Consider the following 144,179-nt stretch of genomic DNA (forward strand, 5'->3'; position numbering starts at 1 on the left):
TTTGTGACTTTTCCGTAAATTCTGTCCCATCTGTCGTGTTTTCCGTTTCCGTTTCCATGCTTTCCGTCGTGTTCTGGTATATCCATGTATCCGTATTTGTCTCTGTGTTCGTGTCCTTTGTCGAGTCCCCGGTCTCTGTCTCCTCGTCTTCATTATCCCCTCCGCTATCGCTCTCCTCCTCATTTCCTCGTTCCATCTGGTCCCTCTTTTTTTTCACTGTTTTTTCTGATTTATGTGTCTATAAATGTTCCCTCTTCTTGTGAGGGCGGTGTGGGCGTCCTTGCCTTCCTTTTGTGAATTCTTTTGTGTGTCAGTGATGTCGAGCAATCCAAGGGGGTCATTCCGGAGATATTTGTATCTTCTTCCTCCCCACTTGTTATTTCTTCTTCTCCCTCTTCTATTCCTTGTAGAGCACCATATTTATTGCTCAGAGTTATCCCCTCCTTAGTTGGTATTATGGCTGGTCCAGTTTTATAGGGGCTTAAAAATTTGTCCCACTGGCGGTTTGTCTCTTCTATTCAGAGGCGTAGCTATGATATTTTGCGCCCGGGACGAACTATAAAATTGGCGCTCCAGCCCCCTCCCCGTTTAATCACATTTTTGAATATTACCCTTGTTTACTTATTATAATGTAACGTTGTAAGCCTCATTTTGGCGCCCCTGTACCTTGGCGCCCGGGGACATATGTACCCCCCTGCCCACCCCCCTAGCTACGCCTCTGCTTCTATTTGCGCTGTTTCCGGTTTCTGGATATTTTCTTTTTCTGTTTGTAGTCCCTCCGTATTGTCTCTTGCCTTTTCTATCATTTGTTCTATTTCTGTCGGTAATGGTGTTATTATTTTATTTGTGGCCACTTTGCTTGCATATGTGCCAGTGTTGTCCGGTCTTATGTTTCCATTTATGCAGTTTTTGGGTGCATGTCCCACTTGCTTGCACATGGGGCATACCCTGTCCATCTCACTCCCTCTATACCACGTTTTGATCCTGAAACCCATGACGTAGAAAAATGGTGGTATCTTCTTTGCCTCTTCTCTTTCCATCACTGGTGGCGCTCACCAGATAATATGTACTTTTGAGAGAGTGACGTATGTAAGGTGAAGTAGTTCGCATTTAAAACATGCACAGTGGAGAGAATGTTTGCATACCTCTATGCTACATTAATGTAATGTGGATGATATTTCTTTTGGATATTGTACTTTTGGAAATTTTACATGATTTAAGCACACTGCTAACTAAAATGACTGCTGCCTTGTGTTAAAAAATCAGTCTGAATTAGTCTAAAGTACACTATACATAGCAGCTATTAAAATAGGGAAAATGAATTTTGCCAGACTAGACAATACCAGCTTCTGAAAGTGCAATGAATGAATTACCAAATATATAAAATGTAAAAAAAGTTATCGGCTCTTTTTTATACAAATGACCTCTGAAGTTCAGGAAGTGAAAATGACCAAGTAGAGCTAGCACTTTTTTGAAAGGTGCACATTTGAAGTAAGGCCAAGCTGTATACTCTATAACCCATAGTACACCCATCAATCATACACCAAAATAAAGGGAATTAAAGGTTCTTTGCATTATACCTAAGATATACAAGGTCTTTTTTAAATAGCCAGTATAACCAGTGAGGAAAGCCGGGGACATTCTTTTTCTTTAAATTCCTAACCCTATGCAAAATGCGAAACTGTATAGCGCCACCACTAGGATTCTAGTGCCCGATTTTATGGGTCCAAATCCCCAGATAGTAGCCATCTTGTGTGCTTTAACATTTGCCTTGAATTTTCTGGCGATTTTGTTAGTTATCTCCTTCGTTTCTATTTCCATGGGGAGTCCCACTGCGTGTACTTCTACTGCACGTTGTTCTATTTGTCTTGTGAAGGGGGGGGGGGGGGCATCTTCTATCGTTGCCACTATCCCCTTTACTTCTAGGGTGCCAGCTTCTATTAATTTCTTTCCACTTTCTTTCGGATATAGGCAAAATCTATTGAAGCCCGCATTCTGCAGCGCATCTATTTTCCCAATATCAATTATGTTGTTTAGAGCTGCAAGTATCTCCCCTTGTCTTGGGATTTCCTTTGCCATTCCAAAGTCTATTATTTCACATCGAGCGTATAATTGTTCTTCTTCTATATATGTGTTGAAATATACACTCAGTTTGGTGCCTTGGGGCTCACCAACAATTTTGTCACCAATTCTGGCCATTCTAATTCTAATCCTATGTTTTGAATTGTGTTCACTTTGCAGGTCTCACACCACTAATTATCCAGTGCACATGAGATGTATGATCTAACTATACCGGTCAAGATATTGCATATGCAGTCACAAACAATAACAGCAGTCATTAACCTCACACATTTAGGTACTCACAGTATATATGTATTGCGTCACAATAGAAAATCAAATGTTAATGTATCAAGCTAATTATTATGTAGTGTTGTTACTAATTGTTCTCCCCTATGAAACGAGGAGAATACAAAAAGATACAAGGAAAAAAATTGATAGAAACGTAGATAGAAGAGAGAAGAAACAAAAAATAAAGAGACAGAAAATGTGAAATAGAATAAAGGTGAGTAAAATGATATGGAGAATAAATGAAATATGAAAAATGTAGCTTACGATACAATGACCTATGAAATTCCCAAGCAGTCGACTCAGTAACGATCTAACGGCATTAATATTAGGCTAGTTTAGTGGATAAAGTGCCAAAACTATATCCAAGTTTGCTTTAGAGCGCACAAAAAGTACGTCTGCTCTCCACGACGAGTCGAGTTCTTTTTTTTTTTTTTGGAGGGTTCTCTCTCCTTTTGATCTTCACAGACCATTTAGGGAGGCCCTCCTGTCCTACATGTTATGATTGGTATTCTGTATGCTTAGCTATCGTGTTATTGCTTTTTGAAGTGTACTTTTTTTTAAATATATATTCCATATTTTCTTTCAATATATTCATCGTAGCTGAACATAGGTTTTTCTTCTGTCCTTTTTTCCTCTTGTTGTCTTTTTCTCCTTTCTTGTCTTTTCGCTTTTGTCTTTTCTCTAAGTGCTTTCCTTATATCTAGGCTTGTTTCCATTGTTTGTAGCAATTCTGGATCTTCATTTGAATTTTGCTTGTTTATTTGGAGTGTTTCTAATAATCTAGGTGCTTGTGTTTTCTGAATCTGTTGTAATTTGAAAGCTGTAACTTCTGAGTCATTTTCTTGTAGTGGTGGCTGCATTGGTATCACTTCTTTTTCTTGTAGACTTCGTTTTGTTTGTTTTTGGTGTAGTTTGCTTTCTAGTTGTTGCCCAGGTTCAATATCTTGTTGGATTAGCTTGTTATTTTCTTGTTGACTTTCTTGTATTTGCATTTGTATTTGATGTTGTTGTTGTTTACATCCCTGTGATTCGTTTTCTGGAGGCTGATCTCGAGTCTGTTGGTGTTGTTGTTGTTGTTGTTGACTTTTATTCCCTTGCTGTTCTATGTTTTCTGGATGCTGTTGTGGTTTTATTTTCTTTTGTTGTTCTTCTTGTCTATTTTCCATCACCTGTTGTTGCTGCCCTGTTGGTATCTTTGTTTGTTGTTGTTGTTGTTGTTGTTGTTGCCCTTGTTGTTCATTTCCTCGTGTCTGTTTGGGTTGCTGCAGTTGAACTTTTTGCCCTTGTTTTTTGTTTTTCAATTTCTTTCTGTAGTGTAGTTTCTCTCTCTTGTTGTTGTTGTTGTATTTGTTCTATCCTTTGCTTTTTTCCTGCTTGTTTCGGTATTTCCTGTTCTTGTATTTGTTTTTGTTGTCCCTGTTCTTGTAACTGCTGTTGTTGTTGTTGCTGCTGCTGCTCATCTCTTTGTTGTTGTATTTGCTCTATCTTTGTTGCTGCTTGTTTCGGTATTTCCTGTTCTTGTATTTGTTGTCCCTGTTCTTGTAACTGCTGCTGTTGTTGTTGCTGCTAGTAGTTAAGTGGGATACTATAGGGACAATGGGACTTAGCATTAAAAAGACCCCTGGGACACTTTAGGGACAATGGAAATTTAACATGGAGAAAAATCGTGGGTCACTTTAGGGACAATGGGAATTTAACATAGAGTTTGGGTCTGTCTAGGGACAAGGGAAATTAACATGGGAATAGAGTTTGGGTTTGTCTAGGGACAAGGGGAATTGAATATGGGATTTTTTTTTATTTTTTTATTTTTTTTTTTAAAGTTTTTTTTAAAATTTAAATTTAAATTTAAATTTAGAAAAGGGGTAAGCAATGGAAAGGCTATCTTTTTTCGAGAAATATGGCTGGCCCTGAAAAGGGCCTTTGGGTTTATGTTAATATTAATATTAACATAGATGGCATCTGTCACATCTTCTTCTTCTTCTTAAACTCCTTCTAACTACCGGTCCATACACAAGTACCCTCTTGAGACATCCTTGTCTTTCTATGTAAACTCTCCTCATCCATTGACTAGTATCTGTCCTATCAACAACAGTCCACTTGGACCTGACATACATGAGCATGTCCGTCCTAAACATCATGGAAGACACAAGGGTGGATGACTCAATGAGCGGGTACAAACACAAACACAAATACACAAACACATACGCTAAGAAACAATAAACAAATCCATAATCTACTATCCACACAATCGTACGTGAGCGGGTACAAACACAAACACACAAACACAAACACACAAACACAAACACACAAACACAAATACACAAACACATACGCTAAGAAACAATAAACAAATCCATAATCTACTATCCACACAATCGTACGTGAGCGGGTACAAACACAAACACACAAACACATACGCTAAGAAACAATAAACAAATCCATAATCTACTATCCACACAATCGTACGTGAGCGGGTACAAACACAAACACACAAACACATACGCTAAGAAACAATAAACAAATCCATAATCTACTATCCACACAATTGTACGTGAGCGGGTACAAACACAAACACACAAACACAAACACACAAACACAAATACACAAACACATACGCTAAGAAACAATAAACAAATCCATAATCTACTATCCACACAATCTTACGTGAGCGGTTACAAACACAAACACACAAACACAAACACATACGCTAAGAAACGATAAACAAATCCATAATCTACTATCCACACAATCTTACGTGAGCGGGTACAAACACAAACACACAAACACAAACACACAAACACATACGCTAAGAAACGATAAACAAATCCATAATCTACTATCCACACAATCGTACGTGAGCGGGTACAAACACAAACACACAAACACAAACACACAAACACATACCCTCACACTATCTTAAAAAAGAGTTAGTGTTTATATTCACACTACTCTACCTACACATTGGCAAATTGATGGTTATTTCTTTTCTAGAGTATTGGGTAGCCCTGAAAAGGGCTGTTGTTTTTGGAACTTCATGGACACCTGGTTAATGGTGGCACCTTCCAGGCCTGGCGCCACATACACATCTTATCGCCCAGTTACTTTTTACTTTTTTGGGAGAGAGAGCAGAGGCAGGATATGTCGCTTCAGAATCCCAATTTTCGCTCTCTGGGATTCTGAAATGTATTCTTCTTCTCTTCTTTTCCTTCTCCTCCTCCTCTTCTTTGTTTCTTCTCTCCTCCTCTTTGTATCTTCTTTCCTCTTCTTCTTCTTTATATCTTCTCTCCTCCTCTTCTTTTTTTCTTCTTTCCTCCTCCTCTCTTATCCTTCCCTCCTCCACAATGGCTTCCGCGGCCAGTTCATTCAACAGGCGCCTGGCATATTCCAGATGCACATGAAGTTCCAACAGTTTAGACAGTCTCGTGTTCATTTTTGGTGTTGATCAATCAACAAGGGTAGCTAGACTGCCCAGCGAGTTTCAATTTATAGTGAAAGCGCGGACGTGAAGGAAAACATCCCCCTAAAAAAACATAAAATTGATGTTACCTACATCATGACCAAAAACAACAACGCGCGGACCTAAAAGAAACACTCTCACTTTTTTATGCTACCCATCACTATTTTAAAATTTTTTATAAATCACTTCAATAGACTATCCACATACGCAAAGCAATCCAATCTAACTCCAAATATACACCTCAAACACCAAAAAAACATGATTTTAATCTACTATTCATACCAACTTACTTAAGCACTTACTAACACACAAACACATACCCTCACATTTTTTAAAAAAGAGTTAGTGTTTATTTTCACACTACTCTACCTACACACACAGGCAAATCGATCGTTATTTCTTTTCTAAAGTATTGGGGTAGCCCTGAAAAGGGCTGTTTTTTTTTTGTTTGCTATGGCATTCTTTTTTTAGTTTCTAAGAATGCGATGTCCTCTGAGGATAGACTTTCTGGCGATAGGTCTGCTTCTTCGGAAAGAAAAGAAGAACTCTTTGGTGTCGATACGGCAATCGACAAAGCCTCTGTCAGGTTCAGGTTGCTGCTGCTGCTGCTGTTGTTGCTGCTGTTGCTGCTGTCTCTGAAGTCTGTACTTCTCTGTCCATTCTTCTTTTTCCCTGTTCATTTCTTCTCTGAAGAGCTCTTCTATCAGGTCTTCAGTGATTTTTAACATTCTCACATTCTCTATTTCTTCTGGCTTCGGTATCAGACTGTGTCCGACCCTATGCAAATTCACGTAGGCTTCGTTGAGCTTAGCTAGTTTGGAGCACATCTTCTTAGGAGGATGAGTCGACAATGGATGGTTAGACTGGAAACAACCCGGTTCTTAAAGTCAAAGCGCGGACGTGAAGGAAAACATCCCCCACACGGTTTTTGAGTCGCAACGTTTAGTGAGTGTCATGAGAGGGATAGTAAGAAATGAAAGAGCATCAATCCAACATTCTTATAGCTAAACAAAAGACAAAGGCATTTTTTTCAAAACACAACATTTTTTATTAAAAAATCACTTAACACTAAACAACAACTCTAACATTTTTTAACAACAATGCAACACTAAAAGTTTCTCCACTAGGTAAAGAGGGATAACAGTCTTCCATGGTTTCTAGTAATCTAGGATGACTTCTCTCAAACTGTTGATTTCTATGGTATTATCGAATTCTGCATACAGGATGACGTTCACCGTTTCATCAGGGTCTCGGTCTTTAAACTGAATTTCCACACGAATCTGGCCGGATTTTATAGGGTGGAAATGTCCCTCGTCGCTGCCTTGGTCCGGAGTGAAATCGAAAGCCCACAAAGCGTAGCCTCCTGCATAATCCTCGTACGTAATACCGTGACTGGTATTGGTTCCTAACTGTCCGGTGGCTTCGTACAGGGACAAGTACGATCTCAAGTAATTCTTCTTGGTAAAGTCAGGTTCGAAAGGTCGGGTACACAAGGTCTTGCCATCGCGACTGACTTCGATTTTGGACACGCCAAAGTGTTGAAAGTAGAAAGGATTTTTTTCGGCAGCTCCGTTGAAGGCTGTATTCTCGACGATACCAACGATCAAACGTTTGGGTAACTGTCCTTGGAACAGATGATCTTCGATCATGGATCGCTGTCCCTTGGGAATGGTGAAGGTTTTCACTTCCACGCGTCGTATGGGATACTTGGCGGTCGTTCTGCTCAACGTCTGACTGATGTCGTTTCCCACTTTAGGTAACACTTCCACACGGCGTACGTAGAGTCTGGCTTCTAGGATTTTGGTTTTGTAACCGTCACTATCAGCCATCAAATGGAAAGCGGCACTGCTACGATTCAGTCTCAGACGGACATCCACCCCGTTCAGCAAATACTTTTCTTGCAACCACATGTCCAAATGCAAACGATCCATCAGTTCTAAACTTGTGTCGGCTCCCGTGATTCTCTTTCTTCGTTCTACAAATCCATCATTGTTGTCTTTCTTTTCATCAGTTTCCAATATTTCAAACTTGGTAGGTTCGTCAGCTTCCCATACCACACAGGCATTGAGATGAGTGTTCTTGGCATCTATTCCGTACGTCAAGAGATTTTCCAGGTAGGCACGATAAGGGTAAGTATCCATGCTGCTACTGACCAGTTTGTTATTCAAGTACAAGTCCACTCCACTGAACAAGGAATGCATGAAATTGTTGACGGGAGCTACTGCTTCATCGTCTATAGCACCTCCAGTCTTATCTAGAATTTTGACTTTCAGGTACAAGTAACTGCTATTCAGATCGATGTAATCTTCGGGCTGTCCTTTGATTTCAAACTCGATGGGAGCGGAATCGGTCAGTGAGGAGACGGGGTGAAATTCCACCCACTGGGATTCTTGCATCGTCATCATCGTGGGGGGCATGGCAAACAGATCCAGTTCCGTCTTGGAACAAGCGCAAGATTCTCGGTGCATCATTTTTTTTTTGGTCTCTTTTCTCAATAATCGAAAACGTCTAAGTCTCGAACGGTTCTTCTTTTCTTGGCCTTTCTCGCTTGAAGTCTGGTGAAAGGGTGTTTTCTTTGTCGTCTCTTTCTGCCTTGTCCTTGCTGAATGCCTGACTCGGTAGCGTGCAGGGCATTTATAGGTGTTTCTCGTTGGCCTAAAATGTCTTTGCCCGTTTGCAGCAAGACATTTTTGCCTGCCCTCATGAAGGCTTCTTTAGGGTTTTGTTTGTCGATGATGACATTTTGGAGAAATTCTTTGCCTTGCGTCAGTGCCGCATCTTTCAAGGCGTACAATCCGCGTGTCACCATCGGTTTCAACACCGGGGCCATCGAACGAAAGGCCGATTTTAACATATCTCCTAAACCGTGTCCTCGCTGTCGAGCAACCCCTCGGTACACTGGATACATGACTTACGAATCGTGAGAAAACCGTTTTCGAAAATGGAGTTTCACCGTGACTTTTCCTTTGGTGAATGGAATATTTTGTCCCAAATCTCCTTTTATAGTAATGTTGACCGTGTCCAAATACGACTTACTGACAGGCAAATAGTGAGGATGTACAAATTCGCGGTGGACGTGGTAAGTGTTTCCACCTTCCTCGTCAGTGTTCGTGGCAGAATCCACTTTGAAAGGAATGACACGCAGTAACGGTACGGAGGTGTGTCCCACCACGTTATACTCCACCACATCGGAGTACACAAACATCAAATTCAGTCCTTGGTTCAGTTCTACCGGGGCACGAAATAACTTGCTAAAAGACTCGTTGTCGTAAACGATGGGTAATTCGTTTTTCTTGATCATGGTCTTTCTCATGTCCATGTCTCCGCCCAACATGTCAAACAATTCAGGACAAAATAAAATGGACATGATTTTACTCCGTTCAAATTTCATCAAGAAGCGACGAGCTGTTTTGTGGTACTCCATGGTGACACTTTTGTTGACATGCTCCAAAGCTTTCAGAAACACGACATTAAACCTGGAGGTTATGGTGCTGACCAAACGTTGACCACTAAAATAATAGCCTGGGGGAATGAACAAGTGATAGGTGGTGTACTTTTGATTTTGTGTACGGGTTTTCTTGTCATATTTGACATTGCTATCCATCCACTGTTGCATTTGCTCGTCATGAACTTCCACATCAAAAAAATTTTGATTGGGAAGGACATTGAGGACTTGGGTCGGGTGAATCATTTCTACTAAAGCCACTTCCCAATGGGCTTCGTGATCTAACTGGATGGCTTGAGGTAATTTGGCCGTGTAACAGCACAACGTGTTGTTGGGAAACACCTCCATGGAACTGTCACTGGGTAAGGTTAAGTAAAATTGGTTTTGGTGACTCATAATTCCAGAGTTCTGTGGCTGTCCGAGGGGTTACTGGACGTCAGAGGCGTGTCTCCTTCTAAAATGGGGTTCTGGTTGTGATTGAAGTGGTGACTGGCACTGGCACTGGACACAAGGTTCCCGGGGTTCCCGTTCGAGGTGAATTTCAGGGAGGGATTAGGAAGCAGGTAACCAATGCAACTGCTCAATAAAATGGTCCACAATTGTTTGTCTCCTTGTTGCAAACTCAAATTGGCGATGGCTGCCCCGATGACACAATACACCACGAAGATTTGGCAGAAAAAGACGATTTGCGTTTTAGGCACACGTTCTCCACACCACACCCACAAGGGTTGTTTTTGTAAATCTTGCACAGAAGAACTAGGTGAAGGAGGAGTGGTCGACGTAGCTGCGTCTGCTGTGTGAAAGGGCATGATGGTCACTTCTTTTTATAGTCGATGACTTGCGAAGCGTCGATCCAAGAATCGAAACTGGGGGGATATCCTTTCCAACGTACTTTGACTTCTTTGACACGTCGTTTGCCCACTTTACGGGTTCTGCGTTCGAGAATGCTTTCGATGTCGTACACGTCGTCTTCTTTTTTGGTGACACGTTGTAACTCGGGCAAATAAAACGTTCCTTTGAGCACTTCTCCGTTCATGTCTTCCAATTTATAGACGACAGGATGACGGCCATGCACTCGTCCAGTGACGCGAAACAATTCGGTCGTCCAGTTAGGTAAGTAACCTTTGTCGAAAGTGCGTTTGGTTTTGCCAATGCGCACCCAATCTCCTACGGCCAACATTCCACTTTTCTCGGGGACAGCCCTCGTCGGGGACGTACCAAACAGTCGCTCAAACACCAACACTTCGTTCTCGGGAGTCACGTCTTGCGGGGCACATCCGATGCTTCGATGGTAAGATTGGTTGTACGCTTGCACCAGGTGCGGTAAGATGTCGATGTACTTCAGAGTGTGGTGATGCGTAAAATATTTCCACATGCGTTCTTTCAAAATGCGTTGAAAACGTTCCACGATGCTGGCTTTGGTTTCGGGATTCTCGGTGGTAAAAAAATGAATGTCACGTTTCTTTAATTCTTTTTGGAAAGCTTGGTTCAGAAATTCGGTGCCTTTGTCCGTTTGCCATCGAAGAGGGTGACGACCGCTTTGTTTCAACACCCGTTGCAGGGCTCGCACTAACTCGCTGCTCGATTTGGAAGTCAAGGGTACGACCCAGGCAAATTTGGAAAAGACGTCGATGACACAAAACAAATATTTGTAGCCACGATTGTAGCTGACCAAATGAGAGACATCGGCTAAATCGGCTTGCCATTGATGATCGATGCCTTCCAGTCGGGTGCGACTTCTGGCAAACTTGCGTCGAATGGGTTTGTGTAAAGTGTAGGTAGCTTGTTCTTGTAACCATCGTTGCACTTGAGGTAAACGGAGACTTTTCAGTCGCGTTTTGGCAGCACGATACAATTTTTGAACTCCTGCGTAACCTGCAGGATGCGAGGGATCGTAGTAAATGCTGGCTAAGACTTTTTCCATTTTTTGTGTTGGTTGGTGTGTTAATAAGACACCCACTCTTGGAGGATGCTACTCTTTTTCTCTTGGGGTATTTTCTTGGATTGCAATGCTTTGCGTGTGCGGCCAGCAATAGGTGTCGAAGAGGAGAAGGATGTCTGAGCGGGGGATGTCGGTTCTTGTTTCACTTCTGTCTTCACTTCTGTCTTCACTTTCTTTTTCTCTTGTGATGAAGAAGGGGTGGCCATCATCTTTTTAATCCATCCAATTCTGGAGGTAGGTGGTGTTGTTAACTTGCGTACTTTTTCTGGTGGAGTTTGAAACCCTTCCTCTTCTTCTCCTTTTTCTGTCTTGGTCACGGGTACTGGTGGTACTGGTACTGGTACTGGTACTGGTGATGGTGCTGGACTTTTCATCAAGGTCTTAAAATCTTTCAGAGTGGGTAGAGCTGTTTCGTCTAAAGCTTTCTGGTGAAAGAGTTGCAGTCGTTGCAAGAGTTGACCGTACTTTTGCGATTTTTCTGTTTCGGACAAATCTTGGCGATCCATTAAGGACTGCAGTTCGTGTTGTAACTGGGACATCTCGCTCAAATGGGGATTGGGAGGTAAATGCGGGGTGTGTTGTTCTTGCCACCGATGGTATTCCATCCATCGTTTGTAAGGCACTAAAGCTAGTTTTCGTCCTTCCATGGGGTTGTCAGGGGTCGATTCTGAGATCTTGGAACTTCCGAGGCCTTTTTATCTTGCTCCCACCAGTCCTCCCAACATGGTTCCCAAGACTCCTTTCAGTATGGGGCCTAACAAGAGAGGTAAAATACCTCCACGTTGCACTAACATCTTCTTTTTTTGACGAATGGGAATTTTCTTTTGAACCATTTGGCGAAGAACGTGACGATGTTTGCCTAAGCATTGTTTCTGGTGTTTGGACAAAGGGATCGTGCCTTTCAAAACGTTCAAACAACATTCGCACACGGTATCGATGACCTCTTTGGAGGCTGTTTGAATGAGTTTTTTTCGTAGGGGTGGAGAAGCTTTGGACAGGACAGATAACATGTCCCCATGTTTGGCTAAACGTGGTGGCAGTCCTTTCCTTTTCTTTCCTTGGGGTTTTCTGGAGGGTGACATCTTTGAGTCTTCAGGAGCACCGAAAAAACACTGATACCCGACTTGGTCACAGGCCTTTTTTATACTGGAACGCGTCGCCACTGATTGTCTTTACGTCGTATCAGTTTGAGGACAGGCATGACACGTCGTGCAGGGGTACGTAACGGACTAAATCGAGCCAGTTCTTGCTTGGACAAATCCAGTAAACTTTGTAACATGCCCGATCTTTCTTGAACTTTGATTTTGGGAGAAGGTACTTTGTGAGCAGCAGCCACTGTCACTAAATTGGAAGGTCCTGCCACTGGGGAAGTTCTTTTGGGGGTCATCAACGGAGAAGTTCTTGGTGTGATCAACGTCTCCAAGTACTCTTCAGTTCTGGGTGTCATTAATGGAGAAGTGGACAAACGTGAAGCTGCCGGAGACGCAGTCACCGCCGTGGCAGGTCGTGGTTTGCGAGTGTAAGGTTGCGTCCTGGCCGAAGTGCCTCCCTTGCGACTAGTTTTCTGTGGACTTTTCTTTTTCTGGGGGCTTCTTTTCTTTTTCCGGGGTGGTGGTGGTGTCTGGTCAGAGGAGGGTCCTGCCACTGGAGAAGTTCTCCTTGGGGACCTGGTCTTTTTCTTCTTGGGGCTTCGTTGGACTTTTGTCTTGGGGATAACTTTGGGGGCATTAGGATCCCATCTTAAGAGTGAGCGAATGATGACCCCTCCTAGAGTACCGCTCCCTCCAGGTTTCAAAATGATTTGTATTTTGGTTTGAGTGTCGATGCGGGGATCGGCCAGTTGGACCAAAGCGACTTTGTTTCGATCGAAAAAGCGTTTGGTTTGATGAGGAATCTGAATGATTCCTTGGAGTAATTGACGTGCCGTCACCGTGAACCATCGTAAGACTTCTTTGAGACTAGCTTCTAAGACACGAGCTCGTGTTTGTGGATCTTTTTCTCGACTGATGCCATACAAGGCACGAATCAATTTGACGGGAAGATGCGACTGAAGGGACGTCATGTTCGCACTGAGAGTGAGACAGACGAAAAAGGGTCTGAGGTTTTTATAGATTTTTTTATGGGGAGTGAAATGAAGTCGAGGACGGAGACGTGTACAGGACAGGCCCTCCGTCTTGGCACCAGTGGTGAAACAAGTGGGTACGAAATCGCAAATCCTCGGGAGTCGTAGGTTTCAAATCGACGAGTAAATAGGCGTGTGGCGTTTGAGTGGCATCGTCGTACGCCTGAGCCAGCCAAGGCGTTCCTAACTGTTTGGCTAAGACTTGCACTTGCGATTTATCTCGAGGGCTTTTAAACAAGACCACGTAATGCGCATTGAGACTGATGGTGCGATGGGCTTTACTTTGTTGAAACAAATTTTGGGTGATGTAAACGACACTGGCATTACGGTGATGCCCTTTGCGCGTGAACCACAGTTTAATTTCTTCTTCGTCTTCTCCTAACATGTCGTCGAAAATGACCAAATGGGTTAGACGGGAGTCAGAGACGATGCCGTCGTCTTCTTTAGGAATGCCTTCCACAAACACGATGGAATCGCCTTGACTTTCTCGCAAGAGGCTGTACGCCGATTGCCACTCTTTGTAACACCACACGATTCGTTGAGGGGGTCGATCGATCAAATGATGTTTATGTTCGATCAAACGTTTGACGAATTCGGTTTTGCCTGAACCGCTAGGTCCAGCAATGAGCATGTTAAAGGGATGGCGAAGATACAAAGCCTCCCAACTGGCACGATCTAAGTGTTCGTCGATGACTTTGACAGTAGAGGAAGAGGGAGCAGAGACAGCAGAGGTAGCCATGGTGTGAGAAATGTCACTTGTGACACGAAAAACAAACAAGACAAGAGTTTATATACTTTTTCAGAACACGTTTATTGAATGTTTCAAACATGAATACGAAAGACAAAAATGCATAAAAGCCAAAGGCTTAAGTACAAGAATAAAAGGCACATGATAACCATGAACGTGGAATAAACACAAGTGTCTGTACAACATGTTTTGGGTAAAGTTCTAACCAGTTCTATAGTAGGGGTAAGGTCACACAAGTGTCCTCCCGAAAGGGTCTTTCAGGCCTGTCCACGACAGTCCTGTCCTGGGTGACGGGTTCTTCTGGCACCGTCACTAACACAGGTTGAAAAGTAACTTTTTTCCTTGAATAACTCTCGTGCATACTGGGCCACCTCTTGTGTCCAAGCCTCAAAACCCTGGTCTCGGTGATGTCCAACATTTGACTCCTAACCAATCTGGTTTCTTCTTCGTCAACGACATGGTAAGTTACTTCAATGAACAATGAACTATCGATCTTGCCTAGGGTTCCTTTTCATATACAGACCAATACCAACGTGACCGTACGGTAAGGTGAAGTGATTGGGAAGTCGCACTCGCTTCTGGTATACAATTTGATAGACCTTTTCCAACGGTCGACTGACGATGTGGTGAGTGGGTAAACGTACAATCTTGTTCGGTTGATAGGTGGTCACTTTAAAGTTTCCATCCTCTCCCGATTGCAAGGCTTCTTTCAATACCCCAAAGTTGACCACTCGACTGGTACGATGATTCAGAGTCAGTCCTTTCACTTTGCACGTCGTGTGCACTTCTCCTTGTTTGTCCCGGTATTCGTAGCCGTAATTTTTGGGACCACCACTGACGAAACTTAGAATCTTGTCGTCGGGATGCTCGTCTGTCCAGGCTCCTAAACGGTCTCCTTCGATGTCAGGGTGCTGTTGAATCGGGTGATGGATGTAAATGCAACTGTCCGTGTCAAAGTACAGGACGCGTTCTTCTAACAGTTCTAAAGCTTCGTACAATTTTAAGCGAGCATGAGCTGTCACGTAAGCCGCAATGATGACGTTTCCAAAAGGGTCGTCTTGTACAAAGTCCAGATCTTCTTCGTAATTGACCAAGATCAAATCCTCTCGAACGACGTCCACGTGTTTCATGTATTTGGTTTTGTCGTGAATCATCTGGAAGTAGCGGGAAGGTTCTGTCAAATATTCCGTCTTGGGTAAACACGGTCGTTGTGCCATTTTACCCCACAAGCAATTTAACATCACTTTGGCAAACGATCGCCTACCTTCGTTTTTTTCGATGTGGTCTAAGGAGATGCCTTCTTGTGCGTAGTATTTCTCTTTGAATTGTATTTGGTCTTCGGGAGTGTGACACCAGGAAGGATAGCCGCTGGCTTCTTGTTTCAGTTTCAAAAAGGCATCCACGTAGTCAGCGAAAATGCCTTTCTGAGTAGGGTCACCCTTGTGGTACTGTTGTGTCTTGGGAAAGTGGCAAATTTCGTACACTTCTAACAGTTGGTATCCCATGTCCAGAGCTTTGAACAATTCCACGCTGACCCAGGTTCCCGTCAAGGCACGTTCTTCCTGGCTGTGATGGCAAGGTTGGTCCTGGTTGCACGTTTCGGCACAAGTACGGCACAAGGGAAACATCAGTTTGCCTTGACAATGGTGAGGTAAGACGGGATGGTATAGGTTCGTGGGAGGCAAAACTTTACACTTGATCAAGCCTTCGTATTGTCGAATGTTTTTCAGGTCGATGTGTTCCGTGAACAATTGCGGGTGCCCTACAGGAAAGCGACAATATTTGCACACGTAGGGATACAGCGAACACACGTCCAAGTATTTGATTTCTTCTCCTTTCTCTTCGTCGGCTTGGTACAGCAAACAGGTGGCATTGGTCCTTCCTCCGTACAAACCATCCCTAGGGTTCAGCGGGTCCATGAACTGGTAACTTTCCACGAGGCGTTTAAACTCGGGATCGGTTTTCAAACGGTGATCGTACTCGTGTTCCCACATTTCCACCACTTGGTATCCTTGCTGTTCTAACTTTAGGCGTCGCTGACAAGTGTCCTGGTACAAGTCTTCCATGGTTCGTTGCAAAAACTGATTTTTAGTGCCACGGTCAGGGTAACAGACGGGACATCCGTGAAATAAGCAACCGTTAAACTCGTACACGATCTTGGGGTTTTCTAAGTCCCAGCCATCTACCGAATACGTTCCGATGGTCTTTTCGCCTCCTCCGTTGCGGGCATGCTGAACCCATTTGTCTTCCTTGTCGCACAAGTAATGTAACCAACGTAGGGCTTTGACCGAGTATTGACGCTTGACATAGTGGGTCGTTTGAGGACTGATGACAGCCACGGTGTTTTCAGGCATGAATCGTTGGCGGTACACTAAGGAACACGCTTTGGCAATGGTGCAAGCTTCTTTCAAAGGATCGACCCCTCCGTGTTCCATGAACAGTTCTCGAAATTTTCCACAGCAACGCCGTAAAATGTCCACGTCGGAACGACAATACTTTAACATTTCTTCCTGAAAGTCGAAAGGGTCCGAGGTGTGAGCTTGGTACCAAGCGTAGAAAGCTTCTCGTTGTTCGGTACGCATGTTGTCGGGGTCGTAATAGTGAGCCTCAGGCAAATGGGGTAGAACAGCATGTTGATTGGCTTCCGTATTGAAAAAGTGTGGAAAGTACCCTTTAGCCATTTCTGTCATTCCAAACGTTTTAGGCATTCGGCTCAAAGGCATGGCCAAGTAACTCATCGAATCTTTAAACTGTACTTGTCCCACTTGCATGAAAATGATTTTGGCTCCGTTCAAAATCACTTTAGGACGTTCGGTGCCATGTTCCGTATAGTACCTCAAAAGAAACTGTCCATCGTATCCGGAGAAATTGTGAGCCATCACCGTGGCATGACGATGACAATCTCCGTAACGTTCGATGTCCTCTTGGCTCCACGTCTTGTCGATGGGGTCTAAGACCCATTGGGCAAAATCGGCTAACGTGTTTGGTCCCCGAAAGATTTTTCACGCCCTCCAGGAATCTTGTTGCAGTGAGGGCAATGACTGAAGATAGGTTCTTAAATGCACTTCTCGCACGCTCGATGAGCCACGCAGAAATTAGGGATGTGAATGCCAGTCTCTTGCATGCATTCGAAATCGAAAAAGATGAAATTGCCTTTCTTCTTGTGACCGTCCTCTTTCTCTGGTGGGGGTTGGTATTTTTGCACGTAGCATTCGTGTTCCAAGTCCACGATGTGGTGACAAATGTGACATTTTTTCTTTCCTCGACATACGTGTGCCTTGGCATTGTTGGTAAGTATGCCTTGTGCACAGGTAGGGCACAATCTCAAGAGTTGACAAGCACATTTCTGCTGTGAACCTTGCGTCTTCAGATGTTGCTGGTAACAGGCAGGGCTGACAAACGTACGCAGACAAGTTGAACAAGGCACTGGTTCTTCGCTCAGACAGGGTGGAGAGGCCAAACATCCTGGGCATTTCAATCCACAATGCTTGTGTTGCTCTCGATTGTTATAACCATAATCACATTTCTCACAATAATAACCGTATCCCAGGAATCCAGTGATACTGGTAATGGTATCGAAATGGTCATCGTGATGATAGACATGAATGTATTTTCCGTCCTTAAAGTCTTGGCCTCGAAACAACACAGACCCGCGCATTTCTTGAGGGTGCACTTTCAAGGTGTAGCGTGGAGCTAGGGCATCTTGCAATTTTTGCATCTCAGGAATGCCACAGGGTGTGTCTTTGGACAGGCCAGCTTGTTGCAACAGGAGTTCTGCTTCGTTTCGTTGTTTGGTTCGGTTCGATTTTCGAATGTTCTCCCATGTTCTTTTCCATTCTACCGTGTCGTTCTTGTTGGCATAGGTTCGTCCCACCACGATGGCACGGGCTAAGCACATCTGGTCTTGAGGGTTGTTAATTCGGACAAGACTACGCTTAATGTTGCGAAGGTCGTTCACTAATAACATCTTTTTGCGTCCTGTCCCTTGAGGAAGAGAGACGTGAGCCATTTTCAGTGTGGCTTTACCATCGGTGATGTCAAACTGGTCATTAGATTGTTGTACGTGTTGAATCTTGTCCATGACTTTGGAAGGGGTTAGTTCTGCAGGTCTGCTAAACTCGATCCAAACAGGGGATTTCAAACCGTCGTGATCTATGGATAGTGTCAAGCGATCGTCTTCTTTGGGTTGACATTGTCGCTTGAGTGAGGTGAGCAAAGAATCCCACATCTCGGTGATAAACCCTTCTGCTTTCTCCAAGGGTACGTCAGCCTTGAAATCTTTAAACTTCACCGTGTAGGTGTAAGCCGTGGTTCTAAATTTTCTAGAGGAGCGCTTTTCCGTCTCTCGAATGGAATAGTACTTTTCAGGGTTGACTAAGGGTGGTGAACTTGGTTTAGAGGGTTCGGATTCTGGTTCACTCATGTCCTCTTCAAAATCACTGGCATGAATTTGTGCCAAGATTTCAGCCCTGGTACGAGGCGATAGATCACGTTTCTGCCTCTTACTTTCTTCTTCTTCTTTCTTCTCGAATGAATGGGATCGTTTCATCTTGAGTGCAAAACATCAAATGACTCAAGTTTAAACACCACAGACTAATTTATAGTCTTGGCAAACCAGCGTATATAAAAAGGGTGTGTGTCTTGTCCTTTCACTATTCATTTCACTCTCAAGCTGAGCACAACGATGGAAGAGACTACCCAGATGGAACGTTTCGTCAGAGCTTTGCGAGGGGTCATTAGAAAATTCTCTTCAGACCAGCCGACGGACTACTCTCCTTCCTTTCGAGATAAAAGTCAAGATACTTGCTATATCTGTCAGAAGAAAGGGCATTGGTCTTCAGAGTGTCCAGACCGTCAAAAAAGAACAAAAACAGGGACTAAAAGAGACAAAAGTCAAGATACCTGTTATTATTGTAAAGAAAAAGGACATTGGTCTCCAGATTGCCCAAAAAAGAAACAAGAGGAGTCAGAAGAAAAGAAGGATTCTTCAAAAGAAGAGAGGGATTCTTCGGAAGAAGAGAGGGATTCTTCAGAGGAAGAAAGAAGACAATTCTATTTTAAAGAAGCAAAGAAACAGGAGAAGAAAAGAAGAAGGGAAGAAAATGAGGTAAAAACGGTGAAGAAATTCAAAAAACAGAGAGACTAAACAAGGAGAAAGAAGAAGTCAATGAACTTTTAATTAAAGTGTTCTGTGGTGAATTGTGAATTGGATTGTAAAAAAATGGATAAAAGAATACATGAATGATATAAGGTAAGTGTCTTTGAGTTTTGATTTTAAAATAAGAAGCTACACTCACGCACTCATACACAGACACGTACTATAAGGGTAAAATGGGTGGGGCTTATTTTTGAGTTATTGGCAAATTGAAATTGTATTTCTTTTCGAGAAATGTGGGTTGCCCTGAAAAGGGCCTTTTTATTTTGGTGTAGGAGTGAGTTTAACCAATCAACTTTAACTGCCTTAAGCCTTTGCCACGGCCAAGGCCTACTTCTGATGATTGGGTTGAAATCACTAAGGGTGGTACGACAGGCTTAGTCACAGGGTTGGCGTGTTTAGCTCGGGAAGGTCGTATTCTCTTCGGTCGTGATAAAGAAGTCTGATACATTTGTTTCAGACTTCTTAACTCCGCTAAAATGTCCAACAGTACCGTAGCCGTTTGATTTTCACCCTCTTCTTTCTTTGCTGCTACTTCTTCTTGCTGTTGTTGCTGTTGTTTTTTTTTCTTACCTCTTCTTGTTGCTGTTGCTGTTGCTGTAGGAGAAAAGCTTGTTCCGCTTCCTTTTGTCGTTGCATAAATTTCTCCAATTCTTCTTTCTGTCTCTGTCTAAAATTCTCCACTTGCGGTAATGAAGAAGGTAACGAAGGTTCTGGAACAAATTCTTGCGAGGTAAGAAAATCCACAAAATCCCAGTGTACCTCTTCTGAAAGTAAGTCCGGGTTCCCTTGGGCAGTCTCCCCTGCTGGTGCACCCCAATGGATCGTTTTCTGAGTTTCCGTCATGTTGAATCACTGTCGCATAGATTGACTGCACACAAGCGCTAACGAATCTATATAGACCACGTGACGTCACAGACTGCTCTCTTCGGATTGGATGCGAGCTGACTGAATTTTGTAACGCGTGTTCGGATTGGTGAATGAATTCAATCCGTTTCAATCCTTCCTGTACCTATAAATAAGCACAGTTCACTGCATTGATTCACCTATTCTCGTCGCTTCAAGATGTGGACCACAGTTGAGTCATCCACCCTTGTGTCTTCCATGATGTTTAGGACGGACATGCTCATGTATGTCAGGTCCAAGTGGACTGTTATTGATAGGACAGATACTAGTCAATGGATGAGGAGAGTTTACATAGAAAGACAAGGATGTCTCAAGAGGGTACTTGTGTATGGACCGGTAGTTAGAAGGAGTTTAAGAAGAAGAAGAAGAAGAAGATGTGACAGATGCCATCTATGTTAATATTAATATTAACATAAACCCAAAGGCCCTTTTCAGGGCCAGCCATATTTCTCGAAAAGAGATAGCCTTTCCATTGCTTACCCCTTTTCTAAATTTAAATTTAAATTTAAATTTAAAAAAAACTTTTAAAAAAAAAAAAAAAAAAAAAAAATCCCATATTCAATTCCCCTTGTCCCTAGACAAACCCAAACTCTATTCCCATGTTAATTTCCCTTGTCCCTAGACAGACCCAAACTCTATGTTAAATTCCCATTGTCCCTAAAGTGACCCACGATTTTTCTCCATGTTAAATTTCCATTGTCCCTAAAGTGTCCCAGGGGTCTTTTTAATGCTAAGTCCCATTGTCCCTATAGTATCCCACTTAACTACTGCTGCTGCTCATCTTGTGTTCTTTGTTGTTGTTGTTGTTGTGGCTGCATATTTCCTGTTTGTCTGCTGCTTGTTTTTGTAGATGTCATTGTTGGTGCTATATTTTCCGAGTTCTGGCGACATCTGAATGGTGTGTGACCTGTATTCCCACATCTATTGCATGTTCTGTCAAAAATGCATCCTTTGTACCACGTCTTTGCTAAGAATCCGAATATGTAAAAGGCTGTCTTTACTTTCTTCATGTTACTGCTTTCTATTTCTAATATCCGTATTCCGTCTAAAATTGATGTTGTTTCTATTGTTCTATTCCTTGCTGAGATAACCGGGATATTGAATTTTTCCTCAAAGCGCTTAACTATTTCTTCTATTGGAATTTCCAGCGGGATGTCTGTAACATGTAATTCTCCTGTTCGTTTTTTTATCTCCCTTAGGAATGGTTCTGGTTCCTTTATTGTCACTCTTTCTTTCCCAATACGTATTTCCCCATATGGTAAGATTGGTTTCTTCCCTTTTGGTCTTATTATGTAGCCTTTGTATCCATTAGGGTTTATGGAGTATACTCTATCCATACATTCTGGGTGGGCTATTTTCATGGCTATCATTACTGTGGTTAGACAAGGTATGTTTTCCCTTTGTATGTGCCTCATGTCTATTTCTTGTGTTCCTTCCCTGTATTTACATTGTAGATAGCTTTTGTCATGCATCACTACTCTTTCCAGCTTGAAGAATTTCTCCAGGTAATTGACTTCTTTTCTAGTCGCCATATTGCCTCGTGTTGCACGTATTCTGTTTTCGATGTCTCGTTTTTCCATGTTGATTTCCATTTGTTGATTATTTTCTGTTTGATTAGTTATTTTGTGTAATTTTATTCTTCTTACTCTTTTTGAGCTTCGGAGTTGAGTTCTGGCTTTCACGTGTTGATATATACGTGTCTGTCTTGATACTATTTGCCCTTAGAACGTACTAAGGGTTTTCCTGCCAGTTCACGAGTGGCTTACAATCACTAATTCGTTCCCAGCCCAAATGACTGTTAAATTCTGGTTCGAATTGATGGCCCCACCCTTCCTCAGTTCCGATTGGATATCAGTTCTACCCCAGTCGGTCCATTTTTTAACAACGAACCTCAGGCCATCTGTCAAAGCGGGGAGATTTACAACAGCACCTAGGGTTCTTTGTTCTAAAACAAAGCTTCCAACGTCTACATATGAGTTTTGACACCCAACGAAGCGGGGCTCTTGTACAAACACGTATCGCTATGGTAGCCGCAGGGTCTACATATACCCATGGCTGCTAACCCATTCCTTTGTTCCTGACTTACGTAATCGCGGGCAGGCAAACGTGACAGTCACGGAGTGGTTGTTCGTGTTGACTTTTAGAAATCACATTTTCATATGCATTTAGAATGGAAATGTAAGATATTTGTGTACACTTTACGAATATCCTTTATTAAAACTGCATATGAGGATGCATGCTGGAGAAAAACCATTCAAATGTGAAGTATGTGATAAAATGTTTGTTCAGCGTGGATATCTTAAGGTGCACATGAGCACACATACCGGAGAAAACCCTTTTAAGTGTGAAGTATGTGATAAAATGTTCACTTGCAGTAATAGACGAAAGACACACATGATGATACATACCGGAGATAAACCATTCAAGTGTGAAGTATGTGATAAAATGTTTATTCAGAGTGGATATCTGAAGGTACACATGAGGACACACACCGGAGAAAAACCTTTCAAGTGTGAAGTATGTGAAAAAATGTTCACTTGCAGTAATGGACGAAAGACACACATGATGATACATACTGGAGAGAAACCATTCAAGTGTGAAGTATGTGATAAACTGTTCATTCAGAGTGGATATCTGAAGGCGCACATGAGGACACATACTGGAGAAAAACCATTCAAATGTGAAGTATGTTTTAAAATGTTCAGTCTTAGGGAACATCAAAAATCGCATATGAAGATTCATACTGGAGAAAAACCATTTGAGTGTGAAGTATGTAATGAAAGGTTTACTCGGAAGGGAACACTAAAAGTGCATATGAGATTACATTTTGGAGAAAAACCATTTACGTGTGAAGTGTGTGATAAAATGTTTACTTGTAATAAGAGTCGAAAGAACCACATGAAGATTCATACTGGAGATAAACCATTCACGTGTGGAACATGTAATAAAATGTTTAGTCAAAGTAAATATTTGAAGGTGCACATGAGGACACATACTGGAGAAAAACCATTCAAATGTGAAGTATGTGATAAAATGTTTAGTCGGAGTGATTGTATGAAGGTACACATGAGGGTTCATACTGGAGAAAATCCATTTAAATGTGTAGTATGTGATAAAATGTTTAGTGTACATGGAAATTTAAAGAACCACATGAGGATTCATTCTGGAGAAAAACCATTCAAGTGTGAAGTATGTGATAAAATGTTTAATCGGAGTGACTGTATGAAGGTGCACATGAGGATTCATAGTGGAGTAACCCCATTTAAATGTGAAATATGTGATAAAATGTTTAGTGTACATGGAAATCTAAAGAACCACATGAGGATTCATTCTGGAGAAAAACCATTCAAGTGTGAAGTGTGTAATAGAGTGTTTAGTCAGAGTAAATCTCTGAAGATGCACATGAGGATACATACTGGAGAAAAACCATTTAAGTCTGAAGCATGTAATAAAATGCTTAGTGACAGTGGAACTCTGGGAATTCAGAATGGACTATTTCAGTAATGAGTTTCATTTTTAAGCTCTTTGTTACACATACCTTAATTCGGGTGCACAGAAACACTGAAATGCCGGAACGCAATAAAAACACTGAAACGTATATACCATAGTGTATATTGGTTGTGTATGTTTAATTCATATGTGAAATTTGATATTAGTTATATAATAAATGAATGTATACTTTTTTTTGCAAGTGATGCAACATCAAATTAAAAAAGAGCTGGAAACTGCGCATTTTGCCGACAGTTTGGAAAGTACAAGAATTTAATATTAACAGCATGTATTGCAATTTATACACAAGATTAATGTTTCAGCTATTAAATATAAACACATAATAATATTGATTTATTAAGCTGATTACTATATTGTGGTTATTAATAATTACATTTTCTTTTTATCTTAAGTTTGGGATGTGTGAGATTTGCACAAATCAGCAGGTGAGACAGCTATATAGTTTAAGTGTAACTATCATGAATTATGTGCGATAATGGTCTAAATGCAAAGAAACATGCGAGAATGGCATGACAAATTATTTCCGTCTTTCGTTTACCATTTATAAAACCTATTCTGCTATTGGAAGCAGAGTATGGGACACTCGATAGTGGCATAAATGGGTTTATTACACAAAGACAATTTTTGGAACATATTTCAAAATGCTTTTGTCTCATATAACACACAAATGTTTAAAAGCTATTATACAAATAAGGCAAGTCTGCCCACTTGGAGAGTACAGCAATATAATAAAGCAACAACTGGAATAAACACATTCCAAGTTATATCAGTTAAACAGATAAGAATTTGGCCTCAGCATACAACCTCATGAACAAAACATGAGGACAATTTTCGTTTAAATAAAATACATCTTCTGTCAAAGGCTATTAATTATGTGTCTAATAACTTAAGCTTCTTTGGACCAAGAGTGGAGAGAAGCTCAATCGCTTTCATGTAATTTTCTTACAGAAGTTCAGTTGCGCCAAACATTAATGTAACAGTTGTCAATACAATATAAAATTACAGCAAACTGAAATAACTACATGGCCCTATATGTAGTATTAAATCAAATTGTTTGAACTTTGCATCACACGTACAGTTCCATAATTGGACTTGTCTTTAAGCATGAATTTAAGATTTATATGTGATTGTTTTCTTTTCTTGAATGTCCAATATAATTGCCTGTTCTTATGAGACTTTCTGAATGCCACATATTTAATCATGAGTTGTAACACTGTGTTTAAACAGTCTTTTCTATCCAGCTTGCGTCTTCTGGACCAGTGGTGTCAGTAATTGGAACTTGCTGAACTGATCATTCAGGTGAATTATATACTTATGCCACCTAATTGCTTCCTCGTCATGTATATAAGGTTAACGTGCAAATAATAATGTAGAAATATTAACAAAATTAATCATGTCTATTTTTCTGCTGTTTTCATAAACCCCTAAAGAGCAAGTGTATATTTCCTTTTTTTTTTTTAAAGCAATCTGCAAAAAGTTATTGATATATAGCGATTAGGAAGAACAAAAATGTTTTGACAAACAAAGAGCTTGGACAATTAGGAATAAATTTGATAAAGTGATGTACTTGCCATTGGTTGAGATGAAAAGTAAAATGCACATTAGCATGGTTACAATTATGTATTTCCTTCAATATTAGTATGGAACAGCCGATGATAGAAATATATGTATACATTATATATACAAATACATGTATTTATCAATTGGTGATATCACTGTAACATATATATATATATATATATACAAACAATCACGAATATTATTCTCACCTGACAACGGAGGAACAGGCCTTGGCTGATTATATCTATTATGGATAGGGCTTGTGTAACGTGTTCCTTATTCCTGCTGCGTGTAATGGACAAGCTGATGCTGATGTACTTTTGAACAGCACCTTTGGGTTGGCTTTCATACTGAACATCAACCTGGGTAAAAAAAATATTATATAGCTTACCAAGCATATATAGTTCAAAAATATGTATGTATAGAAATATTATGAGACAGTTTCTTATATCTCTATGTCAAACCAAATTTCTAAAATATATACAAACAATAATAATAATAATAATAATAATAACAACAACAATGATGGTGACGATGGTATTAATTTAAATTGTATTACCTAGTATCCCATTCACTGAACTAAGTACAAATATGCCAGTTTCCAAAATGGTTTAATATATATAGCATGCTGTTTAGTATCCTTGTGTATCATTACTCATTCCTTTCTATGGAGAATGGTCTGATGGAGTTTGCTTAATGCTGGATGGATGAAAGTATAATGCATTTTATTGTATGCGTTCCTTCCCATTGACAGTGGCCTGGTGGAGTGCATTTAATGTTAGACGAAAGTCCTCTATCAGGGTACTACAATCAGTTCCCCACTTGTCTGAAAATATTAAACATAAGATTTAATAAGAATTGGGCATCAGTTACAATAAGTATTACAGGGCTTGTTATAGCTATTATTCATTTGATTACTGCTGGCCTCTGTACAGTGATTACTGACGATTAATCCAGGTCTAGTTACAATATTATTGATATGATCATTCAAGGCCATGTCACAGTGGTTGCTGACTTGGTTACCTCAGGACTTGTTACAGTGATTACCGAATATCCCCAGTCTTGCCATATTGAATACTGACTTGATTACTACATATCATTTTATAGTCATTTCTGACTTGATTACTCTGAGTATCATAATAGTGAATGAAAGTTGTAAATTATTCTTGTTAACTTACAGGAGCTGTTGTTGCTCCAGAGATTTTTGTGGGTACATTAAGACACGGGTGTGGAACCCATCTTCTGCTGGTATAGACATCGATCCATAACCCGTACAATGCACACTTTAACATTCTATGCAAAGACCTCCTGCCTTGATGTAAACATAGCGAAAGCAAGAATAATATGGATAGGTAGCATGACAAACAGCAACAGCCGTTTGTGTATAGAGTATAATTTCCGCTGGATAGATGATAGTTTCACGATGTTAGGCATTACCTTCCCTAAATATTAAGTCTCATAATAAATGTTAATTATGATAGTAGATCAAATAATATAAAAAAAACCACTACAAACTCAGTGGCAGAAGAGAGTTATTATCCCATTTGGAAAAATTATTGTTATGAAATTTCTTGCTTTATCCAAATTAAATTATATATTATTAAGTTTATCGAATCTTCCAGAATGGTTCATTAAGAAATTAAATAGTTTAATCTACAATTAATCGTGGAAAGGATCATTTGACAAGAAAGAAAAGTAATAAATAACAGTTATGAAGAAGGGGATCTTGCAATGATTGATTTACATAATTTCATTTGTTCTCTCAAAATTACAGACCAGACTTGTGTAGAAAAAGAATTGTAAGGAAGGCCGTGAGATGGCTCCCCGACACATGACTAACGATGTAAGGATAATAAAGAAATGAGTGGCAATACAACAGTAACTTCAGCGATTGCTACAGCTGCCATCAGTATTCAATACACTACTACAATTCAACTGTTGCCATAATGTCTTTAGGTCGTTTTCATTCTCTTCAACTGTGTTACAAAAGTAGTTAGATTTGTCTAAAATTCAGCCACACTTGATTTCTAACTTAAAAATGTGTCTTTAAAGAGCAGCACAATTCCTATTATATGTTCACTGCAAGCCAAATACAATGATAGGCCTATACATTTTGTTTCCAAACTTAAATAATATAACAAGATTCAATGTTTTAATCATTGCTCCGAAATTTCTGCTGTGGTTAGGAAATATAGAACATTCATATTAATGGTCATAAATACAATTTATACTAGATGTACTTTGATTAAAGCAACAAGTAGGTCTCCAGTTTTTTTCTTCTTCTGACAGTAGAGACCAACGTTGTCGGGCCGTATTCCATACTGACGTTCTACGCTGTTTTAACCTCCCCATCAGTTCTGACTGTCGGATGATCGGCAGCAAGTAATAAATTTACTTTGAATGACATGGTATGCGGATGGTAACTAAAATCCATATTCTTTTGACTCATGGTATTACATCCTTCAGAGCACTCAGTTTTTATTAAACAAGATGGCCGCTATCGCTTAACCGGCTTGAAGCAGCTGTTCCGTTTTTTTAGTGCCGTTTTCATGATATTGGTGCTTGTTGCCTGTTTTCATCTTCGTTATTGTGTTCATTATGTATTGGCTGTTTCATTCGTATGTGTTTCTTCGTCTCCTTGTTTTGGAAACGAGAATAATTGGACTTTTTCTCAGCTGTCTTGCTCCACTGTTTTTGAACAAACCGCCATCACGTGATACTCGCCAGTCAACCCGTTTATGCTACGATGGCTCTTCATTAATTGCTTTCAATGATCACTCCTTGGATCTCCACACTACATTGTGCTCTAGACTAAACGAACTGGGACTACATTCATCATTACCTAAATGTAAATAGAAGCGAAAAAAGAAACGTTGTTTCAAAGCTGGCCGGCGTAGAACAGGAAGAAGAATCCCAGTTATCTCCCTTATTTCAACACAACCATTCAAAAAAAAAATAAAAATAAACAAAAATAAAAAAATAAACAAAAATCAAAATAAATTTCGTTAATTTAGATAACCTAATTAAAATCCCTATTAATTCGTCAACCTTTGTGTCAACTATCCAAGAAATACCTTTGCGCATTGCATTATTTAATGCCCAGTCAGTAGGACCACCGGAAAAGCGCACAGAAATAGTTAATTTTATCAACGACCAGAATGTTGACGTATGTTCTTGACAGAAACATGGCTAAAAACATCAGGCGATGAGCCCGAGTGTGCTCCATCAAGTCGTTCCACCGTAATTCTCGCGGAGGTGGAATTGCTGTCATCACAAAGAACTCCATGATAAAACGTCTTAACTACACCACAACATTCAGCTTCGACCACACATCGTTTGAACTAGTCCAAACCACACTCACAATGGAGCAAAGATTAGTCCATTTTTTCTGCCTATACCGCCCTCCTCCTAGTAGAAAAAACAAGCTGGCTGACTCTCTCTTTTTTGGAGCAGTTTCCCAATCTCCTGGACTATGGAAATTCGATAGGTGGCAACCTGATTATTCTTGGAGATTTCAGCTTTCACTTTGACTGTCCCGAAACTCAAATACATAAAAACTCATAGATTCCATTAATGTTTTCACCTCAAACAGTCAGTTAACCAACCCACCCATAAACATGGTCACATTTTAGACTGGATTCTTCATAGACCTGATGATAATATTCTACGGTCCTCCCTGGTATCCCATGACCTAGCATCATATGACCTCTGCATTATATGCCATCTTGACGTATCAGTCCCTAACCCTCCACCTTTATCTGCTACTTAGAGAAACCTCCGTATGATAAATATAACCAAACTAATGCACGACATCCAAGCTAACCTAACAACATGTTTACCTCCTACTGCAGAACAACTCGATAACTGTCTGCGTTCATTACTTGACAAACATGCCCCAGCTGCCAAGTGCAGAGTATCAATTCAAAAGTGTTCTCCATGGTATAGCAGTGTTAGGGACTAGCTTCGCACTGCTAAAAGAGACCGCCGTAAAGCTGAGAGGCTTTGGCTTTCCACCAGACTCACTATTCATAAGCAAATCTATGAAGTCGCTAAGAAGAATGTCACAAATATAGTCCATGCAGCGAAATCAGCCCACTACACTACTAAGATCATGGAAAGTTCCAGCTGCAAAGAGCTCTTCGAGATTACTAACAAGCTAATGTCAAGGAACAAATCAACACCACTTCCAACTACCTTCTCTCCAGTCGACCTTCCGGACATGTTTGCAAATTTCTTCCGTGACAAAGTACAGACCATTAGAGATAAGCTTGACACCACAGTTTCAATTGACTCGTCGTCACCATACAGTTGGGATACAGAATTTGAGCGGCAACCATTAGCAGCATTTGAGCCTGTCTCTATGGATTTCGTACGTACAATCCTGATGAAGAGTGTACCAAAGTCATGTGAACTTGATCCAATTCCAACATCACTGCTGCTTGAGTACTTAGATCCAGTATTGCCTTCACTAACTTATGTTATTAATACCTCTCTCTCATCCGTGGAATTCCCATCATTTTTCAAAACTGCCATTGTAAAGCCTCTGCTGAAGAAACCAACCCTAGACCATAACGATTTAAAGAACTACCGCCCGGTTTCTAATCTCCCATTCATATAAAAAATCTTAGAAAAGGTTGTTCTATCCCAGCTTGTATCTCATCTAAATTCAAACAGTCTTTTTAGCAATGTACAATCTGCATATCGCCCTTGCCACAGTACTGAAAAATTACTCTTCTAAAAGTAGTTAATGACATTCTCTCTGCTTTGGATAGCGGAAAGATTACAGTCCTCACCCTCCTTGATTTGTTTGCAGCATTTGACACAATAGACCATGATATATTACTTCACCGTCTCCAGCATGTATTTGGCATTCATGATACAGCCTTACTGTGGTTCAAGTCCTACTTGGTCAACAGGACACAAATTGTATCTGCAAATGGAATACACTCCAGCCCAGTTGATCTATGGTGTTCCACAGGGGTCTGTTCTTGGACCTGTTCTCAGGACACAAATTGTATCTGCAAATGGAATACACTCCAGCCCAGTTGATCTATGGTGTTCCACAGGGGTCTGTTCTTGGACCTGTTCTCTTCATTCTGTACACTCAGTCGCTCTCAAGTGTCATAGATCATCATCCAGTGTCTCGCCAATTGTACGCTGATGACACCCAAATATACAAATCTAGCCACCCAACTGAAGTTGATGCTACCATCCAAGGTGTAGAGAGGTGCATTTCTGATGTGAAATCATAGATGACATGTAACAAGCTGCAAATGAATGATGATAAAGCTGAGGCCATTCTGATCACAACACAAAGATTTTCTCATTCACATCCTTTACCTCAAACAATAAATATCAGCAACGCCAACATTAAATTCACATATCTTGAGCTGAGACGCATCAGCTCAGTTCGCAAATATCTTTCAGTTGATGCCACTAAAACACTCGTGTGTTCATTAGTACTTTCAAGACTGGACTATTGTAACTCAATTCTGTCTGGTTCATCTCAATACCTACTCCAGAAACTTCAAAAAGTTCAAAACACAGCTGCTCGGATCATACTTAGAGTACCACGATCAGAGCACACCTCCCCGCTGCTCTGTACCCTAAACTGGCTATCCATTCGATCCAGAATCAAACACAAAATTTGTTCTCTGTGCTACGTTTCAATGTCGGACTCTAGTCCAACATACCTACCCGATCTCACCCATGTGTATACACCAGCAAGATACTTACGCTTCTCTTCTGATAATCGTATACTCATTATTCCCACTATGAAAACAAAGTCATATGGACAGCGTTCTTTTGCATACCAGAGCCCAGCAATGTGGAATCAATTGCCCACTGAACTTAGATACAAAGACACAGTGATCACATTCAAGAGGGCTCTCAAAACTCACTTATTTGGACTGCAAGAACAAACTTAAAGACCTAATAATCTTTCCTACCTGAAATATTCTCAGCATGTTTTTTTTTTTTAATGTTTTTTTTTTTTTAATTTCATGGTGTTTGTTTTTATAATAATATTATTATATGTTTTTTATCTTAAAGGTGTTGTCTAATGTTGTAAAGCGCTTAGAGCTTCTAAAGATTAGGCGCTATACAAAGTCCTCATTATTATTATTATTATTATTAATCCCTGTCAGAACAAAACGCCTATGTATTCATGGATCAAGCGTGACGTAGAACACTCTTACATACAACATCCGGGTTATCGCGTAGGCGAAGTCTTTCCTTTCAACGCACAGCACCCAGTATACATTGCAAAAGTTACAGGCTGTGCAAGTTTACACGCTATGCCAGTTTATACGCTGTGTCAGTTTAATTTTCAAGCATCAGTACCAATATTTATAATTCATGTAAATGGTGTATAATTATTTGGATCAATTTGATAATTCAGCAACAAGTCGGTATATGTTAAATTAGACCTAATAAACTGCGATGACTGTCCTCACAAGTTTACAGCTGCTGTTTGGGAAAACGATCCACATAAATGGCCACCACTCCAGTACGGTGATCTGCATTCCTATCTAATCGACTCTCCATGTAAATATCTTTATGTTGTATGAGAGAAAAAAAACTTTGTATAGCGAAGTAATGTTTTAACATTAAATTTGTATTAAACTTTAAAGCATAAGGATATAGGATATTTTCACACATTACTTCTATTTTTCGATAGCAAACAACATACTATTATACATTTTTGTCACAAAGAATATAGCAAAAGATGGACCCAAGCATGCAGAACCAATGGCAAGCACACCTGGCCATGTGCTTTTGCAAAATACAGAAAGAATGAAGACATCTAAGGCATCTGAAGTATTTTCTATTGAATCAGGAAGGTAAAAATTACAAATTGCTTGCAGATTTTTTTTTTTTTTTGGGGGGGGGAGTCATACAATTATCATTTTAATGAAAACAATGATGTAACAAATGCAATGCTGACAAAGGACATTATTATAACTGTGCCAGCAGGTTGAGTTTCCAATTAATACTTTTCTTAGTTTGAGTTAGAGAAAAAAATCACCTTGAATTTCGCTTTCGCAGAAGTGGGGTTGGGTACTTCAACCGTGCCACCTGATGCATGGAAAAAATGCATCATTTGAACTGTCATTGTTTTGGTTAGGCAAATAAGTTCCATTATACTGTGCTGGCTAACCCAATAATCACAGCTTCCCGCCCCCGAGCCCACTCAATACGTAGTGAACCAGTGATTGTGTATTGAAATTATGTCTACATATCTCATATGCTTTCTTTATGCAGTTTCCCATTTATAGCTATGTCCCACATGCAGTTCTTGCTAACACCCTCTTCTTAATCTATACAATAAGTTCATGACGAATGCACATAGGAGATATTTCTTTTAAACACAAAATACTGATATAACAGAGTCGAAGTTTGTTTGGGATACAACTGACATTTGATTAGAACTTTCTTCATTACGACTGATGATAGAACTTGTTTGGATTTTAATTCACAATACCGTAAGTTCTGTTTAAATTTTCATTTTGAATTCTTGGGAATTAATTTATTTGTTGATTTTTTACAAAACTTCTTGGTTTTCACTCTTTACTGTCATAAAACTTTTGGAATTGGAAATCTGTTTCTGTTTTGATGATTGCTCTTCATGCACTTCTAACTTTATTTTATCATCTTCTTTTCAAGGTTGCCAAACAAAAGGAAAAATTGGCTTTATTACAATGGCCTCAACACATCATGAACTAGTTTTGGTTTTCGTTCAAGACTGCTAGCAGCTATGAACAATTTCTGATGAGTTTTCAGTCCTTGTATTTGAAACAGATATATGTAAACGTTTCCTATCTGTATGTTGTTTTATGAAACCAAAATTACAGTGCATAATCTTTATCTTCTGATATATATATATATATATATATATATATATATATATATATATATATATATATATATATATATATATATATACATCAACAAATACAAATTGTCTAGGTATGTAGTCTATTAAAAGTAAATTATTTGAAATGTCAGAGTAATGTGGAATATTAAAGGAACGTTAGTAGTGTAGTGGGGCGATATGGGGACTATGGGAATTAGCATTAAAACACACCTTGGGCCTGTATAGGGACTATGTAAAATTAACATGGAGAAAAATCGTGGGCCTGTATAGGGACAATGGGAATTAACATGGGAATAAATTTTGGGCCTGTATAGGGACAAGGGAAATTAACATGGAGAAAAATCGTGAGCCTGTATAGGAACAAGGGGAAATTAACATGGGAATAAATCGGGGGTCTGTATAGGGACAAGAGGAAATTAACAAGGGAAATGGAATAGGGTCGGGACCCTATTTTAATATGGTCCCGACCTGATGGGTCTATGGAAATGGAACAGGGGAGAAGGATATAACACACACACGCACACACACACACACACACACACACATAAAATAAAAAATAGGATAGGCAATTGAAAGTCTGTCTTGTTTCGAGAGATTGGAGTGGCCCTGAAAAGGGCCTTTGGTTTTCTTCTTCTAATTTCTTCTATTTCTCCACCAGCTTCTTATTTTCTGTCCTACACTTTTTCTCTTCTTTTCTTTCTTTTCTTCCTTCTTTTTTCTTCTTCTTTCTTCTTCTCCTCCTCTTCTTTCTTCCTCTTCTCATTTTCTTCTTCTTTTTCAATTTTTTCGTTCCATTCTCTCATCCTTATCCTTTCCTCTTCATCCTCCTTCTCCTCCTTTATTTCTTTTAACAGATCACTAATGATGTCCTTTAGTTTTCGTAAGTTGTTAATCTCCATCTTCACTCGATGGGGACTATAAGAATAGTGATCCTCGTTTAGGTTAACCAACATTTGCTCCATCATACCCATATTGTCCAGGACGTCTTGCAATTTTTTCATTTTATCAAGGTGGTTCGAAGCCATCTTCTTTTTTATTCTTTGCAGAATGGTGTGAATGACGAACGTTGTGGGTTCTTATACGAAAAGCGCGGACGTGAAGGAAAACATCCCCCAAGACACAAAATTTATATTACCTAGATCATGACCAAACAACGCGAGGACGTGAAGGAAAACATCCCCTACTCTTCTCATTTCATATTATCTACTATCCACATACGTGAACCAGCAATAAACAAACCCAAATCTACTATTCACACATGCAAAGCATTAAAATGAAATCCATAATCTACTATCCACACAAACGTACGTTAGCACTTACAAAACCCCATAATCTACCATTCACACAAACCTACTTGATCACTTACAAACACTAATACATACACTCGCACTAGGAAAAAAGAGTCAGTGTTTATAGTCACACTACTCTACATACACACATTGGCAAATATATTACTAATTCTTTTCTAAAGGTTTGGGTAGCCCTGAAAAGGACTGTTTGTTTTTTAAACTCCAGGGCACCTGGTTAATGATGGCACCTTCCGGGGTCTGGCACCACAGATACAACGTCTACTCCAATCATTGGTCCAATTCACTTGAGTCGTTGGAAGAGCAGACGGGGGTTGAGTGGCTTCACTATCCCACTCCTCCGTTTGCGGAATAGTGAACACTTCTTGTTCCCTCTGTCTTCTTTGTCTTCTATTCCACACTCGAGGATGAACAACTGGTCTCCTTACCTCCTGTGGGTCCTGAACTGGTTCTTGTTGTTCACGTTGTGACTGTGGTTCAGCTACAGGCTGGGGAGATGTCCTTGCCTCAGGTGTCACCTTGCACACAGGGTTCATCATAGGGTGACACCTGATCTCTCTCTTTCTTTCCTCTTCTTCTTTCATTTTTCTCTCTTCCTCCTCCTGTTCTATCCTGGCTTCTTCCACAAGGGCCTCCGCAACCAGCTCGTTCAGGAGGCATCTGGCATACTCCAGATGCATCTGAAGTTCCATGAATTTAGTCAGTCTGCTGCTCATTCTACTCATTTTCTAGTGTTGATCAATCAACAAGGGTAGCTAGACTGCCGAGTGATTTTCAATTTATAGTGAAAGCTCGGACGTGATGGAAAACATCCCCTAAGACAAAATTTATATTACCTAGATCATGACCAAAAACGCGCGGACCTAAAAGAAACACTCATTCACTTTTTTATACTACCCATTACTAATTTAAAAATTTTCATTAATCACTTCAATGTACTATTCACATACGCAAAACAATCAAATCAAACCCCAAATCTACTCTCCAAGCACGTCAAACAGCAAAAAGAAAAAAACATGATCATTATCTACTATCCACACAAACACATACACTCACACTACAAAAGAGTAAGTGTTTATATTCACACTACTCTACATATACACATTGGCAAATCGATTGTTATTTCTTTTCTAGAGATTTGGGGTAGCCCTGAAAAGGGCTGTTTTTTGTGTGCGAAGTTGAAGCTAGGGCGATCTTTTAGTTTCTAAGAATGCGACGTCCTCTGGCGATAGACTTTCTGACGATAGGTCTGCTTCTTCGCAAAGAGAAGAAGAACTCTTTGGTGTCGATACGACAGTCGACAAAGCCTCTGTCAGGTTCAGGTTTCTGTTGCTGCTGTTGTTGTTGCTGTTGCTGCTCTCTCTGCTGTTTCTGAAGTCTGTACTTCTCTGTCCATTCTTCTTTCTCCCTGTTCACTTCTTCTCTGAAGAGCTCTTCTATCAGGTCTTCAGTGACTTTTAACATTCTCACATTCTCTGTCTCTTCAGGCTTCGGTATCAGACTGTGTCTGACCCTATGCAAATTCACGTAGGCTTCGTTTAGCTTAGCTAGTTTGGAGCACATCTTCTTAGGAGGATGAGTCGACAATGGATGGTTAGACTGGAAACTGCCCCGGTTTTTAAAGTCAAAGCGCGGACGTGAAGGAAAACATCCCCATACGGTTTTCGAGTAGGACCGTTCAATGAGTGTCATGAGAGGGATAGTAAGAAGTCAAAGAGCATGAATCAAAATTCCTATAGCCAAACAAACCACAAAGGCATTTTTTCTTCAAAAAACAACATTTTTTATTTAAAATCACTTAACACTAACAAACAACTCTAACATTTTTAACAATAATCAAACAATATAACATCAAAAATTTTTTCAAATACCAAATATTTTTTTCAATTAACACATTATTTTGGACAGGACTGACGACGTTGTGAATGAAATTGTGATTTCCACTGTTGGAAGTCATTAGGCCATTGATGGACACTACGTTTCCTAGCTTAAGACAAAAGACCAGTATAATGGTCACAAAACCATCGATCTACTTGCACATCGTTTCTTGAAGAAGAACGAGGATCAAACTGAGTCACTAAGTGTTCTAAGGAATAGCCCCGACTGCGATGATGCAGAAAATACACACAATATTGTCCACACACCAAGGAATCTGTGCCTTGTAATTTCACATTATTGAATCGGGTGGTCTGAGCATTTCTTCTCATAAAGTTAATGATATCGTCTTCCAAAGGAGGCAATCCGTAGGAATCGAAATATTCCACACATCCTTCTTGAGGAAAGTAGACGGCTACCCAGTGGGTTCATGGGAGAGGACTGTCGTCCGTGTTGATCACATAAGCTTGATGGTCTTGAGGTTTGCGATGAGGGAGTTCATCTTTAGCACAGACGACAGGATTCCAAGAAGCCGTGTACGAACTGTGGTTCAAAAGATAATAAAGTTCCCAAGTATCCATTTATTTGTGTGTTTTTTTTTCTTCACAGGTAATAATAAGTGATCAATTCGATCCTGACTTTTTGCTTGAAAATGTCTGACAAGTAAAAGGCGTTTAGCTTCGTCTCCCCACTCTGACTGAGGACAGCCTCGATACGATGAAACTCTTGAGTGGTTAATAGTGGGCAAGAATGTTCACGCAAGTGTTTATACCACTGATGCAACACGACTTCGTCCGAGATGAGACTCCAAGCTTCGTGCAGATACTCGTCCAATTTTTCTTCTTGACTCAGCATCAGGCATTTATCGTGTTGAATTTGACTGGGATGATCGTTTTGACATCCATAGCAATCAATTTTGATCAATTCCGTCATTTTTTCGACCAAGTGTTTGGCAAAACAGGAGACTAAATGGGCTTCTTGTTCTGGCCATCTCGACTTCATCATGATAACTTCTTCTTCTTCCACAGTCTCCTCACATTTCATGTCCAAAGTTTCTCCACTAGGTAAAGAGGGATAACAGTCTTCCATGGTTTCTAATAATCCAGAATGACGTCTCTCAAACTGTTGATTTCTATGGTATTGTCAAATTCGGCATACAGAATGACGTTCACCGTTTCATCAGGGACTCGGTTTGCAAACTGAATTTCCACACGCATCTGGCCGGATTTTATAGGGTGGAAATGTCTTTCGTCGCTGCCTTGGTCTGGAGTGAAATCGAAAGCCCACAAAGCATAGCCTCCTGCGTAATCTTCGTACGTAATGCCGTGACTGGTGTTAGTTCCTAACTGTCCGGTGGCTTCGTACAGAGACAAGTACGACCTCAAGTAAATGTTGTAATTGTACAAGTCCGTGGGAGGCAAAACTTTACACTTGATCAGACCTTCGTATTGTCGAATGTTTTTCAGGTCGATGTGTTCCGTCAACAATTGTGGGTGCCCTGCAGGAAAGCGACAATATTTGCACACGTAGGGATACAGCGAACACACGTCCAAGTATTTCATTTCTTCTCCTTTCTCTTCGTCGGCTTGGTACAGCAAACAGGTGGCATTGATCCTTCCTCCGTACAAACTATCCCTCGGGTTCAGCGGGTCCATGAACTGGTAACTTTCCACGAGACGTTTAAACTCGGGATCGGTTTTCAAACGGTGATCGTACTCGTGTTCCCACAGTTCCACCACTTGGTATCCTTCCTGTTCTAACTTTAGACGCCGCTGACAAGTGTCCTGGTACAAGTCTTCCATGGTTCGTTGTAAAAACTGATTTTTAGTGCCGCGGTCAGGGTAACAGACGGGGCATCCGTGAAATAAGCAACCGTTAAACTCGTACACGATCTTGGGGTTTTCTAAGTCCCAGCCATCGACCGAATGCGTTAAAATGGTCTTTTCGCCCCCTCCGTTGCGGGCATGCTGAATCCATTTGTCTTCCTTGCCGCACAAGTAATGTAACCACCGTAGGGCTTTGACCGAGTATTGAAGTTTGACATAGTTGGTCGTCTGAGGACTGATGACAGCCACGGTGTTTTCAGGCATGAATCGTTGCCGGTACACTAAGGAACACGCTTTGGCAATGGTGCAAGCTTCTTTCAAAGGATCGACCCCTCCGTGTTCCATGAACAGTTCTCGAAATTTTCCACAGCAACACCGTAAAATGTCCACGTCGGAACGACAATACTTTAGCATTTCTTCCTGAAAGTCGAAAGGGTCTGAGGCGTGAGCCTGGTACCAAGCGTAGAAAGCTTCTCGTTTTTCGGTACGCATGTTGTCGGGGTCGTAGTCTTTAGCGTCAGTCAAATGGGGTAGAACGACATGTTGATTGGCTTCCGTATTGAAAAAGTGTGGAAAGTACCCTTTAGCCATTTCTGTCATTCCAAACGTTCTAGGCATTCGACTCAAAGGCATGGCCAAGTAACTCATCGAATCTTTAAACTGTACTTGTCCCACTTGCATGAAAATGATTTTGGCTCCGTTCAAAGTAACTTTAGGACGTTCGGTTCCATGTTCTGTATAGTATCTGAGAAGAAACTGTCCATCGTATCCAGAGAAATTGTGAGCCATCACCGTGGTATGACGATGACAATCTCCGTAACGTTCGATGTCCTCTTGGCTCCACGTCTTGTCGATGGGGTCTAAGACCCATCGAGCGAAATCGGCTAGCGTGTTCGGTCCTCGAAAGATTTTTTCACGCCCTCCAGGAGTCTTACTGCACTGAGGGCAATAACTGAAAATAGGTTCTTGAATGCACTTCTCGCACGCTCGATCAGCCACGCAGAAATTAGGAATGTGAATGCCTGTCTCTTGCATGCATTCGAAATCGAAAAAGATGAAATTGCCTTTTTTATTCTTGTGACCGTCCTCTTTCTCTGGTTGGGGTTGGTATTTTTGCACGTAGCATTGGTGTTCCAAGTCCACGATGTGATGACAAATGTGACATTTTTTTCTTTCCTCGACATACGTGTGCCTTGGCATTATTGGTAAGTATGCCTTGTCCACACGTAGGGCACAATCTCTGCAGGTGACAAGCACATTTCTTCTGTGAACCTTGCGTCTTCAAATGTTGTTGGTAACAGGTAGGGCTGACAAACGTGCGCAGACAAGTTGAACAATGCACTGGTTCTTGTCCTTCACTCAGACAGGGTGGAGAGGCCAAACATCCTGAGCATTTCGATCCAAAATGCTTGTGTTGCTCTCGATTGTTATAGCTATAGTCACGTTTCTCACAGTAATAACTGTATCCCAGGAATGCAGTGATACTGGTAATGGTATCGAAATGGTCATCATGATGATAAAGGTGAATGTATTTTCCACCCTTAAAGTCTTTCCCTCGAAACAACAGAGGCCCGCGCACTTCTTGAGGGTGCACTTTCAAGGTGTAGCGTGGAGCTAGGATATCTTGCAAGTTTTGCAGCTCAGGAATGCCGCAGGGTGTATCTGTGGACAGACCAGCTTGTTTCAACAGGAGTTCTGCTTCGTTTTGTTGTTTGGCTCGGGCCGATTTTCGAATGTTCTCCCAGTCTCTTTTCCATTCTGCCGTGTCGTTCTTGTTGGCATAGGTTCGTCCCACCACGATAGCCCTGGCTAAACACATCTGGTCTTGAGAGTTGTGAATTTGGACGAGGCTACGCCTAATGCTGCGAAGGTCGTTCACCAAGAACACCTTATTGCGTTGTCCGGTCCCTTGAGGAGGTGAAACGTGTGGCTTTTCCATCGGTGATGTCAATCTGGTCATTGGATTGTTGTACGTGTTGAATCTTGTCCATGACTTTGGAAGCAGTCAATTCTGCAGGGGTGCTAAACTCGATCCAAACAGGGGATTTCAAACCGTCGTGTTGTATGGAAAGTCTCAAGCGATCGTCTTCTTTGGGTTGACATTGTCGCTTGAGTGTGGTAAGCAAAGAATCCCACACCCCGGTGATGAACCCTTCTGCTTTCTCTAAGGGTACGTCAGCCTTGAAATCTTTAAACTTCACCGTGTATTTGTAAGCCGTGGTTCTAAATTTTCTACAGGAGCGCTTTTCCGTCTCTCGAATGGAATAGTATTTTTCAGGGTTAACTAAGGGTGGTGAACTTTGTTTAGAGGGTTTGGATTCTGGTTCACTCATGTCCTCTTCAAAATCACTGGCATGAATTTGTGCCAAGACTTCAGCCCTGGTACGAGGCGATAGATCACGTTTCTGCCTCTTACTTTCTTCTTCTTTCTTCTCATATGAATTGGCTCGTTTCATCTTGAAAGCAAAAAGTCAAATGACTAAAGTTTAAACACCATAGGTTACTTTATAGTCATGGCAGACCAGCGTATATAAAGGGCATGTGTCTTGTCCTTTCACTATTCATTTCACTCTCTAACCGAGCACAACGATGGAAGAGACTACCCAAATCGAACGTTTCATCAAAGCTTTGCGATGGGTCATTAGAAAATTTTCTTCAGACCAGCCTTCGGACTACTCTTCTTCTTTTCGAGGTAAAAGTGAAGATACTTGCTATATCTGTCAAAAGAAAGGGCATTGGTGTTCAGAGTGTCCAGACCGTCAAAAAGAAGAAAAGGGGTTAGAAAAGACAAAAGTCAAGATACCTGTCATCATTGTCAAGAAAAAGGACACTGGTCTCCAGATTGCCCAAAAAAGAAACAAGAGGAGTCAGAAGAAGAGAGGGATTCTTCAGAGAAAGAAGAAGAAGAGGAAGAAGAGGCGGAAAAAAGCAGACAGGTAAAAAAAAGAAACAGGAAAAGAAAATAAGGGAAGAAAGTGAGGAGGAAGAAGAGGAAAAGACTGTGACTGTGAAGAAATTTAAAAAACAGAGAGAGAGTAAATAATGAGACAGAAGAAGTTTATGAACTTTTTAAAGTGATTTGTTGTGAATTGTGAATTGTATTGTAAATATTAATAAAAGAATAAATTAATTATAAAAGGGAAGTGTCTTTGGGTTTTTGATTTTAAAATAAGAACCTACACTCATGCACTCATACACAGACACGTACTATAGGGGTAAAATGGGTTTTTTTTGAGTTATTGGCAATTGAAAGTCTATCTCTTTTCGAGAGACGTGGTTGGCCCTGAAAAGGGCCTTTTTTGGTGTAGGGGTGAGTTTAAGCAATCAGCTTTAACTGCCTTAAGCCTTTGCCACGGCCAAGGCCTACTTCTGATGATGATGATGATTTGGTTGAAATCACTAAAGGTGGTACGGTAGGCTTAGTCACAGGGCTGGAGTGTTTAGCTCGGGAAGGTCGTATTCTCTTCGGTCGTGATAAAGAAGTCTGATACATTTGTTTCAGACTTCTTAACTCCGCTAAAATGTCTAACAGTACCGTGACCGTTTGATTTTCACACCCTTGTTTCTTTGCTACTGCTACTTCTTCTTGTTCTTTTTTTTCTTACCTCTTTTTCTTGCTGTTGTTGCTGTGGAAGAAAAGCTTGTTCCGCTTCCTTTTGCTGTTGTATAAATTTCTCCAATTCTTCTTTTTGTTTCTGTCTAAAATTCTCCACGTGCGGTAATGAAGGAGAAGGTGGCGAAAGTTCCGGAACAAATTCTTGTGAGGTAAGAAAATCCACATAATCCCAATTTACCTCTTCTGAAAGTAAGTCCGGGTTCCCTTGGGTGGTCTCCACTGCTGGTGCACCCCAATTGATCGTTTTCTGAGTTTCCGTCAGGTTGAATAACTGTTGCATGAATTGACTGCGCACAGGCGCTAGCGAATCTATATAGACCACGTGACGTCACAGACTGCTCTCTTCCGGTTGGATGCGGGCTGACTGAATTTTGTAACGCGTGTTTGGATTGGTCAATGAACTCAATCCTTTTCAATCCTTCCTCTACCTATAAATAAGCGCAGTTCACTGCATTGATTCACCTGTTCTCGGTGCCTCAACATGTGGACCGACGTTGAATCTTCCACCCTTGTATCTTCGATGATGTTCAGGACGGACATACCGATGTATGTCCGATCCAAGTGGACAGTTGTCCACAGGACAGACACCAGTCTGTGGATGCGTAGAATCTATGTAGAACGTCAAGGATGTCTCAAAAGAGTCCTGATTTACGGTCCTACAGTGAGACGCAGCCTAAGCACAAGAAGAAGACCAATGCGGTTCCCTTTATGTTAATGGTAACATTAACATAACCCCAATCTCTCGAAAAGAGATAGACTTTCAATTGCCTATCCTATTTTTTATTTTGTGTGTGTGTGTGTGTGTGTGTGTGTGTGTGTTATATCCTTCTCCCCTGTTCCATTTCTATAGACCCATCAGGTCGGGACCTTATTAAAATAGGGTCCCGACCCTATTCCATTTCCCTTGTTAATTTACCCTTGTCCCTATACAGACCCCCGATTTATTCCCATGTTAATTTCCCCTTGTCCCTATACAGGCTCAGGATTTTTCTCCATGTTAATTTTACATAGTCCCTATACAGGCCCAAGGGGTGTTTTAATGCTAATTCCCATAGTCCCCCTATCGCCCCACCTCACTACTAACGTTGATCCAAGCAAGACTGCAATCCTGCTACATGAACTATCAGCCAAATATACAGCGTAGCTTTCCCTTGATGATACAAATCAATTTGTCTTATCAATATTGGGTCACCATGACAAAAGCGACCGGTTTTAGGTGCTATACGTATTGATTATGGCATTCTTTCAGAGTATCTGGAGGAGTCACCAATACACATGAGTGGATCCTCTCACATGTCCAAGGCATTAATAAACACCTACATGAACCTTTGTTGGAGAATGAAGAGCGGACAGAACTTAGCTTGATTGCAAGAAATAGCGAAAGTGCTGAAAACCTTGGCACAGGTGCTCCTAAACCACAGGTTCCTAAACAGAGTGGAATATTACTTAAATTTCAGGCATGCCATTTCAGGATTACAACAAGTGCATGGTATTTAAAAGAAAAATGTGAAGACTACTTTAAATGTTTTCATTCTCAACTTAAGAATAAATTAGTGTATATATTTACCATCTGAAGATCTGAATAAGCTAGCATTTATAAGATGTGTGCACATGATACATGTACAGTGACTCTCCTCCTCAAGTCTTTGGTAATTTCATGTATAATACATGCACATCAGGTATAAAAAAAATTCCATGACAGTCTATCAATAAACACTTCAGTAAAGATTTTATGTATGCAAAATTTGCCATCAGTAATGATTATTTAATAATTATATTAATCTGTTAGCACATGTTACAAGGTACATATTTTTGATAATTGCAGAAGCACTGCTGAGCTTGAAGTTTTTCAACAGCACATCCAGGTGTACTGTGCCAAGAGATTTTCATATACCCCTCCCGTGTATCGGGTTAGGGATGAGTTATCTGCTTTGGATCACAATATCCACAGTGGCAGAGGTATACTGAGAAACAAAGAACGGGAGTGTAAGTTTGTTTAGAAATAATTGCAAGTGCAAGTTACATATTCATAGGTAGCCGCTACGCATATCCTGTATAATAAAAAGAGGTTTTCTGTAATGTAGCCCACATACCTGCTACGTCATTCATACCTTTTGTGATATATATTTTGTACACTAAACAAAATGTAAGCTTTGGCAATAACAGGCTCAAGGAATACATAAAAGTTATTGAAAGAATTAAAGAAATTTCAAAATTCCCATTGAATGAAGTTAAAGTTTTATTACAGAAATAATTTTGCAGTGATCACCAGTTCCAAGGTGGAAAAATTGAATGCCAAGCAGACTGAGCAATTAAAAAAAAATCCCAAAAATGTTAGATCCGATATGACAAAAAAAAAACAACAACTGTTTCTTGCAAGTCTTCGTGTCAGTCTAAATTCTGGACAAATAAAACATTTTTAGGATTATTAAGTCCTTATATTTATCATGATAGTATATATACAGTATTATCTTAACATACTTTGGGGCTTTAGAAATACACATTAAGGCATACATTATATTTAAAACAAAATAATAAAAGTGTAGTATTTATTTTACATGACTTAAATGGATATATTAATTTTGTACAGTCTATTTTTGTTAAAAACTGCACTCTAGTCACGTGTAATTGCTGAACTCCAAAGTAAGATTGAATAGACTTTTTGTTACCATTTTGTGTTTTTCTTAAAGTAAAAATAATATATTTATTACTTAAATTGGAAAAATAGCAAGACGTTCTTAACATTATTGAATATTTGTATGCCACTAGCGTAGATCACTTCTACCGATATGTGAAATGATTTTAGCTAATTTACCTTTAGGCTCTGAATCAAAGGAATTTATATATTTGAACTGCATCTCTCAAGCCAATATATATATATATATATATATATATATATATATATATATATATATATATATATATATATATATATATATATATATATATATATATAATTTATTAATAAATAGAGATAAACAGTTTTAGTTATATTTGTATTATGTATAATGCACACTAATTAGAGGTATAGAAAATAAATATATAGAACAGATATAAAAAAAAGAGAAAAGAGAAGAAAAAACACAAAAAACAACAATTAATTAATAAAATAAAACAAAATTATAAAGATAAATATATAGAATATATATATACTAATATAATCTTTACAACTGTTAAAGAAGTTATCAGAACTCAATTTATATAATAAAAAATATGGTGTGCATAACGCTTACTATCAAGTATTTTATAAATAATTAATCATATTATATCGAAAATTTATTTACAAATTCATTATTCACTTTTAAAGAATTAGTAAACTTATTTTTATGTTATTAGATTATACTTTTACCAATTAAGATTTTCTGCAAAGTAAAATAATATGAAATATTTAAATTTCACTTAGAAACAACATATTTAATGACGTAAGCAATAATATTGAATTCGGTTTGAATTCAGTCTGATAAAGCATTAAAGCGAAACCGGTCACACTTTCTACGTGTTGGTGTTGTTTATTTTATAATATATATATATATATATATATATATATATATATATATATATATATATATATATATATATATATATATATATATATATATATATATATTAGGACATACAGTTTTAGTACAAGTATCAAGATTGAAATTTTCTCTAAATTGTATTAAGAGTAAGTTTTGATTAAATTATATTGAAAGTAATTTTCTATTAAAATATATTGAAATTGAATCTATTTATTTCGGTATTATGATTGTGTACTATTTAACAATGATTGTGCCCTTATGATCAAGTACGAACCGTCTTATACATACATTGCCCTGTATCTCAAGTCAGAAAAAAAGTACATTCACTAGGTTACATAAATAGATGAAGTAGACAGATTCCAAAGATTCTTCTAGAGGGCAAATGCGCTGATCTTGCAGAAGTACCTAAGTAATAATGTACATAGACCTAGACAATAATCTGTAAGAGACTACGAAGCCTCACTTTGAGATTCTGGCCAACGCAAAGAGCTAGGCGCGCGCCATATTTGGCTTTGTCTTAAGAAACCGGTATATAAAGCCCCAGCCACGGGCTGACACCAGTTTTGCTGGCCAGAAGCTCAAACAGACTTTTGTCTTTACAGATAAGATTATGATCTATGTACAATTTTTCATAGTATAAGACTTTTAGTGTTATAAGAATTTTTAGTGTTAAGATGTTAACCTAACATCAGTATGTTTAAACATTAGATTATTTTAATATTTCTTTGTTATTCTTTAATATTATGCATTGGAAAGTTTAACTGTGTGAAGAACTCATATTTGCTTATAATTATATTATTGATTATAGTAAAAGCAACGTTCGCTACCAACTTCATACTCAGTAATAGTAAATTTAGAAATAAAATACTCTTTAAATAACAGAGTTTAATATGTTGACATTTTAGAATAAATTCAGTAAAATATATTTCAATTACGATATTGGTCTGAAATATTGAATTCTAGAATTCTTTTGCTATCGTGAATTTATTCGATATTTAATTATCTGTATTACATTCTAAACGGCAGATATTATACAATGTATAATGTTGGTAAGTGAAAGAAGATCGTACTTTTATATTTATTTCTTATATCCGCAAATTGAGCTTGTTGTAGTTTGATATTGAAATGTAAGTTTATATGTTGAGTATTTCAATAAAGTTTTGCTGGCCAGAAACTCAAACAGACTTTTGTCTTTACAGCTCGACCCCGAGTACTCTCGCATGCCAAGATTCCCCAACATGTAGCTGTATTTACAACAACATCAAGTGACACTTCTTTCAAGATGACTGAACTTCGTCTCTCTCTCTCTCTCTCTCTCTCTCTCCGTTGGGTTTTGGAACCAGCTTGACTTAGAGTTTACGAAAAGAATCCATCTCATAAAAGTCTACGGATAAATCTCATTCCTACGGATAAATTCTTTTCCGACAAATACAACTCTTTCTTCATAATATATATATATATATATATATATATATATATATATATATATATATATATATATATATATATATATATATATATATATAATGAGGACTTTGTATAGCGCCTAATCTTTATAAGCTCTAAGTGCTTTACAACATTAGAAAACACATATAAGATAAAAATCATATAATTATATGATTACAAAAACAAACACCATGAAACTAGAAAACATTAAAAAAAACATGCTGAGAATATTTAACGTAGGAAACATTAGTAGGTCTTTCAGTTTGTTCTTGCAGTCGAATCAAGTGAGTTTTGAGAGCACTCTTGAATGTGATCACTGTGTCTTTGTGTCTAAGTTCAGTGGGCAATTCATTCCACATTGCTGGTCCCTGGTATGCAAAAGAGCGCTGTCCATATGACTTTGTTTTCATAGGGGGAATAATGAGTGTACGATTGTCAGAAGAGGAGCGTAAGTATATTGCTGGTGTGTACACATGGGTGAGGTCGGATAGGTATGTTGGACTAGAGTCCGACAGTGAAACGTAGCACAGAGAACAAATTTTGTGTTTGATTCTGGATCGAATGGATAGCCAGTGTAGGGTACAGAGCAGCAGGGAGGTGTGCTCTGATCGTGGAACTCTAAGTATGATCCGAGCAGCTGTGTTTTGAACTTTTGGAAGTTTCTGGAGCAGATATTGAGATGAACCAGACAGAACTGAGTTACAATAGTCCAGTCTTGAAAGGGCTAATGTACACACAAGTATTTTAGTGGCATGAACTGAAAGATATTTGCGAACTGAGCTGATGCGTCTCAGCTCAAGATATGCAGCCTTGCATATGTTCATGATATGTTGGTGCAATGTGACAGTACTGTCCAGAGTAATACCTAGGTTTCATACTGATTGTGTGAATTTAATGTTGGTGTTGCTGATATTAATTGTTTGAGGTAAAGAATGTGAATGAGAAAGTCTTTCTGTTGTGATCAGAATGGCCTCAGTTTTATCATCATTCATATATATATATATATATATATATATATATATATATATATATATATATATATATATATATATATATATATATACTGCGTGGGTTCGAGTCCAAGGCTCGGCTAACGTGGGTATGTGGGAATGCCTGCCAGTAGCTTCTCGTGGGTCGGTGGTTCTTCCCTGGGTTTTCCAGGGTTCTTCCTCCACCAGTTATACTGGCCGCCATGTATAGCCTATCTTGTGCTGAAAAATGGTGTTAAACCCTAGAACAACAACAACAATATATATATATATATATATATATATATATATATATATATATATATATATATATATACTGCGTGGGTTCGAGTCCAAGGCTCGGCTAACGTGGGTATGTGGGAATGCCTGCCAGTAGCTTCTCGTGGGTCGGTGGTTCTTCCCTGGGTTTTCCAGGGTTCTTCCTCCACCAGTTATACTGGCCGCCATGTATAGCCTATCTTGTGCTGAAAAATGGTGTTAAACCCTAGAACAACAACAACAATATATATATATATAGGGTTTGGAAGAAGAAATAGAGTTGGTATTTCTAATGCACTGGATTGCTATTGAGTATTCCGGAGCAAAGTTCCAGAGTACTGGTAACATTTTTGAATAATTCCTTATTTGGTTTTGGAATTTTATAAAGTTTGGTAGACATGGATTTATTGTTAAAATATAATTTTTCTTCTGATATCTCAGTTGATGGCGGGACCCTAAGTACCCCTCCCCTTTGCATTGAGCAGGCCTATATATAATTCTGAAGTATAAAAATGAGTGAGTAGGCAGGACTCAATATATATATATATATATATATATATATATATATATATATATATATATATATATATAACTGGTCTATTTGCAATAAAGATATTCAGTTCATTAAATCTTAAGTGTTTTCTTACTTTTGTTGTATATTCGTATATATATATATATATATATATATATATATATATATATATATATATATATATACTCTTTAAAGTTTGAGCTCTTGTGTACTTTTAGTTATTTATCTAGACCCCCTATGTTTCATTCTTGGATCCGCCCCTGTATCACGGAACTGAAAGGCTTTGCATTACTAGCACATCTATTGGTTAAAAACATCCCCCACCCCGATGTTAATCGAACATGTTCTAGAGTCTGAATAGATGTAAATGACGAACCTGATTTGGTGTAAGTGTTGCTGGGATAGGGTCGGCATGATCCGTCATTGGTCTATTCTCACCTACAAAATGTTTACTGCAGACATATGTCCATCTTGTGATTTTGTCAGTAGTAAAAGTTCACCTTCTACAAGCACGCACATAACACCTATTATCCGTTTTGGAAATGGGATCCAAAATATACACGTCATATATAAACGATCTGAATAGCTACTATCGCTATTACAAAGTCCAAAGCAACAATGTCTTGAAGCACCGCGATTTTTTCGCTTTTCAGGGATAGATGCAATCTTTTCATTGTGTTCGGCTATTTATATCGTAGTTCAAAAGCCGGTTTATTTGTCCTACCTTCTGCAGATGAGTCTGCAAGCTATAAATATTTTTAGCAATTAACAGTGTCGGTCGATCTCTTGTTGTAACTAAAATTGCGCATGCTCAGTTTTTAAGAAGCAGTTTTGACGTCACTGTTCTGTGCGATCCGTTTCAAGACATTTTATTGTCCAATAATATACCTCGACATATCACTAAGACAAAACGAGCATGTGCTATATCTTACATTGTGGGACTACAGATTACCCAAGAGTGAAACAATATATAATCATACGCGTTCGGATTGCGCCGAATTGGAGTGGTCAAGCTAAAAGTACACAAAAACATGGTACCTCGTGAGAAACCATTTCAACGTGAAGTATGTGGGGATACAGTTAGGCCTAGTTTGTAGTGGAAATCGGAATAAGCAGATGATGGAACATAGTGGAGAAAAAATATTAAGGAGTAAAGTATGTAATAAAATGTTTAGTCAAGGTGGAAATCTTCCGAAGATGCATACTGGAGAAAAACCATTTCAGTGTGTCGTATGTAATAGAATGTTTAGTCGGGGTGCAAATATGCTGATACACATGAGGTCACATACAGGAGAACAACCATTTAAATGTAGAGTATGTAATAAAAGTTTTAATGACCGTGGAACTTTGAAAAGGCATACGACTATACATACTGGAGAAAACCCATTTAAATGTGAAGTATGTAATAAAAGGTTCTGTTTTCGTGGAAATTTGAAAACCCACACGAGGATACACACTGGAGAAAAACCATTTACATGTGAAGCATGTAATAAAAAGTTCAGTGACCGTGGAAATTTGAAAAGACACACAAGGATACACACTGGAGAAAAACCATATAAATGTGAAATATGTAAGGAAAGGTTTAGCGAGAGTGGAAGTTTGAATAAGCACATGAAGATGCATACTGGAGAAAAACCATTTAAGTGTGAAGTATGTAATAGAATGTTTAGTAAGGATGACAATCGTGTGAGACACATGAGGACACATACTGGAGAAAAACCATTTAAATGTGAAGTATGTAATAAAAGTTTCAGGTTTAGTGGAAACTTGAAAACCCACACGAGGATACACACTGGAGAAAAACCATTTAAATGTAGAATATGTAATAAAAGTTTTAGTGACCATGGAATTTTAAAAAAGCACACGACTATACATACTGGAGAAAAACCATTTAAATGTGGAGTATGTAATAAAAGGTTCAGTTTCCGTGGAAATTTGAAACGCCACATGAGGATACACACTGGAGAGAAACCATTTAAATGTGGAGTATGTAATAAAAGGTTCAGTGTTTCTGGAAATTTGAAAACCCACACAAGGATACACACTGGAGAAAAACCATTTACGTGTGAAGTATGTAATAAAAAGTTCAGTGACCGTGGATATTTAGAAAGACACACAAGGATACACACTGGAGAAAAACCATATAAATGTGAAATATGTAAGAAAAGGTTTAGCGAGAGCGGAGGTTTGAAAAAGCACATGAAGATGCATACTGGAGAAAAACCATTTAAGTGTTAAGTATGTAATAGAATGTTTAGTAAGGATGACAATCGTGTGAGACACGAGGACACATACAGGAGAAGAACCATTTAAATGTGGAGTATGCAATACAAGTTTTACTGACTGTAGACATTTCAGAAGGCACACGAATATTCATACATGGAGAAAAAACATTTAAACTTTGAACTGGCACACACATATACACACTATAGACAAACCATTTAAATGTGAAGTATGATATACAAATTTAATTACCTCAGAAATCTGAAGAAGCACCTGTGTATACATACAGGAAAAAAACCACATTTAAGTGTTAAGTATGCAATACAAATATTAAGTACAAGGGAGATCTGTAGAAGTAAATGCATATACATATTGGAGAAGAACCATTTAAGTGTTGAGTATGTAACAAATATTAATTACAAGGGAGATCTGAAGAAGCACATGCGCACACATACTGGTGAAAAACCAATTAAATGTGAAGAATGTAATAAAATATTCAATGACAGTAGACATGAGGATAAATACTGGAGAAAAACCATTTAAATGTGAAGTGTGCAGTGAAATATTTAGTAATTGTGGAAGACTGAAGAGACACGAGAGGGTACAGCTAAGTTGACTGAATAACTATCTCAATCAAATACTGTTTAGCATATTTTTTATGACAAAGTTGTTTCTGTTTCCACATCCTATGAGTCTTAATGACATAAATATAGGCATTTATTTTCTTTTCAATTAAAAAAGACCATAAAGTTAACCCTAAGACAATTTTAAGGTATGGGCAAGAGAGCCAGAACTATATCACCACCTTAAGGACTCCTTTTCTGTGCATTTTTGTCATATATTAACTTCATTTATGATTGAGCAGAGTTAAGATTAGTTCTTACTACTTCACAAGCTGTGAGAAAGCTTGCCAGTAGCTTATAGTGGGTCAGTGGTTCTTCCAGGGGGTTTTCTGGGTTCTTCCTCCACCAGTTATACTGGCCACTATGTATAGCCTATCTTGTGCTGAAAAGTGACATTAAACCCCACAACAACAACAACAACAACAACTTCACAAGCCTTTGAGAACTTGAATCAGAAACATAGTCAAGAAGAATCATCTTTAAATCTTCATTTGAAAGATGTTTATTATTTAAAAACATCAATGCCCCACAGACAGTTAATAACATCAATGCCCCACAGACATTTAATAACATCAGTGCCCCACATACATTTAATAACATCAATGCCCCACATTCAGTATGCCTAAAAACCAGTTTAAAAGGACTCGAAGCCCAAGGACTCTTCAGCTGATTCCGTAACAGCAAACAGTGACAAATGATCACCTTCATCCCAGTCCTTTCCTGTATCAAAACAATAAGACTGTATCATATTCTTCAAATGGTTCATCAAATGCAGGAATAGGTTTCAGTTAGGCTTTCCTACCATTTGATAAGTGTAACAAAATCAACAGCCTTTAGAAACATTACAGTTTCACTAATAGTACTCTGAAACAGGAGTTCTGTTTATCTTGCTCCTGTTTGACAATGAGAGTTTGTCCTGTGGCACTCTGATTAGAACAGAAATAATGAGTAGTAAAAAAGAGGATCATTGTGATCAATACCTGTTGATTGATCAATAATACCACTAGCAAAGGTGGCCTTATCTTAAAGACTGACCAATAAATGTCAGCCAAAGGAATAATTTCCTGCTCAGTGTCATTTTCTGGTACTTTTTCTGCCATCACGCTGGAAATTGCTCAAGAATGATACAAATCAGGCATGTTAATCTCAACAGGATCAATGTTTTGTTTGGAAAAAGGTTTGTCATTACTAATGAATTAGCCATGACCTTATCTCCAGCTAATTTATTGCCTAGTAATAAATGAATGCTTTCTACTGGCAAAGAATCGCTCCTCCAACAGTCCTAGGTCCGAGAACTTAGTCTAATGCCAAATTGACACAGTGGAGAGGAACATTAAAAGTTGCACTATACTTCCAGAATCAAAACACTTTCACTAGAAGAAGACATCTTCGATATAGGCATGTGTGTGTGTGTGAGATTTGGGTTTCTGACATAGCTTTAACAATGTTTCAGTCATATCACTATGATGTCTGCAGTGTGACAGCTTATAGTGATGTCTAGCACTTGGGCATCATGCCACAGACATGTAGCATAATGCCCCATCCAGTCATATTATCCTGACACCAGGCCAACCAGTCATAACACAAACTCTTAATGCTGAGCACCCAGCAAAGCAACTGCTAGTACCATTTTTATTTATCTTTGGTATGACTCGACAGGGCTTCAAACCAGCGACCTCCTGCATGCGAGGCTGACTCTCTAACCACTAGGTCACTGGAGCTGTTCACTCATACAAAGGCAAATTTCCTGATAACAAAAGTTTCTGAGAACTTCTGTGTCCCTTGATACGTTAATTTGCATACACTTGGTACAATAACCAATAACTTAAATAAGTGATATAGAACCTTCTGAAATGATTAGTAATTAAGTATCAAAAATAGAGTCAGTCTTGTGTTTGCATGACTAAACAAATGTATTGATTTCAGAATAAGACCTTTAACTTGACCTCTTCGAAATAAGAGCATTTGATATAGCTGTTTTGATTATGTTGCTTATTTTTCAACCAGTGTCTATCAGAAATGATGTTTCTTCTGAGTCAAGGAGTGATCATCAGCCTTACAACCAGTATCTTCCAAAGTTCATGCCTTTTGTTAATTGTGATTGGTCTTGACATAACTGTGGAAGCGTCTCTTTAGCTGTTCAGTTAATATGAGCTACCTGAGGTTATCATACTCTTATTCAACCATTTCCGCTGAGCACCAGATATCAAATACCGGTAGTTGCTTGCTTTTTGTGGTTTGTTTTGTCTGCCTGCCGCATTTTACATTTGTTCACATTCTACAATTTATTAAGCTTTATTGATATACCTCAGCTATCAACTAATAACGCCTCAAGATATACTCATTAACAACATCATAATAAGAACTTTCTTGTACTGTCAGTTTTGCCAATAAGTTCACTTTGTGCTAGTAAAACCCTCTGCTATCTTGGCAATTTCAAGATTTTGTATACTGTAGATCGACTTTCAGTCTAATACTAAACACACTTTCAGATATGGAATGTGTTAACCTAAATGGGGTTGGGTGCAGTATTATTGAGTATGTGGATTTGAGTATGCTAGATGGAGTGGTTTGCACATTCGTTAATATTTAGACAGATATATTCAGTTCATACAATTTAACATTTATAGAATATTATGGTCAGCAATGGGATATTTCCCATTTGTGTTTTGAAACATTATGCTTCAGACATGATCACTTATGTGTCTGCCACCATGTTTAATGGTGGATGTCTCATCATGATCTAATGTCACACCAATTTCTTTCATGGAATGTTTTGGTACTAAATATTTTTGTGTTTAAATTAGCTTATCTCTACCATAAGTTTGTTTTTACATTATGTGTGTTCAGGAAAAATTTTAAGTAATTTCAGTAATTTAAATTTCTTTGAAGCAATACATGCACATATAGAAGGTCACATTTACCTTTTTATTCATTTATTGTATATTATGAGGAAGCTGGTAATATATTCCAATCTTTAATTGATGATAGCAATTTATTTTGATAAGTTAACCACCAGACGTTGTGTAATGTATAGGTTTCTTATCATCATCGTTTGTTATTATATATTGTTCATTTCCAAGTTTAAATGGAAACGTCTTGTCATTAGCAATATTAGAACATAACAGTGTTTATATTTTGTTGTCATGTAGTTGGTTAATAAAGCTTATTTAGTTTCATCTTAGTACGTTTTCATCTAATTGTTGTAATTCTTTGCCACTGACCAATGTAATCGTTACTTGTTATAAATGAATAGAAAAATTTGGAATGTATTTATTTGCTATGATGAACAGATTTTAGAGGGAAAAAAAATATTTGTATAATATAATAATTGAGAAATTTTATAGTTTAAAAATAACCATGATAAAATGTATGAGTATATAACCAGCATGATATAATTGTGTAGTAGATTTCTGGCAATATTCTCCCCATAATCTATATTCTGATCTTTTGTTTAATCACCTTTCACAAAACAAAAATAACAAATATTTGTGCCTAGGATAAGACATTTTTAATGAAATATTTCGTTTTGCATTTTGTCTCTTATAACAGACCTATATATTTGCTGTTTGAATTTATTTTACATTTGTTTGTGACTTTGTCAGAATATCTTACTATACAATATAATATATACCTTTTTGTGGACTGGCACAATGAAAACGAAACCAATAAACAATCACAAAGAAATAAGGTTGTTAGCTCAATCTACATCAAAGAAACAAATATCAGAAGAATTAGGAAAACAATAATGTCAAAAAGTTTTGTCAAACCTGCATCAAAACCTATTAGAAAATTAGGAAAACTACAACACGAGATAGGTGGAAAAAAAACAATGTCAGTTAATTTTTAAAAAAAGAATAAGAAAAATAAGGGCAAATAACTGCACCATTAATTCTATTCCAAATGGATTATGATGGATTGAGAAGAATGATGCCAAAGAAAGACAAAAGTAAAGCTACTCCAAATGGAATATGCTGGATTGCAAGAAATAATACCAAATAAAGATCAAAGCAAAGCTATTCCAAATGAATTTTTGTGATGGATTGCGAGAAATATTGCCAAGAAAAGTGAAAGTAAATCTACTACAATTGAATTAGGGTGGATTGTGAGAAATATTACAAAGAAAAAGGGGATACCTATACCAAATTGATTATGATTTTTTTGTTCTTGTTGTAGGGTTTAACGCCATTTTTCAGCACATGATAGGCTATACATGGCGGCCAGTATTAATGGTGGAGGAAGAACCCGGGAAAACCCCGGAGAGAACCACCGACCCACGAGAAGCTACTGGCAAGCTTTCTCACATACCCACATTGGCTGAATCCGAGACTCGAACCCATGCAGACAGAGGTGAGATGGCTCTGATCCTTAATGGACAGCGCTTTAGACCACTCGGCCACTCGGGGCCCCAATTGATTATGAAATGTAACAAATAAGAAAAGACAAAAGTAAAGATATTCCAAATGGATGATGGTGGATTGCGAGAAATAATGCCAAGAAAACATGATTGTAAAGCAGTGAGTAAATATGCACATCATTTCGTGGGACTAGCACTATGTCGATGTGACACGATTTACAAACAAGTTCTGACATGTCAGTAGTCTACAACAGAGCCAACATGGTGTTACATCTTTTATTAAATGGTCAGTTTGATTTGTTGCTTTGTATATAGTGTATCATCAGAAAAAGTTATCTCTTAATGACTCACTGTACTAATGATATAGAAATAGTTGTTGATGAAATATAGTATATATCAGTTTCGGTGGCCAGGACTGACTGATAATGAAAGTTAGATTTTAATATTAAAAAAAATAATCTTTCGAGATTTTATCCTAGTTGTAACTGGAAAAATAGAGACATTGTTTTATTAATGGAATTTCAGTTTAACAGATTTCAGTTTGAAACACTCATTACTGAAATGAACACCTGAGTCTTTGGTGTGGTATTGAAAGCATACATTTCAAACACACATAGTTCTAGAAAATACAGCAGCTCATATGGTTTTCTCCATACAGAAACTGTCATCTAGTATGGTTTTCTCCATACAGAAACTGTCATCTAGTATGGTTTTCTCCATAGAGAAACTGTCATCTAGTATGGTTTTCTCCATACAGAAACTGTCATCTAGTATGCATATATCTTGATAAGTATAGGTTTAATCATGAGGACTGAACAATTTAAAGTTATTGAAGTTTTAGTAGCATGATCTTTGCAAAGGTTTACAATAGGAATGAATTAGTACATTGAGTCTTTATGGTTATCACATGAATGATAGAGGCATTCTACATGTTGGTTTCAACTTGGAATAACACAACAATTCGAAATCGCAAGCTGTTGCAATCTTTGTCTATAAATTGTTATTATTCTTAATGTACTTTTAGCATACTGGTGTGTATACCTATATTTTTTGTTATTCCTGGTACATGATTTTATATAATTCTTATAATTCTTATTCATGACTGTATTGTGTACAGAATATCTTTATTTCATTCTGGCCTATGTGGCTTGAGTATAGTACTTCTTATGATCTATAAATAGATGGTTATATATGTGTTAGCAATTAGTAATAATAGTCTTAAAAATAAGACTATACATAGCGTCTGTGGCGTGGTTTCTTTGTGACTGGCGGAATATCGATGTTTCGAGAATCATTCTTCGGCTTCCCATTGGTTGTGCTAGGTTACGTGAATGTGCTTACTTCACATAAAATCAATAGTATATGCTGTCACGTGGGGTATGTTGCGAAGTACAGTCGCAATATAGGGTGTATATAAGGAGAAAGTTATGCAATCAGATTCATTCCGATTTTTTTGAGTCATTCATACTTATTGTGTTCCTGATATAAGTATCCATACATGTTTTATCTTGTACATACATATTTTTTTAGAGGAAAACCATTTGTTTTGACTCTTCATAGAAATGGAAGGTGCTCCTTTTTAAAGACTCTAATATTCTACTGGAACTGTTACAAATTATTCCATGGAATTCTGGACAGCGCCATCTTGACAACGTATCAGTTCTTGGAGGACCAGTTCATTTCTGGTACTGAAATTTGTTAAGACAGCTATCAACCGCTGCAAGCAGCTCTGAATAAACACGAACTCGTCAATGTCATCTTATCGAAATCAAATAATGACTTAGATGAATTGTACATTTAAATGTTTATATTACCTCTTGCCAGTTGCTTATTTCACTTAGTTTATATTTCCAACTCCTTAAATATGCTAGCCGATAAGAATAGCCTTAGCAAACGCGGGGCCCGATTTGAGTCATTTAGGCGTGGCCTCCCTGGATTTAGTCTTGGGCCCCATGTGAATACGACATCTGCAAATAAACATTTAAACAAGTTTTATATGATATTGAACTTAAATTTTTTTCCATCGCTTTAAAATTACTTTCTGTCGATATACTTTTAAACATTAATAACACGTGGGGTCCCTGTAAGCGCAGGGCCCAAATAGTCCAAATTGGTTTAATCGGCCTAAGGCCGGCCCTGCTTGCCGGTATGTGAAAGGCAGCGCCTTCAATGTTCACGGAGTTACTGTGCTGTGTTTGTAGTGCTCTACTTTCTTCATTTACACCATCTTTCGTTTTTGAAACATATCTCTGTATTATATTTATTTAATCAAAATTAATGAAAATTAATTAATTAATGAGTTCGAAAACTAAAACAAGCAACTTATAAATTTGCAAAGGAGATTGTTATTAGTCGCAAAATATTAAGAACTGCATTTTGTAGCGAACACACTGGACAGGGCTGTACAGAGTTCATTCATTCCATCAATACATCGTTGCTTATAGTCAATCTTAACTGCGTTGGAATTGCAAGTATGTGTATTTGTATGTGATGTACATTAAATATGTGTAGAATTAACGCTGTACTTTTAGTGATTCAAGTGTTGCCGAGAATTCAGTGGTGTAAATGGAGCAATAGTCAGGTAATTTGGATCCCGTTTGTATATTGAATTCAGTGATGACTATTGCTGCTGCTGTTCTTGTTGGGTTGTTTGTTTTTGATCCATCGGTATATATTTTAACATAGTACGGGTATTTTTGGTTGATTTCGTTTACCAGTACAGGTTTTAGTAAGTTTTCTTGTCCTTCTTTATTGCCTAATTTGGTAGCTTCAGTGTTACTCCTTGGTGGTTTTTGTAACCATGGTGATTTGTTCTGGTCTGTATTGTTTGTTACCTTTTTTTTAAGTAGAGGTATCTTTTCTCTTAGTTCAAGGATTACTTTTGCCACTTGGTGTGTTGGGTATGATTTTCGGTTTGAAGACAAATTTACACTTATTTATAGCTATTTTGTTGGGATGGTTGTCTGGGTGGGTATCTAATCGAATGGAGTATCGGAGGAGCAGTTATTGCCTACGTAATGTTAAAGGTAGTTCTCCTGTTAGTGTTTGTAGTTCTTCTAATGATGCTGAGGGGAGTGTTCCTGTCCATAATAGTAAGGCTTTTCTCTGGATAGTGTCAAGTTTTTGTAGTACAGGTTGCTTAGCCGAGTTATATGCTTGGCAACCGCAATCCAGTTTTGATCTAATTAGGGTTTTATATATCGTGAGGAGGGTTTCCTGCTTGGGTCCCCAGTCAGTCCCTGTGATGTTCCTGAGTAAATTGAGATCTTTGTCACAATTCTGGGTGAGTTGTTCAATGTGCTGTTTCCATGTGAGGTGGTTGTCAAAGAACATTCCTAGGAATTTTATCTTCCCTGATTACACATTTATACGTTGCATTTTTTGAAGCATTGGTTTACCAGAGTGAATGAATGAATGAATGAATGAATGAAATGAATGAATGAAATGAAATGAATGAATGAAATGAAAACAGATACAAATAGGAGAATTATGAAATAAATGAATTTACAAATGAATGAAAGAGGATAAATAAATAACCATTACAGGACTGCAAGAATACAATACCAAATAGAAACCTTTCTCATCTTATTCATCAAATGACCATTACAAGTGAGCCAGAATACATGATAAAATAGAAACCTTGATCCCCTATTAATCATTAAATAACCATTACACCGTGTAAGAATACAAGATTCAAAAGAAACCCTATTACTAATATTCATAAAATGACCATTACGAGAGTGGCCAATAGAAATCGCTTCATTTCAAGCAATCAAATCAGGCAGTTATCAAGTTGTTCTGCAGTAGGAGGTAAGCAAGTTGTTAGTTTAGCTTGGGTGTCGTGCATTAGTTTGGTTATATTTCTCATACGGAGATTTCTCTTAGAAGCAGATAAAGGTGGAGGGATAGGGACTGATACGTAAAGATGGCATATAATGGAGAGGTTATCTGATGCAAGGTCATGGGATAACAGGGAGGAACGAAAAATGTTATCATCAGGTCTATGAAGGATCCAGTTTAAAATGTGACCATGTTTATGGGTGGGTTGGTTAACTGATTGTTTGAGGTTGAAAACATTAATGGAATCTAAGAGTTTTGATGCATTTGGGTTTCCGGGACAGAGTGCGTGTCTATTCTTCGCGGACATTGATATGTAAAAATACAACATTATCAAAATTATTACTTGTACAATTCTGATGTGAGATAATAAAATAGCTATCTTTTTAAGATAGTTCATTAACTCCAAACTTATTTATAATAATTAACTTGAGTATTGATATGTGTAATCTCGGTGATGACACATTTATTATGCTATAAACAGGAATCAGGCAATTAGCTGACCCGGTAAAGCGCTCGCTTAGCATGTTGGGATGCATGCCATGCATGTTCTCTTTTAAGTCTTCTGTTACAAGCTCGCAATTTATATTTTGTGTTAATACTTTTACACATCGAATGTTTTCCAATACTGTCTATAAAAGAAAGATTTACAAATATATGTTACTATCAAATCTGGACTACAAGAAAGAGAGATCGGTGATCAAATTTGTCGAATATTTTTTCTTTTTTGTTTGTTGTTTTATCTTTATTTCGCATTCGAATTCAAATATCCAGTACCTATTCCAGTATTCTCTCTGAGACTTCTCCTCTCTCTCTCTCTCTCTCTCTCTCTCTCTCTCGTATGAGGATGAGAGCGCCTTCTTTTGTGGAAGTAGGTAAGTAGTTTTGAAGATTATGGTGAACAGCTTATTTCGTTTATACGGATACCATTGTTGTCTTGGTGATGACACATTTTGTTTGTATTAATCCGTTGCGGAATTAGCTCACATGGTAGAGCGCTCGCTTAGCATGCGAGAGGTACCGGGATCGATACCCGGATTCTCCACATTTTTAAAAAATATTTTCTAAACTTTCTATTTTTAAACCTGGAACTGTTGCTTCGCCGATATTTTTCGAAGATTATAGTGAACATCTTGTTGCGTTTCATGGATACCGTTGCTGTCTTGGTGATGACGCATGGAGCTTGTTGAAAAGAGTTGGGGGTTAGCTCAAATGGTAGAGAGCTCGCTTAGCATGCGAGAGGTACCGGGAACAGTGATCGGATTCTCCAGGCAAGTATTATTGATCTTTTTGTGAAACCTTTCTTTAACTGTCATCTGTTGTATCACTGATATTGTTCGGGGGCTGGGTTGCCATCACTGCCTGAAACTAAAATTCCATGTTGTTCCAAGGGGAAAAAATGTACATTTATTTATATTACTGTGCTATATGCACTAGTACATAGATCCCTATCTCTCTCTCTCTCTCTCTCTCTCTCTCTCTCTCTCTCTCTCTCGTGTGTGTGTGTGTGTGTGTGTGCGATTGTGACTGAGCGCATTCGTTTGTGGCAGTGGGTACGTAGCTTTGGGAATTACATTGAACATCTTGCTTAGTTTACACGGATACCGTTGCTGTCTTGGTAAATGACATATGAAATTTGGTAAGATGAGAGGGGAATAAGCTCACATGGTAGAGCGCTCGCTTAGCATGCGAGAGTTACCGGGATCGATACCAGGATTCTCCAAGCACGTTTCCATTGTTATTTTTTAAATTTTCACTAACTTGAATCTGTTCTATCATTTGTAGTTTTCGGGTTTTGGTTGGCATTACCACCTTATACGAAAATAACTGTTCCAAGGGAAAAATGTACAATTATTTATATTACTTTGATGTGTGCACTAGTACATACAAATCTCTCTCTCTCTCTCTCTCTCTCTCTCTCTCTCTCTCTCTCTCTCGTTTGTGTGTGAGTGAGAGCATGTTCTTTTGTGGCAGTGGATACGTAGCTTTGGGGATTACAGCGAACAGCTTGCTTAGTTTTCACGGATACCGATGCTGTCTTCGAGATGAAACATACAATTTGCAGGTTGATGATGTTACAAGGGAAGAAATAATGCAGATACAGAGTGACGAAGATGAAAAATAAGCTGTGAATGCAATATATGATAGTGGGGGTGGGGTGGGGGGAGAGGGGAATAAAATGAAAGAAGCAGAGTTGATATGATCAGTGAAGAAATATAATCTGACCAAGACATAATCCATAATCATACTGGTAGCGATGGATCGGTGACATATTCAGGTGATGAAAGGATGGTGGTTGAAGACGTTGTTGAGAGGTCAAACGATGCTAAGAGATGTAAAGAAAACGGTACTAACATAGACAATTTCAAAGTAATACAGAGGAGGAGGAGAAGGATTAATTCAGTACCTAACCTGAAAATGAATAGTATGCGACGAAAAACTATTGAGAAATGATAAAAGATTCTTCTATATTTAATGCTTTGAATAGACTCATCACTATCATGGCGTTAAATATTGTATCTCTAAACGTAAATGGCTTGCATGATTTGAAAAAAACTAAAGTCTGTTTTAGAAATATTTAAAGAGAAAAGAGGCCATATTTTATTATTGCAAGAAACCTTTGGGATGATCAGTTTGCTGAAAGTATTAAAGAAAATGAGATTTGAAATGGTGACATATTTTACAGTAAAAAAAAAAATTCCCAAGTATACTATACAAGAAGAAATAAGGAAAGATTACAAGATTAATTTAGATTGCAAACTAAATTTAAATCATTTTAAGAAGTTATCAATAAAGAATCATATAACATTACCAAATATGAAGAACTCAAACATATGTTAAGTAACTGTGAAACTGAAAAATAAATAAATAAATAAATAAGACATAAATACTTTAATGACAAACTAATAAATAAATAACAAAACTAAAAGAAAAAGAAATAAACGCTCGTACATGTCTAAACCAGAACCAACATATATTACCTCATTCACGAAATTTAACTAGGATAGGAGAAAAAAACACCCATTCAAACAAAATGGCCAAAACCCTAACACTAAACAGGACCCATAATGACCTCCGATGAAGCAACGAAATAACTACGCCAAAGAATCAACCCACAGCATATAATGGGAGCATGGACATCAGCCCAGCCACCACCACTAGCAACTTTGTCAGAACATTACATTTTACAGTCAGAAGGCCACCCACCCCCAACAGACGAACTCACCCAAGCTAGCTGCATTTGAACCCGCAAGTAGTACTCCAATCTCAACTCCTCCCTTTATCTCACCCTTCATTTTTCCCAAATTATACCCGGGTACAGGATCAGAAAATATTGACCTAAACGACACACTCCAGATTCTAATTAATGACTCAGCATGGACAGAAATAAGACAAGTCAAACCCTCGATAGACCAAATCAACCAAAAACTTTGATTAACACCCACCGGAAAACCACGAATCACAATCAAAATTACCAAAACAAACCTGGGTACGGAATTGATAACCCCACCCCAAACTACAAAATCCAAAACCCAGAAACCAAGGAAAATCATACAGCAATAGAATCAATCTCTAAATCAGCAACTGCGCAATTTGACACAACTTTCAAAGATAAAAAAGTAATGAAAACATTCATTGCATCCAAACTCCAGGGCCGTTAGAAGACACCAAAACTTTAGGACAGGAACAGCAAGGGGAAATAGCAGAATTCTTAGATTGTTTAGATAGTCAATTCTGGAACAAAAACCACAAGTGAATAAGCAAACATACTTAGGTAAAGAGAAGCTGCCCATGAATGAACTAAACAAAGAGACACTATCCACAAGAAACCAACTAACATTGTCCAATCATGAACAAAATCAAACCACAAACAACACTAACGAAAAGGAATTAAACATTCAAAACCAAAATAAGAAGCCACAAAAACCAAACCAGAAATTACCAAACCAATTACCAAACCACCAAACAGATAAACAAGGGACAAAGTCAAACACCAAACCAGACCCAAAACCTACCCCAGAAACAGAGCAAAACCCAAGACACCGTTAAAAATATTTCACCCCATCAATCTCACAATCTTTATCTCTAACAAAAATAAATGGGCAGTACAAGAGGAGCGAAATTAAATGCGCTAACTGTACAGGACCTCACTACCCTAAATCATATGAATGCCCCCCTCCCCCACTGCCTGTGAATTTGCTATAGTACAACATATGGATTCGAACCACACATCATATAAAGAAGCAAGACTAAATATCATTCAAAATACGAAAACCCCAACCCCAAAAAAGTACATATTCAGAACTGAACATTACCACCAATCAAACAAAATAGACCCCCCCCCCCAACAAAAAAACCCACCAAAACACCACTAGCCGAAATGAGAATAAAAAACCCAGGAAAACTAACACAAGCAGAACAGCACTCCCCAAACTAACCCCTCACCACAATAACTTCTAGTAGGCATTATGATAATAATCAGGCACCCATATATTAAACAAACCAATTAAAAATATCCACTAGCACACCAGAAGAATGGAATAAGCAAGTCACCAAATCAAATAGGTACTCTACAAATGTTGTCCTCCGGTTCATTAGTGAATTTGCTAATAGCATTGTACACAACACAAAGAATGATCATGTCCCAATCGACATGACTAATCAAGTACTAACCAAATTATTAAACAAATTCTTTCCCAATCAAAACTCGAGATCATAGTAAACCATACCAAAATCATAACAATAGTAAATATCAATAATCAATATGTATCACACTCAACGTAAATGCTTCGTACTGTGGCAGTGGAACTGCCGCGGGATCATTAAGAATATCTCCGAGCTAATCCAAAGAATAAACTCCGACAAACCTAAACCTGGCTTTACCTGCTTACAACATTTAATTCCAGGATTCTCGCCTGTATAAACTAAAAATAGAACAAACGATAAATTAAAAGGCGGGCTAGCAATTTATGTTACTGACTCACTTCCAAACACCCCCAGAAGTTGCCCCAGATCATACCCAAGACGCATCTGAACAAATAGAAATTCAAACCATCATGATTAACGCTGACCAGCATACTCTAAAACTGCTAAACGTATATATGACCAGGGGGAGATAATACAACAACAATCAATCACTATACGAAATTGACCACTGACAAAGAAGAAGATCTTATCATATGCGGAGATTTTCACGCCCATTACGTAATATGGGGAGGAATGACACAAAATCTAATTGGAAAACTACTTGAAAATGGAAAACCGAATCCAATCTATTTATCCTTAACAATGGAGGAGGAACAAGATTAGACCCCATCAACGGTCAGATATCGACCTCACCATAATCACTCCTAAATTGGCCCATATATCAGGCTGGGAAGTTGATCAAAACAGCACCTTTTAAAGCGATCACTTCCCTATCCTACTCAACCTCAATATAATAACAGATACACACCCAACTAACAACATACCAAGGTGGAGGTGTGACAAAGCCGATTGGGATAAATTTAAAACTGCCCTCTCTACAATAACTTTAGCAGATCTTTATAATGATAACATCGATCAATACGATCTAACTGTAATGAAGGTTCTAACTGAGGCAGCTAAAATAAGTATACCCAGAACAGGAGGACAACAACTTAAACCACCATCCCATGGTGGAACGAAGAATGTAAAGTAGCTCAAAAAACTTTTTAAAAGGCCCTTAATCGATTTAAACACACACCAATGACTTTAGGATTTACGAAAAAAGGGAAAAAGAAATGAAAACAATAATCCAAAATGCTAAAGAAAAATTCTGGCAAGCCTTCTTTTCTAACATAAACTTCAAAACTAACGCAAAACAGGTATGGGACAAGATAAAAATAATAAAGGGGAAAAGCCAGCAATGGACTGGAAATTTAACCAACAAAGAAAAGGCAAACTGCTTGGCATCACACTTTGCAAGCATGAGCAGCAACTCCAACCATACCCAAAAATCCATTGAGCACCGCCAAAATGTAGAACGAAAGTATCCAAACCTCTTCTCCGACCTAGGATCCAAACAATCTAAATTAAACGAGGACTTCACAATAGCAGAATGGATAACTGCACTTGCTAAGAAAAATTCAACTTCACCCGGGAAAGACCAATCTGGCTATGAAATATACAAACACAACCCAGTAAAACATAGCCGAAATCATACTAGATCCACTTAATAAATGGCTGGCGGAAGGGCCAACTACCCAAAAGCTGAAAAAAACATATCGTCATTCCAATACCCAAACCTCGCAAAACCCGAACTGACATCAATGCGTATAGACCCAAATCTCTAACTGATAACATATGCTAAATAATGGAAACAATGATTAATGACAGACTAAAATACCATCTAGAAAGCAACAACTACATTGCACAAACACAAAACGGATTTCGCAACAAAAGATCACCCTGGACCAATTGTTCAGACTCGAAGCAATCATCAAGCTCGGATTTAATGCAAAATGCAAATGCAATAGACAGCTAATTGCAGTATTTCTTGATCTAGAAACTTAATCTATACGAAATAACTGGCCCCATACATAACTGGATATTAGACTTCCTAAAAGATCGGAAGATACTGACAAAAGTAAGGGATCAATATTCAGATATATATAAGCTAGGAAACGGTACACCACAAGGTAGCGTGCTTAGCCCCACTTTATGCAACATATGGTAAACGACCTTGACACTATAATTAACCAAAAATAAGGTAGATCTATCCCAGCGTGCTGACTATGGTGGGACTTGGAAAGCAGGCAATCGAATCAGCAAGACAGTCTTGGGGCAAATACAAGATAGTCTTAACCAAATAGGTCCGTGGGCAGATAAATAGGGTTTCAAAATGTCCAACACTAGAACAGAAGCCATTATGCTCTCGCCACACAGTAGAAATACTATAGATTACCCTAAACTGCACATACAAAGAAGAACTTTTTTGTGTGGTCAAAATAGCCAGATTCCTAGGAATGTTTCTTGACAAAAACCTAACACCTAACACCAAGATAAGATCTAAAACAAAAACTAGAATATATAAGGTTGTCTAAAAACCCAAACCATCAGGCCCCGCTGCAAAAAGCGGCAAAGTGTATCAAGATAGGAAATTGTACTAAAACCCCAAAATTAATACCTATAAGATGTTCCTAATCCCAACGACCATCATGCCCGGCTGCACAATGCGGCAACCAAAATACCCAGCGAAATTAGTTAGGACCCTAAGCTTTTTAAGCCTAGCAAAGTTTAAATAACATACACAAAAGGGTGAACCCAAACCAAGAACCACCCCACCCAAAACAGACTCAATAGATACAGCTTAAATAACTCTATAGACTATCACTATGCTGACACTGGTGCGGTACTATCTTTAAAAAAGAAACTGCACAGAATACATCTCCACAAATCCGTCAAAACGTTAATTCATTAACATTTTGGCAAGGATGTCAAAAAACGTATACCATGCATAAAGCAAGGTACCTTCCTATTGAGCAGGCTGTACCTGACCGAACCTTCCTCCTCGCCATTGCCGGACATAAAATTCATAAACGTACATAGCACATATTAAATACATGAATAGAGAGGCACTTTTTCTTCAATTCATGAACAATTAATTAACCCTCCACATGGGAATAAAAACCTAAGGCTCCCGATGTGACGTCACAGGGGCGACCAATCGCTACTGGCGTCACATACTGCTTGGTTGACACCTAGTGCAACTGATGCAGACTGAATTGCTACCTTTAACTCGATGGTGTGATGGGTCTATCCTCACTCGGGTATAGCCTTATATTCAGGTCTCTAGGGTCTATGAAGCCCGTCATATTGACCCAACACCTGAAGGCTCAATTAAATAGTGCCTTTTATGCACAGTAATACCAGGGGGATAAGACTCTAATTCCTTCTTTCGGGATCAATTAAATAGACCGCTTATGAACAGTAGCCAGATGTACTTGCAAATAAGGGCGAAAACGTCTATAATTTAATTGATGATGACGATGACGATAGAAATACTAAATACTTTCTAAATCTTGAAAACTATCGACACAAGAAAAATGTAATCAAAGAATTGACTGATGATGACGATGTAATTATTTCAAATACAACTGAAAAAAATGGTACAAATAGCTGCATCGCTTGTCACTCAGCATTAAGAGGTTAGTGTTAGGACTTGTCGGCCTGGTGTCAGGATAATGTGACTGGGTGGAATATCATGGTATATGTCTGCGGAATGATGCCCCAGTGCTAGACATCACTATAGACTGTCACATTGCAGACAACGTAGCCATATGATAGAACAATTGGTAAAGCTACGGTAAAAATCTAAATCACACACACACACACACACACACATACACACACACACACTGAAATCTTGGATGATATACATCAAGTATATAATCATTTATACTCTTCGGTAACTATTAATTGTACAGATTCACTTCTAAATTTTGTAAACTGTTCTGTACCTGATGAGGATAAAGATATGTGTGATGCCATAACAACAGTTGATGAAATACATACAGGTATACAAGGGATGGATAAAATTAAAGCCCCGGTCCGGACAGATTGATAGTAGAGAGACGTTGTAAATTTTATGATTGTATATATGATATTATGCTGCAAATTTTTCAGTGTTGTGAATGACAATATTATGTCGAGATCAATGAGATTTGGGGTTATATCGCTTATTTATAAAAACAAGGGAGATAATAGAAGGTTGAAAATTAGTACCCCATTAAAGCCAGGATCATTATTGTCGTCATCATTGGAGTCAGGATAATTATATTCGTCATCATTGGAGTTAGAATCATTATAGACGTCGTCATTGGAGTCAGAATCATTAAAGTCAGGATTATTATAGTCGTCATTATTGGAGTCAGCTTCATTAGTCGGGATCAGTAAAGTCATCATTTGGGTCAGGATCATTATATTCGTCATCATTGGAGTCAGATTCATTATAGTCGTTATCATTGGAGTCAGCTTCATTAGTCAGGATCAGTACAGTCACCATTAGGGTCGGGATCATTATAATCGTCATCAGTGGACTCAACATCATTAAAGTAAATCGTGTTACTGGCTTTTAAAATCACATGATTAGTATTACCAAACATGTATGCTAGTATTGGTTGCCAGTAGGTCTTTCTCACGTGTATATATTTAAGCCTTTTATGTTTGAGTGGTTATTTGATACAAGCACATTAGGTACATCAGAACAATGAACACAGTATTAGGCAATGTTGTAGATTTAGCAATATTTTCAAACTTACAGCTGTATAATCTGTTATATATATATATATACCAACTGATGTTACAGACATTGTGGACCTTCTTGCAATGAGCTTACCAATGAAAGAGGGAGACGGCTGCTCGTGTTCGCAAGCTACAACAACTTGGTACTAGCCAACACCCTGGGACAACATAAAGCTTCACGATGCTGGACATGGCACTCACCAAATGGAACCCATCACAACCAGATCGACTACATACTGGTTCAAAACCGTTACCGATCTGGCATCAATATAGCAAAAACAAGGACATTCCCAGGTGCTGATGTTGGGAGTGATCACGACCTCGTGATTATGAACTTCCGAGTAGGCTGAAAAAATTAACAAGCCAAAGAACATCAGGCTTAAATTCAACCTTGAACGACTGAAGGACCCTAACATCTGCAAGTCATTCCAAGCCACAATTGGAGGAAAATTTGCTCCACTCCTTGTGATGGATGGTGATGTCAATGAGATGACAGACACCTTCAACACAGTCATGACAGCACCTGCCAAGGACATCATTGGCCTCCATCGCCCGAAGAAAAAACCCTGGGTTACAGAAGAGATTCAGAAGCTGTGTGATGCCCGAAGAGAACTAAAAAACACCAGACACACAACAGGGGCATTGAAGTACCGAGAAATAAACAAGAATATCAGAAAAAAAACTTGACCAAAGCAAAAGAAAATTGGATTGGACAAAAGTGCACAGAAATGGAGAACAGTCTGATAAAGAATAACAGCAAAAAGGCATTCCAAATTGTGAAAGACCTCACCAGAGAGAAACAACCAAGAGTCAGTACCATTCAAGACAAAAATGGAAAATGCCTCACAGAAGCGAGTGACATTGCAGAAAGATGGACTGAGTATTGCAAAGAACTCTACAACCATCAGTCCACAGGAGACCCAGAGGTGCTTGAAGTTCCAAACAAATCAAATGATGATGACTTCCCCATTCTCAAAGAAGAGGTGGAGTCAGCAATAAGAGCACTGAAGAATGGGAAGGCAGCTGGAGTAGACAACATCCCAGCTGAACTTATCAAGAATGGGGGAGAATCAGTGAAAGAGCTACTGACACAAATCTGCAACAAGATCTGGCAGACAGGTGAATGGCCAACACAATGGACCCAGGCACTGATTATAACACTTCCCAAAAAAGGCAATCTTCAGCTGTGCCAAAATTACAGAACTATCAGTTTGATCAGCCATGCTAGTAAGGTAATGCTGAAGATCATCTTGAACAGACTGAAACCACAAGCAGAAAAAATAATCGCTGAAGAACAGGCCGGGTTCCGGAGTGGAAGAAGCACAACAGAACAAATATTCAATCTCAATGTTCTGTGTGAAAAGTACTCGCAACACCAACAAGACATCTATCATGTGTTCATAGATTTTAAAAAGGCCTTTAACAGAGTGTGGAATGAGGCTTTGTGGGTCACAATGAAGAAGTATAACATGGGTCAAAAGTTAACCAATCCCATCAAGCAGCTGTACGTCAAGGCTACCAGTGCAGTAATTGCCCAAGGTGCTGTGGGGGACTGGTTCCAGACAACAGTGGGAGTGCGTCAAGGCTGTCTCCTGTCACCCACGCTTTTCAACATCTACTTAGAGCGCATCATGAGCGAAGCCCTGAAAACTACTGTGGGACAGTCAGCATTGGAGGGCGTAACATCACCAACCTCCGCTTTGCAGACGACATTGATGGGCTGGCAGGCAGTGAAGACGAGCTAGCCACCTTAGTGAAGAACCTGGATGAAACATCTTCCAGATTTGACATGGAGATAAGCGCGGAGAAGACAAAACTGATGACAAATAGTGGCAAACAAATCTCAGCCAAGATTAAAGTCAGAGGTCATGAACTGGAAACAGTGAGCCAGTTCAAATATCTTGGTTCCATAATCACTGAAGAGGGATCAAGAGCAGAAATTTTGTCAAGAGCAGAACAAACAATGGCAGCTATGTCAAAGCTAAGACACATCTAGAGAGACAAGAATATCTGTCTGAAAACTAAAATCAGACTATTGCGAGCTCTCGTCATCTCAGTCTCTTTGTACTCATGTGAGATATGGACCCTGACAGCAGAATTACAACGAAGAATCCAGTCACTTGAAATGAGTTGCTACAGAACCATCCTTGGTATCTCTTACATGGACCATATCACAAATGAAGAAGTGCGTAACACCATCAGGCGCGAAGTAGGCCAATATGAGGACCTCCTCACCACCGTCAAAAAGAGAAAGCTGAAATGGTATGGCCATGTCACTAGTTTCAACATTCTATCCACAACAGTCCTGCAGGGCAGCGTCCAGGGTGGCAGAAGGAGAGGTAGACAGAGAAAAAAGTAGACTGACAACATCACAGAATGGACCAGGAAAAGTTTTGCGGAGACACAGGCATTGGCACATGATCGAGACAAGTGGAGGGAACTGGTCAGATGTTCAGCAGCACAGTGCCTCAACGACGACACTAGGCCATGAGACTGATGATGATGATGATTATGTTACAGATATATACACTGCTACTAAAGATCAGTTACAGTAACAAGTATATACCCGTATATAGATAGTTTGGCTAATACTTTAGGTAGTACTAATTCAGTCACCATTTCCGCTAATATATTATCCACATTCTCATTCAATATGTCAGACAGTTTTTAAGTTTCATTCAGTGTATATTTTCTACTAGTCGGTCTATTCTAATTTAGTTCATCTTTTTTTAATAATGTCTCGACTGCATCTCTATACCTCAAGCCTACTGGTTAGAGAGGTTCTAACCCAGGTCGAATTATACCAAATACTTATAAAATGGTACTAACAGCTGCCTCATTGAGCGCTCAGCATTAATAGGTTAGTGTTACGACTGGTGGCCTGGTGTCAGGATAAAGTGAATGGGTGGGACATGATGCTACATGTCTGCGGTATGATGCCCCAGTGCTAGACATCACTAAAAACTGCCACATTGCAGAGATTGTAGTGATATGAATGAACAATAGCTACGTCAAAAATCCAAATCTATTTCTCAAACATACAGATGCACACACACACACACACACACACACACACACACTTCAGGAGGTATGGAAACACTTTAAATTAGTACAGGAAACAGGTATACCGGCACATCATTACATTATTTGTCATTTTATTACTATTAAAGTTTGAGAAAGTAGTTTAATATGGATTCGTTCATGATATCTTTGTTTTCTATAATATTCCAGATATAACTATTTGTATACAACGTGACTGCAGGAAACCTATATGATTACCAGTTAAGGCAAACTCTTAAGCTAAGGCAGTAAAATATTAAATCTAGGTCGCAATTACCTCTGGTTTTAAGGTGTGCTACTAATAAATATGCATACAATTTCTTGTTTCGTGATTCTAGGATGAAAAGAAATTTTAAAAATAAATATAAGGCACACTTTAACCAAGGTCACTGCCACAACGATATCTGCGTCACAGTGATCTATATTTTTAGTCAAGGTGCGACACTTGTAAACATGCAGCTCCTGGTGAACTTTCAAGATTCCATGTATAACAGTGTACCTGTTTCCAAAAAACAAGACCGACCTCAAAATGTTCTGAATGAATATAGATATAGTACATATGTATAACAGTATCCCATTTACGCCGTCCTGGGAGAAGGGGATAAATGCCTAGGAAAAAAGAATAGCTGAGATGCAATGATGCATATTTTTTTTGGGGGGAGGGACATAAGCGCAGGTAGAATTAACAGGCATGTCGATTATTATGTATACGTTGATGCCAAATCTGACGTGTAGTCATCGTTGCTAGTCAAAGTTCCGATGAGATAACCCTATCTGTAGAGAGTTTTCATATCGGAACATTGGTGACAGAACGTGACGTGCACTATAACGACTCTGCCCTACTTCACTGAGGCAAGCTAAATTGTAAATGATATTATGTCACCCTTTTTGAGGCTAATTGACGCATTGTTCACACAAGGAATATCTCCTGTTACCTGTAAGTAACAGTATTCTGGAAATAATCAAGTCAGCATATAACTCCGTGATAATGGCTATAGATGTTTTTAGGATGCTGAAAGAAAAGTGACTCTACATTTGTGAAAATGTTTTATTCCGATTGATGGAATAAACTTCGGAACAATGCAAGCACGCTTTTCGCATGTGAAGGAAACAAATACGCAAACAATTATTATCAAGAAAATAACAAAAACAAAGCAAACAAATTAAAAAGTCAAAACAAGCAAATAACAAAACAAAACTAGAGTAAAAATACTCGGGCAATGTAAAATATAGTGTTGGTCACGTGAGTGTGACAATACTATGACGTGAATTTAAGTTGAATATTGGAATATTGGAGGAAATGCAGGTATTTTACAGGCCATATAAAATATATTAAATGATTGAATTTCTGCCATTGTCCTGCATAATTCTAAACTTCTGATGTTATTTACATTGTTTTGCAAACATAGGAAAAGTAAGAGACGAAAAAAGGCATTAGTCACATAAAATTATCATAGTTGAACATGGATGACCATGCTAAAAATCTCTTGGAAGAGTAGCTTCCCCTTGACGATTATCAATGACTTCAAAATGAATCAACATACTCTTTTTTCAATAACCATGTAAGATCAAGGGGTCACATTACCCTGGCTTTCCTGATGACGAATCCAGCTGACAATTCAAGCCTTCAGACTAAATTTACCAATCAGTAAACAGCAGTTAGGAAACCCTCCAAAGCCAGAGTTCCACCAATCAAAATTATGTAGGGCACAGGGCACATGTCTATTTTATGAATCAGAGTACGACTCACAACTAATAAAAAAGCAGCTGAAGTCATATTATTTTATCATGATGAACACCGTCTTTCTAAATGTACCCGCCACAAGCCTTTTTTTAAACAAATGTAACTTCGTTCACTACTGACAGAGCATAAATGTACCCACGCGCATACTTCCAAAGGAAACAATAAACATAAGTTTAAGTGAGATTGAAACAAGAGAAACGAAGACTACATTCTCACGAGATGAAAGGCTAAACCAACATTAGGCCAGAAATCTAACCGACAAGACAACTAATAAAGAAAAGCAGATGCAGCTACCACAAATCGAGCACAAATCAACATTTCAAAGTATGTATGAACAGATAAAAGCTAAAACAAAGTAAACCACAAGGAAGTACTATGATGCAATAGAAAACAAACAACTATTTAATGAAGCAGTGACACACAAACAAAAAACTGAGGCCAGCCCATGCATAGTCAATTGCCTTCTGAAAGGAGACCAGGGTTAAGAGAGGGATGCAACAGAGAGAGAGAGAGAGAGAGAGAGAGAGGCACACACGAACACACCAACTGTAAAATAAAACAGATTTAAATTAAAGAAAGCAGCCTTGTATGATTTGAAACATCTACACCAAAGTAGTTCTTGAAACAATAACATAAAGTAAAATTACAAATTATGTCTACAAGAATGACTCTAGGCAAGAGTCACAACTAATTAAAACCAAGAAAGGGGGAATGGAGAAGGGAAGATGACCAGCATGTAAAATACCTGGAGGGAGTAGGGAACCATAGAACCATCAGAATAACCTCGAGCAAAAGAATTTCACTTTAAATAATTAAATCTTCAAGGATCGAAAACAGTGTTTACGAGGGGACACCTCTCAAGTGCTAACCACGCCACAGATGCTTGAGATGGAACTTAAGGTGTCCACAAAAACTGCGTGCACATCCATAAAAATCAAATAGCATGTATGATTACACGGTGCTCACATTTCATGTACAAAATGAAAAGAATATAAAATATTCAATTAAACGCTTGATCATGATCTTAAAATTTGAATTGTGTTAATTTTAAAATATAAAATGAATGATTAATGTGTTTGTTTTTGCCAACGATTGCCTTGTAATATGCATATATTTTGTATAGAGATATCAAGTATGTGCAACTGCCAGTGGGTTATGGTCATCACTAAAATACGTCCAGCAAAATATATCTTCACAGATGTTTGTAGACATTGTTGAAATTCATAATCCTTCACTCTGCATCTGATGTGCATGCTTCAGTGATTTAGCGCGTGGTAAGCGTTCTTGATAGTCTCCAACATCAGGATTCACTTTTAATCAATTCACTTGCTTCTCAGCTACTAAATTTATGGTCATCGGGGAAAAATAGAAGTTGACAGATGTAAGGTGGGAATAGTAGAACTGATCTAAAAATCCGGGTCCCAGCTTATTACGTCATCAATGCGTGGATAATCTATTTCTTCTGTGAAGCTTTCACAATCGAAATTTCTAGCATCAACTGAGGATTCGACCTGAATAATGAAACACACGTCTTGGGTTAATATCTAGTTAGAAAACAATCAACGAAGGAACAACGAAAACCAAGAAAAAATAAAATATTAAGATAGATAGACAAAAAATATAAAACAATGAGAATGGTCAAAATACGATTCACTCAGTTTGCGATGATATTACTTTACGTGACCTACAAAAACCTGTCCATACATGCCGATATTGTATTTTAGTGTAAATAGATGTCAGAGCAAGATAAATGGGACAAATCACATATAAAAGTAATGCCCTGTATTCAATCACCTTATGGGAGACAGGAACGAAAATACCACTGAGCCGTTCATTTTTGCTGGCCCAAATAATGTGTTTGTTTTTAGAAACTGTAGTGTTAGCCGGTGCTTCAATATCGACATGCATCGGATGGCAATGAGGGACCGATTGCCTCTTTTAATGGGCTGCTGTTAACTGGGGTTCTTAAATCAGTTGTATGAAGCATCCACGTAATCCAATAAAGTTGGTATATCATGATTAACAGCCAATTCACATTAATTGTCTTGCAGTTTGTTTATTTCTGCATGTTGCTGTTTTTGTGGCATTGTTTGTTTCTTTGTTTGTTTGGGTGTAGAGACGGGCATGGTTTAGAAAATAAAATGGAGAGAGAGAGAGAGAGAGAGAGAGATTATAACCGTTGGAATAAAAGGTGGTTCCATTATTCTGCCTCGTAAGCCCTCCCATTGAAATTCGTTAAACCATCCAAGCTTTGGTAATTCCTCCGCGGTGGGGCGTTGGACAGGATCATTTCTTGGAAAGAAAGGAAAGGGAATAAAGGTAATGCTTGAATGAAATTAATCAATATATCAATCATGCAGAGGGCGCATGGGTATTATAGGCATGTCACTTTTGGCTTTAAATGTTTACTTGTTTGTTTAGTTATGAGTTTGATTCATGGGCAATACCGTGTTATAAATATTAATATTCAATTATCTTCTACACTGCACCGTGATACAACAGACAAAAACATTATATTCCTTCCATTCTTCGCACGTTACTTCAGATGGATGACGCCCCTGTGAGGTTCAAGGAACAGTGCATTTTCTGCATATTTTCTATGAGACAGATATCCAAATTGTAAATATCGATATCTTTTATGTGTTAGTGGCAATAACGGAAAGTGCTATCCATGGAATCTACAGGAGAATCTTTGATAATACCATTCTGATCAAGCACGAGTGAATATTCTACCGTTATATGATTTGTGTCTATCTATCGAGAAAGACAGACAGACAGACAGGGACAGGGAGTAATTCGGGCTAACTTTCAAATCTCTATATATAGAGACAGACAAACAGATTAGATAACAACATTAAAAGGACAAATAAGATGATAATTAAATAGCTGCAAAATTCTTATTGACTTTGTCGTTGTACGGACACGTTTGGCTACAGATGTTCAACCTACTCGTTATTTACGGCAAAAACAACTGAAAACATTATGTTTGTCTCTACACATTTAAAGAAAATCTATGGTGAATTTTACAGTTTCATAAAAATTCAAAGTCTAGCGCTTCATATATTGTGATATGGTCAACCGTGTTTTCCCCTTTTTCAAATTGTCTAGAAGCAAATGAAAGCATAGAGGTATAGTTTCACGTATACAAACACTGAAACCCGTTCGGCAGAGTTATATATCTACTGAGGTGAGATAAGAGAATCCTTAGTTGGTGCACCGCTCTCATTTACTGGGACTTACCTAATTATTAATTTTTTTTCTTTGTATCATAAATCGTGTTTAACCAGAATCCAGCGATAAGCTCTCAATCTGAGCTTTAGAAATGTGTTAATTTAAAATCGAGTAGGTTTTGATTTTGTGTGCTTGGAGGTTAGATCTTTGTTGTCTTCGTTATGTTCTCGTTATATTTCTGGTATATAGCTAGAACGTTGAAATCAAAGATGAAAATACCTTCTTCCTTGTATAGTTTCCATATAGAATCTACAGTGTTCCTATGTCACTTCGGTGGACAACAGCATCGATCCCTTTCAGATATGTGTAGTTTCCGTAAGAGACCTTCAAGAATGTTTCTTTTGTTATTTGCAAAGACATTAGCATATCTCCTTCTTACCTGCACAATTTCCGTATGAAATCTTCAGCGATCTTTCTAATTTCGGTTGGGAAGACAACATCATTGATCCCCTTTATGATATTATTAAATATCTGCATGTCATTATCATCCTTGTCTGCAAATAAGGATCTGTAAGACGAAATACAATATTTGAAAGATAAACAACTTCATGTGCTTACTAGGTACTTATAAATATGTACAGAAAGGATAACCTAAACAGACAGAAAGCATAGCAAAATCAAGAACTCCTAAGGACTAAGTAATTTTCGACATTGACTTGAGATGCAAGACAATATATATCTGCTGACATGTTTTAACCAAGAATTATGTCTCCATCACGTGTCTTCTTTTTCGTCTTCTCTGGGTTATCTCACATAATGGAAATAAATTAGCACATGCTAGAAACAGAGACAGTAAATATTTCACAATTGTATTTGTGAAGGCTCAAATGATTGTGTACGATGTCACAGGTTAACTACGTATTTACCATTTGCTGCATCCGATAACGGTAACTGAAAATGATTACTGACAGATGCATCCGTCAAATGACTAGGTAGAATGTAAAGTAGTGCATGAGATCATCAGTTGCAATAACTCAACTACTATCTTTTGTCCGAAGTAATTTTGCTGCAGCGGTCTCGGTTGAAGTACCAAAAAATGCATTAGATACAGACGCATACACATTCTCACATTCATTAATACCATTGCATGACTGTATTACTTATCATCCACGGGGTGTAAGTTTAATCAAATCCGTTATATTATTGTTTTAAAAATAATGTATATAATGTATGAATTAAAGTTTAAAGGAGACCAGAAACCAATGGAAATATAGAATAATAATAAAAGTACTATAGCAGAAAACCTTATTCTGAAGTATCATCTGCGAACGTAATACCAATATTTAAATATTGGCCTATCTTCTAGGAGATGAATTTCCGTGACCTCGTATGCAAAAGTTTCGCGCCTATTCGGTTACTATTGGGATGTGACGTCATAGTAGCAACTCCAGCAACCCAAGTGGGAGTTGCCAGAGTAAAAGACAATGCCGTTTTACGTTGCTTACGGGTGTAATAGAATATTAAGAAAAGCCTGTGGACAACATTTTTTTTTCCCGATCGATAAAGGCATAATGAAAGAATGGATACATTATTACAAACGAGTCGATTTTAAAGCAACACCATACAGCACTCTGTGCTCGTTACATTTCTAAAAGGAATGTTACGAGAGGGATCATGAAAAAATGGAAGCTCAAGGATACGTGAATGCAAGGCCTAGACTAACAGTTGGCGCTGTTCCAGACATACCTTTGGATATTATAAATCCTGGGAAAAGTGTTAAACGTGTGAGTTACGAAAATAGGCAGAAGGCCGAGTAAGTGACCACAAAATGCAACAATCAATTCACAGATCTTTTATCTACACCAACAGTGCTTAAAACAAATCTGATAGCCCGATATCCTGGGTCCATCTGGTTTTAGCTTCGGCCCATCCTGTATTTAAAGTGAGGTGCCCGTCGGGCTTGTCGAAACAAAAATTGTTTGCCTGAGGAAACTTTGATCGCGCTGGCGAAATGAGTAAATGTATTTTCAAGAGGTTGACATACATGCCTTAACACGGCACAATCGAAATCAAATCACCACTGTCCTATGTGAAATTTAGATCTCATTTTAATCAAATGGAAGCTTGGCTAAAAAAAAAGATTCTAAACCTGCCGTCTTTCGAGAAAACAAAATCTTCAATAATCTTAAAAAATTAAAAATTAAAAACAAAATAATTTTTAGTGTATGCCTGTTACATGTAGTATGCATAAACGGTAACCTGTAATGATTGGAACTGATATAAAACTATCAGTTTGGCAGTTTAAATAGCAGCGATTAAAAGAAAAGAGGTCAAAGTTTCACATTAACTGGCTGACAATATAAACTGGGGGGGGGGGAGATTATTGACCCAACCCCTTGCCCCAATGTGCGACAGCCCATGGGACATGCCTTTTCTCCCTGTGATACGCCTTATTATTCCTACAGGACAAGCCCGGTGTGCATATTCTGGTCAGCTCTGGCTAAATTGCAAAATAGCTAAAGTTTTGATCCAAGTAAGCAAACAATAAAGCCGGTGTGACTGATGAACATAATCCTTATCCTTGCATTGATCTTGTGAAAACGACTGCCCTTCAGACATACTTCAAAGAAACCATGTTCAACAGTGTGCGTATGAAAGCACCATCAATTGGTTGCCAAATAAACGATGCCTATTTTGTTGTTACTTACGATGCCATGGACTTCATTTTAACTGTTCAAATTTGCAGTCACAAGTTACTGTACACGTGGCAACTGTTTTTCTCACGTTTTATTCCCCATCTTATTTCCTTAGGTTTAAGTCTTAATCCATGTAACACTGTTTGCTGAATAAAATATTTATTATGAATTAGTTCTTTAAGGGCACATATGCTGCATGGTATATTTTGTTTTATTCCTTGTTTTAATTTAATCATAGTGATTAAACTTTACATATACGGTGGAGGAATGTCAGGTGTTAACTGGCCCAGTTTCTTTGGCGGAAATGGAGATGCGATTTTGTTTGCAGAGAAAATTTTACAGTGATCATTCGTTTAAGCTAATTAGTGACCATTTTTTTACAAAAAGATTATTTTTTTTACTATAGTACTGTTACTTGAATAATGTTTAATCTTCAAGTTCTATTTACTGAAGAAAAACAAAACTGTTGTGTGATGTTAATTATTTCGTCCAGTGCCGGATTTAGATGTGTGTGCGTGTGATTTGACAATTTTTCAGTCACATCGCTACAATGTCTGCAGTTTGGCAGTCTAGACTGGATTGCATACGTTATATCTATTTATAAATGGTTTGGGGTTGGGCTTTGTTCTTCTGACAAATGAAAAGTTGACAGACATAATGTAATAATCGGGACTTCGCTGAGAAAAATTAATGAGATAATACGAGATCGGGAGGTATTTCTCCCGGCTTGAGAGTTGACAGGTATGAACTGTCCGGGCTTGTGGAATTTCAGTCAGGGCTTGAGTTTATTTAAGTCACCAGCCCGGTGCAGGACACACGGTAATAATTCAACTCCATGAGTAAATATATGGAAACACCATCATATTTAAAATTCAATAACTTAAAATTTCTGGGTGCTGATGATGAGACCTATAATTCTCCATGTACATCTAACCTTGGTGCAAGCTTATGTTTGGAGAACACCATATGAGCTGCGGCATTTTGTTTACATACATGTGCATGAAAGACATGTTATTGATTCTGCACCAAATGAATCAGGTGCTACTTTCACTATCGAGTACTCCTGAGTCAAACCTGTAAGAATGCTAAAATTGCATCAGTAGAAATTTGTCTATATTTTTTTTAAATTACATATAGTATAAGCTCTCAAAAGATATTTTTCCTAAAATTTTGATTTAAATTATTAACCAATTATGGACCACCAAACCCGTAAATACTCTATCATTTCTAGACTGGTTTACAGTTCTTCCGTATAATTAGTACTGTGTTTTCTGCATGTGCCTAAAAAAATTCGTTTAGCACTGACCAGTACAATACATAAACTATTATATTAGACAGCTGATTCAACTTTTGAATGTGCAACCCAAATGTGGTCTCCTCCTGTCTGCCTCGTTCGCCATGTTTATGTTTGTATTCGAGGACTGGCTAGTATTGCGTCACGGGACCACGTGATCTGTCGTCTCATCAAAACTCGGAAAAACTCGGAATCGTGGTATCTTCCACGCAATATAATCACTACCTGCTTAAGATACTTAATTTATACACATGACAATCGAATTAAAATCTCTAGAGAATTACATACGTAAAAGGAAAATTTTGATTTCTAGTCTCCTACATTTTTCTTAAGGTTAATACAAAATCGGTATAAATTAACTTTTCATTTAAATAGATTTTTAGTTTTAGTTTATTCGTTACTTTCGGTTCAGATATAAAAAATGTACGTGTTTGTAAAAGAAAGACGTGGGTAGACAACTAGATTCTCTTCTTATATATTAAGCATATTATATTATTTATACGAAGAGGCGTAACTTAATCATTCATACATGATCGAGGCAGTCGTAACTGTTTTGACATGTGCGCTATTGCGAATTTAGCTGTATAAAAACACCAGAGGCTCGCGTACTGTTTAAATGCATGTATTGCAGGCACAGGCGAGTTTTGGTGCTCAGCAAACCGTTTATAACTCCCGTACACAGTGTTTGTCAATTCTTACCGGCCAGAAAGCATAGCAAAAACAAGAACTCCCAAGGACCAAATATCTGCCGCTGTGTCGTGTCCCTTTTTTAAAATGATCTCAGGGGCTATATAATCTGGCGTTCCACACATCGTCTGGGTCTTTTCACCTGGTCCGACCTTCTTGGCCATACCAAAGTCAATCTATTGAGAGAAAAAAACGCATAAAATGATATGTGTTATATGTAGCTGAAAAGCAGAGTGTATTCGGAAAGTACTTAGTATCCTTAAGTTGACAATATCCACTATAAGTAATGAAAGGTGAAATGTTTACCTAACAAACCCATGCGTGAGGATGGGGATGATCTATCACTGATTCACCGAATGCGATCTAAATCAAACCGACATCTGTTGCAAATTATTTCTCTAAAGGTTTTATAAAACCCCTGTTAATTTGTGCATGACAATGGGCACTTAAATTAGTGCAATGAAACAAGAAGTTGCCAAACTATGGAACATAATGTTTTCTAACCACATAAAGAAATAATATGTATTATCAAATCTGAAAGAATGAAACCCATTAAATATAAGTGCCCAATGTCATGCACAATTAACAGGTTTTAAAACCTTTATAGAATAATTTGCAACAGATGTCGGCATTTGAGCAAGGTCACAAGTTCATCAATGTTAGAATATGCCTTCCACTTACATATCTAAAATGTAAAACAAAGTTTGACCAAAGAATGTTATTGATGGAGAGTTGAAGGCAATTATTTACATCATTATGAGAATAAAACCATTTCCGAGTATTGACTAAAGGTATGCCGTATGTTTCATTCATTTTTCTACATACTTGATGAAATCCAGTACATTCATTATAAGGCTAGATGAACCAAAACCAATTTTCTAAAATTGGTTTTGACGCACATCACATTCATGTGTAAAGATTACAGTTCAAACATGTATGGTGCAAATTGTTGTAGACTTGTACTTATCAAAGGAAGAATCATTATTTGAATACCATTCTACTATAACAAGCAAGACATGAGTTGCCACTACCATAAGGCGACATAAAAAAAAATATTGAACAGGGAAAAAATATAAGTATCTCAAGTCAATTTTTTTCACATGTGTATCGTTTTGTTGTTGTTGGGTGTTGGTGAAATAATTTAATCGGTTTGGGAATTATGATCTGCCAAAGAAATATATTTAAGAACATGCAGTTGAAGTAACTGATGTCATATTTCCACTCCTCTGTATCACATTGGGGATAGGAGAGAAGAAACAAAAATATAAAGTCATCTACATTCCCTCCCAGGCCAAATGTCTGCTAGGAGACATACTTACTAATCATAGATTTCATAGATAGGACATTCGTATCCACAAAATATACAGGAAATTGACTAGGAGCATGTGTTGTGCTCCAAAAATGGATGTGTAATTGATGGATGAATGATCTGACAAATGGAGATAAATGTTCACGTGATTTAATAGAAGAACTTTGAATATGGAACTGTACCTTTATACCGCTTGTCCAGCAAGTGTATCATACATTTTTTGGACAAGATCTTAGTGTTGAGCCCCTGCAACTAAATCGGGGATAATGGAAGGAATGACAAATAAATTAATGAAATGCAGAATTACGATTTTGGAATATTTACCAAAGATCATTTATATATCTCAAACGACTTTGGAGTTGTGATCTGGAAAGGTCCTTATAACCAACAAATGTATCAACAGGATAAACTGCCGAAAGATTTTACAAATATTGGAAATGAAGCACTGTGAAAACCATAAGGCAGATATGAGCCACTAGTCCAATATGTGTTTCAAGTTTCTTAGGAATACATCGATTTTTTTGCGATATACTCCGGACCTTAGAATTGACAAAGAGGGTTTACGTGGAGACAAACGGACAACGCGTTAGCTACATATATCTGTCGTGGAGTGGGGATAAGGAATAAAACCGAACAAGAAATGGTCATGCTCTTGACTTACGGTGTCGTTTATATTTATGATAACAGCAACTTCATATCAACTCGTGATATATATTGAGACAGTTATAATGATCATTTAAAATTCGATCCGACAGAAGAGTGTAAATTGCCTCAGTGAATAGGAATAGTATAAGTCATTATTTTTTGGGAGTAAAATCAAGAGATATTCATACTGGCCTTACATTTCCTCTGTAGTCCAAGCGTACGTATTTCAGAGTAAATAGGTGGAGGTGTGTGTGTGTGTGTGTGTGTGTATATATATATATATATATATATATATATATATATATATATATATATACCAGTTTTGCATGTAGTGTGGAGTCCAAGGGTGCGTATCTCAGAGTAAAAATGTATAGGTATACATATAAGTTTTGCATATGCCATGTAGTCCAGGAGTACGTATTTCAATGTAACATTAGAGGTATACATATTATTTGTACACTTCCTTTGTAGTCCAGGAGCATGTATTTGAGAGCAAAATATAGAAGTATTCTTATGTTACTTGTTTAGGCTTGAATAAACAGTAAGAGAAGAAAGGGTGATAACAACAAGCTTATAAAAATACACAAATTTATTCCCTGGAAAAATTCTGTAAAAATAATTAAAAAAATATGAACTTACGGTTTTATAGAAACAAATCCAAAATTAATCCGAGAATTATCGAAGAATACATTTTTAAATTCCTAATAACAAAATGTCCTACTGATTTCACGTTCGAATCCCGACGAAGAATACAAGATGGAAGACGATGACGTATGCTACATTCTGTAGTGTTACATTCTGTAGTGTTGAAGTCTACAGTTACTTATAGAAATAAAATTTATCACGTCGGTCTTGGAAATCCAAATTAAATTTCTTAGCAATGTCTTTTCAAAATTTCTCTGTGATCACTTCTTAAAATATTTCCAGAGAATTAATTCTTTCGAAATCTAACTGATCTGAAGAAAATTATCACTCAAAATCTGGCTACAACAAAATAACTTACCATCAGTGTAAAAAGCCCAAAACAGAAATCTTTCTCTACGCATCTTTATTGAAACTAACGGATGCACAGTAATGGAAAAATTGCGAAACACAGGGCCAGATGACCGTGTTTACATGTACAAAAATCACGTGCACACAATATGGCCTTGATTAGGCGAATGGTTTTACTCTTAGAATAAATTAAATAAAATTGTTTACATCTTGAATCATGACCTTAACAACAACCAATCATTTTAAAATAAAATAGAACTTATTTACTTGTTTGCTAGTAACTTTGAATCAAGGTTAGGTTCTAGGTCAAATCCTGGTGTTTACGAAAGAATGATTCATGTCAACTGATTTCCTGGAAATTTTTTTATCTCCAGTGAATAAAGTTACATTGTAATAGCATATAATAGAATGCAAAATTTAAAACTAACAAACAATTAAAGTAAAATAAATATGAATTAAATCAGATATACGTAACAGTATACATACCATTTTTGCACATGCTCTGGAGTCCAAAAGTACGTATTTGAGAGTACCAATACCAAAATATATAAAATCAATTTTGCATATGCATTTGGAGTCCAGGAATATTCATTTGAAGGTACAAAGATATATATATATATATATATATATATATATATATATATATATATATATATATATATATATATATATATATATATATATATATATAAGTTTTGCATACGCTCTGGAGCCAGGATTACATATATGAGAGTATAAATGTGTAGGTATACATACCAGTTTTGCATATCCTTTGGAGTCCAGGAGTACGTTTGCGAGCTGTAGATCTCTGTGGATGATTCCTTTTGAGTGTATGAAACTGAGTGCCTCTACTATACAGGCTGTGTAGAATTTTGCAGCTGTATGACTAAAGTTCTTTCTATAACAAACAATCAACAAATTTAGAAGCGTAAAGGAGCATAGCATTAGACTTTGGTCAAAGTTGACATATATTGCGTTCTATGAAGATTTATATTAAAGCCATCAGACCATTCTAGGGCATTCATCTCCTTCCAGTGAATATCAACAACTCACATCTCCAACAAATATTTTTTCATTCAGAAAATACAAAACGTGAATCTTTTCTCAAAAGTCATATTCATCAAATATTTTAAGTTCCTCGCCGTTTCTAGTATTCACAGGGTCTAAATAAAATTATGAAAATCTAAATAACTATATAACCAGAATAATTCAACATCTGCAACTCTTAAAAAACAATTTTACAGTTGTGATTTTTACGTGTTTTGTGTATTGAACTGATAACGTCGAGAGTCACGTAACATTAGTTCAAAATATTTATAACTAATACGTATGTGTTAATTAAGGCAGTGACGTAGGAGGTCGAGTCGTGGCACCCAAACTGTACTTGTGATAAAATAAGCGGAATAAAAGTAAATACTTTTGTCACATTTGTTTAATGAGTGTTATATCTAAATAACAACAAATTAATTAATTTTATTTATAAGGATAACCTTTAACCTTGGAAAAAGAATTTGTTACAGCTGATGTGATTAATGCGTGTAGATCACGTAGACAACCGGATCGCGATTATATTTGACAGAAAATTTAGTTTCCTGTCCTTAATTAATCCCCGTGATCGTGTTGTAAGGTTTGAAGAAAGCCCAACAATGATGAATTTATAAAATGATACAAGCGTATAATACAAACACGGCCAGTACTGCTAATAGTGTCCTAAAGTTGAGGGATAAAGGCCATTTTGTATCTTATTTAAATAAGGGGTCACTTGAAATTACCTGAATGAAACACGTAGCCAATGTTTGTTTCAACAGGAAACTTATGGTAAAAACAGTGTACAAGGAAGAAATCACAGCTGCTAGATAACACGATTTACAAAATTAGCGCCGCCATCCATAGCAAGTATACACGCACAAGTAGAATAAATGCAGTAAAATCGATCTCCGTTTCTTCAGATAATTTTTATGATGACATAAATATGCACGTTTGTATCATCAAATTATTGTGCACCTATAAGAGAAAGATGACCTCTACAGTGCCACGTACGAAAGTGTTAGTTGATGTTTCTTATTCATTTAAATTTGGATTTTAACACCATCCTTTAAGTGTTAGCTTTCTTGAAAAACAAACAAACAATTACGGTAATACAATCTAAATCAGCAGTGTATAAAATTGTTTAACTTACTCTTCATTCAACAAGGTGAACAGCTCGCCTCCAAGACAAGGCTCCATTAACAGGTACAGATGTTCATCATCCTTAAACGTTTTATGCAACCTGGAAGAAAACAAATTGTGAAAGAAACATAGCTCCATATCTGTTATTTGATCATACCTACCTTATAACTATCATCTACGAAATACTATAATTGTATTAACATGTTCAACTGAAGATGCCTTAATTACAAATATTTTAAATGGATACAATAGCTACTGAATTTTCGTCAGGTCTAAATGTCGATAAGATTCTTAAATTTTTTCATGACGCTTTTGTCATTTGTATGAGTTTGATTATTCGTTTGCAGCTTCCGCGTGAGACTCGATATTTTATTAAAAGGAATGCATTTAATTATATTATATCATACCCGACTTGTTTGTAACGTCTTTATAGGCCAAGGATTTCATGTCTTAATATAGCACGATTGCTTAATTGTTATTGTCTCTCATCGTATGGAATTTATGCACATGTGAAGATCAATTTATGTTGGACTATGGCGAATCTCGGTGGACAAGTAATTTTGTGACATGATCTTCTTGCAATATGCAAACGTGATGCACGTGTTTTTGTCCTTTTTCTTCATTTCTTTTAATACAGTATTTTCACAATCATAATAGTTAATGTAATCTAATGATTCTCACCTTTTACAAATTTACTGTTTCTTAATGAACAAATTCTATCCAACACCCCTATTTAATATATTGAAACTCTATAATGTATATTGCCTCGAAATAAGCATAACAACTAAACATTTACCTTTTTTCCTAAACGTTAGTGACCCAAAAATGACTGCTCACTTACTATTTTGTCCAGCTTTAATTGACAACAATGCTTAGATACCATGGAGTGTTCACTGAAGTGAAAAACTTAATGCAACCTAGAAAATAGTTACTGTGCAAATGGGATCCGAAGTGAAATGAATTCGGTTTTCGTTTGGATAATACGTATGGCTCAATAGCAAACCAATGCATCTGTAGACCCAAAGAGTTTAAACCAATACATGTATAGACGCAGTCAATTCAAACCAATACAAGTATAGTCCCAAACAGTTCAAACCAAAACAAGTATAGACCCAAACAGTTCAATCCAATACAAACATAGACCCAAATCCTTCAATCCAATACAACTATAGACCCAGACAGTTAAACCAAACAATGTATAGTCCCAAAGAGTTTAAACCAGTACAAGTATAGACCCAAAGATTGTAAACGAATACAAGTATAGACCCATTCAGTTCACACCAATACAAGTATAGACCCAAACAGCTCAAACCAAACAAAGTATAGACCCAAACAGTTAAAAAAAAAAAAAGCTATTCCAAATTTGAGAATGATCAAGTGACATGAAACACTAGGTCGGTCTTCCGTAATGCATACCAACAAGCTTATCGAATTTCTTTTGTCTACATCAAGTGGTCATTGCATTAAATATGCTAAGAAAATAACGTGCGTACCAGGTTTTGTTCGTCTACTTGAAACTGATTTTGCTTCAACGTGCTAACAAGGATTTTGTCAAAAAGAAAGTTCAAAATGATGAATAAGCAGTTTTCATATCCTTTTCAAGAGTATGTAAATATGTCTACGGCTTCCTCTTGCAATTGAATTTCTTTCCTTCTTTATTTAGGCAATCGTCCTAAAGAGAGCATAATAAAAAAATGACAATTGGACAAACAAAACGACACCAACATCTCGTATTAAGGACATCTACAAACAGTGGGAGCATGGAAAATAAAAATCATAATCTTACCTTACAATGAAATCTGATCTCAATTCCGCCATAATGTTCTTTTCATTCAGGACCTGTGTTTGTTGGCCGTTTCCAACGATGTGCTGCTTGTTGAGGATCTTTAGAGCATACGTATCTTTGCTGTTATTGTTTTCCTGCACCTGAAAATTATTCACATACGTAATATGTACTATTTCAAGGTATTGTCTTTCCTCAAGACGTGCAGTTATGTTCTACGATTTAAGGTATTGTCTTTTCTGAAGACTTTTATATGTGTTGTACAATTTAAAGGTATTGTCTTCACTCAAGACTTGTATTTGTGTAGTACATTTTCGCAGTGTTGTGTTGACTTACTACAACCAAAGTCACTTACAATCAATGCACATTATCAACCAGCCGATTCTCACCGTTGACTTTATTGATTTTTTTCTAGGATCATGTGATAATCGATGAGTATTATCGAAGTGTAACTTGTACCCAATCAGTCGCCAAAAATAAAATTTGAGTGGTTTGTGTTAGATTTGTGAGTGATTAATAAGATACGTACGTTTATCCAACCAAATCATAATCATTTAATCCTTTTAATTCCAAGTTTCATCCTTTTGACGTCAACATAGCGGATTCCATTAAATCAGCGTCTGCATTAAAGTAGTACGTAGTAGTTTTTTATGCAGATTAATATCAACGTCTTTGCTAGCTATGAGTCACCATCATAATTTATTACGCAAACATGCTTTATGTTTTTCCTTTCATTCTTACTGCTTTCTACGCAGTTCGACCGCATCCATTTTCAGCGAGATCCCCCCGCTTTTGCTTCGTGCGACCATTATAATAATAACAACTACATTAAAAACAAAATATCGAGAGAAAATGTAGTAGTTTATGAGGTACTCATGCCCTGAAAAGCCTGCCATATTCGTTATCTGCAAAACAGGGTTATAGTTTCAGTGGATAAAGGACGTGCAATTGCAAATGTTTTTGAACCACTAATTGGAGGTTTTGTTTGCCTATGCCAAATTTGATCCCGAGCCTTCAAAAAATCAGTTGATACAGTGAAGCCTTGATCGAAAAGCAATGGAAACAGTATGGGAACAAAATGTATGTCCCATGATTAGTTAATATGATATGTGACTCTACCAACTTCTGTTATTGTATAGGGATTAAAAGTGACCAACCTGGAAAAGAGTGAATGATGGACAGACGAACAAACTTGATATATCCCACTTTTTTTCAAAGATACGAGGAGTTTAGTTGGATGTGATATTTTACATCATAACACTGAAGTAAAGGGCTTTGCCCAAGGACAATTCAATGTACCCGATCTGGCTCATCCTATGGTAGGATTCGAAGCAGTATTCTTTCGGTCCTGGGCCTCTCACGCCAAACGAATGACCCACTACGTCGCCTACATTCATTATTTGTTCCTACGACATGCAGGATTATAGATGGGGACAAAAAGAGGAGAAACACAAATTGGAGAATAAAGTACTTACCAGTATTACCCTTCCAAAACCTCCAACACCCAGCGGTGTTACTATATGCAGGTCTTGTAGCTTCAAGTTTGCCATTTCTGTTTCTAAACTAGAAGAACGAAACAGCAGAAGGTCATTAACGGAACAAATAAAAACATAAGAAATCTCAGACAAATATATTACCTGATCATCTTGATATATTTTATACCTTAACTTATCTCACTCACATTTACAGCGGTGCAGTAAGTTCAAAAGTTGTTTGTTATGATGCATACAATATTTTTCTAAAAAACTCCGGACAATTGATCAATATTTTTAAAATTATCGTACTGATTAATTTTCCTCACATATGACTTCGAACGGCAATTAACATTTTCACTGGTAGAATTTCCAGGTCACTATCTTTACTCTTAACGCATTTCCTCTAATTATAGCTCTTTTTATATCGCGGTTATTATTAAATGCCAATTTGAACTCACTTTTGATATGCAGTTCATGCAATGGAAATCGGCACAACCACATTGTGGTTTTCATATCGTCTGCACCTCTGCAATTCGTTCAAAACGGAAATCAGTTTAAAAGTGATTTGGATCTAAAATGGGGCCATGTGGATGATATTTCAAAGTTTGGATATTGTCGTCCTTTAGGAACGATCAAGAGGAGCTAGAAGTGTTTTTTTTTTTTTTTAATTTTTAAAAGAGCACATCTGAACTAAGGCCAAACTGAATACTCTATAACCCAAAATAAACCCATCCATCAAACAGAATAAGTAAAGGGAACCAAAAGTTCTTTTAACAATGCTTAATATATACAAGGTCATTTTAAGTAGCCAATATAACCAGTGAGGAAAACCTGGGAATTTGGTTTCTTTCACGTTCTAACACTATAAAAAGATACGAAACTGGAGAGCGACACCATAGACATAAAGACATTTTTATCCAAGATGGCTGGATTCAGAGGTAGTAAAATGTTATCTAATGTAATGTGATCAGTTAATTATTATAGGAGAAACATGACTTAATAAAAACAATTTCCTTTCTCAAACTTAAAAGATAAACCGGGGTGTCAATGACTCCGTGGATGTATGACATACTGCATGTAATACGCAGAAAATGCCGCATGCGAGGCATTGAAATAAATATATATATTAATGATATTAAAATACGTATTATGTTGGAAACTATTAATCCTTAAATCTTCTAAATAGTTATCGTTGCATGATAACACAGGTTCTGATAAAAAAAATTTGAATTTTTTTTGAGTAGTCGTCATTTTTCCTGATCTAAAATCAGCAGGAGCTAATCACAGTTTAAATCCAATGTTATGAAGTTAATATGTGCCTTTTCATATTTCTTTTGTAATACAAATTGCGCACATTTTAAATAAATTCTGATAGTAAATAAATGATCAATGAGTTTAAGAATATTTTAAATACATTTTAATTTTAAATCCTGTTTCATTTTCAGTAGCACGCTTTAATATGCAATACATGAAAATCAGTTAAAAGAGTAACATATTTCTAGTAAATAAAATTACACATTTTAGTTAACATAGTGTTAAAAAATTAATTCTGTAGTAAAAGAAAAAGTTTCAAAAATGTCAACAATTAAAGAGAAGGATATTCATGAACATGCAAAATGCACCTGTACCTTTGATATTATTTATTAATTATCCGATATAAAATGCTAAATTTTGAAATGATTGATTGTCCGTACTTGACTCAGACTCATGATGCAACTTTTGCATCACCTTGGTTACATTATAGACAGCGCGTTTATTATAGAAAAATAAATGTTCTGAGAATAGGAATTACAGAAAAGAAATGGATGTGAAACATTTGATCAATGTAAAGAGGGTATTGAATGCTATCTTGTAGTTTCACGACGATTCTCGTGAATTGACACATCTATGTCGACACAATGAGGTAGCAGTTTTTGTAAAACGGGATTTTCTGGCCCATTTTATCACTTTATTACAGTTTCATGTTCGTTTTTTTCTAATAATTCCATTCTACTTGCATGAAAAACGAAAAGTAATAACTTTTTATTGCATTTTTACATACGATACAGTGGAAACTGTTTAGGTGTTAAACCATTATCTTTCAATCACACGAGCGAAACCCAACAGATGAGATTACGTAACCATCCACAGGTGTCCCGGGAGAAGACGTAATTTGTAGGATCATAAAGTCTGTTTCCGTGTCTAACAAGGAGTTACCTTCCCACAGTAGGTATTTGTATAACCAGGGCCGGCGCTACCATATAGGCAAACTAGGCAGCCGCCTAGGGCGCTGATTTCAAGGGGGCGCATTTTTTTAAAAAAAAATGTATTGTTTGTAAATTTTGAAATTGATATTTCGGGGGGTGGCGCCTGAATCTAACCTTGCCTAGGGCGCCAGATAGTCTGGCCGGCTCTGGCACCGGCCCTGTGGATAACAACGCATTGTAAATAACATATGAAGTCTTTTTCCTGTTCAGTTGATGCTAGTTATTATTAATACCAATAACAAGTAGAACAACAATGCTGTGTTTCGTATTTTAGAACTCCACAATTATATCGGCAACTCGTTCATTACAATAAGTTAAAATGCATAAAACCCAGGTTCTGCCTTACATTACTGTAAACTATCTAACATGGGGAGACAATCCGTGGCTCATAAGGGAGATAATGTACTCAATTGACTGATAGACGGTGGATGACAGATACAGTTTGCATTGGCAATTCGTGAGTTATAAATAATACTGCAGAAATCAACCATTCCTAACTTACTCAGCATGACAAGAAGACGGTGGGTCTGCAGAGGTGATCCTACTCAGATCTATCGCCGAAAAGGTTGTCACGTCTCCAAATTTATCCTGAAATAACAATTGGAAAGAATAGAGTATGTGGGTATTTATTCGATGCAATGCCAAAAATGTGTCCGATTGTCGAAACTATAAGCTCTTTCAACAATTTCTATAGTGTTTACTGTTGGATATAAACAGGGGGGAAAATTTCCATTCTGTTTTCCAATTTTCAAGTTTAAATAAACTGGTTATGTTCATTTGGTCGAAACGTCGTACAAACTTCATGACGTTTCGTCTAAAAATAAAAGTTGTCTAGCTCATAAATTCAGTAGAAAGAAAATGTGTATTACACACAGTGAGTTGCGGTTTGAAAACGGCTTGGACCAGCAAAGATTTTATGCCGTAATATCTTGAGAAAAGTACTTGACTCCAGGAGTCAGTTACGTCCTGGTGTGAAGTTTAGCACTAGTCAGTTAATAATCCATAGTTCTCTATGCGATCTTCTGTCATTTAGACGACACGTTCTTCCTCCCCCGCCCCGGTTATCCGACCCGTTCAAGCTCCAAGCCGTTACACGGAGATTGTATTTCGCTTACTATGATATAAACTGTATGTTTTCATTGCCTGCTTGAAAATCTAAAATTTGCTCAATATATCTTTAAATATTTCACTGCAAATGTATGTTTTTAAATACTTCATCTTTCATGATTTCCAAGGTCAAAGGGATGGGGTTAAAATATGAAGTACATTTTGTAAATGGTAATTATATAAACAACTTAAGTACTAGGTTTTGTGGCTTTCAACCACGTAATTTAAGAGTTCTGGACAGACTATGAGAAACAGACGCCATCAGTATACCCCCTTCGCTAAAGACTGGGATAAAACCTGCATTGGAAGTATATAACATGGAGACTGAGCTTGATGTAACTTATACAGTTTAACTTTAATTACTCACCTATAGTATATTACTACGATTTAATTGCACAAATCGGGACCTAATTAAAAAGATTTCTATATGTGTAACTATTTGTATTAACATATTTCATTAAATATTTACAGTTACCAAACGATATCTTACATAATCATTCCAGTTAGAAATTGTTTAACTCCAGTAGAATATGTCATTGACCCATTGCAACTTAAACCATTACGATAATTTAAATATACTGCTTGTGAGAGGGCCGATTTGCCAGTGCTAATCAATCAATCAATAAGGATATAACCGATTATGAGAATAATTAAATAAATAAACCAATGTAATTTCTGAAGAATTTTAAAAGACAAAGACGATACAGCACATTCTTTACTTTATGCTCTTGATATACAAGTGACTAACTGTTTAAAAACAGGCCCCTGTTAAAAAGAACTGCAATATGTGTTCATTGTTCAATACTCTCCCTCTCTCTTCGCGCGCGCAGACACGACGATGTTTTTTTTTTCATACTTACCACATCAGCACTTTCCAGATCTTCGCATCGCTTTCTTTTTCTGTTCTTCTTCCTTACAACACAGCACAGGTTATTTACTACCCACTTTTTTAAATTCGACATCCATCGGAATCTCATCGATTTCGTTTTCATGACTATATATATTTGCTTCTTTTAATTGATCAAATGTAATCCAGACCTGAAAGCTAGCTAGCTCTCTTGGTTACTACCCTGCTTCTACGTGACGTCATTCATGGCGCGGGTATTGTTGACGTCATGCTGCGACAAGAAAACGTATACGTTCATATGTTTGTATAATGTCATCTATGAGTTTATTAAAATAGATAAATCACGATTAAAAACCCAAACTTGTTGTATTTTAGTGGGGAAATAATAAAACAGTCAATATTTAATTTCTGCAATGACAAAATAAAGTCAGCATCGTGTATATAACTTCAGTTATATAGGAAATTTGATATCTAAACACGTTGTTCCCAACCTTTTCGAGAATGAGGACCCTTCTTAACTTAGGTGAAATTTCGCGGACTTCTACATGCTAATAGTTGTACTTTTATGCTGACGTGGAATAACCCCGCGGTTCCTCGGGGATCCACGGCCTAGTTGTTGTGAATCATTGGTCTACACTTCAATACTGAATAATATTAGTAAAAGGGACCAAAGGTCTGTCTTTGCTTTTATTAGTTCTACAAAGTGTCCATGATGATTTAATAGAAGGGACACGATATATTAATACGTAGAGGTGAAAGGTTTTGTACTACATTTAGAAAGAAAGAAGACGAAAAAAAACCCACTTCATTTTACTTTTACACTGCATTAAAGTCCAGTACCAAGATTATGATTAGTTCATTTCAAATGAGTTTGTACTACAACAGTTTAAATTTATTTGACAACCTGGTTTTTAAAGTATTACCTAATCCACAGAATAGAAAGAAGAAATACAAAACGTGACGTGCATACCTTAAATACGAACAAAGCGACTAATATAGTAGTAGTAGTAGTAGTTGCAGTAGTTGTAGTAGATAGGGTTATAGTACTTTTAGTATATTAAACAATACATCTTGCTCACTTTTTTATGGAAGAACCTCATTGGTGTTGGCATATTCCCAAATAAAATATAATACTAAATTATTATAGTTTTATTTTTAAATTTGTATTTACGATATTTATGTAAAAACCGTGTTTCGCGTTGTTGTTAAATAATTGGATTTTGTTTAATGATAGTCCCATTTGCTTTACATGGTTCTGGGGTTCGGGTTTGGAATGGAAAAGCATGATAATATTGTAATAAATATATGGAATGTACTATCTGCATCTTCCTCTCAGTTTATCGCTTTGTTTAGTTTTTGTGAATTTGTATTGGTTGGGGGAGTCGTTGTTTGGAGAATATTGTAGCATAGAAAGGGATTTCTTGACCGAGTGATGTCTAACCCTGGCGCGAATCCCGGTAGGAGTCATAAGTTTCCAAGGATTCCAAAGACTTCCAAACAACTACTATTGTAAACTGGTTATCAATCTTACAACTGCATCGTTAATCATCATTAATTTTCCGCAACGGACCACGAACAATTCACACCGTGAAGCTATACAACTCAACCACCTAATGCAGAGAACTATATTTATTACCTTAGGCCGGTCAAATAATTATTTTAGGACAATACGATTATAACTCCACACCATATGTACCACCGTAACAACAACAAACGACGATTGCCGACAACGGAACAATTCCTTCTCGTTTTTTCCATTGTATAATTTTTCAGTCCCCAAACATAAATACTGCACCTGGAGTCACACAATCAATTTACACAACTAGATTTTAATAAGGACTACGGAGTGACAGGGACACTCATGCGGATCTGACATGAATTCACCAACAGTAAACCATGACTCATGGAAACTCACTAACACTTCACTACGGGACGTTTCCTCCTATTAATTTGCTAATTATTTCAGTCTGAGAACTATATTCCCAGCACCGACATCCCATAATCAAACATGTAATCAAAAGACAAATCTGGGACATCCTTCGATATAAACAAATGAGCATGCTCCAAATTTATTACAATATATTTCTTAACTCATCAATTAGTCAATATCAATGACCAAATGTCATAATGCAGAACACTCAAATGAATTGATTACAGTATGGATTAGTTTCGTAAAATTGACCCTCCCTAATTTTGTCACATAGAGAATAATCTCTATATTGTTTAGTATGATTTTCGCGATGTGTGATCTTTAGATGATTAGAAAAAAAATCACTGTAGTATGTGCGCGTTAAAAAACATTTCACTTGACAGCGATTGTCTTGAGGCACTTGGAAATGGGGGAAAACATCGAATATCAATCTACGCCAGATTTTGCTATGTGACAGGCTTAGGCCATAGTTTATGTGATGATAATGGTGTTCATTGTTTAAATGGTAATACAGCCATTGACCCTACACATGAGTCAAAACGGGCAAAAGGTTGAAATCGACTGACATTTTGTGGATCCACGTGTCTCCCTCTCTCCCTCCCTCCTCCCTCCCTCTTTGTCTCTCTCTCTCTCTCTCTCTCTCTCTCGCTGTCTCTCTCGCTGTCTCTGTCTCTCTCTCTCTCTCTCTCTCTCTCTGAGCATCCAATGAATAAGAGAGGCATGGTTGTCCAATATCCTGTCATATTTATATCCTTTTCCTTCAAAGCGCCATAAGTCTTTAAATATTAGTAAATGAAACAATCACCAAATAGATAAAACCGATATTAATGTTACATATCATAGCAAAGGCTTTGACCATTCAGATCTTTGCATAGTCCTTATTTTGCATTATATTTAGGTTCATCAGACCAGGAACTGTCTTTTCCTTTTCCGTCAACGATGTTTTTTATAGTTAGGAATGAGCTTAAATATAAATTAATTAAAGATGGATTTATGGATTATCATGAATTTCTCCGTTGACGACGAGACCTTAGGTGTCAAAGCGTCGAACAATTTCAATGTTTGTCGGTTCTGAATCCAACCAGGGCAGCCCGAGGCTGCTTCCTTGACGCATCCTTGGCAAAGAAAAATTAGCTCGAATTTCCAATACTATCCAAATGATATAGCCAATAAAGCGTTAAAGGTGTCGTTACAACCAAAACACCAAATAAGCATCCTTTCACGATGCAAAAATTGTAAATGCATGTGAATAAACCTCATTAAATCGCGGATGATCACGATAATATGTCATTATAAAATTGTTAAAGTAAGAAGCTCTTAATATACTATTTGCAATTATTAAAGGAAATATAGGACACAAAGGTGAACAATGACTGAGTAAACTAAACATGAGAATAAAGAAACGAAAGAAGGTATAAAAAATAACTGATATTTGACGGATTATATGCATAAAGATGAATGAGGAATAGAGCGAAGAACTAATGAACAGAAGAACAGAATGATAATAAAAGTGGGAAGTGCACCATTTATCCCTGCCGAGTGTGTCCGCTACAAAATGTAGTTCTATCCGTTTGTGCATATTCACAATGAACTTTTCATATTGACAAGTTGATTGTTTTCATTTTTGAGTTTCAATTTTTATTCACATTGATTAAATCGGTATAAATTACACATATAATTTATACATGAAAGATGGTTTTAATGAAGAAAGTAGAGCACTATGCCTACAGACACATAGATTCTTGAGTATTGAATTCTCATCAATGCATTGACGTATAGGCGCAAGAAATTAGAGTGAAATAGAATCAACGCGAAACGACGAACTAGCAAGAGCTAATTAAAATATTTTAATATATTTAAAGTTGATCTAAGTCATTGTTCTGCTTTAATTAACAGTATTACCAATCTCCTCCCCCCCCCTTTGGTCGGTTTGACCTAACAATTACTATCATTCTTCATAGGTCCAGATACGTTGTGGTATTACAAAAGCGAAAATGCTCTACTCTCGTCTTTTCCTGGATTTTCGCCCATATCTTGATACGATGGTTAAGAGAGAGAGAGAGAGAGAGAGAGAGAGAGAGAGAGAGAGAATGCGCGGTCTTCGGATATTTTCATATTTAACTATCAATAATGAAATTTTAGAAACTTATATTAGGTTTAAGATACAACAACAGCATCAACAAAGCTTTAAGTACCGTACATAACTGTGTCCCATAACCAAAACATTTACCTTACTGTGTCGACCGGCCATTGCAACGTTGTTGTTGTTGTTGTTGTAGGGTTTAACGCCATTTTTCAGCACACGATAGGCTATATATGGCGGCCAGTATTAATGGTGGAAGAAGAACCCGAGAAAACCCCGGAAAAAACCACCGACCCACGAGAAGTTACTGGCATGCTTTGTCACATACCCACATTGACTGAATCCGATACTCGAACCGGTGCAGACAGAGGTGAGATGGCAGTGATCCGTATGGGAGAACGCTTTATACCACTCGGCCACTCGGGGTCCCCTGCAACGTTGTATCATTGAATATAAAAACACTTTAGAAAGGTCCCAAGTGAAGTGTAAACAAGGGAAGTATAAACATACCGTTATGAAGAACGATATTGTAGGATGCTTGGTGCAATTTCAGTTTCAATGTTTTTTTTTATCCAGCCCAATTTTTTTTTCTCTCTAACTCCAGATTTCTTCGCATTTTGTCCCTTGTGCATGAGAGGGGAGGAGAAGAAGGAAAAAGTAGGGATTGAGATTAGATTGTGTACCATGTTAAATTTATTTAGAAAAAGGGGATTATTATTACTTTTATCGTTATTTTCATACCCCAGTAATGATTAATGATTGGAAATTCATCACTGATCTTTAGGAATAGACCCATCAGCACACAGTTTCAAGATTGTTTATATATGCGTATTATTGCACCATGGCAATAAGTTGGTAACTTTACCCAGTAGCTTCATAATAACTTATAATTAGCTTTGAAGCCTGACAGTGTTGCTATATTTTAAACAACCTATAATTAGTTTTCACATCCGTCGGTGTAGCAATACTTTATGTAATGATTATTCATCAATACGAGCTTTATACAGAAAACTCAATCATGTTTACTATTCTTGAAACGATAACAGGATTCTCTTATGATGATGATGATGATGATGATGATGACGACGACGATGAATATGATTATTATCATTATTATTATTATTATTATTATCTCCCCTTTTGTTGCTGCCGAGTTTAATTATAGTGGCGTGCGCACAATTGTGCATGTGCCACTTTTTTCTGACTGCACCGCAGCCTGCTAGTTGTTCCTGGGGAAGGGAATGGTGTCACCTCCCCCAGGCTTTTATGGATTCAAGGAACCCTGATAGTTTGGCCTCAATCTGTGGGTCCATAAAGGTCCCCTACAGATGAATGGTTGGCTGTCATTAGTGTGAAGGAGAGATCGGGAACGGTCCTGCTTGCTTTACATCGCTGGCTTCTTGTTGCATTTGCCTGGTGTTTCTTGCAAGTTTTTTGCTAGAGTTTTTTCTTCTTCTTCAAAATGTTCTAAAGGGGGGTATGTTCTATGCTGTTTATAGAGGTTCTTAGTAGAAATCATGTATGAAGAGAGATTTAAAGGTTATTATGGTATTACTAGTCGAGGTGTTTAGGGTGTGCTTCCTACGTTATGTTATTTATAAGTATTTAGATATTGCCTCTTTAAGTTATTTATTTATTAATGTTTTAGAGATTGAATGTTATTTATACTTTATTTAGCAAGAGACCGGAGTCCTAGCCGATTACACGGTACGTTAAGGACATCTAGGACCGGAGTCCTACCTGATTACTCGGTTCGTTAAGGACATCTAGGACTTTCGATTTTGCGGTTTCCTTAGTTTTTTATAGGTGCTTCGTAAGTGAATTGTTTATTAATACTTTTATAAAATTGAATGATATGTTATGGGTTTTTATGTGGTGGCTTCTAAATTTATTTAGCTAGTTACTAGGTCTTTTGGTTTTGTGGGGATAGTAATTATATTTCGTTCCTAAGTTCTGCTGAGTCTATGAATTGATTTATATTTTTATATGCTGATTGTTTATTTTTTATTAGTGTCCATAAGTAACTCTGGGTATGTGTGTGGTGATCCAATCTCTTTTTGGTTTTTGATAAATATTTTCCTAGCGGGTTGATATTTTGGGCATATATTGAATACGTGGTGTAGATCTTCGGTGGTGTGGCAGTTAAAGCAGTTAATGGTTGCTGGTTTGGGTCCTATAAACCTTCCAAAACTGCTTGCTAGTTTAGTTTTCCAGTTATTATCCTGTTTATGGTTTTCTGTTCTAAATAGGTACCCTTAGGTAGTTGCATGTTTTTATCTACGGGTTTTTGGGTTTCATGGCGCTTTTTACCTTTTGTGGAGGAGTTCCAAAAATCTTGCCATGTTTGGTCCATATATGTTTGTGCGAAGCTTAGTGCTTCTGTACAGCTATAGTTAAGCTTGATAGAGTTTTTATATCCTCGTTTGGTTTGTGCAACTTTGTCTGCTGTTTCGTTGCCAGAGATTCCAATCAGCGACGGTATCCACATGAGCTCGACTAATTGATGTGCTGTGGTGATATCGTCGATTAATTGGCATGCTCTGTCGAGGAATTGTTCACTAGAGTGTGCACTGCGATTTTGGATCAATCTGATAACGCTTAGGGAATCGCTTATAATGACTGCTTTAGGCATTTGGTTGTCTTTGATCCATTGTAGTGATTCAAGTGTAGCCCAGAATTCAGTGGTGTAAATGAAGCAATAGTCAGGTAATTTGGATCCCGTTTGTATATTGAATTCAGGGATGACTATTGCTGATGCTGTTCTTGGTGGGTTGTTTGTTTTTGATCCATCATAGTCTGGGTATTTTTGGTTGATTTCGTTTACCAGTACAGGTTTTAGTAAGTTTTCTTGTCCTTCTTTATTGCCTAATTTGGTAGCTTCAGTGTTAATCCTTGGTGGTTTTTGTAACCATGGTGATTTGTTCTGGTCTGTATTGTTCGTTACCTGTTTTTTTAAGTAAAGGTATCTTTTCTCTTAGTTCAAGGATTACTTTGCCACTTGGTGTGATGGGTATGATTTTCGGTTTGAAGACAACTTTACACTTATTTATAGCTATTTTGGTGGGATGGTTGTCTGGGTGGGTATCTAATCGAATGGAGTATCGGAGGAGCAGTTCTTGCCTACGTAATTTTAAGGATAGTTCTCCTGATAGTGTTTGTAGTTCTTCTCATGATGTTGAGGGGAGTGTTCCTGTGCATAAGAGTAAGGCTTTTCTCTGGATAGTTTCAAGTTTTTGTAGTACAGGTTGCTTAGCCGAGTTATATGCTTGGCAACCGCAATCCAGTTTTGATCTAATTAGGGTTTTATATATCGTGAGGAGGGTTTCCTGCTTGGGTCCCCAGTCAGTCCCTGTGATGTTCCTGAGTAAATTGACATCTTTGTCACAATTCTGGGTGAGTTGTTCAATGTGCTGTTTCCATGTGAGGTGGTTGTCAAAGAACATTCCTAGGAATTTTATTTTCCCTGATTACACATTTATACGTTGCATTTTTTGAAGCATTGTTTTACCAGAATGAATGAATGAATGAATGAATGAATGAATGAATGAAATGAAATGAAAACAGATACAAATAGGAGAATTATGAAGTAAATGAATTTACAAATGAGTGAAAGAGGATAAATAAATAACCATTACAGGACTGCAAGAATACAATACGAAACAGAAACCTTTCTCATCTTATTCATCAAATGACCATTACAAGTGAGCCAGAATACATTATAAAATAGAAACCTTGATCCCCTATTAATCATTAAATAATCATTACACATTGTAAGAATACAAGATTCAATAGAAACCCTATTATTATTATTTATAAAATGACCATTACGAGAGTGGCCAATAGAAATCGCTTCATTTCAAGCAATGAACGCAGGCAGTTATCAAGTTGTTCTGCGGTAGAAGGTAAGCAAGTTGTTAGGTTAGCTTGGATGTCGTGCATTGGTTTGGTTATATTTATCATACGGAGATTTCTCTTAGCAGCAGATAAAGGTGGAGGGATAGGGACTGATACGTAAAGATGGCATATAATGCAGAGGTTATCTGATGCAAGGTCATGGGATACCAGGGAGGAACGTAAAATGTTATCATCAGATCTATGAAGAATCCAGTCTAAAATGTGACCATGTTTATGGGTGGGTTGGTTAACTGATTGTTTGAGGCTGAAAACATTAATGGAATCTATGAGTTTTGATGTATTTGGGTTTCCGGGACAGTGTGTGTGTCCATTCTTCGCGGACATTGATATGTAAAAATACAACATTATTAAAATTATTATTTTTACAATTCTGATGTGAGATAATAAAATAGCTATCTTTTAAAGATAGTTCATTAACTTCAAACTTGTTTATAATAATTGACTTGAGTATTGATATGTGTCATCTCGGTGATGACACATTTATTATGCTATAAACAGGAATCAGGCAATTAGCTAACCCGGTAAAGCGCTCGCTTAGCATGTTGGGATACATGCCATGTTCTCTTTGAAGTCTTCTGTTACAAGCTCGCAATTTATATTTTGTGTTAATATTTTTACACATCGAATGTTTTCCAATACTGTCTATAAAATAAAGATTTACAAATATATTTTACTGTCAAATCTGCACTACAAGAAAGAGATCGGTTGTTTGTTTCTTGTTTTATCTTCATTTCGCATTCGAATTCAAAATTCTAGTACCTATTCCAGTATTCTCTCTGAGACTTTTCCTCTCTCTCTCTCTCTCTCTCTCTCTCTCTCGTATGAGGATAAGAGCGCCTTCTTTTGTGGATGTGGGTACGTAGTTTTGAAGATTATGGTGAACAGCTTGTTTCGTTTATACAGATACCATTGCTGTCTTGGTGATGACACATTTTGTTTGTATTAATCCGTCGGGGATTTAGCTCACATGGTAGAGAGCTCCCTTAGCATGCGAAAGGTACCGGGATCGATACCCGGATTCTCCACATTTTTAAAAAATATTTTCTAAACTTTCTATTTTTAAACCTGGAACTGCTGCTTCGCCGATATTTTTCGAAGATTATAGTGAACATCTTGTTGCGTTTCATGGATACCATTGCTGTCTTGGTGATGACGCATGGAGCTTGTTGAAGAGAGTTGGGGGTTAGCTCAAATTGTAGAGAGCTCGCTTAGCATGCGAGAGGTACCGGGAACAGCGATCGGATTCTCCAGGCAAGTATTATTGACTTTTTTGTGAAACCTTTCTTTAACTGTCATCTGTTGTATCACTGATATTGTTGGGGGACTGGGTTGCCATCACTGCCTGAAACAAAAATTCCATGTTGTTCCAAATGTACATTTATTTATATTACTGTGTTATATGCACTAGTACATAGATCCCTACATCTCTTTCTCTTCTCTCTCTCTCTCTCTCTCTCTCTCTCGTGTGTGTGTGTGTTTGTGTCTGTATATATATATATATATATATATATATATATATATATATATATATATATATATATATATGTGTGTGTGTGTGTGTGTGTGTGTGTGTGTGTGCGATTGTGACTGAGAGCGCATTCGTTTGTGGCAGTGGGTACGTAGCTTTGGGAATTACGTTGAACATCTTGCTTAGTTTACACGGATACCGTTGCTGTCTTGGTAATGACATATGAAATTTGGCAAGATGAGAGGGGAATTAGCTCACATGGTAGAGCGCTCGCTTAGCATGCGAGAGGTACCGGGATCAATACCCGGATTCTCCAAGCACTTTTCCATTATTATTTTTAAAATTTTCACTAACTTGAATCTGCTCAATCATTTGTAGTTTTCGGGTTTTGGTTGGCATTACAACCTTATACGAAAATAAATGTTCCAAGGGAAAAATGTACAATTATTTATATTACTTTGATGTGTACACTAGTACATACAAATCTCTCTCTCTCTCTCTCTCTCTCTCTCGCTCTCGTTTGTGTGCGAGTGAGAGCGTGTTCTTTCGTGGCAGTGGATACGTAGCTTTGGGGATTACAGCCAACAGCTTGCTTAGTTTTCACGGATACCGTTGCTGTCTTCCAGATGAAACATACAATTTGCAGGTTGATGATGTTATAAGGGAAGAAATAATGGAGATACAGAGTGACGAAGATGAAAAATAAGCTGTGAATGCAATATATGATAATGGGGGGGGGGGGAAGAGAGGAATAAAATGAAAGAAGCAGAGTTGATATGATCAGTGAAGAAATATAATCTGACCAAGACATAATCCATATTCATACTGTTAGTGATGGATCGGTGACATATTCAGGTGATGAAAGGATTGTGGTTGAAGACGTTGTTGAGAGGTCAAACGATGCTAAGAGATGTAAAGAAAACGGTACTAACATAGACAATTTCAAAGTAGTACAGAGGAGGAGGAGAAGGATTAATTCAGTACCTAACCTGAAAATGAATAGTATGCGACGAAAAACTATTGAGAAATGACAAAACATTCTTCTATATGTAATGCTTTGAATAGACTCATCACTATCATGGCGTTAAATATTGTATCTCTAAACGTAAATGGCTTGCATAATTTGAAAAAAACTAAAGTCTGTTTTAGAAATATTTAAAGAGAAAAGAGGCCATATTTTATTATTGCAAGAAACCTTTGGGAACATGAGTTTGCTGAAAGTATTAAAGACAATGAGATTTTGAAATGCTGACATATTTTATAGTAAAAAGAAACAATTCCCAAGTCTACTATACAAGAAGACATAAGGAAAGATTACAAGATTAATTTAGATTGCAAACTAAATTTAAATCATTTTAAGAAGTTATCAATAAAGAATCATATAACATTACCAAATATGAAGAACTCAAACATATGTTAAGTAACTGTGCAACTGAAAAATAAATAAATAAATAAATAAGACATAAATACTTTAATGACAAACTAATAAATAAATAACAAAACTAAAAGAAAAAGAAATAAACGCTCGTACATGTCTAAACCAGAACCAACATAAAATACCTCATTCACGAAATTTAACTAGGATAGGAGAAAAAAACAACCATTCAAACAAAATGGCCAAAACCCTAACACTAAACAGGACCCATAATGACCCCCGATGAAGCAACGAAATAACTACGCCAAAGAATCAACCCACAGCATATAATGGGTGCATGGACATCATCCCAGCCACCACCACTAGCAACATTGTCAGAACATTACATTTTACAGTCACAAGAACACCCAACCCCAACAGACGAACTCACCCAATCTAACTGCATTTGAACCCGCAAGTAGTACTCCAATCTCAACTCCTCCCTTTATCTCACCCTTCATTTTTTCCAAATTACACCCGGATACAGGACCAGAAAATATTGACCTAAACGACACACTCCAGATTCTAATTAATGACTCAGCATGGACAGAAATAAGACAAGTCAAACCCTCGATAGACCAAATCATCCAAAAACTTTGATTAACACCCACCGGAAAACCACGAATCACAATCAAAATTACCAAAACAAATCTGGGTACGGAATTCATAACCCGCCCCAAACTACAAAATCCAAAACCCAGAAACCAAGGAAAATCATACAGCAATAGAATCAATCTCTAAATCAGCAACCGCGCAATTTGACACAACTTTCAAAGATAAAAAAGTAATGAAACCATTCATTGCATCCAAACTCCAGGGCCGTTAGAAGACACCAAAACCTTAGGACAGGAAGAGCAAGGGGAAATAGCAGAATTCTTAGATTGTTTAGATAGTCAATTCTGGAACGAAAAACACAAGTGAATAAGCAAACATACTTAGGTAAAGAGAAGCTACCCATGGATGAATTAAACAAAGAGACACTACCCACAAGAAACCAACTAACATTGTCCAATCATGAACAAAATCAAACCACAAACAACACTAACGAAAAGGAATTAAACATTCAAAACCAAAATAAGAAGCCACAAAAACCAAACCAGAAATTACCAAACCAATTACCAAACCACCAAACAGATAAACGAGGGACAAAGTCAAACACCAAACCAGACCCAAAACCTACCCCAGAAACAGAGCAAAACCCAAGACATTGTTAAAAATATTTCACCCCATTAATCTCACAATGTTTATCTCTAACAAAAATAAATGGGCGGTACAAGAGGAGCGAAATTAAATGCGCTAACTGTACAGGACCTCACTACCCTAAATCATATGAATGCACACACACACACACACACACACACACACTGCCTGTGAATTTGCTATAGTACAACATATGGATTCGAACCACACATCATATAAAGAAGCAAGACTAAATATCATTCAAAATCCGAAAACCGCAACCCCCAAAAAAGCACAAATTCAGAACTGAACATTATCACCAATCAAACAAAATAGACCCCCCCCCCCAACAAAAAACCCCACAAAGAAAAAACACTAGCCGAAATGAGAATAAAAAACCCAGGAGAACTAACATAAGCAGAACAGCACTACCCAAACTAACCTCTCACCACAATAACTTCTAGTAGGCATTATGATAATAATCAGGTACCCATATATTAAACAAACCAATTAAAAATATCCACTAGCACACCAGAGGAATGGAATGAGCAAGTCACCAAATCAAATACGTACTCTACAAATGTTGTCCTCCGGTTCATTAGTGAATTTGCTAATAGCATTGTACACAACACAAAGAATGATCATGTCCCAATCGACATGACCAATCAAGTGCTAACCAAATTATTAAACAAATTCTTTCCCAATCAAAACTCGAGATCAAAGTAAACCATACCAAAGTCATAACAATAGTAAATATCAATGATCAATATGTATCACACTCAACGTAAATGCTTCGTACTGTGGCAGTGGAACTGCCGCGGGATCATTAAGAATGTCTCCGAGCTAATCCAAAGAATAAACTCCGACAAACCTAAACCTGGCTTTACCTGCTTACAAGAAACCCATTTAACTCAGGCCTCTAAGATCACCCGCAAATTTCCAGGATTCTCACCTGTATACACTAAAAATAGAACAAACGGTAAATTAAAAGGCGGGCTAGCAATTTATGTTACTGACTCGGCTAGCAATTTATGTTACTGACTCACTTCCAAACACCCCCAGAAGTTGCCCCAGATCATACCCAAGACGCATCTGAACAAATAGAAATTCAAACCATCATGATTAACGCTGACCAGCATACTCTAAAACTGCTAAACGTATATATGACCCAGGGGGAGATAATACAACAACAATCAATCACTATACGAAATTGACCACTGACAAAGAGGAGGATCTTATCATAAGCGGAGATTTTAACGCCCATTACGTAATATGGGGAGGAATGACACAAAATCTAACTGGAAAACTACTTAAAAAATGGAAAACCGAATCCAATCTATTTCTCCTTAACAATGGAGCAGGAACAAGATTAGACCCCATCAACGGTCAGATATCGACCTCACCATAATCACTCCTAAACTGGCCCATATATCAGGCTGGGAAGTTGATCAAAACAGCACCTTTTAAAGCGATCACTTCCCTATCCTACTCAACCTCAATATAATGACAGATACACACCCAACTAACAACATACCAAGGTGGAGGTGTGACAAAGTCGATTGAGATAAATTTAAAATCGCCCTCTCTACAATAACTCTAGCAGTTCTTTATAATGATAACATCGATCAATACGATCTAACTGTAATGAAGGCTCTAACTGAGGCAGCCAATATAAGTGTACCCAGAACAGGAGGACAACAGCTTAAACCACTATCCCATGGTGGAACGAAGAATGTAAAGTAGCTCAAAAGACTTTTTTAAAAGGCCCTTAGTCGATTTAAACACACTCCAATGACTTTAGGATTTACGAAAAAGGGCAAGAAGAAATGAAAACAATAATCCAAAATGCTAAAGAAAAATTCTGGCAAGCCTTCTTTTCTAACATAAACTTCAAAACTAACGCAAAACAGGTATGGGACAAGATATAAATAATAAAGGGGAAAAGCCAGCAACCAACTCTCAAATGGACTGGAAATTTAACCAACAAAGAAAAGGCAAACTGCTTGGCATCACACTTTGCAAGCATGAGCAGCAACTCCAACCATACCCAAAAATGCATTGAGCACCGCCAAAATGTAGAACGAAAGTATCCAAACCTCTTCTCCGACCTAGGATCCAAACAATCTAAATTAAACCAGGACTTCACAATAGCAGAATGGATAACTGCACTTGCTAAGAAAAATTCAACCTCACCCGGGGAAGACCAATCTGGCTATGAAATATACAAACACAACCCAAAAAAACATAGCCGAAATCATACTAGATCCACTTAATAATAGCTGGCGGAAGGGCCAACTACCCAAAAGCTGAAAAAAAGCTATCGTCATTCCAATACCCAAACCTCGCAAAACCCGAACTGACATCAACGCGTATAGACCCAAATCTCTAACTGATAACATATGCTAAATAATGGAAACAATGATTAATGACAGACTAAAATACCATCTAGAAAGCAACAACTACATTGCACAAACACAAAGCGGATTTCGCAACAAAAGATCCACCCTGGACCAATTGTTCAGACTCGAAGCAATCATCAAGCTCGGATTTAATGCAAAATGCAAATGCAACAGACTGATAATGGCAGTATTTCTCGACCTAGAAACTTAATCTATACGAAATAACTGGCCGCATACATAACTGGATAGCAGACTTCCTAACAGATCGGAATATACTGACAAAAGTAGGAGATCAATATTCAGATATATACAACCTAGAAAACGGTACACCACAAGGTAGCGTACTTAGCCCCACTTTATGTAACATATGGTAAACGACCTTGACACTATAATTAACCAAAAATAAGGTAGATCTAAACCAGCGAGCTGACTATAGTGGGACTTGGAAAGCAGGCAATCAAATCAGCAAGACAGTCTTGGGGCAAATACAAGATAATCTTAACCAAATAGGTTCGTGGGCAGATAAATGGGATTTTAAAATATCCAACACTAAACAGAAGCCATTATGCTCTTGCCACACAGTAGAAATACTATAGATTACCCTAAACTGCACATACAAGGAAGAACTTTTTTGTGTGGTCAAAATAGTCAGATTCCTAGGAATGTTTCTTGACGAAAACCTACCACCTAACACTAAGATAAGATCTAAAACAAAAACTAGAATATATAAGGTTGTCTAAAAACCCAAAACCATCAGGCCCCGCTGCAAAAAGCGGCAAAGTCTATCAAGAGAGGAAATTGTACTACAACCCCAAAATTAATACCTATAAAATGTTCCTAAGCCCAAGGACCATCATGCCCGGCTGCACAATGCGGCAACCAAAATACCCAGCTAAACTAGTTAGGACCCTAAGCTTTTTAAGCCTAGCAAAGTATAAATAACATACACAAAAGGGTGAACCCAAACCAAGAACCACCCCACCCAAAACAGACTCAATAGATACAGCTTAAATAACTCTATAGACTATCACTATGCTGACACTGGTGCGGTACTATCTTTAAAAAAGAAACTGCACAGAATACATCTCCACAAATCCGTCAAAACGTTAATTCATTAACATTTTGGCAAGGATGTAAAAAAACGTATACCATGCATAAAGCAAGGTGCCTTCCTATTGAGCAGGCTGTACCTGACCGAACCTTCCTCCTCGCCATTGCCGGACATAAAATTCATAAACGTGCATAGCACATATTAAATACATGAATAGAGAGGCACTTTTCTTCTCTTCATGAACAATTAATTAACCCTCCACATGGGAATAAAAACCTAAGTCTCCCGATGTGACGTCACAGTGGCGACCAATCGCTACTGGCGTCACATACTGCCTGGTTGACACCTAGCGCAACTGATGCAGACTGAATTGCTGCCTTTACCTCGAGGGTGTGATGGGTCTATCCTCACTCGGGTATAGCCTTATATTCAGGTCTCTAGGGTCTATGAAGCCCGTCATATTGACCCAACACCTGAAGGCTCAATTAAATAGTGCCTTTTATGCACAGTAATACCAGTGCGATAAGGCTCTAATTCCTTCTTCCGGGATCAATTAAATAGACCGCTTATGAACAGTAGCCAGATGTACTTGCAAATAAGGGCGAAAACGTCTATAATTTAATTGACAATGATGATGACGATATAAATACTAAATACTTTCTAAATCTTGAAAAATATCGACACAAGAAAAATGTAATCAAAGAATTGACTGATGATGACGATGTAATTATTTCAAATACAAGTGAAAAAAATGGTACAAACAGCTGCATCGCTTGTCACTCAGCATTAAGAGGTTAGTGTTAGGACTGGTCGGCCTGGTGTCAGGATAATGTGACTGGGTGGAATATCATGGTATATGTCTGCGGAATGATGCCCCAGTGCTAGACATCACTATAGACTGTCACATTGCAGACAACGTAGCCATATGATAGAACAATTGGTAAAGCTACGGTAAAAATCTAAATCACACACACACACACACACACACACACACACACACACACTGAAATCTTGGATGATATACATCAAGTATATAATCATTTATACTCTTCGGTAACTATTAATTGTACAGATTCACTTCTAAATTTTGTAAACTGTTCTGTACCTGATGAGGATAAAGATATGTGTGATGCCATAACAACAGTTGATGAAATACGTACAGCTCTATACAAGGGATGGCTAAAATTAAAGCCCCGGCCCGGACAGATTCATAGTAGAGAGATGTTGTAAATTTTATAATTGTATATATGATATTATGCTGCAAATTTTTCAGTGTTGTGAATGACAATATTATGTCGAGATCAATGAGATTTAGGGTTATATCGCTTATTTATAAAAACAAGGGAGATAATAGAAGGTTGAAAATTAGTACCCCATTAAACCCAGGATCATTATAGTCGTCATCATTGGAGTCAGGATAATTATATTCGTCATCACTGGAGTTAGAATCATTATAGGCGTCGTCATTGGAATCAGAATTATTAAAGTCAGGATCATTATAGTCGTCATTATTGGAGTCAGGTTCATTAGTCGGGATCAGTACAGTCATCATTTGGGTCAGGATCATTATATTCATCATCATTGGAGTCAGACTCATTATAGTCGCCATCATTGGAGTCAGCTTCATTAGTCAGGATCAGTACAGTCACCATTAGGGTCGGGATCATTATAATCGTCATCAGTGGACTCAACATCATTAAAGTAAATCGTGTTATTGGCTTTTAAAATCACATGATTAGTATTACCAAACATGTATGCTAGTATTGGTTGCCAGTAGGTCTTTCTCACGTGTATATATTTAAGCCCTTTATGCTTGAGTGGTTATTTGATACTGTGTGATGCCCGAAGAGAACTAAAAAACACCAGACACACAACAGGGACATTGAAGTACCGAGAAATAAACAAGAATATCAGAAAAAAAAACTTGAGCAAAGCAAAAGAAAATTGGATTGGACAATAGTGCACAGAAATGGAGAACAGACTGATAAAGAATAACAGCAAAAAGACATTCCAAATTGTGAAAGACCTCACCAGAGAGAAACAACCAAGAGTCAGTACCATTCAAGACAAAAATGGAAAATGCCTCACAGAAGCGAGTGACATTGCAGAAAGATGGACTGAGTATTGCAAATAACTCTACAACCATCAGTCCACAGGAGACCCAGAGGTGCTTGAAGTTCCAAACTCCTCAAATGATGATGACTTCCCCATTCTCAAAGAAGAGGTGGAGTCAGCAATAAGAGCACTGAAGAATGGGAAGGCAGCTGGAGTAGACAACATCCCAGCTGAACTTATCAAGAATGGGGGAGAATCAGTGAAAGAGCTACTAACAAAAATCTGCAACAAGATCTGGCACACAGGTGAATGGCCAACACAATGGACCGAGTCTCTGATTATAACACTTCCCAAAAAAGGCAATCTCCAGCTGTGCCAAAATTACAGAACTATCAGTTTGATCAGCCATGCTACTAAGGTAATGCTGAAGATCATCTTGAACAGACTGAAACCACAAGCAGAAGAAATAATCGCTGAAGAACAGGCCGGGTTCCGGAGTGGAAGAAGCACAACAGAACAAATATTCAATCTCAGGGTTCTGTGCGAAAAGTACTCGCAACACCAACAAGACATCTATCATGTGTTCATAGATTTTAAAAAGGCCTTTAACAGAGTGTGGAATGAGGCATTGTGGGTCACACTGAAGAAGTATAACATGGGTCAAAAGTTAACCAATCCCATCAAGCAGCTGTACGCCAAGGCTACCAGTGCAGTAATTGCCCAAGGTGACGTGGGGGACTGATTCCAGACAACAGTGGGAGTGCGTCAAGGCTGTCTCCTGTCACCCACGCTTTTCAACATCTACTTAGAGCGCATCATGAGCGAAGCCCTGGAAAACTACTGTGGGACAGTCAGCATTGAAAGGCGTAACATCACCAACCTCCGCTTTGCAGACGACATTGATGGGCTGGCAGGCAGTGAAGACGAGCTAGTCACCTTAGTGAAGAACCTGGATGAAACATCTTCCAGATTTGACATGGAGATAAGCGCTGAGAAGACAAAACTGATGACAAATAGTCGCAAACAAATCTCAGCCAAGATTAAAGTCAGAGGTCATGAACTGGAAACAGTGAGCCAGTTCAAATATCTTGGTTCCATAATCACTGAAGAGGGATCAAGAGCAGAAATTGTGTCAAGAGCAGAACAAACAATGGCAGCTATGTCAAAGCTAAGACACATCTAGAGAGACAAGAATATCTGTCTGAAAACTAAAATCAGACTATTGCGAGCTCTAGTCATCTCAGTCTTTTTGTACTCATGTGAGGCATGGACCCTGACAGCAGAATTACAACGAAGAATCCAGTCACTTGAAATGAGTTGCTACAGAACCATCCTTGGCATCTCTTACATGGACCATATCACAAATGAAGAAGTGCGTAACACCATCAGGCGCGAAGTAGGCCAATATGAGGACCTCCTCACCACGGTCAAAAAGAGAAAGCTGAAATGGTATGGCCATGTCACTAGAGTCAACATTCTATCCACAACACAGTCCTGCAGGGCAGCGTCCAGGGTGGCAGAAGGAGAGGTAGACAGAGAAAAAAGTAGACTGACAACATCACAGAATGGACAGGAAAAGTTTTGCGGAGACACAGGCATTGACACATGATCGAGACAAGTGGAGGGAACTGGTCAGATGTTCAGCAGCACAGTGCCTCAACGACCACACTAGGTCATGAGAATGATGATGATGATGATGATTATGTTACAGATATATACACTGCTACTAAAGATCAGTTACAGCAACAAGTATATACCCGTATATATATATTTTGGCTAATACTTTAGGTAGTACTACTTCAGTCACCATTTCCGCTAATATATTATCCACATTCTCATTCAATATGTCAGACAGTTTTTAAGTTTCATTCAGTGTATATTTTCTACTAGTCGGTCTATTCTAATTTAGTTCATCTTTTTTCAATAATGTCTCGACTGCATCTCTATACCTCAAGCCTACTGGTTAGAGAGGTTCTTACCCAGGTCGAATTATACCAAATACTTATAAAATGGTACTAACAGCTGCCTCATTGAGCGCTCAGCATTAATAGGTTAGTGTTAGGACTGGTGGCCTTGTGTCAGGATAAAGTGAATGGGTGGGACATGATGCTACATGTCTGCGGTATGATGCCCCAGTGCTAGACATCACTAAAAACTGCCACATTGCAGAGATTGTAGTGATATGAATGAACAATAACTACGTCAAAAATCCAAATCTATGTCTCAAACATACAGATGCACACACACACACACACGCACACACACACACTTCAGGAGGTATGAAAACACTTTAAATTAGTACAGGAAACAGGTATACCGGCACATCATTTCATTATTTGTCATTTTATTACTATTAAAGTTTGAGAAGGTAGTTTAATCTGGATTCGTTCATGATATGTTTGTTTTCTATAATATTCCAGATATAACTATTTGTATACAACGTGACTGCAGGAAACCTATATGATTACCAGTTAAGGCAAACTCTTAAGCTAAGGCAGTAAAATATTAAATATAGGTCGCAATTACCTCTGGTTTTAAGGTGTGCTACTAATAAATATGCATACAATTTCTTGTTTCGTGATTCTAGCATGAAAAGAAATTTGAAAAATAAATATAAGGCACACTTTAACCAAGGTCACTGCCACAACGATATCTGCGTCACTGTGATCTATATTTTTAGTCAAGGTGCGACACTTGTCAACATGCAGCTCCTGGTGAACTTTCAAGATTCCATGTATAACAGTGTACCTGTTTCCAAAAAACAAGACCGAGCTCAAAATGTTCTGAATGAATATAGATATAGTACATATGTATAACAGTATCCCATTTAAGCCGTCCTGGGGGGAAGGGGATAAATGCCTAGGAAAAAAGAATAGTTGAGATGCATGCATATTGTGGGGAGGGGGGAGGGACATAAGCGCAGGTAGAATTTACAGGCATGTCGATTATTATGTATACGTTGATGCCAAATCTGACGTGTAGTCATCTTTGCTAGTCAAAGTTCCGATGAGATAACCCTATCTGTAGAGAGTTTATCATATCGGAACATTGGTGACAGAACGTGACGTGCACTATAACGACTCTGCCCTACTTCACTGAGGCAAGCTAAATTGTAAATGATATTATGTCTATCTTTTTGAGGCTAATTGACGCATTGTTCACACAAGGAATATCTCCTGTTACCTGTAAGTAACAGTATTCTGGAAATAATCAAGTCAGCATATAACTCCGTGATAATGGCTATAAATGTTTTTAGGATGCTGAAAGAAAAGTTACTCTACATTTGTAAAAATGTTTTATTCCGATTGATGGAATAAACTTCTGAACAATGCAAGCACGCTTTTCGCATGTGAAGGAAACAAATACCCAAAAAGTATTATCAACAAAATAACAAAAGCAAAGCAAACAAATTAAAAAGTCAAAACAAGCAAATAACAAAACAAAACTAGAGTACAAATACTTGGGCAATGCAAAATATAGTGTTGGTCACGTGAGTGTGACAGTACTATGACGTGATTTTAAGTTAAATATTGGAATATTGGAGGAAATGCAGGTGTTTTACAGGCCATATAAAATATATTAAATGATTGAATTTCTGCCATTGACCTGCATAATTCTAAACTTCTGATGTTATTTACATTGTTTTGCAAACATAGGAAAAGTAAGAGAGGAAAAAAGGCATTAGTCACATAAAATTATCATAGTTAAACATGGATGACCAAAAATTATCATAGTTAAACATGGATGACCATGATAATAAAATCTCTTGGAAGAGTAGCTTCCCCTTGACGATTATCAATGACTTCAAAATGAATCAACATACTCTTTTTTCAATAACCATGTAAGATCAAGGGGTCACATTGCCCTGGCTTTCCTGATGACCAATCCAGCTGACAATTCAAGCCTTCAGACTAAATTTACCAATCAGTAAACAGCAGTTAGGAAACCCTCCAAAGCCAGAGTTCCACCAATCAAAATTATGTAGAGCACAGGGCACATGTCTATTTCATGAATCAGAGTACGACTCACAACTAATAAAATAAGCAGCTGAAGTCATATTATTTTATAATGATGAATACCGTCCTTCTAAATGTACCCGCCACAAGCCTTTTTTTAACAAATGTAACTTCGTTCACTACTGACAGACATAACTGTACCCACGCGCTTACTTCCAATGGAAACAATAAGCATTAGTTTAAGTGAGACTGAAACAAGAGAAACGAAGACTACATTCTCACGAGATGAAAGGCTAAACCAACAATAGGCCAGAGAACCGGACCAACTACTACAAAAACAGACAGAAGCGATATAAATAATTACAAATCCGAATAACCGTCAGGGAAAAGACTTCGAAGCCAGAGAAACACCTAGAAATCTAACCGACAAGACAACTAATAAAGAAAAGCAGATGCAGCTACCACAAATCGAGCACAAATCAACATTTCAAAGTATGGATGAACAGATAAAAGCTAAAACAAAGTAAACCACAAGGAAGTACTATGATGCAATAGAAAACAAACAACTATTTAATGAAGCAGTGACACACAAACAAGCAAACTGAGGCCAGCCCCTGTATGGCCAATTGCCTTCTGAAAGGAGACCAGGGTTAAGAGAGGGATGCAACAGAGAGAGAGAGAGAGAGAGAGAGAGAGAGACAGACAGACATAGACAGAGAGACAGAGAGAGACAGAGAGAGAGGCACACACGAACACACCAACTGTAAAACAAAACAGATTTAAATTAAAGAAAACAGCCTTGTATGATTTGAAACATCTACACCAAAGTAGTTCTTGAAACAATAACATAAAGTAAAATTACAAATTATGTCTACAAGAATGACTCTAGGCAAGAGTCACAACTAATTAAAACCAAGAAAGGGGGAATGGAGAAGGGAAGATGACCAGCATGTAAAATACCTGGAGGGAGTAGGGAACCATACAACCATCAGAATAACCTCGAGCAAAAAAAATCACTTTAAATAATTAAATCTTCAAGGATCGAAAACAGTGCTTACGAGGGGACACCTCTCAAGTGCTAACCACGCCACAGATGCTTGAGATGGAACTTAAGGTGTCCACATAAACAGCGTGCACATCCATAAAAATCAAATAACATGTATGATTACACGGTACTCACATTTCATGTACAAAATGAAAAGAATATAAAATATGCAATTAGACGCTTGATCATGATCTTAAAATTTGAATTGTGTTAATTTTAAAATATAAAATGAATGATTAATGTGTTTGTTTTTGCCAACGATTGCCTTGTAATATGCATATATTTTGTATAGAGATATCAAGTATGTGCAACTGCCAGTGGGTTATGGCCATCACTAAAATACGTCCAGCAAAATATATCTTCACAGATGTTTGTAGACATTGTTGAAAATCATAACCCTTCACTCTGCATCTAATGTGCATGCTTCAGTGATTTAGCGCGTGGTAAGCGTTCTTGATAGTCTCCAACATCAGGATTCACTTTTAATCAATTCACTTGCTTCTCAGCTACTAAATTTATGGTCATCGGGGAAAAATAGAAGTTGACAGATGTAAGGTGGGAATAGTAGAACTGATCTAAAAATCCGGGTCCCAGCTTATTACGTAATCAATGCGTGGATAATCTGTTTCTTCTGTGAAGCTTTCACAATCGAAATTTCTAGCATCAACTGAGGATTCGACCTGAATAACGAAACACACGTCTTGGGTTAATATCTAGTTAGAAAACAATCAACGAAGGAACAACGAAAACCAAGAAAAAATAAAATATTAAGATAGATAGACAAAAAATATAAAACAATGGCAATGGTCAAAATACGATTCACTCAGTTTGCGATGATATTACTTTACGTCACCTACAAAAACCTGTCCATACATGCCGATATTGTATTTTAGTGTAAATAGATGTCAGAGCAAGATAAACGGGACAAATCACATATAAAAGTAATGCCCTGTATTAAATCATCTTATGGGAGACAGGAACGAAAATACCACTGAGCCGTTCATTTTTGCTGGTCCAAATGTGTTTGTTTTTAGAAACTGTAGTGTTAGCCGGTGCTTAAATATCGATATGAATCGGATGGCAATGAGGGACCGATTGCCTCTTTTAATGGACTGCTGCTAACTGGGGTTCTTAAATCAGTTGTATGAAGCATCCACGTAATCCAATAAAGTTGGTATATCATGATTAACAGCCAATTCACATTAATTGTCTTGCAGTTTGTTTATTTCTGCATGTTGCTGTTTTTGTGGCATTGTTTGTTTCTTTGTTTGTTTGGGTGTAGAGACGGGCATGGTTTAGAAAATAAAATGGAGAGAGAGAGATTATAACCGTTGGAATAAAAGGTGGTTCCATTATTCTGCCTCGTAAGTCCTCCCATTGAAATTCGTTAAACCATCCAAGCTTTGGTATTTCCTGCGCGGTGGGGCGTTGGACAGGATCATTTCTTGCAAAGAAAGGAAAGGGAATAAAGGTAATGCTTGAATGAAATTAATCAATATATCAATCATGCAGAGGGCGCATGGTTATTATAGGCATGTCTCTTTTGGCTTTAAATGTTTAATTGTTTAGTTATGAGTTTGATTCATGGGCAATACCTTGTTATAAATATTAACATTCAATTATGTTCTACACTACACCGTGATACAACAGACAAAAACATTATATTCCTTCCATTCTTCGCACGTTACTTCAAATGGATGACGCCCCTGTGAGGTTTAAGGAACAGTGCATTTTCTACATATTTTCTATGAGACAGATATGCAAAATTGGAAATATCGATAACTTTTTTGTGTTAATGGCGATAACGGAAAGTGCTATCCATGGAATCTGCAAGAGAATGCTTGATAATACCATTCTGATCAAGCACGAGTGAATATTCTACCGTTATATGATTTGTGTCTATCTATCGAGAAAGACAGACAGACAGACAGGGACAGGGAGAAATTCGGACTAACTTTCAAATCTCTATATATAGAGACAGACAAACAGATTAGATAACAACATTAAAAGGACAAATAAGATGATAATGAAATAGCTGCAAAATTTTTATTGACTTTGTCGTTGTACAGACACGTTTGGCTATAGATGTTCAACCTACTCGTTATTTAACGGCAAAAACAACTGAAAACATTATGTTTGTCTCTACGCATTTAAAGAAAATCTATGGTGAATTTTACAGTTTCATAAAAATGCAAAGTCTAGCGCTTCATATATTGTGATATGATCAACCGTGTTTTCCCCTTTTTCAAACTGTCTAGAAGCAAATGAAAGCATAGAGGTATAGTTTCACGTATACAAACACTGAAACCCGTTCGGCAGAGTTATATATCTACTGAGGTGAGATAAGAGAATCCTTAGTTGGTGCACCGCTCTCATTTACTGGGACTTACCTAATTATTAATTTATTTTCTTTGTGTCATAAATTGTGTTTAACCAGAATCCAGCGATAAGCTCTCAATCTGAGCTTTTGGAAATGTGTTAATTTAAAATCGAGTAGGTTTTGGTTTTGTGTGCTTGGAGGTTAGATGTTTGTTGTCTTCGTTATGTTCTCGTTATATTTCTGGTATATAGCTAGTACGTTGAAATCAAAGACGAAAATACCTTCTTCCTTGTATAGTTTCCATATAGAATCTACAGTGTTCCTATGTCACTTCGGTGGACAACAGCATCGATCCCTTTCCGATATGTGTAGTTTCCGTAAGAGACCTTCAAAAATGTTTCTTTTATTATTTGCAAAGACATCAGCATATCTCCTTCTTACCTGCACAATTTCCGTATGAAATCTTCAGCGCTCTTTCTAATTTCGGTTGGGAAGACAACATCATTGATCCCCTTTATGATATTATTAAATATCTGCATGTCATTATCATCCTTGTCTGCAAATAAGGATCTGGAAGACGAAATACAATATTTGAAAGATAAACAACTTCATGTGCTTACTAGGTACTTATAAATATGTACAGAAAGGATAACCTAAACAGACAGAAAGCATAGCAAAATCAAGAACTCCTAAGGACTAAGCAATTTTCGACATTGACTTGAGATGCAAGACAATATATATCTGCTGACATGTTTTAACCAAGAATTATGTCTCCATCACGTGTCTTCTTTTTCGTCTTCTCTGAGTTATCTCACATAATGGAAATAAATTAGCACATGCTAGAAATAGAGACTGTAAATATTTCACAATTGTATTTGTGAAGGCTCAAATAATTGTACACGATGTCACAGGTTAACTACGTATTTACCATTTGCTGCATCCGATAACGGTAACTGAAAATGATTACTGACAGATGCATCCGTCAAATGACTAGGTAGAATGTAAAGTAGTGCATGAGATCATCAGTTGCAATAACTCAACTACTATCTTTTGTCCGAAGTAATTTTGCTGTAGCGGTCTCGGTTGAAGTACCAAAAAATGCATTAGATACAGACGCATACACATTCTCACATTCATTAATACCATTGCATGACTGTATTACTTATCATCCACGGGGTATAAGTTTAACCAAATCCGTTATATTATTGTTTTAAAAATAATGTATATAATGTATGAATTAAAGTTTAAAGGAGACCAGAAACCAATGGAAATATAGAATAATAATAAAAGTACTATAGCAGAAAACCTTATTCTGAAGTATCATCTGCGACCGTAACACCAATATTTAAATATTGGCCTATCTTCTAGGAGCTGAATTTCCGTGACCTCGTATGCAAAAGTTTCGCGCCTATTCGGTTACTATTGGGACGTCATAGTAGCAACTCCAGCAACCCAAGTGGGAGTTGCCAGAGTAAAAGACAATGCCGTTTTGCGTTGCTTACGGGTGTAATAGAATATTAAGTAAAGCCTGTGGACAACATTTTTTTTCCGATCGATAAAGACATAATGAAAGAATGGATACATTATTACAAACGAGTCGATTTTAAAGCAACACCATACAGTACTCTGTGCTCGTTACATTTCTAAAAGGAATGTTACGATAGGGATCATGAAAAAATGGAAGCTCAAGGATACGTAAATGCTAGGCCTAGACTAAAAGTTGGCGCTGTTCCAGACATACCTTTGGATATTATAAATCCTGGGAAAAGTGTTAAACGTCTGATTTACGAAAATAGGCAGAAGGCCGAGTAAGTGACCACAAAATGCAACAATCAATTCACAGATCTTTTATCTACACCAACAGTGCTTAAAACAAATCTGATAGCCCGATACCCTGGGTCCATCTGGTTTTAGCTTCGGCTAATCCTGTATTTAAAGTGAGGTGCCCGTCGGGCTTGTCGAAACAAAAATTGTTTGCCTGAGAAACCTTTGATCGCGCTGGCGAAATGAGTAAATGTATTTTCAAGAGGTTGACATACATGCCTTAACACGGCACAATCGAAGTCAAATCACCACTGTCGTATGTGAAATTTAGATCTGATTTTAATCAAATGGAAGCTTTGCTAAATATAAGATTCTAAACCTGCCGTGTTTCGAGAAAACAAAATCTTCAGTAATCTTAAAAAATTAAAAATTAAAAACAAAATAGTTTTTAGTGTATGCCTGTTACATGTACTATACATAAACGGTAACCTGTAATGATTGGAACTGATATAAAACTATCAGTTTGGCAGTTTAAATAGCAGCGATTAAAAAAAGGAGGTCAACGTTTCACATTAACTGGCTGACAATATAAACTGGGGGGGAGAGAGGATATTATTGACCCAACCCCTTGCCCCAATGTGCGAGCGCCCATGGGACATGCCTTTTCTCCTTGTGATACGCCTTATTATTCCTACAGGACAAGCCTGGTTTGCATATTCTTGTCAGCTCTGGCTAAATTGCAAAATAGCTAAAGTTTTGATCCAAGTAATAAAGCCGGTGTGACTAATGAACATAATCCTTATCCTTACATTGATCTTGTGAAAACGACTGCCCTTCAGACATACTTCAAAGAAACCATGTTCGACAGTGTGCGTATGAAAGCACCATCAATTGATTGCCAAATAAACGATGCCTATTTTGTTGTTACTTACGATGCCATGGACTTCATTTTAACTGTTCAAATTTGCAGTCACAAGTTACCGTACACGTGGCAACTGTTTTTCTCACGTTTTATTCCCCATCTTATATCCTTAGGTTTAAGTCTTAATCCATGTAACACTGTTTGCTGAATAAAATATTTATTATGAATTAGTTCTTTAAGGGCACATATGCTGCATGGTATATTTTGTTTTATTCCTTGTTTTAATTTAATCATAGTGATTAAACTTTACATATACGGTGGTGGAATGTCAGGTGTTAACTGGCCGAGTTTCTTTGGCGGAAATGGAGATGCGATTTTGTTTGCAGAGAAAATTTCACAGTGATCATTCGTTTAAGCTAATTAGTGACCATTTCTTTACCAAAAAATTAATTTTTTTTTACTATAGTACTGTTACTTGAATAATGTTTAATCTTCACGTTCTATTTACTGAAGAAAAACAAAACTGTTGTGTGATGTTAATTATTTCGTCCAGTGCCGGATTTAGATGTGTGTGCGTTTGATTTGACAATTTTTCAGTCACATTGCAACAATGTCTGCAGTGTGGCAGTCTAGACTGGATTGCATACGTTATATGTGTTAATAAATGGTTTGGGGTTGGGCTTTTTTCTTCTGACAAATGAAAAGTTGACAGACATAATGTAATAATCGGGACTTCGCTGAGAAAAATTAATGAGATAATACGAGATCGGGAGGTATTTCTCCCGGCTTGAGAGTTGACAGGTATGAACTGTCCGGGCTTGTGGAATTTCAGTCAGGGATTGAGTTTATTTAAGTCACCAGCCCGGTGCAGGACACACGGTACTAATTCAACTCCATGAGTAAACATATGGAAACACCATCATATTTAAAATTCAATAACTTAAAATTTCTGGGTGCTGATGATGAGACCTATAATTCTCCATGTACATCTAACCTTGATGCAAGCTTATGTTTGGAGAACACCATATGAGCTGCGGCATTTTGTTTACATACATGTGCATGAAACACATGTTATTGATTCTGCACCAGATGAATCAGGTGCTACTTTCACTGTCGAGTACTCCTGAGTCAAGCCTGTAAGAATGCTAAAATTGCATCAGTAGAAATTTGTCTATATTTTTTTTAAAATTGCATATAGTGTAAGCTCTCAAAAGATATTTTTCCTAAAATTTTGATTTAAATTATTAACCAATTATGGACCACCAAACCCGTAAATACTCTATCATTTCTAGACTGGTTCACAGTTCTTCCGTATAATTAGTACTGTGTGTTCTGCATGTGCCTACGAAAATTCGTTTAGCACTGACCAGTACATTACATAAACTTTTATATTAGACAGCAGATTCAACTTTTGAATGTGCAACCCAAATGTGGTCTCCTCCTGTCTGCCTCGTTCGCCATGTTTACGTTTGTATTCGAGGACTGGCTAGTATTGCGTCACGGGACCACGTGATCTGTCGTCTCATCAAAACTCGGAAAAACTCGGAATCGTGGTATCTTCCACGCAATATAATCACTACCCGCTTACGATATTTAATTTATAACCATGACAGTTGAATTAAAATCTCTAGAGAATTACATACGTAAAAGGAAAAGTTTGATTTCTAGGCTCCTACATTTTTCTTAAGGTTAATACAAAATCGGTATAAATTAAATTTTCATTTAAATAGATTTTTAGTTTTAGTTTATTCGTTACTTTCGGTTCAGATATAAAAGATGTACGTGTTTGTAAAAGAAAGACGTGGGTAGACAACTAGATTCTCTTCTTATATATTAAGCATATTATATTATTTATACGAAGAGGCGTAACTTAATCATTCATACATGATCGAGGCAGACGTAACTGTTTTGACATGTGCGCTATTGCGAATTTAGCTGTATAAAAACACCAGAGGCTCGCGTACTGTATAAATGCATGTATTGCAGGCACAGGCTAGTTTTGGTGCTCAGCAAACCGTTTATAACTCCCGTACACAATGTTTGTCAATTCTTACCGGCCAGAAAGCATAGCAAAAACAAGAACTCCCAAGGACCAAATATCTGCCGCTGTGTCGTGTCCCTTTTTTAAAATGATCTCAGGGGCTATATAATCTGGCGTTCCACACATCGTCTGGGTCTTTTCACCTGGTCCGACCTTCTTGGCCATACCAAAGTCAATCTATTGAGAGAAAAAAACGAACAAAATGATATGTGTTATATGTAGCTGAAAAGCAGAGTGTATTCGGAAAGTACTTAGTAACCCTAACTTGACAATATCCACTATAAGTAATGAAAGGTGAAATGTTTACCTAACTAATCCATGAGTGAGGATGGGGATGATCTATCACTGATTCACCGAATGCGATCTAAATCAATCCGACATGTGTTGCAAATTATTTCTCTAAAGGTTTTACAAAACCCCTGTTAATTTGTGCATAACAATGGGCACTTAAATTAGTGCTATGAAACAAAAAGTTGCCAATCTATGCAAGAAAAGGATAAACAATATTACATAATGTTTTCTAACCACATAAAGAAATAATATTTATTCTCAAACTAAAAGAATGAAACCCATTAATAAGAGCGCGATGTATAAGATTCAGTTTTAACGTGTCATAGAGACACGGAGGACTAATTTAGCAAGGCCACAAGTTCATCAATGTTAAAATATGCCTTCCACTTACATATCTAAAATGCAGAGCAAAGTTTGACCAAAGAATGTTATTGATGGAGAGTTGAAGGCAATTATTTACATCGTTATGGGAATAAAACCATTTCCGAATATTGACTAAAGGTATGCCGTATGTTTCATTCATTTTTCTACATACTTTATGAAATCCAGTACATTCATTATAAGGCTAGATGAACCAAAACCAATTTTCTAAAATTCGTTTTGACGCACATCAGATTCATGTGTAAAGATTACAGTTCAAACATGTATGGCGCAAATTGTTGTAGACTTGTACTTATCAAAGGAAGAATCATTATTTGAATACCATTCTACTATAACAAGCAAGACATGGGTTGCCACTACCATAAGGCGACATAAAAAAAAATATTGAACAGGGAAAAAATCTAAGGATCTCAAGTCGATTTTTTTCACATCTGTATCGTTTTTGTTGTTGTTGGGTGTTGGTGAAATAATTTAATCGGTTTGGGAATTATGATCTGCCAAAGAAATATATTTAAGAACATGCAGTTGAAGTAAATGATGTCATATTTCCACTCCTCTGTATCACATTGGGGATAGGAGAGAAGAAACAAAAACATGAAGTCATCTACATTCCCTCCCAGGCCAAATGTCTGCTAGGAGACATACTTACTAATCATAGATTTCATAAATAGGACATTCGTATCTACAAAATATACAGGAAATTGACTTGGAGCATGTGTTGTGCTCCAAAAATGGATGTGTAATTGATGGATGAATGATCTGACAAATGGAGATAAATGCTCACGGGATTTAATAGAAGAACTTTGAATATGGAACTGTACCTTTATACCGCTTGTCCAGTAAGTGTATCATACACGTTTTGGACAACATCTTAGTGTTAAGCCCCTGCAACTAAATCGGGGATAATGGAAGGAATGACAAATAAATTAATGAAATGCAGAAGATACAACCGAATTACGATTTTGGAATATTTACCAAAGATCATTTATATATCTCAAACGACTTTGGAGTTGTGATCTGGAAAGGTCCTTATAACCAACAAATGTATCAACAGGATAAATGCCGAAAGATTTTACAAATATTGGAAATGAAGCACTGTGAAGACCATAAGGCAGATATGAGCCACTAGTCTAATATGTGTTTCAAGTTTCTTAGAAATACATCGATTTTTTGCGATATACTCCGGACCTTAGAATTGACAAAGAGGGTTTACGTGGAGACAAACGGACAAAGCGTTAGCTACATATATCTGTCGTGGAGTGGGGATAAGGAATAGAACGGAACAAGAAATGGTCATGCTCTTGACTTACGGTGTCGTTTATATTTATGATAACAGCAACTTCATATCAACTCGTGATATATATTGAGACAGTTATAATGATCATTTAAAATTCGATCCGACAGAAGAATGTAAATTGCCTCAGTGAATAGGAATAGTATAAGTCATTATTTTTGGGGAGTAAAATCAAGAGATATTCATACTGGCCTTACATTTCCTCTGTAGTCCAAACGGACGTATTTCCGAGTAAAAAGGTGGAGGTATATCTATCTGTCTATATATATATATATATATATATATATATATATATATATATATATATATATATATATATATATATATACCAGTTTTGCATCTATTGTGGAGTCCAAGTGTACGTATCTCAGAGTAAAAATGTATAGGTATACATATAAGTTTTGCATATGCCATGTAGTCCAGGAGTACGTATTTCAAAGTAACATTAGAGGTATACATATTATTTTTACACTTCCTTTGTAGTCCAGGAGCATGTATTTGAGAGCAAAATATAGAAGTATTCTTATGTTACTTGTTTAGGCTCGAATAAACAGTAAGAGAAGAAAGGGTGATAACAACAAGCTTACAAAAATACATAAATTTATTTCCCTGGAAAAGTTCTGTAAAAATAATAAAAAAAATATGAACTTACGGTTTTATAGAAACAAATCCAATATTAATCCGAGAATTATCGAAGAATACATTTTTTAAAGTCCTAATAACAAAATGTCCTACTGATTTCACGTTCGAATCCCGACGAAGAATACAAGATGGAAGACGATGACGTATGGTACATTCTGTAGTGTTACATTCTGTAGTGTTGAAGTCTACAGTTACTTATAGAAATAAAAATTTATCACGTCGGTCTTGGAAATCCAAATTAAATTTCTTAGCAATGTCTTTTCAAAATTTCTCTGTGATCACTTCTTAAAATATTTCCAGAGAATTAATTCTTTCGAAATCTAACTGATCTGAAGAAAATTATAACTCAAAATCTGGCTACAACAAAATAACTTAACATCAGTGTAAAAAGCCCAAAACAGAAATCTTTCTCTACGCATCTTTATTGAAACTAACGGATGCACAGTAATGGAAAAATTGCGAAACACAGGGCCATATGACCGTGTTTAAATGTAAAAAAAATCACGTGCACATAATATGGCCTTGATTAGACGAATGGTTTTACTCTTAGAATAAAATAAAATAAAATTGTTTACATCTTGAATCATGACCTTGACAACAACCAATCATTTTAAAATAAAATAGAACTTATTTACGTGTTTGCTACTAACTTTGAATCAAGGTTAGGTTCTAGGTCAAATCCTGGTGTTTACGAAAGAATAATTCATGTCAACTGATTTCCTGGAAATACTTTTATCTCCAGTGAATAAAGTTACATTATAATAGCATATAATAGAATGCAAAATTTAAAAGTGACAAACAATTAAAGTAAAATAAATATGAATTAAATCAGATATACGTAACAGTATACATACCATTTTTGCACATGCTCTGGAGTCCAAAAGTACGTATTTGAGAGTACCAATACCAAAATATATGAAATCAATTTTGCATATGCTTTTGGAGTCCAGGAATATTCATTTGAGAGTACAAAGATATATATATATATATATATATATATATATATATATATATATATATATATATATATATATATATATATATATATATATATATATAAGTTTTGCGTACGCTCTGGAGTCTGGAGCCAGGATTACATATATGAGAGTATAAATGTGTAGGTATACATACCAGTTTTGCATATCCTTTGGAGTCCAGGAGTACGTTTGCGAGCTGTAGATCTCTGTGGATGATTCCTTTTGAGTGTATGAAGCTGATTGCCTCTACTATACAGGCTGTGTAGAATTTTGCAGCTGTATGACTAAGGTTCTTTCTATAACAAAAAAGTAACAAATTTAGAAGCGTAGAGGAGCATAGCATTAGACTTTGTTCAAAGTCGCCATATATTGCGTTCTATGAAGATTTATATTAAAGCCATCAGACCATTCTAGGGCATTCATCTCCTTCCAGTGAATATCAACAACTCACATCTCCAACAAATATTTTTTCATTCAGAAAATACAAAACGTGAACCTTTTCTCAAAAGTCATATTCATCAAATATTTTAAGTTCCTCACCGTTTCTACTGTTTACAGGGTCTAAATAAAATTATGAAAATCTAAATAACTATATAACCAGAATAATTCAACATCTGCAACTCTTAAAAAAGCAATTTTACAGTTGTGATTTTTACGTGTTTTGTGTATTGAACTGATAACGTCGAGAGTCACATGACATTAGTTCAAAATATTTATAACTAATACGTATGTGTTAATTAAGGCAGTGACGTAGGAGGTCGAGTCGTAGCACCCAAACTGTACTTGTGAGAAAATAAGCGGAATAAAAGTAAATACTTTTGTCACATTTGTTCAATGAGTGACATATCTAAATAACAACAAATTAATTAATTTTGTTTATAAGGATAACCTTTAACCTTGGAAAAAGAATTTGTTACAGCTGATGTGACTAATGCGTGTAGATCACGTAGACAACCGGATCGCGATTATATTTGACAGAAAATTTAGTTTCCTGTCCTTAATTAATCCCCGTGATCGTGTTGTAAGGTCTGAAGAAAGCCCAACAATGATGAATTTATAAAATGATACAAGCGTATAATACAAACACGGCCAGTACTGCTAATAGTGTCCTAAAGTTGAGGGATAAAGGCCATTTTGTATCTTATTTAAATAAGGGCTCACTTGAAATTACCTGAATGTAACACGTAGCCAATGTTTGTTTCAACAGGAAACTTATGGTAAAAACAGTGTACAAGGAAGAAATCACAGCTGCTAGATAACAGATTTACAAAATTAGCGCCGCCATCCATAGCAAGTATACACGCACAAGTAGAATAAATGCAGTAAAATCGATCTCCGTTTCTTCAGATAATTTTTATGATGACATAAATATGCACGTTTGTATCATCAAATTATTGTGCACCTATAAGAGAAAGATGACCTCTACAGTGCCACGTACGAAAGTGTTAGTTGATGTTTCTTATTTATTTAAATTTGGATTTTAACACCATCCTTTAAGTGTTAGCTTTCTTGAAAAACAAACAAACAATTACGGTAATACAATCTAAATCAGCAGTGTATAAAATTGTTTAACTTACTCTTCATTTAACAAGGTGAACAGCTCGCCTCCAAGACAAGGCTCCATTAACAGGTACAGATGTTCATCATCCTTAAACGTTTTATGCAACCTGGAAGAAAAAAAATTGTGAAAGAAACATAGCTCCATATCTGTTATTTGATCATACCTACCTTATAACTATCATCTACTAAATACTATAATTGTATTAACATGTTCAACTGAAGATGCCTTAATTACAAATATTTTAAATGGATACAATAGCTACTGAATTTTCGTCAGGTCTAAATGTCGATAAGATTCTTAAATTTTTTCATGACGCTTTTGTCATTTGTATGAGTTTGATTATTCGTTTGCAGCTTCCGCGTGAGACTCGATATTTTATTAAAAGGAATGCATTTAATTATATTATATCATACCCGACTTGTTTGTAACGTCTTTATAGGCCAAGGATTTCATGTCTTAATATAGTACGATAGCTTAATTGTTATTGTCTCTCATCCTATGGAATTTATGCACATGAGAAGATCAATTTGTGTTGGACTAAGGCGAATCTCGGTGGACAAGTAATTTTGTGACATGATCTCCTTGCGCAATATGAAAACGTGATGCACGTGTTTTTGTACTTTTTCTTCATTTCTTTTAATACAGTATTTTCACAATCATAATAGTTAATGTAATCTAATGATTCTTACCTTTTACAAATTTACTGTTTCTTAATGAACAAATTCTATCCAACACTCCTATTTAATATATTGAAACTCTATAAAGTAAATTGCCTCGAAATAAGCATAACAACTAAACATTTACCGTCTTTCCTAAAAGTGAGTGACCCAAAAATGACTGCTCACTTACTATTTTGTCCAGCTTTAATTGACAACAATGCTTAGATACCATGGAGTGTTCACTGAAGTGAAAAACTTAATGCAACCTAGAAAATAGTTACTGTGCAAATGGGATCCGAAGTGAAATGAATTCGGTTTTCGTTTGGATAATACGTATGGCTCAATAGCAAACCAATGCATATGTAGACCCAAAGAGTTTAAACCAATACATGTATAGACGCAGTCAATTCAAGCCAGTACAAGTATAGTCCCAAACAGTTCAAACCAAAACAAGTATAGACCCAAACAGTTCAATCCAATACAAACATAGACCCAAATCGTTCAATCCAATACAACTATAGACCCAAACAGTTAAACCAAACAATGTATAGTCCCAAAGAGTTTAAACCAGTACAAGTATAGACTCAAAGATTGTAAACGAATACAAGTATAGACCCATTCAGTTCACACCAATACAAGTATAGACCCAAACAGCTCAAACCAAACAAAGTAAAGACCCAAACAGTTAAAAAAAAAGCTATTCCAAATTTGAGAATGATCAAGTGACATGAAACACTAGGTCGGTCTTCCGTAATGCATACCAACAAGCTTATCGAATTTCTTTTGTCTACATCAAGTGGTCATTGCATTAAATATGCTAAGAAGATAACGTGCGTACCAGGTTTTGTTCGTCTACTTGAAACTGATTTTGCTTCATCGTGCTAACAAGGATGTTGTCAAAAAGAAAGTTCAAAATGATGAATAAGCAGTTTTCATATCCTTTTCAAGAGTATGTAAATATGTCTACGGCTTCCTCTTGCAATTGAATTTCTTTCCTTCTTTATTTAGGCAATCGTCCTAAAGAGAGCATAATAAAAAAAAATGACAATTGGACAAACGAAACGACACCAACATCTCGTATTAAGGACATCTACAAGCAGTGGGAGCATGGAAAATAAAAATCATAATGGAAAATAAAAATCATAATCTTACCTTACAATGAAATCTGATCTCAATTCCGCCATAATGTTCTTTTCATTCAGGACCTGTGTTTGTTGGCCGATTGCAACAATGTGCTGCTTGTTGAGTATCTTTAGAGCATACGTATCTTTGCTGTTATTGTTTTCCTGCACCTGAAAATTATTCACATACGTAATATGTACTATTTCAAGGTATTGTCTTTCCTGAAGACGTGCAGTTATGTTCTACGGTTTAAGGTATTGTCTTTTCTGAAGACTTTTATTTGTATTGTACAATTTAAAGGTATTGTCTTCACTCAAGACTTGTATTTGTGTAGTACATTTTCACAGTGTTGTGTTGACGTACTACAACCAAAGTCACTTATAATCAATGCACATTATCAACCAGCCGATTCTCACCGTTGACTTTATTGATTTTTTCTAGGATCATGTGATAATCGATGAGTATTTATCGAAGTGTAACTTGTACCCAATCAGTCGCCAAAAAATAAAATTTGGGTGATTTGTGTTAGATTTGTGAGTGATTAATAAGATACGTACGTTTATCCAACCAAATCATAATCATTTAATCCTTTTAATTCCAAGTTTCATCCTTTTGACGTCAACATAGCGGATTCCATTAAATCAGCGTCTGCATTAAAGTAGTACGTAGTAGTTTTTTATGCAGATTAATATCAACGTCTTTGCTAGCTATGAGTCACCATCATAATTTATTACGCAAACATGCTTTATGTTTTTCCTTTCATTCTTATTGCTTTCTACGCAGTTCGACCGCATCCATTTTCAGCGAGATCCCCCACTTTTGCTTCGTGCGACCATTATACTAATAACAACTACATTATAAACAAAATGTCGAAAGAAAATGTAGTAGTTTATGAGGTACTCATGCCCTGAAAAGCCTGCCTTATTCTTTATCTGCAAAACAGGGTTATAGTTTCAGTGGATAAAGGACGTGCAATTGCAAATGTTTTTGAACCACTAATTGGAGGTTTTGTTTGCCTATGCCAAATTTGATCCCGAGCCTTGAAAAAATCAGTTGATACAGTGAAGCCTTGATCGAAAAGCAATGGAAGGAGTATGGGAACAAAATGTATGTGCCATGATTAGTTTATATGATATGTGACTCTACCAACTTCTGTTATTGTATAGGGATTAAAAGTGACCAACCTGGAAAAGAGGGAATGATGGACAGACGAACAAACTTGATATATCCCACTTTTTCCAAAGATACGAAGAGTTTAGTTGGATGTGATATTTTACATCATAACACTGAAGTAAAGGGCTTTGCCCAAGGACAATTCAATGTACCCGACCTGGCTCATCCTATGGTAGGATTCGAAGCAGTATTCTTTCGGTCCTGGGCCTCTCACGCCAAACGAATGACCCACCGCGTAGCCTACATTCATTAGTTGTTCCTACGACATGCAGGATTATTCATGGGGACAAAAAGAGGAGAAACACAAATTGGAGAATAAAGTACTTACCAATATTACCCTTCCAAAACCTCCAACACCCAGCGGTGTTACTATATGCAGGTCTTGTAGCTTCAAGTTTGCCATTTCTGTTTCTAAACTAGAAGAACGAAACAGCAGAAGGTCATTAACGGAACAAATAAAAACATAAGAAATCTCAGACAAATATATTACCTGATCATCTTGATATATTTTATACCTTAACTTATCTCACTCACATTTACAGCGGTGCAGTAAGTTCAAAAGTTGTTTGATATGATGCATACAATATTTTTCTAAAAAACTCCGGACAATTGATCAATATTTTTAAAATTATCGTACTGATTAATTTTCCTCACATATGATTTCGAACGGCAATTAACATTTTCACTGGTAGAATTTCCAGGTCACTATCTTTACTCTTAACGCATTTCCTCTAATTATAGCTCTTTTTATATCGCGGTTATTATTAAATGCCATTTTGAACTCACTTTTGATATGCAGTTCATGCAATGGAAATCGGCACAACCACATTGTGGCTTTCATATCGTTTGTACCTCTGCAATTCGTTCAAAACAGAAATCAGTTTAAAAGTGATTTGGATCTAAAATGGGGCCGTCTGGATGATATTTCAAAGTTTGGATATTGTCGTCCTTTAGGAGCGATCAAGAGGAGCTAGAAGTGTTTTTTTTTTTTTTTTTTTAATTTTTATAAGAGCACATCTGAACTAAGGCCAAACTGAATACTCTATAACCCAAAATAAACCCATCCATCAAACAGAATAAGTAAAGGGAACCAAAAGTTCTTTTAACAATGCTTAATATATACAAGGTCATTTTAAGTAGCCAATATAACCAGTGAGGAAAACCTGGGAATTTGTTTTCTTTCACGTTCTAACACTATAAAAAGATACGAAACTGGAGAGCGACACCATAGACATAAAGACATTTTTATCCAAGATGGCTGGATTCAGAGGTAGTAAAATGTTATCTAATGTAATGTGATCAGTTAATTATTATAGGAGAAACATGACTTAATGAAAACAATTTCCTTTCTCAAACTTAAAAGATAAACCGGGGTGTCAATGACTCCGTGGATGTATGACATACTGCATGTAATACGCAGAAAATGCCGCATGCGAGGCATTGAAATAAATATATATATTAATGATATTAAAATACGTATTATATTGGAAACTATTAATCCTTAAATCTCCTAAATAGTTATCGTTGCATGATAACGCAGGTTCAGATGAAAAAAATTGAATCTGTTTTTGAGTAGGCGTCATTTTTCATGATCTAAAATCAGCAGGAGCTAATCACAGTTTAAATTCAATGTTATGAAGTTAATATGTGCCTTTTCATATTTCTTTTATAATACAAACTGCGCACATTTTAAATAAATTCTGATAGTAAATAAATGATCAATGAGTTTAAGAATATTTTAAATACATTTTAATTTTAAATCCTGTTTCATTTTCAGTAGCACGCTTTAATATGCAATACATGAAAATCAGTTAAAAGAGTAACATATTTCTAGTAAATAAAATTACACATTTTAGTTAACATAGTGTTTAAAAATTAATTCCGTAGTAAAAGAAAAAGTTTCAAAAATGTCAACAATTAAAGAGAAGGATATTCATGAACATGCAAAATGCACCTGTACCTTTGATATTATTTATTAATTATCCGATATAAAATACTAAATTTTGAAATGATTGATTGTCCGTACTCGACTCAGACTCATGATGCAACTTTTGCATCACCTTGGTTACGTTATAGACAGCGCGTTTATTATAGAAAAATAAATGTTCTGAGAATAGGAATTATAGAAAAGAAATGGATGTGAAACATTTGATCAATGTAAAGAGGGTATTAAATGCTATCTTGTAGTTTCACGACGATTCTCGTGAATTGACACATCTATGTCGACACAATGAGGTAGCAGTTTTTGTAAAACGGGATTTTCTGGCCCATTTTATCACTTTATTACAGTTTCATTTTAATTTTGTTCTAATAATTCCATTCTACTTGCATGAAAAAAGAAAAGTAATAACATTTTATTGCATTTTTACATACGATACAGTGGAAACTGTTTAGGTGTTAAACCATTATCTTTCAATCACACGAGCGAAACCCAACAGATCAGATTACGTAACCATCCACAGGTGTCCCGGGAGAAGACGTAATTTGTAGGATCATAAAGTCTGTTTCCGTGTCTAACAAGGAGTTACCTTCCCACAGTAGGTATTTGTGTAACCAGGGCCGGCGCTACCATATAGGCAAACTAGGCAGCAGCCTAGGGCGCTGATTTCAAGGGGGCGCATTTTTTTAAAAAAAAAATGTATTGTTTATAAATTTTGAAATTGATATTTCGGGGGGTGGCGCCGGAATCTAACCTTGCCTAGGGCGCCAGATAGTCTGGCCGGCTCTGGCACCGGCCCTGTGGATAACAACGCATTGTAAATAACATATGAAGTCTTTTTCCTGTTCAGTTGATGCTAGTTATTATTAATACCAATAACAAGTAGAACAACAATGCTGTGTTTCGTATTTTAGAACTCCACAATTATATCGGCAACTCGTTCATTACAATAAGTTAAAATGCATAAAACCCAGGTTCTGCCTTACATTACTGTAAACTATCTAACATGGGGAGACAATCCGTGGCTCATAAGGGAGATAATGTACTCAATTGACTGATAGACGGTGGATGACAGATACAGTTTGCATTGGCAATTCGTGAGTTATAAATAATGCTGCAGAAATCAACCATTCCTAACTTACTCAGCATGACAAGAAGACGGTGGGTCTGCAGAGGTGATCGTACTCAGATCTATCGCCGAAAAGGTTGTCACGTCACCACATTTATCCTGAAATAACAATCGGAAAGAATAGAGTATGTGGGTATTTATTCGATGCAATGCCAAAAACGTGTCCGATTGTTGAAACTATAAGCTCTTTTAACAATTTCTATAGTGTTTACTGTTGGATAGGAAAAATTTCCATTCTGTTTTCCAATTTTCAAGTTTAAATAAACTGGTTATGTTCATTTGGTCGAAACGTCGTACAAACTTCATGACGTTTCGTCTAAAAATAAAAGTTGTCTAGCTCATAAATTCAGTAGAAAGAAAATGTGTATTACACACAGTGAGTTGCGGTTTGAAAACGGCTTGGACCAGCAAAGATTTTATGCCGTAATATCTTGAGAAAAGTACTTGACTCCAGGAGTCAGTTACGTCCTGGTGTGAAGTTTAGCACTAGTCAGTTAATAATCCATAGTTCTCTATGCGATCTTCTGTCATTTAGACGACACGTTCTTCCTCCCCCGCCCCGGTTATCCGACCCGTTCAAGCTCCAAGCCGTTACACGGAGATTGTATTTCGCTTACTATGATATAAACTGTATGTTTTCATTGCCTGCTTGAAAATCTAAAATTTGCTCAATATATCTTTAAATATTTCACTGCAAATGTATGTTTTTAAATACTTCATCTTTCATGATTTCCAAGGTCAAAGGGATGGGGTTAAAATATGAAGTACATTTTGTAAATGGTAATTATATAAACAACTTAAGTACTAGGTTTTGTGGCTTTCAACCACGTAATTTAAGAGTTCTGGACAGACTATGAGAAACAGACGCCATCAGTATACCCCCTTCGCTAAAGACTGGGATAAAACCTGCATTGGAAGTATATAACATGGAGACTGAGCTTGATGTAACTTATACAGTTTAACTTTAATTACTCACCTATAGTATATTACTACGATTTAATTGCACAAATCGGGACCTAATTAAAAAGATTTCTATATGTGTAACTATTTGTATTAACATATTTCATTAAATATTTACAGTTACCAAACGATATCTTACATAATCATTCCAGTTAGAAATTGTTTAACTCCAGTAGAATATGTCATTGACCCATTGCAACTTAAACCATTACGATAATTTAAATATACTGCTTGTGAGAGGGCCGATTTGCCAGTGCTAATCAATCAATCAATAAGGATATAACCGATTATGAGAATAATTAAATAAATAAACCAATGTAATTTCTGAAGAATTTTAAAAGACAAAGACGATACAGCACATTCTTTACTTTATGCTCTTGATATACAAGTGACTAACTGTTTAAAAACAGGCCCCTGTTAAAAAGAACTGCAATATGTGTTCATTGTTCAATACTCTCCCTCTCTCTTCGCGCGCGCAGACACGACGATGTTTTTTTTTTCATACTTACCACATCAGCACTTTCCAGATCTTCGCATCGCTTTCTTTTTCTGTTCTTCTTCCTTACAACACAGCACAGGTTATTTACTACCCACTTTTTTAAATTCGACATCCATCGGAATCTCATCGATTTCGTTTTCATGACTATATATATTTGCTTCTTTTAATTGATCAAATGTAATCCAGACCTGAAAGCTAGCTAGCTCTCTTGGTTACTACCCTGCTTCTACGTGACGTCATTCATGGCGCGGGTATTGTTGACGTCATGCTGCGACAAGAAAACGTATACGTTCATATGTTTGTATAATGTCATCTATGAGTTTATTAAAATAGATAAATCACGATTAAAAACCCAAACTTGTTGTATTTTAGTGGGGAAATAATAAAACAGTCAATATTTAATTTCTGCAATGACAAAATAAAGTCAGCATCGTGTATATAACTTCAGTTATATAGGAAATTTGATATCTAAACACGTTGTTCCCAACCTTTTCGAGAATGAGGACCCTTCTTAACTTAGGTGAAATTTCGCGGACTTCTACATGCTAATAGTTGTACTTTTATGCTGACGTGGAATAACCCCGCGGTTCCTCGGGGATCCACGGCCTAGTTGTTGTGAATCATTGGTCTACACTTCAATACTGAATAATATTAGTAAAAGGGACCAAAGGTCTGTCTTTGCTTTTATTAGTTCTACAAAGTGTCCATGATGATTTAATAGAAGGGACACGATATATTAATACGTAGAGGTGAAAGGTTTTGTATTACATTTAGAAAGAAAGAAGACGAAAAAAAACCCACTTCATTTTACTTTTACACTGCATTAAAGTCCAGTACCAAGATTATGATTAGTTCATTTCAAATGAGTTTGTACTACAACAGTTTAAATTTATTTGACAACCTGGTTTTTAAAGTATTACCTAATCCACAGAATAGAAAGAAGAAATACAAAACGTGACGTGCATACCTTAAATACGAACAAAGCGACTAATATAGTAGTAGTAGTAGTAGTTGCAGTAGTTGTAGTAGATAGGGTTATAGTACTTTTAGTATATTAAACAATACATCTTGCTCACTTTTTTATGGAAGAACCTCATTGGTGTTGGCATATTCCCAAATAAAATATAATACTAAATTATTATAGTTTTATTTTTAAATTTGTATTTACGATATTTATGTAAAAACCGTGTTTCGCGTTGTTGTTAAATAATTGGATTTTGTTTAATGATAGTCCCATTTGCTTTACATGGTTCTGGGGTTCGGGTTTGGAATGGAAAAGCATGATAATATTGTAATAAATATATGGAATGTACTATCTGCATCTTCCTCTCAGTTTATCGCTTTGTTTAGTTTTTGTGAATTTGTATTGGTTGGGGGAGTCGTTGTTTGGAGAATATTGTAGCATAGAAAGGGATTTCTTGACCGAGTGATGTCTAACCCTGGCGCGAATCCCGGTAGGAGTTATAAGTTTCCAAGGATTCCAAAGACTTCCAAACAACTACTATTGTAAACTGGTTATCAATCTTACAACTGCATCGTTAATCATCATTAATTTTCCGCAACGGACCACGAACAATTCACACCGTGAAGCTATACAACTCAACCACCTAATGCAGAGAACTATATTTATTACCTTAGGCCGGTCAAATAATTATTTTAGGACAATACGATTATAACTCCACACCATATGTACCACCGTAACAACAACAAACGACGATTGCCGACAACGGAACAATTCCTTCTCGTTTTTTCCATTGTATAATTTTTCAGTCCCCAAACATAAATACTGCACCTGGAGTCACACAATCAATTTACACAACTAGATTTTAATAAGGACTACGGAGTGACAGGGACACTCATGCGGATCTGACATGAATTCACCAACAGTAAACCATGACTCATGGAAACTCACTAACACTTCACTACGGGACGTTTCCTCCTATTAATTTGCTAATTATTTCAGTCTGAGAACTATATTCCCAGCACCGACATCCCATAATCAAACATGTAATCAAAAGACAAATCTGGGACATCCTTCGATATAAACAAATGAGCATGCTCCAAATTTATTACAATATATTTCTTAACTCATCAATTAGTCAATATCAATGACCAAATGTCATAATGCAGAACACTCAAATGAATTGATTACAGTATGGATTAGTTTCGTAAAATTGACCCTCCCTAATTTTGTCACATAGAGAATAATCTCTATATTGTTTAGTATGATTTTCGCGATGTGTGATCTTTAGATGATTAGAAAAAAAATCACTGTAGTATGTGCGCGTTAAAAAACATTTCACTTGACAGCGATTGTCTTGAGGCACTTGGAAATGGGGGAAAACATCGAATATCAATCTACGCCAGATTTTGCTATGTGACAGGCTTAGGCCATAGTTTATGTGATGATAATGGTGTTCATTGTTTAAATGGTAATACAGCCATTGACCCTACACATGAGTCAAAACGGGCAAAAGGTTGAAATCGACTGACATTTTGTGGATCCACTTGTCTCCCTCTCTCCCTCCCTCCTCCTTCCTCTCTCTCTCTCTCTCTCTCTCTCTCTCTCTCTCGCTGTCTCTCTCGCTGTCTCTGTCTCTGTTTCTCTCTCTCTCTCTCTCTCTCTCTCTCTCTCTCTCTCTCTCTCTGAGCATCCAATGAATAAGAGAGGCATGGTTGTCCAATATCCTGTCATATTTATATCCTTTTCCTTCAAAGCGCCATAAGTCTTTAAATATTAGTAAATGAAACAATCACCAAATAGATAAAACCGATATTAATGTTACATATCATAGCAAAGGCTTTGACCATTCAGATCTTTGCATAGTCCTTATTTTGCATTATATTTAGGTTCATCAGACCAGGAACTGTCTTTTCCTTTTCCGTCAACGATGTTTTTTATAGTTAGGAATGAGCTTAAATATAAATTAATTAAAGATGGATTTATGGATTATCATGAATTTCTCCGTTGACGACGAGACCTTAGGTGTCAAAGCGTCGAACAATTTCAATGTTTGTCGGTTCTGAATCCAACCAGGGCAGCCCGAGGCTGCTTCCTTGACGCATCCTTGGCAAAGAAAAATTAGCTCGAATTTCCAGTACTATCCAAATGATATAGCCAATAAAGCGTTAAAAGTGTCGTTACAACCAAAACACCAAATAAGCATCCTTTCACGATGCAAAAATTGTAAATGCATGTGAATAAACCTCATTAAATCGCGGATGATCACGATAATATGTCATTATAAAATTGTTAAAGTAAGAAGCTCTTAATATACTATTTGCAATTATTAAAGGAAATATAGGACACAAAGGTGAACAATGACTGAGTAAACTAAACATGAGAATAAAGAAACGAAAGAAGGTATAAAAAATAACTGATATTTGACGGATTATATGCATAAAGATGAATGAGGAATAGAGCGAAGAACTAATGAACAGAAGAACAGAATGATAATAAAAGTGGGAAGTGCACCATTTATCCCTGCCGAGTGTGTCCGCTACAAAATGTAGTTCTATCCGTTTGTGCATATTCACAATGAACTTTTCATATTGACAAGTTGATTGTTTTCATTTTTGAGTTTCAATTTTTATTCACATTGATTAAATCGGTATAAATTACACATATAATTTATACATGAAAGATGGTTTTAATGAAGAAAGTAGAGCACTATGCCTACAGACACATAGATTCTTGAGTATTGAATTCTCATCAATGCATTGACGTATAGGCGCAAGAAATTAGAGTGAAATAGAATAAACGCGAAACGACGAACTAGCAAGAGCTAATTAAAATATTTTAATATATTTAAAGTTGATCTAAGTCATTGTTCTGCTTTAATTAACAGTATTACCAATCTCCTCCCCCCCCCCCCTTTGGTTGGTTTGACCTAACATTTACTATCATTCTTCATAGGTCCAGATACGTTGTGGTATTACAAAAGCGAAAATGCTCTACTCTCGTCTTTTCCTGGATTTTCGCCCATATCTTGATACGATGGTTAAGAGAGAGAGAGATAGAGAGAGAGAGAGAGAGAGAGAATGCGCGGTCTTCGGATATTTTCATATTTAACTATCAATAATGAAATTTTAGAAACTTATATTAGGTTTAAGATACAACAACAGCATCAACAAAGCTTTAAGTACCGTACATAACTGTGTCCCATAACCAAAACATTTACCTTACTGTGTCGACCGGCCATTGCAACGTTGTTGTTGTTGTTGTTGTAGGGTTTAACGCCATTTTTCAGCACACGATAGGCTATATATGGCGGCCAGTATTAATGGTGGAAGAAGAACCCGAGAAAACCCCGGAAAAAACCACCGACCCACGAGAAGTTACTGGCATGCTTTGTCACATACCCACATTGACTGAATCCGATACTCGAACCGGTGCAGACAGAGGTGAGATGGCAGTGATCCGTATGGGAGAACGCTTTATACCACTCGGCCACTCGGGGTCCCCTGCAACGTTGTATCATTGAATATAAAAACACTTTAGAAAGGTCCCAAGTGAAGTGTAAACAAGGGAAGTATAAACATACCGTTATGAAGAACGATATTGTAGGATGCTTGGTGCAATTTCAGTTTCAATGTTTTTTTTTATCCAGCCCAATTTTTTTTTCTCTCTAACTCCAGATTTCTTCGCATTTTGTCCCTTGTGCATGAGAGGGGAGGAGAAGAAGGAAAAAGTAGGGATTGAGATTAGATTGTGTACCATGTTAAATTTATTTAGAAAAAGGGGATTATTATTACTTTTATCGTTATTTTCATACCCCAGTAATGATTAATGATTGGAAATTCATCATTGATCTTTAGGAATAGACCCATCAGCACACAGTTTCAAGATTGTTTATATATGCGTATTATTGCACCATGGCAATAAGTTGGTAACTTTACCCAGTAGCTTCATAATAACTTATAATTAGCTTTGAAGCCTGACAGTGTTGCTATATTTTAAACAACCTATAATTAGTTTTCACATCCGTCGGTGTAGCAATACTTTATGTAATGATTATTCATCAATACGAGCTTTATACAGAAAACTCAATCATGTTTACTATTCTTGAAACGATAACAGGATTCTCTTATGATGATGATGATGATGATGATGATGACGACGACGATGAATATGATTATTATCATTATTATTATTATTATTATTATCTCCCCTTTTGTTGCTGCCGAGTTTAATTATAGTGGCGTGCGCACAATTGTGCATGTGCCACTTTTTTCTGACTGCACCGCAGCCTGCTAGTTGTTCCTGGGGAAGGGAATGGTGTCACCTCCCCCAGGCTTTTATGGATTCAAGGAACCCTGATAGTTTGGCCTCAATCTGTGGGTCCATAAAGGTCCCCTACAGATGAATGGTTGGCTGTCATTAGTGTGAAGGAGAGATCGGGAACGGTCCTGCTTGCTTTACATCGCTGGCTTCTTGTTGCATTTGCCTGGTGTTTCTTGCAAGTTTTTTGCTAGAGTTTTTTCTTCTTCTTCAAAATGTTCTAAAGGGGGGTATGTTCTATGCTGTTTATAGAGGTTCTTAGTAGAAATCATGTATGAAGAGAGATTTAAAGGTTATTATGGTATTACTAGTCGAGGTGTTTAGGGTGTGCTTCCTACGTTATGTTATTTATAAGTATTTAGATATTGCCTCTTTAAGTTATTTATTTATTAATGTTTTAGAGATTGAATGTTATTTATACTTTATTTAGCAAGAGACCGGAGTCCTAGCCGATTACACGGTACGTTAAGGACATCTAGGACCGGAGTCCTACCTGATTACTCGGTTCGTTAAGGACATCTAGGACTTTCGATTTTGCGGTTTCCTTAGTTTTTTATAGGTGCTTCGTAAGTGAATTGTTTATTAATACTTTTATAAAATTGAATGATATGTTATGGGTTTTTATGTGGTGGCTTCTAAATTTATTTAGCTAGTTACTAGGTCTTTTGGTTTTGTGGGGATAGTAATTATATTTCGTTCCTAAGTTCTGCTGAGTCTATGAATTGATTTATATTTTTATATGCTGATTGTTTATTTTTTATTAGTGTCCATAAGTAACTCTGGGTATGTGTGTGGTGATCCAATCTCTTTTTGGTTTTTGATAAATATTTTCCTAGCGGGTTGATATTTTGGGCATATATTGAATACGTGGTGTAGATCTTCGGTGGTGTGGCAGTTAAAGCAGTTAATGGTTGCTGGTTTGGGTCCTATAAACCTTCCAAAACTGCTTGCTAGTTTAGTTTTCCAGTTATTATCCTGTTTATGGTTTTCTGTTCTAAATAGGTACCCTTAGGTAGTTGCATGTTTTTATCTACGGGTTTTTGGGTTTCATGGCGCTTTTTACCTTTTGTGGAGGAGTTCCAAAAATCTTGCCATGTTTGGTCCATATATGTTTGTGCGAAGCTTAGTGCTTCTGTACAGCTATAGTTAAGCTTGATAGAGTTTTTATATCCTCGTTTGGTTTGTGCAACTTTGTCTGCTGTTTCGTTGCCAGAGATTCCAATCAGCGACGGTATCCACATGAGCTCGACTAATTGATGTGCTGTGGTGATATCGTCGATTAATTGGCATGCTCTGTCGAGGAATTGTTCACTAGAGTGTGCACTGCGATTTTGGATCAATCTGATAACGCTTAAGGAATCGCTTATAATGACTGCTTTAGGCATTTGGTTGTCTTTGATCCATTGTAGTGATTCAAGTGTAGCCCAGAATTCAGTGGTGTAAATGAAGCAATAGTCAGGTAATTTGGATCCCGTTTGTATATTGAATTCAGGGATGACTATTGCTGATGCTGTTCTTGGTGGGTTGTTTGTTTTTGATCCATCATAGTCTGGGTATTTTTGGTTGATTTCGTTTACCAGTACAGGTTTTAGTAAGTTTTCTTGTCCTTCTTTATTGCCTAATTTGGTAGCTTCAGTGTTAATCCTTGGTGGTTTTTGTAACCATGGTGATTTGTTCTGGTCTGTATTGTTCGTTACCTGTTTTTTTAAGTAAAGGTATCTTTTCTCTTAGTTCAAGGATTACTTTGCCACTTGGTGTGATGGGTATGATTTTCGGTTTGAAGACAACTTTACACTTATTTATAGCTATTTTGGTGGGATGGTTGTCTGGGTGGGTATCTAATCGAATGGAGTATCGGAGGAGCAGTTCTTGCCTACGTAATTTTAAGGATAGTTCTCCTGATAGTGTTTGTAGTTCTTCTCATGATGTTGAGGGGAGTGTTCCTGTGCATAAGAGTAAGGCTTTTCTCTGGATAGTTTCAAGTTTTTGTAGTACAGGTTGCTTAGCCGAGTTATATGCTTGGCAACCGCAATCCAGTTTTGATCTAATTAGGGTTTTATATATCGTGAGGAGGGTTTCCTGCTTGGGTCCCCAGTCAGTCCCTGTGATGTTCCTGAGTAAATTGAGATCTTTGTTACAATTCTGGGTGAGTTGTTCAATGTGCTGTTTCCATGTGAGGTGGTTGTCAAAGAACATTCCTAGGAATTTTATTTTCCCTGATTACACATTTATACGTTGCATTTTTTGAAGCATTGTTTTACCAGAATGAATGAATGAATGAATGAATGAATGAATGAATGAATGAATGAAATGAAATGAAAACAGATACAAATAGGAGAATTATGAAGTAAATGAATTTACAAATGAGTGAAAGAGGATAAATAAATAACCATTACAGGACTGCAAGAATACAATACGAAACAGAAACCTTTCTCATCTTATTCATCAAATGACCATTACAAGTGAGCCAGAATACATTATAAAATAGAAACCTTGATCCCCTATTAATCATTAAATAATCATTACACATTGTAAGAATACAAGATTCAATAGAAACCCTATTATTATTATTTATAAAATGACCATTACGAGAGTGGCCAATAGAAATCGCTTCATTTCAAGCAATGAACGCAGGCAGTTATCAAGTTGTTCTGCGGTAGAAGGTAAGCAAGTTGTTAGGTTAGCTTGGATGTCGTGCATTGGTTTGGTTATATTTATCATACGGAGATTTCTCTTAGCAGCAGATAAAGGTGGAGGGATAGGGACTGATACGTAAAGATGGCATATAATGCAGAGGTTATCTGATGCAAGGTCATGGG

General features: G+C 37.2%; 4 protein-coding genes and 1 non-coding gene across 5 annotated transcripts; 3 read left to right on the plus strand and 2 right to left on the minus strand.

Moving 5' to 3' along the window:
* Positions 1-21,128: 21,128 nt before the first annotated feature.
* LOC149781526 (uncharacterized) lies at positions 21,129-24,807 on the plus strand. Its single transcript, XM_089935609.1, has one exon. It carries the CDS (start codon positions 22,351-22,353, stop codon positions 23,626-23,628), a length of 1,278 nt encoding a protein of 425 aa, XP_089791735.1. The 5' UTR covers positions 21,129-22,350; the 3' UTR covers positions 23,629-24,807.
* A 24,468-nt stretch (positions 24,808-49,275) lies between these two features.
* Positions 49,276-57,638, plus strand: LOC149781527 (uncharacterized). The gene has a single exon (XM_089935620.1). It carries the CDS (start codon positions 49,557-49,559, stop codon positions 50,676-50,678), a length of 1,122 nt encoding a protein of 373 aa, XP_089791746.1. The 5' UTR covers positions 49,276-49,556; the 3' UTR covers positions 50,679-57,638.
* Positions 57,639-76,579: 18,941 nt separating this feature from the next.
* LOC149781528 (cGMP-dependent protein kinase 1-like) lies at positions 76,580-111,018 on the minus strand. The gene is made up of 9 exons (XM_089934982.1): positions 110,782-111,018; positions 92,519-92,604; positions 89,771-89,858; positions 88,299-88,438; positions 86,523-86,612; positions 85,100-85,241; positions 81,409-81,572; positions 77,159-77,287; positions 76,580-76,652 (listed from the first exon to the last, which is right to left on the minus strand). The coding sequence occupies exons 1-9, from the start codon at positions 111,016-111,018 to the stop codon at positions 76,580-76,582; spliced, it is 1,149 nt and encodes a 382-aa protein (XP_089791108.1).
* Positions 103,610-103,682, plus strand: Trnaa-agc (transfer RNA alanine (anticodon AGC)). The gene has a single exon. It is a non-coding gene; the product is annotated as a tRNA-Ala (tRNA).
* Positions 111,019-118,646: 7,628 nt separating the features above from the next.
* On the minus strand, positions 118,647-130,441 carry LOC149781530 (cGMP-dependent protein kinase 1-like). Its single transcript, XM_089934983.1, has 6 exons — positions 130,410-130,441; positions 128,615-128,704; positions 127,192-127,333; positions 123,466-123,629; positions 119,227-119,355; positions 118,647-118,719 (listed from the first exon to the last, which is right to left on the minus strand). The coding sequence occupies exons 1-6, from the start codon at positions 130,439-130,441 to the stop codon at positions 118,647-118,649; spliced, it is 630 nt and encodes a 209-aa protein (XP_089791109.1).
* Between the last annotated feature and the right edge of the window lie 13,738 nt (positions 130,442-144,179).

This window comes from Sinohyriopsis cumingii, chromosome 15 (genome assembly GCF_028554795.1).
Source record: "Sinohyriopsis cumingii isolate HCF-2022 chromosome 15, ASM2855479v2, whole genome shotgun sequence".
NCBI classification, from domain to species: domain Eukaryota; kingdom Metazoa; phylum Mollusca; class Bivalvia; order Unionida; family Unionidae; genus Sinohyriopsis; species Sinohyriopsis cumingii.

Excerpts from the sequence above, each read along its gene's own strand:
- LOC149781526 (XM_089935609.1), top strand. The coding sequence starts at position 22,351 with ATGAGGATGCATGCTGGAGAAAAACCATTCAAATGTGAAGTATGTGAT.
- LOC149781527 (XM_089935620.1), top strand. The coding sequence starts at position 49,557 with ATGATGGAACATAGTGGAGAAAAAATATTAAGGAGTAAAGTATGTAAT.
- LOC149781528 (XM_089934982.1), bottom strand. The coding sequence starts at position 111,018 with ATGGCGACTATAATGAGTCTGACTCCAATGATGATGAATATAATGATC. Across the intron at positions 77,288-81,408 it reads TTTGCTATGCTTTCTGGCCG|ATCCTTATTTGCAGACAAGG; the intron begins GTAAGAATTGAC and ends TTCGTCTTACAG. Across the intron at positions 76,653-77,158 it reads TTCATACGGAAATTGTGCAG|ACAATTTGAAAAAGGGGAAA; the intron begins GTAAGAAGGAGA and ends ATTTGCTTCTAG.
- LOC149781530 (XM_089934983.1), bottom strand. The coding sequence starts at position 130,441 with ATGGCGGAATTGAGATCAGATTTCATTGTAAG. Across the intron at positions 128,705-130,409 it reads AGATCAGATTTCATTGTAAG|GTTGCATAAAACGTTTAAGG; the intron begins GTAAGATTATGA and ends TTTTTCTTCCAG. Across the intron at positions 118,720-119,226 it reads TTCATACGGAAATTGTGCAG|ACAGTTTGAAAAAGGGGAAA; the intron begins GTAAGAAGGAGA and ends ATTTGCTTCTAG.